At 37.3% G+C, this 138686-nt stretch overlaps 19 protein-coding genes across 28 annotated transcripts in view; 12 read left to right on the plus strand and 7 right to left on the minus strand.

The window, feature by feature from the left end:
* Positions 1–17510: 17510 nt before the first annotated feature.
* On the plus strand, positions 17511–23166 carry LOC148690341 (uncharacterized). 2 transcript variants are annotated; one of them, XM_088685558.1, is made up of 2 exons: positions 17511–18410; positions 22937–23166. In XM_088685558.1, exons 1-2 carry the CDS (start codon positions 17555–17557, stop codon positions 23005–23007), a joined length of 927 nt encoding a protein of 308 aa, XP_088541684.1. In that variant the 5' UTR covers positions 17511–17554; the 3' UTR covers positions 23008–23166. The 2 variants fall into 2 exon arrangements, 1 of the variants encoding a protein (XP_088541684.1); XR_015956610.1 differs by lacking the exon at positions 17511–18410 and adding an exon at positions 22280–22405.
* An 11441-nt stretch (positions 23167–34607) lies between these two features.
* On the minus strand, positions 34608–35875 carry LOC148690342 (uncharacterized). Its single transcript, XM_088686338.1, has 3 exons — positions 34908–35875; positions 34763–34819; positions 34608–34676 (listed from the first exon to the last, which is right to left on the minus strand). Exons 1-3 carry the CDS (start codon positions 35844–35846, stop codon positions 34608–34610), a joined length of 1065 nt encoding a protein of 354 aa, XP_088542464.1. The 5' UTR covers positions 35847–35875.
* A 150-nt stretch (positions 35876–36025) lies between these two features.
* Positions 36026–36701, minus strand: LOC148690343 (uncharacterized). Its single transcript, XM_088685534.1, has one exon. The coding sequence runs from the start codon at positions 36699–36701 to the stop codon at positions 36027–36029; it is 675 nt and encodes a 224-aa protein (XP_088541660.1). The 3' UTR covers position 36026.
* A 2412-nt stretch (positions 36702–39113) lies between these two features.
* LOC137738799 (transmembrane emp24 domain-containing protein p24delta3) lies at positions 39114–43465 on the plus strand. The gene is made up of 4 exons (XM_068478275.2): positions 39114–39489; positions 41131–41343; positions 42953–43029; positions 43126–43465. The coding sequence occupies exons 1-4, from the start codon at positions 39277–39279 to the stop codon at positions 43268–43270; spliced, it is 648 nt and encodes a 215-aa protein (XP_068334376.2). The 5' UTR covers positions 39114–39276; the 3' UTR covers positions 43271–43465.
* A 1821-nt stretch (positions 43466–45286) lies between these two features.
* LOC137726378 (transmembrane emp24 domain-containing protein p24delta4-like) lies at positions 45287–47513 on the plus strand. Its single transcript, XM_088686575.1, has 4 exons — positions 45287–45558; positions 46323–46535; positions 47045–47121; positions 47211–47513. The coding sequence occupies exons 1-4, from the start codon at positions 45349–45351 to the stop codon at positions 47380–47382; spliced, it is 672 nt and encodes a 223-aa protein (XP_088542701.1). The 5' UTR covers positions 45287–45348; the 3' UTR covers positions 47383–47513.
* Positions 47514–48662: 1149 nt separating this feature from the next.
* LOC137722631 (F-box protein At1g10780) lies at positions 48663–51268 on the minus strand. Its single transcript, XM_068463222.2, has 4 exons — positions 51060–51268; positions 49587–50329; positions 49171–49451; positions 48663–49081 (listed from the first exon to the last, which is right to left on the minus strand). The coding sequence occupies exons 2-4, from the start codon at positions 50326–50328 to the stop codon at positions 48845–48847; spliced, it is 1260 nt and encodes a 419-aa protein (XP_068319323.2). The 5' UTR covers position 50329; positions 51060–51268; the 3' UTR covers positions 48663–48844.
* A 2744-nt stretch (positions 51269–54012) lies between these two features.
* LOC137711933 (large ribosomal subunit protein uL18) lies at positions 54013–56822 on the plus strand. Its single transcript, XM_068451090.2, has 9 exons — positions 54013–54144; positions 54453–54522; positions 54617–54708; positions 54896–55022; positions 55116–55195; positions 55280–55396; positions 55788–55922; positions 56120–56289; positions 56412–56822. Exons 1-9 carry the CDS (start codon positions 54142–54144, stop codon positions 56524–56526), a joined length of 909 nt encoding a protein of 302 aa, XP_068307191.1. The 5' UTR covers positions 54013–54141; the 3' UTR covers positions 56527–56822.
* Positions 56823–59775: 2953 nt separating this feature from the next.
* On the plus strand, positions 59776–65179 carry LOC137711917 (uncharacterized). The gene is made up of 5 exons (XM_068451072.2): positions 59776–60250; positions 62092–62201; positions 62292–62663; positions 63096–63696; positions 64546–65179. Exons 1-5 carry the CDS (start codon positions 60010–60012, stop codon positions 64632–64634), a joined length of 1413 nt encoding a protein of 470 aa, XP_068307173.2. The 5' UTR covers positions 59776–60009; the 3' UTR covers positions 64635–65179.
* A 2683-nt stretch (positions 65180–67862) lies between these two features.
* LOC137711898 (uncharacterized) lies at positions 67863–75558 on the plus strand. The gene is made up of 5 exons (XM_068451059.2): positions 67863–68346; positions 72395–72504; positions 72596–72967; positions 73816–74605; positions 75164–75558. Exons 1-5 carry the CDS (start codon positions 68079–68081, stop codon positions 75250–75252), a joined length of 1629 nt encoding a protein of 542 aa, XP_068307160.2. The 5' UTR covers positions 67863–68078; the 3' UTR covers positions 75253–75558.
* A 1060-nt stretch (positions 75559–76618) lies between these two features.
* Positions 76619–79947, minus strand: RBL10 (RHOMBOID-like protein 10). Its single transcript, XM_068483813.2, has 9 exons — positions 79572–79947; positions 79159–79385; positions 78775–78829; positions 78598–78678; positions 78413–78509; positions 78260–78327; positions 77698–77796; positions 77507–77548; positions 76619–76989 (listed from the first exon to the last, which is right to left on the minus strand). The coding sequence occupies exons 1-9, from the start codon at positions 79743–79745 to the stop codon at positions 76846–76848; spliced, it is 987 nt and encodes a 328-aa protein (XP_068339914.2). The 5' UTR covers positions 79746–79947; the 3' UTR covers positions 76619–76845.
* A 913-nt stretch (positions 79948–80860) lies between these two features.
* Positions 80861–81753, minus strand: LOC137728101 (uncharacterized). Its single transcript, XM_088685409.1, has one exon. It carries the CDS (start codon positions 81732–81734, stop codon positions 80934–80936), a length of 801 nt encoding a protein of 266 aa, XP_088541535.1. The 5' UTR covers positions 81735–81753; the 3' UTR covers positions 80861–80933.
* A 1129-nt stretch (positions 81754–82882) lies between these two features.
* On the minus strand, positions 82883–87370 carry LOC137714369 (chaperonin 60 subunit alpha 2, chloroplastic-like). 2 transcript variants are annotated; one of them, XM_068453604.2, is made up of 9 exons: positions 87144–87370; positions 86882–87062; positions 86248–86369; positions 85940–86147; positions 85686–85831; positions 85145–85451; positions 84614–84864; positions 84102–84302; positions 82883–83571 (listed from the first exon to the last, which is right to left on the minus strand). In XM_068453604.2, the coding sequence occupies exons 1-9, from the start codon at positions 87204–87206 to the stop codon at positions 83281–83283; spliced, it is 1770 nt and encodes a 589-aa protein (XP_068309705.2). In that variant the 5' UTR covers positions 87207–87370; the 3' UTR covers positions 82883–83280. The 2 variants fall into 2 exon arrangements, with proteins under 2 accessions (XP_068309705.2, XP_088541534.1); XM_088685408.1 differs by having other exon boundaries at positions 83134–83595; positions 87144–87334.
* Positions 87371–87730: 360 nt separating this feature from the next.
* On the plus strand, positions 87731–95443 carry LOC137711859 (protein RETICULATA-RELATED 6, chloroplastic). The gene is made up of 8 exons (XM_068451018.2): positions 87731–88489; positions 90339–90503; positions 90620–90712; positions 90840–90955; positions 92291–92389; positions 92478–92783; positions 93426–93590; positions 94799–95443. The coding sequence occupies exons 1-8, from the start codon at positions 88163–88165 to the stop codon at positions 95085–95087; spliced, it is 1560 nt and encodes a 519-aa protein (XP_068307119.2). The 5' UTR covers positions 87731–88162; the 3' UTR covers positions 95088–95443.
* A 1872-nt stretch (positions 95444–97315) lies between these two features.
* Positions 97316–98653, plus strand: LOC137715076 (fatty acid elongase 3-like). The gene has a single exon (XM_068454301.2). It carries the CDS (start codon positions 97388–97390, stop codon positions 98207–98209), a length of 822 nt encoding a protein of 273 aa, XP_068310402.2. The 5' UTR covers positions 97316–97387; the 3' UTR covers positions 98210–98653.
* A 7850-nt stretch (positions 98654–106503) lies between these two features.
* On the plus strand, positions 106504–107806 carry LOC137725275 (uncharacterized). The gene has a single exon (XM_068463911.2). The coding sequence runs from the start codon at positions 106785–106787 to the stop codon at positions 107595–107597; it is 813 nt and encodes a 270-aa protein (XP_068320012.1). The 5' UTR covers positions 106504–106784; the 3' UTR covers positions 107598–107806.
* Positions 107807–117022: 9216 nt separating this feature from the next.
* LOC137719655 (uncharacterized) lies at positions 117023–125552 on the minus strand. Of its 2 annotated transcripts, none has more exons than XM_068458693.2 (11): positions 125051–125552; positions 124015–124243; positions 123411–123558; positions 122631–122729; positions 122102–122259; positions 120558–120723; positions 119725–119861; positions 118814–119504; positions 118507–118619; positions 117589–117844; positions 117023–117464 (listed from the first exon to the last, which is right to left on the minus strand). In XM_068458693.2, the coding sequence occupies exons 1-11, from the start codon at positions 125238–125240 to the stop codon at positions 117168–117170; spliced, it is 2484 nt and encodes an 827-aa protein (XP_068314794.2). In that variant the 5' UTR covers positions 125241–125552; the 3' UTR covers positions 117023–117167. The 2 variants fall into 2 exon arrangements, with proteins under 2 accessions (XP_068314794.2, XP_088541937.1); XM_088685811.1 differs by having other exon boundaries at positions 123411–123566; positions 125051–125450.
* A 637-nt stretch (positions 125553–126189) lies between these two features.
* On the plus strand, positions 126190–129612 carry LOC137711792 (putative plastid-lipid-associated protein 4, chloroplastic). The gene is made up of 6 exons (XM_068451007.2): positions 126190–126528; positions 127026–127139; positions 127678–127773; positions 128601–128675; positions 128829–128896; positions 129237–129612. The coding sequence occupies exons 1-6, from the start codon at positions 126217–126219 to the stop codon at positions 129307–129309; spliced, it is 738 nt and encodes a 245-aa protein (XP_068307108.2). The 5' UTR covers positions 126190–126216; the 3' UTR covers positions 129310–129612.
* A 397-nt stretch (positions 129613–130009) lies between these two features.
* On the plus strand, positions 130010–133185 carry LOC137711776 (putative plastid-lipid-associated protein 4, chloroplastic). 2 transcript variants are annotated; one of them, XM_088686485.1, is made up of 6 exons: positions 130010–130569; positions 130832–130945; positions 131053–131151; positions 131945–132019; positions 132105–132284; positions 132779–133185. In XM_088686485.1, the coding sequence occupies exons 1-5, from the start codon at positions 130243–130245 to the stop codon at positions 132273–132275; spliced, it is 786 nt and encodes a 261-aa protein (XP_088542611.1). In that variant the 5' UTR covers positions 130010–130242; the 3' UTR covers positions 132276–132284; positions 132779–133185. The 2 variants fall into 2 exon arrangements, with proteins under 2 accessions (XP_088542611.1, XP_068307107.2); XM_068451006.2 differs by having other exon boundaries at positions 132217–132284.
* A 918-nt stretch (positions 133186–134103) lies between these two features.
* The window catches only part of CPNIFS (chloroplastic NIFS-like cysteine desulfurase), a 6631-nt gene continuing 2048 nt past the window's right edge, over positions 134104–138686 (plus strand). Inside the window, exons 1-9 of one of the 6 annotated variants that reach the window (XM_088685863.1) lie at positions 134104–134331; positions 135116–135235; positions 135315–135606; positions 135681–135814; positions 135968–136127; positions 136477–136663; positions 137904–138049; positions 138125–138197; positions 138315–138378. In XM_088685863.1, the coding sequence (XP_088541989.1) occupies positions 135397–135606; positions 135681–135814; positions 135968–136127; positions 136477–136663; positions 137904–138049; positions 138125–138197; positions 138315–138378 (974 nt within the window). In that variant the 5' untranslated portion in view covers positions 134104–134331; positions 135116–135235; positions 135315–135396. Of the gene's footprint in view, positions 134332–134996; positions 135236–135314; positions 135607–135680; positions 135815–135967; positions 136128–136476; positions 136664–137903; positions 138050–138124; positions 138198–138314; positions 138379–138686 lie in introns of all 6 variants that reach the window. The other 5 variants (XM_088685864.1, XM_088685865.1, XM_088685866.1 and 2 more) reach the window with 5 other exon arrangements.

Below are 138686 nucleotides of genomic sequence, written 5' to 3' on the forward strand. Positions count from 1 at the left end.
CTAGGCGATGTGGGATGTCACAATCCACCCCCCTTAGGGGCCCGACGTCCTCGTCGGCACACACGCGACCAGGGTTAGGCTCTGATACCAAATTGTCACATCTCGGTCCGGGGCGGATCAGTTCCCAATGCTAATGTGACATAACATGGTATTGGAACATCCCACATCACCCAAGGGAGTGGATCTTGTAAGCCTGATATGTATATTCCCATCTCTACCTAGTACGAGGCATTTTGGGAGCTCACTGGCTTCGGGTTCCATAGGAACTCCGAAGTTAAGTGAGAAGGGGGCCAGAGCACTCCCATGATGGGTGACCCACCGAGAAGTTCTCGTGTGAGTTCCCAAAAACAAAACCGTGAGGGTGTGCTGGGGCCCAAAACGGACAATATCGTGCTACGGTGGAGTCGGGCTCGAAAAGTAGTCCCGCTCGGGTCGGGATGTGACAATTTGGTATCAGAGCCAATCCCTGGCTGAATGTGTGCCGACGAGGACGTCGGGCCCCTAAGGGGGGTGGATTGTAATATCCCACATCACCCAGGGGAGTGGATCTTGTAAGCCTAATATGTATATTCTCATCTCTACCTAGTACGAGGCCTTTTGGGAGCTCACTGGCTTCGGGTTCCGTAAGAACTCCGAATTTAAGCGAGAAGGGGGCTAGAGCACTCCCATGATGGGTGACCCACTGGGAAGTTCTCGTGTGAGTTCCCAAAAACAAAACCGTAAGGGTGTGCTGGGGGCCCAAAGCGGACAATATCGTGCTACGGTGGAGTCGGGCCCGAGAAGTAGTCCTGCTCGGGTTGGGATGTGACAATTGGACCGCTTCCCGGGCTCGCTTCACCACCGTAGCACGATATTGTCCGCTTTCGGCCCCGATCACGCACTCACACGAGAACTTCCCGATGGGTCACCCATCCTGGGAATGCTCTCGCGCGCTACTCTCTTAACTTCGGAGTTCCTACGGAACCCAAAGTCAGTGAGCTCCCAAAAGGCCTCGTGCTAAGTAGGGATGGAAATATACATTTAAGGATCACTCCCCTGGGCGATGTGGGATGTCACATCCCGACCCGGGGCGGATCACTTCCCGGGTCCGCTCCACCACCGTAGCACGATATTGTCCACTTTGGGCTTACCATTCCCTCACGGTTTTGTTTTTGGGAACTCACGAACAACTTCCCAGTGGGTCACCCATCATGGGATTGCTGTAGCCTTCTTCTCGCTTAACTTTGGAATTCCTACGGAACCCGAAGCTAGTGAGCTCCCAAAAGGCCTCGTACTAGGTAGGAATGGGAATATACATTTTAGGATCACACCCATGGGTGATGTAGGATGTCACAATCCACCCCCCTTAGGGGCTCGACGTCCTCGTCGGCACACCACGGCCAGGGTTAGGCTCTGATACCAAATGTCACCCATTATGGGATTGCTCTAGCCCTCTTCTCGCTTAACTTCAGAGTTCCTACCGAACCCGAAGCCAGTGAGCTCCCAAAAGGCCTCATACTAGGTAGGGATGGGAATATACATTTTAGGATCAAACCTATGGGTGATGTGGGATGTCACATGGGATGTCACACACAACATTGTTAAAATTGGGTTCCACCCTCAAGAATACAACAAAAAGAATTACTATAATTTTTAAACATCACGGTGAGGTGAATGTAAAAATAAATAGTTTGAATGACGATTCATGTACGAATTTGTAAAAACTGACAAAAAACAATGAATGTTAACACACCTTTTTGTCAAAATTCAAATTTTTTATTTTCTTAAAAAAAATTCCGGGAGCATTAAGGAAAATTTTATAAGGCATTTGAAAGCGTATTTACAATTTATTGAGAAACAAATGGATATTTAGTAGACTATTTAAGTCAAAAACTAAAAAAATAAGTGAAAATATAGTAGCAAGTCCTAAAACATTGTAAAAATGGGGTTCCACCCTCAAGAATATAACAAGAAGTACTACTATAACTTTCAAACTTCACAATTAGGTGAAGGTGAAAATAAATAGTTTGAACGATGATTTATGTACGAATTTGTAAAAAGCGACTAAAAACTGTGAGTGTTAACCCATGTTTTTTGTAAAAAAATGCAAATATTTTATTTTTGTGAAATATTTTCCGTGAGTATTAAGGAAAATTTTATAAGGTAGTTGGTAGTGGATTTACAATTTATTGAGCAACAAATAGATATTTAGTAGACTATTTAAGGCGAAAACTAAAAAAATAAGTGAAAAATATAGTAGTGAGGCTTAAAACATTGTTAAAATTAGATTCCTCCCTCTAGAATATTAACAGAAAGTATTACTTTATTTTTCAAACTTCATAGTGGGGCGAAGGTGAAAATAAATAGTTTGAACGACGATTTATGTACGAATTTGTAAAAATCGACTAAAAACTATGAGTGTTAATCCACGTTTCTTTGTCAAGAATGCAAATTTTTTATTTTCACAAAATATTTTCTTTGAGCATTAAGCAAAATTTGTAAGGCATTTGGAAGTGGTTTTACGACTTATTGAGTAATAACGGTATATTTAGTAGACTATTTAAATCGAAAACAAACAAAAAAAATGAGTGAAAAATATAGTAGTAAGGCCCAAAACATTGTTAAAATGGGGTTCCACCATCAAGAATATAACAAAAAGTATTACTATAATTTTCAAATTTCACGTACATTACTTTGAGTGTTTTCTGCTTTTTTGTTTATTCCTTTGAGTGTTTTCTTCGTACATCACTTTATCTAAGTAACCACTACTAAATTCAAATATCTTCAAATTTAGGTTTTAAATCGTTAAGTACAAGTGTTTAAATATGTACGATAATAGATTTTGCATGAAAAAATATATTTTGAAGAATATGAGTTTGATATTTTGTTGTTATGGTAAAAGAACTAAAACAAACATAAGCAAAAAACAAAAACTTAAAAACTAAAAGGCAAAAATGGAAAAGTGGGGTTCGGTAAGGATCTAGCGATTCAAACAAAGGACTGTTGCTAAAAAACTAGCGACAGTAGCTTTATACAATCGGTACGTAAGTTCCGATCGTATCCTTTTCTATTTCATTCAAGTTTACGATTTATTGAGCAAGAAATGTATATTTAGTAGACTATTTAAGTCGAAAACTAAAAAAATAAGTGAAAAATATAGTAGGGATGCCCAAAACAATGTTAAAATAGGGTTCCACCATCAAGAATATAACAAAAACTATTACTATAATTTTCAAATTTCACGTACATTACTTTGAGTGTTTTCTGCTTTTTTGTTTATTCCTTTGAGTGTTTTCTTCGTACATCACTTTATCTAAGTAACCACTATTAAATTCAAATATCTTCAAATTTAGGTTTTAAATCGTTAAGTACAAGTGTTTAAATATGTACGATAATAGATTTTGCATGAAAAAATATATTTTGAAGAATATGAGTTTGATAGTTTGTTGTTATGGTAAAAGAACTAAAACAAACATAAGCAAAAAACAAAAACTAAAAAACTAAAAAGAAAAAATGGAAAAGAGGGGTTCGGTATGGATCTAACGATTCAAACTTGGGACTGTTGCTAACAAGCTAGCGACAGTAGCTTTATACAATCGGTACGTAAGTACCGATCGTATCCTTTTCTATTTCATCCAAGTTTACGATTTATTGAGCAAGAAATGTATATTTAGTAGACTATTTAAGTCAAAAACTAAAAAAATAAGTGAAAAATATAGTAGGTATGCCCAAAACAATGTTAAAATGAGGTTCCACCATCAAGAATATAACAAAAAGTATTACTATAATTTTCAAATTTCACGTACATTACTTTGAGTGTTTTCTGCTTTTTTGTTTATTCCTTTGAGTGTTTTCTTCGTACATCACTTTATCTAAGTAACCACTATTAAATTCAAATATATTCAAATTTAGGTTTTAAATCGTTAAGTACAAGTGTTTAAATATGTACGATAATAGATTTTGCATGAAAAAATATATTTTGAAGAATATGAGTTTGATAGTTTGTTGTTATGGTAAAAGAACTAAAACAAACAAAACTTAAAAACTAAAAGGAAAAAATGGAAAAGTGGGGTTCGGTAAGGATCTAGCGATTCAAACAAAGGACTGTTGCTAAAAAACTAGCGACAGTAGCTTTATACAATCGGTACGTAAGTTCCGATCGTATCCTTTTCTATTTCATTCAAGTTTACGATTTATTGAGCAAGAAATGTATATTTAGTAGACTATTTAAGTCGAAAACTAAAAAAATAAGTGAAAAATATAGTAGGGATGCCCAAAACAATGTTAAAATAGGGTTCCACCATCAAGAATATAACAAAAACTATTACTATAATTTTCAAATTTCACGTACATTACTTTGAGTGTTTTCTGCTTTTTTGTTTATTCCTTTGAGTGTTTTCTTCGTACATCACTTTATCTAAGTAACCACTATTAAATTCAAATATCTTCAAATTTAGGTTTTAAATCGTTAAGTACAAGTGTTTAAATATGTACGATAATAGATTTTGCATGAAAAAATATATTTTGAAGAATATGAGTTTGATAGTTTGTTGTTATGGTAAAAGAACTAAAACAAACATAAGCAAAAAACAAAAACTAAAAAACTAAAAAGAAAAAATGGAAAAGAGGGGTTCGGTCTGGATCTAGCGATTCAAACCAGGGACAGTTGCTAACAGGCTAGCGACTGTAGCTTTATAAAATCGGTACGTAAGTACCGATCGTATCCTTTTCTATTTCATTCAAGTTTAGGATTTATTGAGCAAGAAATGTATATTTAGTAGACTATTTAATTCGAAAACTAAAAAAATAAGTGAAAAATATAGTAGGGATGCCCAAAACAATGTTAAAATAGGGTTCCACCATCAAGAATATAACAAAAAGTATTACTATAATTTTCAAATTTCACGTACATTACTTTGATTGTTTTCTGCTTTTTTGTTTATTCCTTTGAGTGTTTTCTTCGTACATCACTTTATCTAAGTAACCACTATTAAATTCAAATATCTTCAAATTTAGGTTTTAAATCGTTAAGTACAAGTGTTTAAATATGTACGATAATAGATTTTGCATAAAAAAATATATTTTGAAGAATATGAGTTTGATAGTTTATTGTTATGGTAAAAGAACTAAAACAAACATAAGCAAAAAACAAAAACTAAAAAACTAAAAAGAAAAAATGGAAAAGAGGGGTTCGGTATGGATCTAGCGATTCAAACTTGGAACAGTTGCTAACAAGATGGCGACTGTAACATCCCGTCCCGATACTAACGAAACGTACGTGTGAATTTACAATTTTACCCCCCTAGCTGTTATTTTACGTGTATTTTTGTGTTGTGTGGTGTGGTAGGACCACACACAATCATACATTTTCTTTTTCTTCCCGGGATTCCCTCCCTCATTCCCTCACTCTGTCTCTTCTCTCAGTCTCTCTCTCTCTCTCTCTTCCTCCCCGAGTTCACCTTCTTCCTCTTCTTCTTCCTCTACACACGGACACACATACAAACCTAAGCAAATCTTCACCAAACAAGAAACCAAGACCACCATCGTGTTCGTGGAGCTGAGAGGAGTTCAAAGGTGCCATTTTCAGGTAAGGAAAATACCATTTTCACGTCGATATCACGAGGTCCGATTTGAACACTGTTCATGCAAACCTAAACTAGCTTGTTTTTGGAATTTCTAAGCTTGTAGTTGTGCTTGTGAGGTCCCAAGGAGCCTCGGAGTAGTTCGTTGGGTGAATTTGGACGTCGGGATCGTCCTGTACGAAGTTGGCCGATTCTTGAAGTTGAAGACAGGTATGATCTGATAGGAGCATATTCATGCGACTTAAATGGCTTGTTCTCGTACATTTACGTTATGTTTCTTTAGTTAGTTTAGTCATTTATGCTTCTTTTGTGTGTTTTCAGGATAATAAGACGTGTTTGACGAAAGGATGCATTGTGGAGTGTTTTGGAGCACTATTGGGCTAAGGATGGATAGCTTATGCTTGGAGCCCAAGTGTTGGATGAAATTGAAGGCCTTGTAAGCACTTGAGGACATAAAACAATGGCCCTAACCCAATTACATTCACCTTGCCTTGGGCTTAACACAAACACCATTCCTTGCCATGCAAGGGGGAGCAATTTGGGTCCATTTCATGTACTTAAACCCTAGCCCAATCCACAATCACTTCAAAGCCATGCAAAACCTTTCAACACCCTTTAATCATTCCCCTTTAAGTTATGATTTTATTTCCTAACCCTACATGCATTATTTATTAGCATCTTCACATGCATTCACACCTCTTTAATCCACATGCATTCATCATCATTCACTCTAGTTTTAATTCACATGCAAACACATGCATTTCCAACACCAAACACACCTTGCCATGTATCCCATTCCATTTTCCAGCTTTTCTCCTTCTCTTTGCAACCTAATTCACATGCATTCCATCCTTTAATTCACCCACATGCCCCTTTAAATCATTCAATCACACCATCACACATTCATCCTCCAACATTGCACATGCACTTTGCCTTTCATCATTGCACAACAATCATAAGAGCCACATGCACTCTTAAACAATCAACAACATATTCTCCCATTCCCCCTATAAAAACCCATGCATTCATTGAGAAATTCATTCACTCCCCACTCCATCTCTCCATTTCTCACACCACAACTAACACAAACACTTCCCCTTAGAATCCAAAACCGTGAGTCCCCCTTCCACCATTCCTCATCCATTTCCATAATCCCCCAAACCTCACCTTAGACCTTGTGCTACAACAACGAGGAAGATAAGAGGGCCTAAACATTCATACAATTCAAGTTTGAGTTGTTGGAATGTTTAGGTGTTTCTTTGATTTCAAAGTTTAAATTCAATTCTCTTTGTTTTGTAAGTATGAGGAATGGAAGAGAAGAGTGCCTAAACGTTCATACAATTCAAGTTTGAGTTGTTGGAATGTTTAGGTGTTTCTTTGATTTCAAAGTTATGAGGAACTAAACCCCCTTTAGCTAGGGGGTAATTCGAAATAAATGTTTATGCTTGCATTTTGATTTGATTACTTCTAATTGCGTTTCATAAGTTGTGAATTCAATTTGTTTAACCGTTTGATTGATAACTTATTTATGTATGTTTATTGAGAGTGCACGCTTAATTTTCATGCATGAATATGACGCTAGAATATAAGTGAGTTTCACCTAATAGTTACGAACTTATATTCACAAGTAGTGGAGGTTGCTTATAAACAATCGCGTTAAACGAATTCTTGGCATAAGTTTCATGCGTATTCCATAGTAACGAGTGCCTCGTCAACACTTATAGTTTTCATAATGCTTAATGATCTTTGATTGTATCTTTATTGTGCTTTTCACGTAAAGGACTTTTGGAGAATGTGGTGAATTGCGTTGCGCTAACCCATCCAATTCATTAACTTAAGGAGAATTTGACGGTTAATTTAAGCGGACCTAATTAACTTGGAGCGTTGAGAATTAATGGTTTATTGAAATGCAATTGGAAATCTTTTTATTATACAAGTGTAACATATGTGGAGATGACCCCCTTAGCTAGCATTCATCCATTCTATTTCATCAATTTCATATTTACATTCTGTTTTAATTTGTTCATTTAATTTAATTTCGTATAAACTTAAATCCCCCTTTACTTTAATGTCAATTTAGTTAGAAATCATTTTAGTTTGTGTTTTTAAAAGCATTTTGAGTCTTTGGTTTGTCTTAGTGTTTTAAAGTTTAGTTTTACATTCTTTGAGTCTAGTTTAGTGTTTTATATTACGTTTTTATGTTTTTGAGTCAAATCCAAGTGATTAACAATCCCTCCTAATCCCCGGTCCAGAACGATCCCTACTTACATCATTACTACAATTGTCAAAAAGAGGGTTTAATTTATGTGTGTTTAACTATTTTCGCATCAATTTTGGCGCCGTTGCCGGGGATTAGCAAATTTGCTAATCTCTTGGATTGTTTGTTTCTGTTATGTATTTTAGTTTTAGTTTTTGATTTTTGTTTTGTTTGTTGAATTCAAATACTAGAGAAGAACAACATGGCACTTGATAATGCTTCTCTTTTGTCACAGCTCATGGAAAGGTCTCAAATGCAAAGAGTTGATATATTGAATCTTCAATCAAGGAATAACGTGTTTTCCAATACTTACAATTCGGATTGGAGTGATCATTCAAACTCTATGTGGTGGGAACCTCAAAATGCTCAACAAGGAGGATATTGGCAGCCACCACAACCTCATATTCAATATGCCCAACCAAACTTAAGTTCGTCAATAAATTATAATCAAAAGCTTGATGAATTAATTTGTTTGGTGCAGGGCTTACAAAATCAAGACAATGAGGCTCAACAAGAAGGATATTGGCAGCCGTATGAGGAGTTCTATTCAACGCCTATGCAGCCACCACAACCTGCCCAAAGTAATGTAGGTAACTCAAATGATAATGATACGATTTTTCAATTACTTACTACTCTGGAAAAGCAAATTGGGCAGATAGCGGAGTTCGAAGGACAATTTTGCGACCAAGGCAAACTCCCTAGTTCAACCATTGCAAATCAGAAGGGAGAATTTGAAACCACCAATGCTATCATGTTGAGAAGTGACAAGGAGGTTGGAACGGACCCTCAACCATCAAAATCAAATCACAAGGAAGAGGAATACACCCAACCCACGGAAAGGGTGGAAACACCTTTACCGGAGGCACCTATTGCTCCTATGCCATCTAATACAGGTATGGTTGTTCCAAATTTCATTATTTTTAACCCCGTTCCAACAAGTATCCCTATTCCTTGCAGATTCATGACTTCCAAGGAAGAAGAAGGTGAAAAAGACATCTTGGAAGCCCTTCCAAAGGTGACAAGTAGGGAATGTCATGAATTCATCATAGAGGACGTTCTTGAAACCACAAAATCCAAAGAAGTTAAATTTGATGACATTGGACAAGTCATAGCCATCACTTGCAATCTGGCCAAGTCCAATATCCCTGAAACTTTCAAAGGAGTGGTGTTTGTCATTGAGTTCTTATCGGACAAAACAAGTAAGTTTTTAATTCCAAATTCCATTAAATTTTATACTAACTTGCTATTTTTTTTGAATCAGGCACCTACACTAGAATTCAAACCAATGCCGGTTCACTTCAAGTATCACCTTCCATTCAAGGACCAATTCCATGCCGTTTGATTTTATTTATGTTAATAAAAAATAAAAAATAAAAAAAAATAAAAAAAAAATAAAAAAAAAAGAAAGATACTAAACATGGAGAAAGGTGGAGCTTCACAAAGGTTGTTTGCGTGAAGCCCCACTACGAGGCGCAGAAGCGGAAGGCGCAGAAGCGGGAGGCATAGAAGCGGGAGGCATCGGAGCGGAAGCCATCGGAGCGGGAGGCATCGGAGCTAGAGCATTCCAGGCCTCAATACTTGGCCAAGCGCTGGATGACCCAGGAAAAAGGTGCCTCTGGAGATAAGACGCAAGCCTTTGACGGTCATTGTGAATTCGACCCTCAGATTCTTGCAGCTCATCAAGCTTCCTCTTCATGCCCGCCGAATAGTTATTTGCAAGCACATGCAAACTTCTATTCTCGTACTTAAGCTGTTTGATTTCCTGCTTAAGACTTTCCACCTCTGCCATCAACGATTCCACTTGGCGGGACCGAGCAAGCAGGCGTAGGCCCATGTTGGACACAGAGCTCGCACACTGAACACTAAGTGCGAGGGACTCTTGAACGGCCAACTCATCGGACCGTCCTGACAGCAGCCTACTATCTTTTGGAGTGAGGAGGTTCCTAGCTACTATTGTAGCTGTTGTGGCGTCCTGCATCACAGAGTCTTCACCTGAAAGAGGACCGTTAGAAGATAAAAAAGAAGGGCGCCATACATTACCTTGACGGGGCGCAACCGGATCGCTGCTGAGACTCAAATCTAAGCTAAGGTTCGATGAGTTTGCCATTTTCTTTCAAAAGTGTTCAAAGAGAAGGGGTGGATGGAGTTAAATTTCGAAGGGCCGGAGACGATTATCAAGAATGGGAGATCTTCAGAGTGTGTATGTTGGCGGTGATCGATAGCTCTATAAAAAGCCAAGGTGACGCGTCCACCGATTCAAAGAGCCGGATTTTCCGGCGTAATTTAGGCGACGTTTTCTCGGCTTTTCAGAAGACGCACGTGGAGGCCATCATCGCAACTACACCTCTTTAGCCGACAAGCGCAAAGTTCGGCGACGCTTTCTCTGCTTTTCAGAAAACGCGTGCAGCTTTGTCAAAAGGAGCCGCATCTGCACTACCACGTGTCGTTCAGAAAGCGAAGGGGCGTCGTTCAGAAATCGAAGGGGCGCCTGCTCAGAAATCGAAGAGGCGTATTCAAAGATCGAAGAGGCGCCACTATTTCAAAAAGCCGGATTTGCAGGATCAAAACGTTTGTCGACAAGGGTAAAAAGTACCACCACTTGATATTATCTCTATATATGTCGACCTTCGTCTTTTATGGCAGGGCAAACCTGAAGAAAATGCCCAACTCTCTCTCACCTCTGAGGGCGCACTCCCAGCAAAGCCTTTCAAAATACTCAATTCTTTCTTCTTCCCCAAAGATGATACCAGATGCCTGGAGTATAGATGACCCAGGAGGAAACAGCACAACAAATACATGTGCTGATTCATTCACCGCTTCTTCAAAAGCAAAGGTATCTCATATCATCAAGGTCAAAAGCAAAAGTATCTCATATCATGCTCTTTCCCTGTCTTTTTCTTTGTCCTTGTTCTTACTCGCATGGCAAAGTAAAAGAAGCAATCAGCCGGCACTTGGAGTCAGTCTTCCGATCTGGAGCCAACTGCCTGGAATCTATTCCTGATTGCTTACCTAGCGTTGCTCTCGAGTAGTCATCTTCAACGGTTGATACACTTCCGGAGAAGGGACCACTTCTGCAAAGGGGAGCGAGTAAGGCAAGTGAAAATGATACATTGAAGCATGTGGAGACAAATATAGGCTGAGTTATCCTCCAACCCTTTTCAATACGAATTGGAAAGATTGAACAAAGAAACAGACCAAAGGGGTAAGCTCAGACCTTCGGGGGAGACCAAAGGAACCATCCTACTGCCCAGTTCAAGAAGTAGCACAAAGGAAAATCAACGGTGGGCAGAAACCAGTTCAAGAGTAAGCCTGTGGAATCACAAAGATCAAAGCCTCAATGCAATTACCAAGGAGAAGATGGAATTTACACTCTATAACCAGATTTGCGTCTCTAAACTCTTCTCTTTGTTAATTACATTCTGCCATGTTTAGTATGTTTAAGTGCTTTTTGTGTATTTACTTATGCTTTGTGTGAATCTATGCTTAAAACATTGAGGACAATGTTTGATTTAAGTGTGGGGGGGTAACTAAGTATGTTGATGCAAATTCGTTGAATTTTATCACCCATAACTTCAAGTGTTGTTCCTTGCTGTTTTAAATGTTTTTAAGGTGTTTTTAAACTGTTTTAGCGTGTTTTGTTTTATAACTCCGAAAATCACATAAAAATTTGAAAAACATTTTTTTGAAAAGCCTAAAAAGAGTGTTTTGAGTTGTTTTTGTGTCTTAGGGAACCTTCCAACGTTATGATGAGGATTTGGTTTGTAATTGCATGACTGTTAAAAAGAGTTATAAACATGGATGAAAGTTTGATTTACTCTTGGTATATGCTTAGTTATGGTTATAATGTATGACTTCACATGCAATCATAAAAGAAAAATTTGTTTTTGTAACATGCTTGAAGGAAGGAACTCATAATAACGCTACATCCCTGTGAGACTCGAGCCATTACCTTCTTTGGAGAGTTATATTCTGTGATTCTTTGTTTTCTAAAGTTGTTGCATGATCTCATTATTCCTTGCTTGGTTGCTACTTAGAATGCAATTGTATCATGATAGAACTAAATGCTAGAACTTATATCCGTTTCATTCAAAGCATGACATTGAATTGCATAACATATATCAAGATGAAGTTGTGTAGTTGCCACCATAGCCAAATAGCCTTACTTCCCATATTTCGTATATATTAGTTTTAACCCCGTTGAGCCTCGTTTAGCCTATTTTCTTTGCTAACCACATCACCCCTTACCTAGCCTAGAGTAGGACTTTCCTATACCCTTGTTCTTAAAGTATAGTGAGCATGACTTAAATGAATTCCTTTTGAGTTACATTATGCAAGGAAATAAGTGTGGGGGAGTAAAAGTTTGTTCTTACGTTTATATGTATGTTTTGAGATTCAAAAGAAAAAGAAGAAGAAAAGAAAAAGAAAAAAAAAAAAGAGGAGTGAAAATAAGTAAGAATGAACTCACGAGCGTTGATGGTTGAAGAAAGGGTCCAAAAAAGTTGAATATGGCCCTAAGTTTTGTGTAATTCCCCCTTGGGTGATCAAAGTTGACTTCTGCATTCTAAAGGGAATTCTAAGTGCCTAATTCAATACTTTGCTCACTATTGCTTAAAGAACGTTTGTTATCCTTACCTTTCATTTTTAGCCAATTACCCCAAGCCCCATTACAACCCGTGACTTCAATCTTGAGTGTTATGTGTTTCAATTTGTGGAGTTTGAACTTGGTATGAGCATATGGTGTCACTGGTTCTCGCATCTAAGTAGGAGCATTCCATTCATGAGATCATATCTAAACATGCTTATTAACTCCAGAAATTGCTCTCTTTATGATACATATATGTGAGTGTTCGTTTTCATATTTACATCAATCTTCTCACATGTAACTAGATTAGGGTGTGTAGTCAGAAAATCTGAGAGAAAATTGAGTACATATCTTGTAAGGAATTGAGCAAATTCTCTAAAGGCATGTTACTACATTCAAAATATAGTTTTAAATGCTTAATTGTGAATTAGTATGTGGTGACTATGATTAAGTATGTACTTAAGTGTAAAGATAACCAAAATCTGTGGGAATAATGATTTTTAACATGTCATGTGCATTGGAAATCCCTGAGGCAACGTTCGAAGGTTTAAGATTGTGTTTGGTTTGTTTCGTTTCGTTTTATTTTGTTTTTCTGTTTTGCTCGAGGACTAGCAAAAGCTAAGTGTGGGGGTATTTGATAGGAGCATATTCATGCGACTTAAATGGCTTGTTCTCGTACATTTACGTTATGTTTCTTTAGTTAGTTTAGTCATTTATGCTTCTTTTGTGTGTTTTCAGGATAATAAGACGTGTTTGACGAAAGGATGCATTGTGGAGTGTTTTGGAGCACTATTGGGCTAAGGATGGATAGCTTATGCTTGGAGCCCAAGTGTTGGATGAAATTGAAGGCCTTGTAAGCACTTGAGGACATAAAACAATGGCCCTAACCCAATTACATTCACCTTGCCTTGGGCTTAACACAAACACCATTCCTTGCCATGCAAGGGGGAGCAATTTGGGTCCATTTCATGTACTTAAACCCTAGCCCAATCCACAATCACTTCAAAGCCATGCAAAACCTTTCAACACCCTTTAATCATTCCCCTTTAAGTTATGATTTTATTTCCTAACCCTACATGCATTATTTATTAGCATCTTCACATGCATTCACACCTCTTTAATCCACATGCATTCATCATCATTCACTCTAGTTTTAATTCACATGCAAACACATGCATTTCCAACACCAAACACACCTTGCCATGTATCCCATTCCATTTTCCAGCTTTTCTCCTTCTCTTTGCAACCTAATTCACATGCATTCCATCCTTTAATTCACCCACATGCCCCTTTAAATCATTCAATCACACCATCACACATTCATCCTCCAACATTGCACATGCACTTTGCCTTTCATCATTGCACAACAATCATAAGAGCCACATGCACTCTTAAACAATCAACAACATATTCTCCCATTCCCCCTATAAAAACCCATGCATTCATTGAGAAATTCATTCACTCCCCACTCCATCTCTCCATTTCTCACACCACAACTAACACAAACACTTCCCCTTAGAATCCAAAACCGTGAGTCCCCCTTCCACCATTCCTCATCCATTTCCATAATCCCCCAAACCTCACCTTAGACCTTGTGCTACAACAACGAGGAAGATAAGAGGGCCTAAACATTCATACAATTCAAGTTTGAGTTGTTGGAATGTTTAGGTGTTTCTTTGATTTCAAAGTTTAAATTCAATTCTCTTTGTTTTGTAAGTATGAGGAATGGAAGAGAAGAGTGCCTAAACGTTCATACAATTCAAGTTTGAGTTGTTGGAATGTTTAGGTGTTTCTTTGATTTCAAAGTTATGAGGAACTAAACCCCCTTTAGCTAGGGGGTAATTCGAAATAAATGTTTATGCTTGCATTTTGATTTGATTACTTCTAATTGCGTTTCATAAGTTGTGAATTCAATTTGTTTAACCGTTTGATTGATAACTTATTTATGTATGTTTATTGAGAGTGCACGCTTAATTTTCATGCATGAATATGACGCTAGAATATAAGTGAGTTTCACCTAATAGTTACGAACTTATATTCACAAGTAGTGGAGGTTGCTTATAAACAATCGCGTTAAACGAATTCTTGGCATAAGTTTCATGCGTATTCCATAGTAACGAGTGCCTCGTCAACACTTATAGTTTTCATAATGCTTAATGATCTTTGATTGTATCTTTATTGTGCTTTTCACGTAAAGGACTTTTGGAGAATGTGGTGAATTGCGTTGCGCTAACCCATCCAATTCATTAACTTAAGGAGAATTTGACGGTTAATTTAAGCGGACCTAATTAACTTGGAGCGTTGAGAATTAATGGTTTATTGAAATGCAATTGGAAATCTTTTTATTATACAAGTGTAACATATGTGGAGATGACCCCCTTAGCTAGCATTCATCCATTCTATTTCATCAATTTCATATTTACATTCTGTTTTAATTTGTTCATTTAATTTAATTTCGTATAAACTTAAATCCCCCTTTACTTTAATGTCAATTTAGTTAGAAATCATTTTAGTTTGTGTTTTTAAAAGCATTTTGAGTCTTTGGTTTGTCTTAGTGTTTTAAAGTTTAGTTTTACATTCTTTGAGTCTAGTTTAGTGTTTTATATTACGTTTTTATGTTTTTGAGTCAAATCCAAGTGATTAACAATCCCTCCTAATCCCCGGTCCAGAACGATCCCTACTTACATCATTACTACAATTGTCAAAAAGAGGGTTTAATTTATGTGTGTTTAACTATTTTCGCATCATGATCTAGCAATTTTTAGGCCTTAAAACTAGTCTAACGTGATTCTACTAGTCCTAAGCTTCATTTTGGTATAAAGAACGTGAAAAATGGTTGAAAAACGAAGGAGAAAACTTAGTTTGAAAATTACCCAGTTTTCCGGCGCCGTCGCCGGCGCCGGCGTCTCGCCGGAGAAGAAAGGAGAATATTCCGTTAAGTCTAACGGAATATTCCTAACGGCAGTGACAGAATCCGGTTAGATTTGACGGAATATTCCGTCAGTTAACGGAATATTCCTGACGGCGTCAACTGACGCCGTCAGTGTGCAGTGCACGTGGGCCGCGCGTGGGGGCGCGTAGGTCCGTGCGTGTTCAGGCGCGTGGGGGCGCGTGCGTGGTCCAAAAATTTTTCTAAAAATATAGGCGTGATCCTGAGGTTGTGTAGGTCACGTTGGTATATTCATTTGTCCAATTTGAGCAATGTATGAGAAGTTATTACGAGAAGTTGCTTAGGTGCTTTTAAATTAATGTTTTCGTAACTTTGTCGCGTATAGGTGATTCGTTTTCCGAGGACGAGCGTACGCACTCGAGGCAGGGGGGCTACGACCCTTCTAATTATCAGTGAGTGGGCTTTTGTTTTCCGTATATACCTATATACATATTAATTCCCAGAAATTAAATAGAAAAGGTTATATGTTTTATGCCATGCATCATTTGAATATTGTTTACGCATCATCACGTGCGTTGGTAGTTGGCATACATATATAAATGTGTATTTGGTGCTGTGGACGCACAGGTAAGTGCCAGGTAAGCGGTATTCATGTGGTTATGCATTCCTGTTTATTATGCAATAGTAGTTTGAAATGCTTAGAGAGCTCATAATCTGCACCCCCGGTGTTAGTGCTCCCGCCCAGGGCCAGGGCACAGTCCTTCACGTGATGTTCACCAGCACCACACGCTCGCCTTGGATCCAAGTTAGGTGCAAGCCTTGTCGTACAGACCACATTAGGTGGTTCCGACTCGTAGGTGACCCGCGATTATTCGCACAGTCTTCACGTGATCGTAGCACTAGAGCGTATATATTACACCCAGTCTTGTCGTACAGACCACGTTAGGTGGTTCCGACTCGTGTGCAGATTCAGATATTGAGTTGAGATTGAAGCTCTATAAGCAGCCGTACAGGTCACGTTAGGTGACTCCCGGCTGCCAGATTATATATATTCGATGTGAATTACGCTTGAGCATTTATAATTGATTATGATATTCTGTAATGGCATATTCTCAAGCATGAATGGCATATTGCAAAGCATGAATGGCATATTGTGAGCATGAATGGCATATGTGGAGCATGATTGACATATCTATACATACGTATATATGTTCATTTTCTGGGAAGTATACAGGTTTTACGGCGAGGGGTTAGAATGTGTTTTGTTAAAGAGTTTTCAAAGAACTTTGTTTTTGCCCACTCACGCTTTTGTTTTTGCGCCCCTCCAGGTTCTAGTGGTCTAGCAAGTTCGGTGGTCTATCCCAGAGGGCGTCCCGGCATTTCTGACAGACACTCACCATTGTAGGGTCACCTTCGGGTGTACATATGTCGTATCTTTCCTTTTCGACTGCTGTAGACTTGCTCTGAATTGTGTCTCTCATACACTAGTACTTTGTATGCTATTAGGTTTTTAATGATTCGTACTTTTATATTACTATACCTTTAGCTTCCGCACGCGCACATGGCTACGTCACCTTCGCGTGACGGCCAGCATGCCCTGATCTCGGTCGGGGTGTGTCAGCTTGGTATCAGAGCCTAGGTTTGGCAGTCCTGTGTCTTTGTGAGTATTCTAATAGTTGGTGTCTTATGTCAGAATCATGCCGCCTCGTCGGGAACCACGTCGCTCAGATGAGTCTAGTTTTCCTGATCTTACTCAGTTGGGGGAAGTGATTGCTACAGCCCTTCAAACAGTGATGCGCCCTCCCCAGAGGACTCCTCTGGAGACTATGTATAACTTGAAGTTGGATAAGTTTAAAGGTAACGAGGGTCACGAAGGCGCAGAACGTTGGTTGGAACACATAGAGAAGACTTTCCGTGTGTTGCATAACCAGGGGAACCTTCCTATGGAAAGGTGGGTTGAGACAACCTCTTGGTTTCTGGAGATGGAGTCTGCAGCTTGGTGGGAGCAAGAACTTCGTAGGTTGACTCCAGCTCAGAGGACCGATTGGAATGTTTTCAAAGACGTGTTTCAAAGGAGATTTGTACCCCCTGAGTATATCGACCGTAAGAAACAGGAATTCACTGAATTGAAACAGCGAAAGATGACGGCTAACGAGTACTATCGTAAGTTCACTGATTTGTCTCGTTACTATCCCGATGTCGCTGGTAATCAGGCGGAGATGCTTCGTCGTTTTCGCTTGGGCACTAAGAAGAAATGGCGTTCTATGGTAACTACTACTCACTGTGAGTCATATCAGGAGTTCTATGAGATATTGTTGAGGGTAGAGGACTCTGAGAATATGTCAAGTGATAGTGACGAAGAGAAAAACGGCAATCAGAAGAAAGACGACAAAGGAAAAGGTCAAACATCGTTGGGGCCTCGCCAAACTCAGAACTTTAAAAGGGGTGGTGCAAGTTCAAGTTCGTCTAGTGGTGGTTTCAGTGCCTCTGGACAAGGACGTGGAGGTAGGTTTTATGGAGGTGCTCGAGGCCAGAGACAAGATGATGGTGGCCGAAACCGACTCCCATTTTGCCGTAGATGTAATAATCGACATTTCGGCGAGTGTAGGCGTGGCAACGGTGCTTGTTTCACGTGTGGGCAGATGGGACATAGAGCGGTGAATTGTCCCCAGGGTCAGCAACAGAAGCCGCAGCAGACCTTTATGCCGCCACCTGCACCGATTCGGCAAATCCAAGGTCCGAGTAATTATGGTCAAACAGGTAGAGGTGGTGCCTATCACTATCAGGGTGATGCTGTTCCCTATGCCCCGGGACCGTATCAGTACCCCCAGGACCCGTATTCACAAGGTGGTTATCCCCCGTATCCCAGCAACTACATGCCGTATCCTCCAGCTCCAACAAGTGGTTCTCAGTGGTACCAAGGAGGACAGTATCAGCAGGGTGAGAATGCCACTAGTAGTGCAGGGTCTTCGAGGCAGATGGGTCAGCCCAGTCAGGGACGTGGAGCTCAAGGTCGCGGTGTTCAAGCGAGCAGAGGTCGTGGAGGACGACAGCAGGGCCAGGGGCGTATTCACAATATTTCCCTGCAGGATGCTCAGAACAACCCGGACTTGATAATGGGTACGTTAAACATTCTTGGTTATTTTGCTAGAGTCTTAATTGATTGTGGAGCTACACATTCCGTTATTTCTCATACATTTGCTCAAGTAACGCAACCTCGCCCCACACCTCTAGGGTACGATTTAGAGTTCGCTATGCCTAGAGGAGAGAGATGTGTTGTAGATTGTGTGTACCCAGGATGTCCAGTGATAGTAGAGGGTGTAGTTATGCCCGCGGATCTTATTCCGTTAGATATTGTCGATTTTGATGTGATTATGGGCAATGATTGGTTGCACTTCTATCGTGCCAACATTGATTGTTACGGGAAAGTAGTTACTTTTCACCGTCCTGGATTACCTGAGGTTACTTTTGTGGGTGAACCGAGTGGAGTAAGACATGGTGTTATTTCGGCTTTACGAGCGAAGAAGTTGTTGACTAAAGGTTGTCAGGGGTATCTAGCTCATGTGGTACTAGAGGAGGCCGTTCCAAGCAGAATTGAGGATGTGAGAGTGGTTAGACACTTCCCTGATGTTTTTCCTGAAGATTTACCTGGTTTACCCCCAGATCGAGATGTGGATTTCACTGTTGAGTTGCTTCCAGGTACCAATCCTATTTCATTAACTCCTTATCGTATGGCTCCCGCTGAGTTAAGGGAATTGAAAGTGCAATTACAGGAATTAGTGGATAAGGGATTCATTCAGCCTAGTATTTCACCTTGGGGCGCTCCAGTGTTGTTTGTGAAAAAGAAAGATGGGACTTTGAGGCTGTGTATCGACTACAGACAATTGAATCGGGTGACGATTAAAAACCGTTATCCATTGCCTCGTATCGACGATTTGTTTGATCAGCTGAGAGGTGCTTGTGTATTTTCTAAGATAGACTTGAGGTCTGGGTACTATCAGCTGAAGATTAGTAGGGATGATGTTCCTAAGACGGCGTTCAGGACTCGTTACGGTCATTACGAGTTTCTGGTTATGCCATTTGGGTTGACGAATGCACCAGCAGCTTTTATGGATTTAATGAACCGGGTATTTCAGCCTTACCTGGATAGATTTGTCATTGTCTTCATTGACGATATTCTGGTGTATTCTAAGTCCAAAGCGGAACATGTCCGACATCTTACTTTGGTGTTGAAAAGGTTGAGAGAACACCAATTGTATGCTAAGTTTAGTAAGTGCCAGTTCTGGTTAGATCAAGTCGCGTTTTTGGGGCACATCATTTCTGCTCAAGGTATTCTGGTTGATACTCAGAAGGTTGCAGCTGTGGAGAGTTGGGAGCAACCACGAACCGTCACTGAGGTGAGAAGTTTCATTGGTTTGGCGGGATATTATCGGAGATTCGTTAAGGATTTTTCGGTAATTGCTTTGCCACTGACGAGGTTAACAAGGAAAGATGTTAAGTTTGAGTGGAATGATAAGTGTGAGCAAAGTTTCCAGCAGTTGAAGCATTGTCTTACTAATGCACCTGTTTTGGCACTTCCAGACGATAGTGGTGATTTCGAGGTTTATAGCGATGCTTCCTTGAATGGTCTGGGATGTGTATTGATGCAGCATGGTAGGGTGATTGCTTATGCTTCGCGGCAGTTGAAAACCCATGAAATGAATTACCCTACACATGATTTGGAGTTGGCTGCTATTATCTTTGCATTGAAGTTGTGGAGACACTATCTTTATGGAGAAAAGTGTAGGATCTTCACAGATCACAAGAGTCTTCAGTATCTCTTTACCCAGAAGGAACTTAATCTTCGTCAACGGAGGTGGTTGGAGTTGCTCAGCGATTACGATTGCACGATTGATTATCACCCTGGTCGTGCGAACGTAGTAGCCGATGCACTTAGCAGGAAGTCACATGGCCGTATCAATGCGTTGTACGCTAGTCGTATTCCTCTTTTGGTGGACTTGCGTGCTACGGGAGTAAGGTTAGAAGCAGAAGATCGAGAAGTGGCATTACTTGCTAATTTTCAAGTTAGGCCAATCTTAGTTGATCGGGTGCTTGAAGCTCCGGTAGCTGATGAACAGATTCAAGAACTAATTCAAGCTCGAGATCAAGGAAGGAGGCGAGATCTCAGAGTTCGTGATTCTGATGGCATGTTGATGTTAGAGGGTAGAATGTTCGTGCCTAGTAATGTGGACTTGAAGAAGGAAATTCTTGATGAAGCACATATCTCGGCTTATGCCATGCACCCAGGGGCAACCAAAATGTATCATACCATTCGACCATTTTACTATTGGCCGGGTATGAAAAGGGAGATAGCTGAGTATGTGAGCAGTTGTGCTGTTTGTCAGCAGGTTAAAGCAGAAAGAAAGAAGCCGTTTGGATTGTTACAGCCGCTTCCCGTTCCAGAGTGGAAGTGGGAAAATATCACTATGGATTTTGTGTACAAGTTGCCGCGTACACATAATGGCTTTGATGGCATTTGGGTGATCGTTGATCGGCTCACTAAGTCAGCACATTTCATTCCAGTAAGAGAGAAGTACTCTTTGAGCCGGTTAGCAGAGCTGTTTATTTCAAAGGTTGTGAAGTACCATGGTGTCCCTGTAAGTATTGTCTCGGATCGTGATCCACGATTCACATCAAAGTTTTGGGTAGCCTTTCAGGAAGCTTTGGGTACGAGACTACTTTACAGTACGGCATATCATCCACAAACGGACGGACAGTCTGAGAGAACTATTCAGACCTTGGAAGATATGCTGCGAGCATCAGTGTTACAGTTCAGTGACGCTTGGCACCAGCGGTTAGATTTGATGGAATTTGCTTACAACAACAGTTTCCATTCGAGCATTGGCATGGCGCCATTTGAGGCTTTGTATGGTAGATCTTGTCGCACTCCGTTATGTTGGTCGGAGGTTGGCGAAAGAGTTTTAGTAGGTCCGGAGATTGTCGAGGAGACTACTCAAAATGTTCAGGTAATTAGGTCTAACCTGAAAGCAGCTCAGGACAGGCAGAAAAGTTTAGCAGATCGACATGCTACGGACAGAACGTATGAGGTCGGAGATTGGGTATTTCTGAAGCTTTCACCGTGGAGAGGTGTTGTGCGGTTTGGAAAGAAAGGGAAGTTGAGTCCCAGGTATATCGGACCGTACATAGTCACAGAAAAAGTTGGTGAGGTAGCTTATAGGTTGGAGTTGCCTCCGGAGTTGGCTAAAGTGCATAACGTTTTTCACGTGTCTATGCTCCGACATTACGTTGCTGATCCATTGCATGTGATCCCTCCTCAACCGTTAGAGATAAATCCAGATTTGACGTACGACGAGGAACCGTTAACGATCTTAGATTGGAAAGAGAAGGTTCTGAGGAACAAAACGGTGAATTTGGTGAAAGTCTTGTGGAGGAATCACTCGGTTGAAGAAGCGACATGGGAGACAGAAAATAGGATGAGGGATTTGTATCCAAGATTATTCTTTGACCGTTAGGGGTGTAATTAGTTAGTTTGAATTTCGGGACGAAATTCTATTAAGGTGGGTAGGTTGTAACATCCCGTCCCGATACTAACGAAACGTACGTGTGAATTTACAATTTTACCCCCCTAGCTGTTATTTTACGTGTATTTTTGTGTTGTGTGGTGTGGTAGGACCACACACAATCATACATTTTCTTTTTCTTCCCGGGATTCCCTCCCTCATTCCCTCACTCTGTCTCTTCTCTCAGTCTCTCTCTCTCTCTCTCTTCCTCCCCGAGTTCACCTTCTTCCTCTTCTTCTTCCTCTACACACGGACACACATACAAACCTAAGCAAATCTTCACCAAACAAGAAACCAAGACCACCATCGTGTTCGTGGAGCTGAGAGGAGTTCAAAGGTGCCATTTTCAGGTAAGGAAAATACCATTTTCACGTCGATATCACGAGGTCCGATTTGAACACTGTTCATGCAAACCTAAACTAGCTTGTTTTTGGAATTTCTAAGCTTGTAGTTGTGCTTGTGAGGTCCCAAGGAGCCTCGGAGTAGTTCGTTGGGTGAATTTGGACGTCGGGATCGTCCTGTACGAAGTTGGCCGATTCTTGAAGTTGAAGACAGGTATGATCTAGCAATTTTTAGGCCTTAAAACTAGTCTAACGTGATTCTACTAGTCCTAAGCTTCATTTTGGTATAAAGAACGTGAAAAATGGTTGAAAAACGAAGGAGAAAACTTAGTTTGAAAATTACCCAGTTTTCCGGCGCCGTCGCCGGCGCCGGCGTCTCGCCGGAGAAGAAAGGAGAATATTCCGTTAAGTCTAACGGAATATTCCTAACGGCAGTGACAGAATCCGGTTAGATTTGACGGAATATTCCGTCAGTTAACGGAATATTCCTGACGGCGTCAACTGACGCCGTCAGTGTGCAGTGCACGTGGGCCGCGCGTGGGGGCGCGTAGGTCCGTGCGTGTTCAGGCGCGTGGGGGCGCGTGCGTGGTCCAAAAATTTTTCTAAAAATATAGGCGTGATCCTGAGGTTGTGTAGGTCACGTTGGTATATTCATTTGTCCAATTTGAGCAATGTATGAGAAGTTATTACGAGAAGTTGCTTAGGTGCTTTTAAATTAATGTTTTCGTAACTTTGTCGCGTATAGGTGATTCGTTTTCCGAGGACGAGCGTACGCACTCGAGGCAGGGGGGCTACGACCCTTCTAATTATCAGTGAGTGGGCTTTTGTTTTCCGTATATACCTATATACATATTAATTCCCAGAAATTAAATAGAAAAGGTTATATGTTTTATGCCATGCATCATTTGAATATTGTTTACGCATCATCACGTGCGTTGGTAGTTGGCATACATATATAAATGTGTATTTGGTGCTGTGGACGCACAAGTAAGTGCCAGGTAAGCGGTATTCATGTGGTTATGCATTCCTGTTTATTATGCAATAGTAGTTTGAAATGCTTAGAGAGCTCATAATCTGCACCCCCGGTGTTAGTGCTCCCGCCCAGGGCCAGGGCACAGTCCTTCACGTGATGTTCACCAGCACCACACGCTCGCCTTGGATCCAAGTTAGGTGCAAGCCTTGTCGTACAGACCACATTAGGTGGTTCCGACTCGTAGGTGACCCGCGATTATTCGCACAGTCTTCACGTGATCGTAGCACTAGAGCGTATATATTACACCCAGTCTTGTCGTACAGACCACGTTAGGTGGTTCCGACTCGTGTGCAGATTCAGATATTGAGTTGAGATTGAAGCTCTATAAGCAGCCGTACAGGTCACGTTAGGTGACTCCCGGCTGCCAGATTATATATATTCGATGTGAATTACGCTTGAGCATTTATAATTGATTATGATATTCTGTAATGGCATATTCTCAAGCATGAATGGCATATTGCAAAGCATGAATGGCATATTGTGAGCATGAATGGCATATGTGGAGCATGATTGACATATCTATACATACGTATATATGTTCATTTTCTGGGAAGTATACAGGTTTTACGGCGAGGGGTTAGAATGTGTTTTGTTAAAGAGTTTTCAAAGAACTTTGTTTTTGCCCACTCACGCTTTTGTTTTTGCGCCCCTCCAGGTTCTAGTGGTCTAGCAAGTTCGGTGGTCTATCCCAGAGGGCGTCCCGGCATTTCTGACAGACACTCACCATTGTAGGGTCACCTTCGGGTGTACATATGTCGTATCTTTCCTTTTCGACTGCTGTAGACTTGCTCTGAATTGTGTCTCTCATACACTAGTACTTTGTATGCTATTAGGTTTTTAATGATTCGTACTTTTATATTACTATACCTTTAGCTTCCGCACGCGCACATGGCTACGTCACCTTCGCGTGACGGCCAGCATGCCCTGATCTCGGTCGGGGTGTGTCAGCGACAGTAGCTTTATAAAATCGGTACGTAAGTACCGATCGTATCCTTTTCTATTTCATTCAAGTTTACGATTTATTGAGCAAGAAATGTATATTTAGTAGACTATTTAAGTCGAAAACTAAAAAAATAAGTGAAAAATATAGTAGGGATGCCCAAAACAATGTTAAAATGGGGTTCCACCATCAAGAATATAACAAAAAGTATTACTATAATTTTCAAATTTAACGTACATTACTTTGAGTGTTTTCTGCTTTTTTGTTTATTCCTTTGAGTGTTTTCTTCGTATATCACTTTATCTAATTAACCACTTTTAAATTCAAATATCTTCAAATTTAGGTTTTAAATCGTTAAGTACAAGTGTTTAAATATGTACGATAATAGATTTTGCATGAAAAAATATATTTTGAAGAATATGAGTTTGATAGTTTGTTGTTATGGTAAAAGAACTAAAACAAACATAAGCAAAAAACAAAAACTTCAAAACTAAAAGGAAAAAATGGAAAAGTGGGGTTCGGTAAGGATTTAGCGATTCATACAAGGGATAGTTGCTAACAGGATAGCGACAGTATCCGTATGCAATCGGTATGTAAGTACCGATCGTATCCTTTTCTATTTCATTCAAGTTTACGATTTATTGAGCAAGAAATGTATATTTAGTAGACTATTTAAGTCGAAAATTAAAAAAATAAGTGAAAAATATAGTAGGGATGCCCAAAACAATGTTAAAATGGTGTTCCACCCTCAAGAATATAACAAAAAGTATTACTATAATCTTCAAACTTCATGGTGAGGTGAAGGTGAACAATTAACAACGATATATGTACGAAGCTGTAGAAACTGACTAAAAACCCTTTTTTGTCAAAATTGCAATATTTTTATTTTCGCGAAATATTTTCAATGACCATTAAGGAAAAATTTTATAAGGCATATGGAAGCGGATTTACGATTTATTGAGCAACAAATGTATATTTAGTAGAGTATTTATGTCGAAAACTAAAAAAATATGTGAAAATTATAGTAGTGAGGCCGAAAACATTATTAAAATACGGTTCCACCCTCAAGAATATTAACGGAAAGTATTAATTTAATTTTCAAATTTCACGGTGAGATGAAGGTTAAAATAAATAGTTCGAACGGCGATTTATATACGAATTTGTAAAAACCGTCAGTGTTAACCCACGTTTTTTGTCAAAAATGCAAAATTTTTATTTTCCCGAAATATTTTTTTCAAGCATTAAGCAAAATTTATAAGGCATTTAGAAGCAGATTTACGATTTATTGTGCAACAAATGTATATTTAGTACACTATTTAAATCGAAAATAAAAAAAATAAAGGAAAAATATAGCAGTGAGGCCCAAAACATTGTTAAAATTGCGTTCCACCCACAAGAGTATATCGTAAAGTATTACTAGAATTTTCAAACTTCACAATGAGGTGAAGGTAAAAATAAATAGTTTGTACGATGATTTATGTACGAATTTGTAAAAACTGACTACAACGCATCAATGTTTACCCATGTTTTTTGTTAAAAATGCAAATTTTTTATTTTCACTAAATATTTTCTGTGAGTATTAAGGAAAATTTTATAAGGCATTTGGAAATGGATTTACGATTTATTGAGCAACAAAATGTATATTTAGTTGAGTATTTAAGTCAAAAACTTAAAAAATAAGTGAAAAATATAGTTGTGAGGCCCAAAACATTGTTAAAATAAGGTTACAGCCTCAAGAATGTTAACAGAAAGTATTAGTTTAATTTTCAAACTTAACGGTGAGGCGAAGGTGAAAATAAATAGTTTGAACGACGATTTATGTACGAATTTGTAAAAACTGACAAAAAACAGTGAGTGTAACACCCATGTTTTTTTGTCAAAAATGCAAATTAAACATTTTCCATGAGCATTAAGGAAAATTTATAAGGCATTTGGAAGGGGATTTACGATTTATTGAGCAACAAATGTATATTTAGTAGATTATTTGTGTCGAAAACAAAACAAATAAGTGAAAAATATAATTGTGAGGCCCACAACATTGTTAAAATTAGGTTCCACCCTCAAGAATACAACAAAAAGAATTACTATAATTTTTAAACATCACGGTGAGGTGAATGTAAAAATAAATAGTTTGAATAACGATTTATATACGAATTTGTAGAAACTGACAAAAAACAATGAATATTAACACACGTTTTTTGTCAAAAATGCAAATTTATTATTTTCTCGAAAAATTTTCCGGTAGCATTAAGTAAAATTTTATAAGGCATTTGAAAGCATATTTACAATTTATTGAGCAACAAATGGATATTTAATATACCATTTAAGTCGAAAACTAAAAATATAAGTGAAAAATATAGTAGCGAGTACTAAAACATTGTTAAAATGGGGTTCCACCCTCAAGAATATAACAAGAAGTACTACTATAATTTTCAAACTTTAAGATTAGACGAAGGTGAAAATTAATAGTTTGAATGACGATTTATGTACGAATTTGTAAAAATCGACTAAAAACTATGAGTGTTAATCAACGTTTTTTGTAAAAAATTGTAAATATTTTATTTTTGGGAAATATTTTGCATGAGCATTAAGGAAAATTTTATAAGGTAGTTGGCAGTGGATTTACAATTTATTGAGCAACAAATGGATATTTAGTAAACTATTTAAGGTGAAAACTAAAAAAATATGTGAAAAATATAGTAGTGAGCCCTAAAACATCGTTAAAATTAGGTTCCTCCCTCCAGAATATTAACGGAAAGTATTACTTTATTTTTCAAACTTCATAGTGGGGCGAAGGTGAAAATAAATAGTTTGAACGACGATTTATGTACGAATTTGTAAAAATCGACTAAAAACTATGGGGGTTAACCCACGTTTTTTTGTCAAAAATGCAAATTTTTTTATTTTCGCAAAATATTTTCTTTGAGCATTAAGCAAAATTTATAAGGCATTTGGAAGTGGTTTTATGTCACATCCCGGCCCAGGCCCCCACCACATCACGGGCTCGACTCCATCGTAGCACGATATTGTCCGCTTTGGCCCTGACCATGCCCTCACGGTTTTGTTTTTGGGAACTCACACGAGAACTTCCCAGTGGGTCACCCATCCTGGGAATGTTCTCGCCCGAACTCGCTTAACTTCGAAGTTCCAATGGAACCCGAAGCCAGTGAGTTCTCAAAAGGCCTCGTGCTAGGTAGAGATGGGAATATACATATAAGGCTTACAAGATCGTCACCCCTGGGCGATGTGGGATCTTACAATCCACCCCCATTAGGGGCTCGACGTCCTCGTCGGCACACTTAAGGCCAGGGATTGGCTATGATACCAAATTGTCACATCCTGGCCCAGGCCCCTACCACATCCCGGGCTCAATTCCACCGTAGCACGATATTGTCCGCTTTGGGCCCCGACCACGCCCTCACGGTTTTGTTTTTGGGAACTCACACAAGAACTTCCCAGTAGGTCACCTATCCTGGGAATGTTCTCGCCCGAACTCGCTTAACTTCGGAGTTCCGATGGAACTCGAAGCCAATGAGCTCCCAAAAGGCCTCGTGCTAGGTAGAGATAGGAATATACATATAAGGCTCGTCACCCCTAGGCGATGCGGGATCTTACATTTTACGACTTATTGAGCAACAACTGAATATTTAGTAGACTATTTAAATTGAAAACAAAAAAAAATGAGTGAAAAATATAGCAGTAAGGCCCAAAACATTGTTAAAATGGGGTTCCACCATCAAGAATATAACAAAAAAGTATTACTATAATTTTCAAATTTCACGATAAGGCAAAGGTGAAAATAAATAGTTTTAAGGACAATTTATGTACGAATTTGTAGAAACTAACTAAAAACCATGAGTATTTAGCCCACGTTTTTTTGTCAAAAGTGCAAATTTTTTCTTTTTGCGAAATATTTTCCGTGAACATTAAGGAAAATTTTATAAGGCATTTGGACGCGGATTTACGATTTTTTGAGCAACAAATGTATATTTAGTAGACTATTTACCTCGAAAACTAAAAAAATAAGTGAAAAATATAGTAGTGAGCCCAAAATATTGTTAAAATGGGGTTCCGCCCTCAACAATATTAACGGAAAGTATTACTTTAATTTTCAAACTTCACAATGAGGCGAAGGTGAAAATAAAGAGTTGGAACAATGATTTATGTACGAATTTGTAAAAACTAACAAAAAAGCGTGAGTGTTAACCCACTTTATTGTCAAAAATGTAAATTTTTTATTTTCGCTAAATATTTTCCATGAGCATTAAGAAAAACCGACAAAAAACCGTGAGTGTTAACCCTTTTTTTATGCAAATATTATATTTTCGTGAAACATTTTCCGTGAGCATTAAGGAAAATTTATAAGGCAGCTGGAAGTGGACTTAAGATTTTTTGAGTAACAAATGTATATTTAGTAGACTATTTAAGTCGAAAGCCCAAATGTATATTTAGTGACAACCAAAACATTGTCAAATGGGTTCCACTATCAAGAATCTCAATGGAAAGTCTTACTTAATTTTCAAAATTTCATGGTGAGGTGAAGGTGAAAACATATAGATTGAACGATGATTTATGTGCGAATTTATAAAACCAACTAAAAATCGTGAGTGTTAACCCACGTTTTTTGGGTAAAAAATGCAAATTTTTATTTTTGCGAAATATTTTATGCGAGCATTAAGGAAAACTTTATAACTTGTTTGGAAGCGGTTTTATGATTTATTGTGCAAAAAATGTATACTTAGTAGAATATTTAAGCCGAAAACTGAAAAAATAAGTGAAAAATACAATAGTGAGGACCAAAACATTGTCAAATGGGTTCCACCGTCAAGAATCTCAACAGAAAGTCCTACCTTAATTTTCAAATTTTCATGGCGACGCGAAGGTGAAAACGTATAGATTTTACGGTGATTTGTGTTCGAATTTATAAAACCGACTAAAACTCGTGAGTGTTAACCCACGTTTATTTGGTCAAAAATGCAAATTTTTATTTTTGCTTAATATTTTTTGCAAGCATTAAGGAAAACTTTGTAAGGTGTTTGGAAGCAGTTTGATGATTTATTGAGCAACAAATGTATACTTAGTAAAATATGTAAACCAAAAATTGAAAAATACAATAGTGAAGACCAAAACATTGTCACATGGGGTTCCACCATCAAGAATCTCAACGGAAAGTCTTACCTTAATTTTCAAAATTTCATGATGAGGCGAAGGTGAAAGCAAATAGCTTGAATGATGATTTATGTACGAATTTGTAAAACCGACTAAAAATCGTGAGTGTTAAGCCACGTTTTTTGGTCAAAAATGAAAATTTTTATTTTTGTAAATATTTTCTGCAAGCATTAAGGAGAACTTTTTAATGTGTTTGGAAGTGGTTTTATGATTTATTGAGCAACAAATGTATTGTTAGTAGAATATTTAAGCTGAAAACTGAAAAATAAAGTGAAAAATACAATAGTGAGGACCAAAACATTGTCCAATGGAGTTCTACCCTCAAGAATCTCAATGAAAGGTCTCACCTTCATTTTCAAAACTTCACATTGAGGCGAATGTGAAAATAAATAGATTGAACAGTGATTTATGTACGAATTTGCAAAACCGACTAAAAGTCGTGAGTGTTAACCCACGGTTTTTTGGTCAAAAATGAAAAAAATTACTTTTGCGAAATATTTTTTGAGAGCATTAAGGAAAACTTTATAAGGTGTTTGAAAGTGGTTTTATGATTTATTGAGCAACAAATGTATACTTAGTAGAATATTTAAGCCAAAAACTAAAAAAATAAGTGAAAAATAGAATTGTGAGGACCACAAAATTGTCAAACGGGGTTCCACCCTCAAGAATCTCAACGGAAAGTCTTACCTGAATTTTCAAAATTTCACGGTGAGACGAAGGTGAAAACAACATTTTTTTTATTTATTTTCTGCTTTTTTGTTTATTCATTTGTGTTTTTTCTTCGTACATTACTTTATCTGAGTAACCCCTATTAAATTCAAATATCTTTAAATTTAGGTTTTAAATTGTTGAATACAAGTGTGTAAATATGTATGATAATAGATTTTTCATGAAAAAATATATTTTGAAAGAATATGAGTTTGATAGTTTGTTGTTATGGTAAGAGAATTAAAACAAACATAAGCAAAAACAAACACTAAAAGGAAAAAATTGAAAAGAGGAGTTCGGTATGAATTTAGCGATTCTTTCTCAAAACTGTTGCTAACATGTTACCGACAGATCCTATAACAATCGGTAGCTAAGTACTGATCGTATCCTTTATATTCATTTATTTATTTGAAAGCAAGTTTACGATTGGCTAAATGGCCAAAAAGATCCCTGCGATTTGCATAACACATCACTTTGGTCCCTAAGATTTCAAATCAATACAAGTGGTCTCTGAGATTGTCCACCATCCATCATTTTGGTCATTCCGTTAAAAACTCCGTTTAGTGTCCCAGAACTCTTGGCCGGAAGTTTGGGTAATTTTCAAAGTTTCGTAACTCAATCGTTTCTTAACCAAATTCGACCTATAATATATCAAAATGAATATAGGAAAGTGTAGAATAAGATTATACCTATTTGGAAGCCCAATAGTTGCCGGATATAGCCGGAAAGTAGCCTCAAAGTTGACTGGTCCGAGGGAAAACTGGAAAACTCGCCGGAAACTAGGTAAACTTTAAACATTCATAATCTCTTCAATACTCAACAAAATTAAGTGATTCACAAACTAAAATCATACTTCCCAATGAGATGAAGAGAATGGTACCTTTTTTTACGGCGAACTCACCGTGGTTTCGTAGGAAAACTGCTCGAATGTGGCTAACTTGAGACCAAGACAACCACTTTCGAGTCGTTTTCGGCCAAACCATGGTGACTTAGCCGTCAAAAAAGGTACCATTCTCTTCATCTCGTCAAGAAGTATGATTTTCATTTTTGAATCACTTGATTTCGTTGAGTATTGAAGAAGTTATGAACATTTCATGTTTACCTAGTTTCCGGCGAGTTTTCCAATTTTCCCTCGGAACAGTCAACTTTTAGGCTATTTTCTGGCCATCTCCGACAACCATTGGGCTTCCAAATAGGTATAATCTTATTCTACAATTTCCTATCTTCATTTTGATATATTATGGGTCAAATTGGTTAAGAAATGATTGAGTTATGAAGCTTTGAAAATTACCCAAACTTCCGACCAAGAGCTCCGGGACACTTAACGAAGTTTTTAACGGAATGACCAAAATGATGGATGGTGGACAATCTCAAGGACCACTTCTATTGATTTGAAACCTCAGGGACCATTTTGGTGATTTAGCCTTTACGATATTGAGCAACAAATGTATATTTAGTAGACTATTTAAGTTGAAAACTAAAAAAATAAGTGAAAAATAAAATAGGGAGGCCCAAAACATTGTTAAAATGGCGTTCTACCCTCAAGAATATAACAAAAAGTATTACTATAATCTTCAAACTTCATGGTGAGGTGAAGGTGAAAAATTAACAACGATTTATGTACGAAGTTGTCGAAACTGACTAAAAACTGTTTTTTGTCAAAATTACAATATTTTTATTAAGTGAAAATTATAGTAGTGAGGTCGAAAACATTGTTAAAATATGGTTCCACCCTCAAGAATACTAACGGAAAGTATTAATTTAATTTTCAAATTTCACAATGAGGTGAAGGTGAAAATAAATAGTTCGAACGGCGATTTATATACGAATTTGTAAAAACCGTCAATGTTAACCCACGTTTTTTGTCATAAATGCAAATTTTTTATTTTTGCGAGCATTAAGAAAAATTTATAAGGCATTTGGAAGCGAATTTACGATTTATTGAGCAAAAAATGTATATTTAGTAGACTATTTAAATCAAAAACAAAAAAAAAATAAAGGAAAAATATAGTAGTGAGGTCCAAAATATTGTTAAAATTGCGTTCCATGTGACATCCCACATCGCCCAGGGGAGTGATCCTTATATGTATATTCCCATCCCTACCTAGCACGAGGCATTTTGGGAGCTCACTGGCTTTGGGTTCCGTAGGAACTCCGAAGTTAAGCGAGTAGCGCGCGAGAGCATTCCCATGATGGGTGACCCATCGGGAAGTTCTCATGTGAGTTCCCAGAAACAAAACCGTGAGGGCGTGGTCGGGGCCCAAAGCGGACAATATCGTGCTACGGTAGTGGAGCGGGCTCGGGAAGTGATTCGCCCCGGGCCGGGATGTGACAATTTGGTATCAGAGCCTAACCCTGGTCGTGGTGTGCCGACGAGGATGTCGGGCCCCTAAGGGGGGTGGATCGTGACATCCCACATCGCCCAGGGGAGTGATCCTTATATGTATATTCCCATCCCTACCTAGCACGAGACCTTTTGGGAGCTCACTGGCTTCGAGTTCCGTAGGAACTCCAAAGTTAAGCGAGTAGCGCGCGAGAGCATTCCCATGATGGGTGACCTATCGGGAAGTTCTCTTGTGAGTTCCCAGAAACAAAACTATGAGGGCGTGGTCGGGGCCCAAAGTGGACAATATCGTGCTACGGTAGTGGAGCGGGCCCGGGAAGTGATCCGTCCCGGGCCGGGATGTGACAATTTGTCACCCATCATGGGAATGCTCTCGCGCGCTACTCGCTTAACTTCGGAGTTCCTACGAAACCCGAAGCCAGTGAGCTCCCAAAAGGCCTCGTGCTAGGTAGGGATGAGAATATACATATAAGGATCACTCCCCTAGGCGATGTGGGATGTCACATTCCACCCACAAGAATATAACGTAAAGTATTACTATAATTTTCAAACTTCACGGTGAGGTGAAGGTAAAAATAAATAGTTTGTACGACGATTTATGCAAAAATTTGTAAAAACAGACTAAAACCAATCAGTGTTTACCCACATTTTTTGTTAAAAATGCAAATTTTTTATTTTCGCTAAATATTTTCTATGAGCATTAAGGAAAATTTTATAAGGCATTTGGAAGCGGATTTAATATTTATTGAGTAACAAATGTATATTTAGTAGAGTATTTAAGTCAAAAACTTAAAAAATAAGTGAAAAATATAGTTGTGAGACCCAAAACATTGTTAAAATAAGGTTCCACCCTCAAGAATGTTAACAGAAAGTATTACTTTAATTTTCAAACTTAACGGTGAGGCGAATGTGAAAATAAATAGTTTGAACAACGATTTATGTACGAATTTGTAAAAACTGACAAAAAACCGTGAGTGTAACACCCATGTTTTTTGTCAAAAAGGCAAATTTTTTATTTTCCCAAAACATTTTCCATGAGCATGAAGGAAAATTTATAAGGCATTTGGAAGCGGTTCCTCAACTTTGACCAAATTATAGCAGTGATTCTTCCAACATAACTCATCTTGACAAAATTCTGACGAATTTGATGAAAAAGACCATAGCTACACATTTTGATGAGTTGAGGGACCCCAATTGTAGCAATGGTTCTTCCAACATAACTCATGTTGACAAAATTCTAATAAAGTTGACGAAAATGATCATAGCTACACATTTTGATGAGTTAAGAGACGAATGGTAATGAATTTTTAGTTGAGAGACCATTGCTCCAATTTGATCAAAATTGAGAAATCACTGCTACAATTTCCTAAAAAAATATCACTAGAAGGTAATTGGCTGGCTCATATCAATCCATCTTTAAGTTTCCAGTTCCAAAAAGGCTCAGTCTACCTCGCTTAATAAAAAATTGGGTTAATTACAAAAAACTACCTCAACTATTTGCGTAATGACACTTTCATACTTCATCTTTTAAAATTGACAATGTCATACCTCATCTTTATAATTTGGTCCAATGTTATACCTCTGTTAGCTTGTCCGTGAATTTGTCTGTTAAATGTTGACATGGCATGATCTAGGGCCCAGTTCCTTGCCTAGATGGATTCCACGTGGCACCACACCCAATGTTTTCCCGCCAAATGTCATCCACGTCAGAAAATATATTTGGTTTTTTTTTTTTGGTATTTTGAATTTTGAATTTTCCCGCCAAAAAAAAAAACCTACGATATATACCATTTTAAGTACAGATTATCATCCTTAAGCACATATTATATCATCCTTGACCTCAAATTAAAAAAATCTCTCCCAAAAATAATGGATATAACCTCAAGAACAGCAAAACAAGTGTATTCAAGCACAAACTACTCATCATTTGCAAGAAAAATATGAAATAGACCAAATTAAGCATAAAACCTGCTTAATTATCCATAAATTGTTAAACCTGTTCAAAAAACTAACAGAATTCATCTAGCATCTCCAACCAACATTACAAAACCTACTGAATTCATAAAACCTGCTACATCATCCATTCAATTCACAAAAGACCTATTGGATGCATAAAACCTGTTCAAACTTTACAATTCCTTTACAAAAAACAACCATCTGTGCAAAAAACGTGGTTGTGGCTGGGTTGGTTGGTATTTCTGTGCTTGGTGCCTTTGGATGATTCAGTTAGTGGATTGTTTGGTCTTTCTCTGCTTGGTGCTTCTAGGTGATTCAGCTACCGATTGTAATGCCTAAATCCAAAGTTCATTTAGAGACCAAGCAAGCTTTTTAACTAAATCCAAATGTTTTACAACTAAGGAAATGGTTAAGTTTTTACCTTTGTTTTCCTTGTCCTCTTTTTAGGTGCAGTTTGTCCTTGAGCAGATGTGGATGCCTACAAAGTAGAAAATGATGTTAAAGGATTAAGAGTGTAATATGATGTTAAGTGATTTAAAAAAATCATATAAAGTAGAAAATGTTACCTGTTTGTCCCTTGGAGGAAGATGTCTATGATGGGTTCTTGCATTATGACCTTCCTTTTTGCATACGGTACATTTCAAAGTGCCTTGGCCTTTCCTTCCTAGCTTAAGTGGTTGAGGATGACCTTGAGGATTATCGGTTGGGTTTGTGGGAGTTTGTTCACCCTCATTGTCCCTCTCAGCAGCTTCCTTATTCCTCTTCTTCCTCGGCCTTTCAGGTTGCCTTGTATATGTATGAGGCAATATTGGTGGTTTATCAGTTTCCTCCCACATAGACATCCCATTCATCGGCATTACTAAATGAGAATACAGCTCCAAGTACCGCGCCCTCGAATAATAAGCATTGACATAGTCCTCCGGTTTTTCCCTCTTGAAATTTATGGCTAATATTGCATGGTTGCATGAGATTCCTGTCAAGGCATACTTTCTGCAAGAACAGGTCTTCTCAACCAAGTCAACCACATATTGCTCCCCCCATCTAGCATCAACTTGAAATTTAGAGCCCTCTGACCACTGTGCAATGCACCTGCCACTCTGAATTTTGGCTTGCTCCAACTTTTTCTTGATTTTAGGACAGAGATCTCCAACTTTGTTCGCCATTATATCCATTCTCATCTTAATTCTATTCATCAAGAGTGTATGAATAAGGAGCAACATGGTGACAATAGGTTTTTGCCTCGGTACAAGTATGACAACATTGAAACTTTCACAGAGATTGTTCAGCAACATGTCATACTTCGGATGTGTTTCAAAATCGGACTTGCTCCAATGATGTGCAGGCAACTTCACCAACCAATCGTAGGCCTTTTCATCGAGCTTCTTCAGATCCTCCATTGCTTTTTTGAAGTAGGGAACTGTTGTTGTTCTGGCTACTGACCACAAAGCATCCTTCAATGTTTTCCCTTTGAACAGATTTCTGAAGTTGGCATACAGATGTCTCATACAAAATATGTGGTGGGAATTAAGGAGGACTTTTTTAAGAGCCGGAATTAACCCTTTTTGCTGATCACTGATAAATGTCCATCCCCCTTGATTGACAATCCCAACATCAACGGCTAATAACTCTAAGAACCAAATCCAACTGGAGTTATTCTCCATTTCTACAATTGCATACGCTATAACTCATGTTTCATCATTTGGGTCAATGCCAACAGCACAAAGTAGCTGACCTCCATATAGACTCTTTAAATGACACCCATCTAATCCTATCAATGGTCTACACCCTGACTTAAACCCCTCTTTACAAGCCCCCAAGCACACATATATCCTTTGGAACCTCCCCCTATCCAACTTCACCTTCACTGTGCTTCCAGGGTTAGTCTTCTTCACTTCCTCAGCAAAGTCCCACAACTTTGTGTACTGCTCTGCATGTTTTCCCTCAATGATCTTTAAAGCCCTATCTAAAGCCCTGTAAGCCTTCCTCTTTGTACAACCGTGATTCCACTCTGATTCGACAGTTGCCAAAAAGGAATCCACAGGCCATGTGGGATTCAGTTTTATCATGTCCATGTACAAATCAGTCAGCAAAGGGGACTTCATGTTCTTGTTTGCCCAAGTTCTCCCACATGTGTGTTCATCAAGTATGGTCTTGATCTGTATGATGTTCGAACCATACATTTTTCCAGCACAACACTTCCAAGGGCACCCTTTTGCACACTTTGCTACGACTTTCAATTTCTCATTCCTAGGAAAATGGATTTCTCCATATCCATTCACTAGGGAGTACATGATGACAGCTCGCTTGAATTGGTCATGATCCATGAAAACAAGCCTGAGTGTAAGAGTGGGATTCCTCATATCAGTTTTCTCATTGAACTCTGGAAATCGCTCATGTTTTTTGCCTCCTTCATCATCCGAAGAGTGTACACTCTCAAGAGCATCAGAGTTATAATCTGGATCATCAACCACATTTTGTTCCATATTTGCAGTATCAATTTCTTCTTCCCTTTGTTCTTCTTCTCTTTCCCGGTTTTGCTCAAATTGCCTTGCACTTCTTTGCTCAGAATCCCTTTCTTCAAACTTGGAAAACACTGGGTTATCAGCATCACTCCCATATTCACTCTCTTCAAAGTGACAATCATCTTCTTCAGTAGTTTCTTCATTCTCTTCTTCAACATTCCCCTCCAAACTAATAGGTACATCAAAGAATACTTCAGTATCCCCCTCGCCTACATCCCCCTCTCCTACATCCCCCTCGCCTACCTCAGCCACAGATTTCCCCTTACTCTTCTCTGGCCCTTCACAATTTTTCTCTTTCTGACCATTCCCTTCTTCAGCATTTATCTCTCCTACCTCAGTCACACATGTTTGCACTACTTGAGATGTGCAACAATCATCCATTTCTGGCCCTTCAATAGCTAGCAGGCCCTTGTATCTTATTGGTTTAAGTGTTGTTGGCCCAACATCCTCTTCTGAACTGCTTATCTCTTCAATAACCACTTTACTTGGACCTGCCACTTCCATGGACTTCAGAAACTGTTGCTCTTGGGTTATAGCTTCTTCTGTCGTCAATTCTTCGATATACATCTCAATCACTTTATCTTTTGGAACAAAATTGCACATGGACTAAACATTAGAATCACTTTGAATTTGCTTCAAACCATTGGAAAGATCCATGTTGGGAATCTTGAAATAATAGTTCATGAACCGCTCAATGTATCCAACTGCCTCCACCATATCATCTATCACCGGCAGTGACATGAGGTCTTTATCACAGTTATCTATATATGTCACTTTTCCCCCAACGTACATGTCATAACTTATCTTCCCACCATGATGCAATTCAATAGTGAATAGTTCTGGCAAAACTGAAATTCACAACAACAAACCCTAATTAAAAGCCAACAACAAACATAAGCAATTGCATTTTAACCTAACAAATCATTCTATATGCAACTAATGCACAACATTCTACATGCAACTAATTGCATTTTAAAAGCCAACAACAGAAATCAATGCACAACATTTTATATGCAACTATATGCAATTGCAACAAACCACAACTATATGCAAACAGGCAACGCACATTAACCATTTCTCAACAACAACAAACCAAGCAACAAACCACCTTATCTTCACAAGAATAAACAAAGCAACAAACCCACTATCCAACCACCTTAACTTCACAACAATAAACAAAGCAACAAAGCAACAAAGCAACCAACCCATTATCCAACAACTCAGTAACCATTTCGAATTAAGAAAGCATAAATCACCTTTTCAAACAAGAATAAACAATGCTAAAAGAATAAACAAAACCCACATTTAACCCATTCCAACACACCGTAGGAACCATTTCGAATTAACAAAGCATAAATCCACATTTTCAAACAAGAATAAACAATGCTAGAAGAATAAACAATACCCACATTCAACCCATTCCAACACCTTAGGTACCATTTCGAATTCACAAAGCATGAACCCACATTTTCAAACAAGAATAAACAAAAAATAAGTCCACTATACATTTGGAATCATCAAAAGCACAAAAAACTTACAATAGGTAGGAGTCGTTTCGTCGGGATCTTCGCGCTCGTACCACCCCATGGCGAATCCTTCGATTTTCCTTCGAAGCTAATGGAACCCAGATGAAAGCCCCTTCGAACACCAACGAAGTCAGGGAAGCGAGTCGACAAGATGATTTGGGTTTTTCGTTGAATTTCTGATCGAGATTTGGAGCCGCGAGAACTAGGGTTAGGGTTCTTGATATTCTGGAAATGGGAATGGGGAATTAGATCGACAGATTTGGGTATCGGGGAAGGGAAACCAATTCAATAGGCACACTTTACAACGTTCCCTTACTTTTTTTAAATTTTTAAAATTTTAATTTTAATTTTAATGGAATATTCACGTGTCGTCCTGTGAGAAAACCACGTGTATTAGGAATCTAGCTGGATGACATTTGGGGGGAAAACATTGGGTGTGGTGCCACGTGGAATCCATCTAGGCAAGGAACTGGGCCCCAGATCATGTCATGTCAACATTTAACAGACCAATTCACGGACAAGCTAACGGAGGTATAACATTGGACCAAATTATAAAGATGAGGTATGATATTGTCATTTTTAAAAGATGATGTATGAAAGTGTCATTACGCCAATAGTTGAGGTAGTTTTTTGTACTTAACCTTAAAAAATTAAAAAAACCTTGGGCCCAAAACCAAGACAGGTTACATAACTCAGGCCCAATCGTCACCATCAGGTCCGAGAATCCACAAAATACTTCCTCCCTTCCTCTGAAAAAGTCGACACAGAGAAAACCATCTTCGTTTGCTGGGCATCGGTATCTCCGCTTCGAAAACCAAGCAAGCACAAAACGTCGTCGTTTGGAGGGGAAACAGAGAGGGAGGGAGAGAGAAAGCGGAGGAGTTACGATGACGACGACGAGGAGTTGGCGTGGCAGTGCGGTTGCTGCCGCCATCGTGTTGGTCCTGTGCTTGGTACGGACTGGTCAAGCCATCTGGATCACCTTACCTTCCTCCGGCACGAAGTGCGTCTCGGAGGAAATCCAGAACAACGTCGTCGTTTTGGCCGATTACGTCGTCATCCCCGATGATCACTCCCACTCCCCCACCATCTCCGCTAAGGTCTGCTCTAATTCCCCTCTTTAACGTCGTCGTTTTGTCGTTTTGGATTCCTCATTTTATTGCAATAGGCAGATACATAGATTAGCAGACAAACCCAGTATTTAGTTTATCGGATTTTCTGCCCTTTGGGTAAAATTTAAGTAGAAAAGAGGATCTAAAACGTAAAGTTTGGATCTTTGTATGTTTTTCTTGCTAAAATTAGTTGATTTGTAGATTTTCACGTATGCCCTCCTATTAATTAAGAGCATAATAAATGAAACTCCTGCTGTAGATTGCGAAACGGGAAAGAACCCGAAAATTGGAAATTAAGTTTTTATTGTTGAAAAAAATGTAATTATGTCGACGGGCCAGATTGAATGAGTTAATGAGATAATCCTTCTATGTCTCACACGGCAGATAACTCAGTTAGATAAAGGTAGTTTACTTGCTTAGTGCAAAACCCTGCCTGTCCCATGATAGAACAAATTGGGCAACCTTAGCAGCTTCTTCTTGTTTAGCAAGGAAAGCCTGTTACGAGTAAGTGGAGGGGCGCTGAAATTCTGTCATTTGACTTGCATATCATGGGATCGTTTGGTGATTAAGATTCGGATTGCTCGTAAAATTCAAGGTATGTTGAAGGTAGGGTTTTCGTTTTGCTGGGTATACAAGGGATTAGACATGTTGAAAACTTATCCCTTCGAGTCCTACCATTTTGTGGGGATTCAAAAGTATGTGTAATTCATCTTCTACCTTCAAGCTACACAATTTCTTCATTCCTTCCCTTAGCATACCTTGAGTATGGGTATAGTGATTAGCGAGTTACCCAATCCAATCATGGGCACCAAACAGACAATGTGTTTTCATCTTAGGTTTTTTATTCTTGTTTTTTCTTTGGGCGACATCACCTCATGGGAGCTTTCTTTGTCGCAGGGAGAATGCAGCTTTAAGCCTGCCAACCATTACCCAATGTTTAGTTCATCGGCTTTTGTCTTTGTGTAAAAGTTAATGAAAAGGGAAATTTAATATTTAGTAATGATAATTTGTGTTGGAATGTGTTCTACTCTTATGTTTTGTTGCTTGTCAAGCCTTTTTTAATGTGGTCAGCCCTTTACCAAGGAGTTTCTACGCTCTAGAAATGGGGTTTCTTTCACTGTCAAGGCCATTGCTTTGATCTGCATGTTGGGCTGCAGAGTCACGTTAACACCTTTAGCTGGGGTAGATCAGTAATTACATTTGTTAACAATAAGACCATTGGCCATCTAAGTCGCTTCTAGTAAATGCAAAGGTGGTCCATCCACTGTATTTGGATTTTTTCTATATTAACATTTATTTATTTTTCTTCTCTAAAGTTGTAATAGTAGCACTTGGTAAATGTATACTAGTTTACAACCTCAAATATTTGCTCATGATTCAAACTTGTAAGTTGATGTTGGAGTGGGTGGTTGAGTATTATAAGTGACTTTGAGAGCGAAGTGCCTTTTGTAGTCAAGTTAATTGAGCATTTTTTCTCAATATGATAACTCCGTTGGATCTTTGAAGGAAACAGTACTGGAAAATTACAAATTAAGTTCAAAAGCATTGACAGTGCTCTACTATCTTTTCATCTTAGATTTTGTTCTGTTTTCTTAGCACATTTCATAGTACTTCTTGTTTCTTCTTTAGGTGACATCACCGTATGGGAACAATCTTCATCAAAGGGATAATGCAACACACGGTCAGTTTGCATTCACGACTCATGAGGCTGGAAACTACTTGGCATGTTTTTGGGTTGATGGTAACAATCCTGGAGGTGGAGGGGTGAGTGTCAACCTTGACTGGAAAACTGGAATAGCAGCTAAGGATTGGGAATCAGTAGCAAGAAAAGAGAAAATTGAGGTAAGCACTGCCGTAATTTATAGAGTTTACTTAGATATGTATGTGTATAGAAAATTCATCGTTCATTGTTTTTTATTGTTTCTATTATTGGTAACACTTTATAATCCCTGGGACATAGACATGAACTGAGTATTATGTTGAAAGGTTTTTAAAACTTGGTGTCTGAAATAATATTAGAAATGAATTTGTGAGTTAAAAGTTGTTGATACATATGACTACCTATCTGTAATCTGAAGGTTCTGAACTGCTTTACATGAGTATTTAAGTTTCAAAAATGCCTGCTGAGCACAATCATGTCCGCAGAATTCAGAACATTTCATTAATATCAAAAGTTTTGTGTTGTGATAATATAGAATATATCAATTGTAATATAGGGAGGAACTTGAAGTGTTGAACTTTGGTAGAAAGGAGTAAAGCTTCATTTTATACTCACGAACTTTCACATGCAACCTGAAGCACATACATGTATTTTGGGATAATGGATGCAGTAACTACTAATTGGTTGAAAAAGCCATATCCTCTTTAGAAGCCCAAGACTAAGCTCACTGGCCCAAATTAGAAAATCAGGGGATTTCTGGTCTAAGGAGAATTGCGTGTGTAAGTAAGAATCAGAAAATGAAATATGATAATTAATAAATATTTCAAGTTTAGAGTATTTAGTGGATCGATTGTTATCTATAAGTCTATTTATTTGGGCCTAAGAAAACACAGCCCTTAAAGTTTCAAAGGTTTCCTATGATTTATGAATCCTTGGGATGAAACGGAATGGAATATGTGAAAGTTGTGTACTGTTCAACGGTTGGTGCCTTGTTACCTCCTTCACCTCTCCTCTCCCTTGTTAAAATCTTCTCCATCTTCTCTGCATTCTCTGAAAGAATTATATTTCTTCAAAATTTTCTTCCGAAGCCCGACATAACCATACTCAACAGCCACCCTTGCGCTATGCTGTATCTGTAATGGTGTATGTATACTGAGTACCTAGAAGGTCGGTCCCTTGGGTGCAAGGTATGCTACCTAGAGACCATTGGCTGGGCTTGTTGATGCAGTCATACGGTTATTGTTACTAAAGTTTTTATAGATCCTTGTTAAATTTTATTTTGCATCCTTACCCTTGCTTCGGCTTCTTTAAATTTATCCACCCACATTTGCTTGAAAATTCCGCATTTGTAGTATATTGCTATCAATAAGTCTATAAGCAACCTAGCTAGGGTGAATAGGTTTTTTTAGCAGAATTCTTACTCTGAAACACAATATTAACTAATCTAATTGCCATCAAATCAACCAAACAAATATATATAACTGGGCAATGGGCATCCAACTTAACATGCAATGGAGTTCATCCAAGACTATATGCACGTTAGAAACATGTAGACAAAAGCTTAATTTGCTCGACTCACACGGTCAATCCCTGAGAAGTAATGTGCACAAGCAAGTTCTACACAGACAACCTAAAGGGGTCTTGAGCTTCTCCACAGTTCTTCGAATTCAACTTCACTCTGGCCAAAACATAAATGCCACTATGAGAATAACAACCATACATAACTCAACATATGTACTTTCCCACATATAAATAACAACCATACGTAACTCCACACTTTCCCACATATAGGGTCTTGAGCTTGAGCTGCGGAAACTCGAAGGAGCAGTTGAGGCCATCCACGAGAATCTACTTTATCTCAAGGGCAGGTAAGGTTTGCATAATAATAAGGATGCATTCAACATTTTATGTGCTGCATTTGTGCAGTAATTTATTCCTTGTTTCTGTTTTGGATTCATACGCAGAGAATCGGAGATGAGGGACGTGAGTGAAAGAACAAATGCCCGGGTGGCGTGGTTTAGCATGATGTCGTTGGCTGTCTGCATTATTGTTTCGACCCTTCAGTTATGGCATTTGAAGAATTTTTTCCAAAAGAAGAAGCTTATTTAAGTGATGTTACTCCACTTTTTTTTTTTTTTGTAGATGAAAAATGATATTGAGAAAGCAAAATTTGAATGTCATCTAATGTAAACTACGACTTCACGAACTCTCAGTTTTCGTGTTTTCCTTTCCGAAAGAGATCTTTGAAACGCAAAACAGTAGCAGATTTTAGTTTAACTTGGAAATTGATATCCTTTAAGTAGTGTCTGATTATTTTGCTAATTACATGTATGTGTCTCAGCGTGAGTTGTAATGTTATAGGCACTCTCTAAAAAGGATCGCACCCAAAACAACCATCCAACACAGTCAAAGTGCATGAATACCGCATTAGCAATGAGTTTTGTGTTGTTAGTAACATAATATTTCTGTGCCTAATCTAAGAATGCCAGCTAAAGTGAAATTAGGGCTCGTTTGGAGTTGTATTTAAAATGGTTAAAAGTGTTTTTAGAGAAAAATGTGTTTGGGTTTCAAAGGAAGCACTTCAAGTGCGTTTTAGGATTCACTTGTGTTACCGAGGATTGGTTTCATAACCAATTTTACCAAAAACGTTTTCAGTCATTTTAAAAGCACTTTCAAACGAGACTTTTGAGTCTTTAGTTGACAATTTTTCTTCCGTGACATGTACTACTTAGTGGTTTTGAGAAATTGACAATTAGATGTTGCATATAGGTTATTAGTGGATCTTTATGATTGTTTGAGTGTACGTATAAAGATCTAATAAATTTTTGCAACGGTTAAATCTTTCATACAACTTATGTCACCGAATGAGGCATCACATTGCAACCGGATCTTTTGGTTGAGAGAGAAATTCTTAGATTGGATGTTAACCAGAGGAGTCATCTACCTAAAGTAGGATTCTCTCCCCCTTCAAATTTATTTCCCTCCCTTCCCCTCTTCTCACTTTCTTATTTTTTCTCTTTAAAAAAATCAATACTAGATGTTGACGTGACTTAATCTTAACCGTTCAAATAGTAAAAGATTGAAGGGGAGAGAACAGTTTGCTAGAGCGACTAAATTTGTAGACAAAATTTTGTAAACTAAGTAATATGGAAGTTGATGATTAGATTTTTTTTTTTTTTCCTCCCTTCCCCTCTTCTCACTTTCTTCTTTTTCTCTTTATAAAAAAATCAATAATAGATATTGACGTGACTTAATTTTGATTGTTCAAATAGTAAAAGATTGAAGGAGAGAGAAACTTGGAGAGGAGAGAAGCATTTGCTAGAGCGACTAAATTTGTAGACAAAATTTTGTAAACTAAGTAATATGGAAGTTGATGATTAGATTTTTTTTTTCCCCTCCCTTCCCCTCTTCTCACTTTCTTCTTTTTCTCTCTATAAAAAAATCAATAATAGATGTTGACGCGATTTAATCTTGATTGTTTAAATAGTAAAAGATTGAAGGAGAGAGAAACTTGGAGAGGAGAGAAGAATTTGCTAGAGCAACTAAATTTGTAGACAAATTTTGTAAACTAAGTGATATGGAAGTTGATGATTAGATTATTACTTAAGTGTTGATAAACATACTTAATTATATTAGTAACACATCATTTAATTTGTAAGTTTGCTTACAAATTTAGTCTCATAGCATTAACAGGAGAGAAATACACTTCGATCCTCTATACTCTGGTCATACCTACGCAATTTTCTCCTCTGGTCACTTTGATCTTAGGCCGACCAATAAATATTGAACAAGTGTTCAAAAATTTAGCACGTGTCAAATAGATGGGAAAGGGATCCCTTCCACCTAATCATCTTCATCAAATAATTGGGGCCCTTGAAATTTGATCCAACGACTAAAGTTATTATAACTTTTAAAATAGGCTTGTGTTTTTAGCCATTTAATCAAATTTCAAGAATCTAAATTGTTTGATAAGAACGATTATGTAGAAGAGATTCGAAAATAATACATTTCCCAGATGCATGCGACGTTGTCTTTTTTGTCATTCGGTGGGCCCAAACGTAGTCCTTTCCGAACAAGAGCGGGAGAGCTAGCAGTACAAGTAGTTCCTCCGTTTTGAAAAACAAGCAAACCCAAAATTTAATACACATTGATTTCTTGGGGATCAAATCGAAGGTGTTACGACGGCGATGCCGACGAGAACAAGTGCGACGGCATTGGCCGCGGCCCTCTTGTTGACCGCTTGCTCGGTGATGCCGACTAGTGAAGCCATTTGGATGAAATTACCCTCCTCCGACACCAAGTGCGTCTCTGAAGAAATCCAGAACAACGTCGTCATTTTGGGCGATTACGGCGTTATCTCCGATGATCACAACCACTACTCCACCATCTCCGTCAAGGTCTGCTCCAACTCCAATTCTCCCCTTTTACTTCTAAAATATTCTTACTGAAAAATTTATACGACTAAGATATTTTTTTTTTATGGTTTATGGTCAATGGTTTAGGGTTTAGGGCTTAGGGTTTAGGGTTTAGGGAGAAATTCAAATTTTTATGCAATGTGATGATGAGTTAGCTCGTGTCACATTTTTCGACTCGATGCGCTTTTTTGCGAAAAAAATTGGAAGAAACTGGTGCATCATAGTGTGGATGTATATATATTTTTTCTGCAGTAGTGTGATTTTTGGTTCGACGGTATCTTTCACTTTCAGCATTGTCTGCTGAAACGTAAACAGATTCCGGTACATCAAGCCGCCAACGTTTACTGCACCGGTATTTTAACGCAACAACTATGTGTTTTTGTGTCAAGATAATTGCTTTGTTCCGCACGTGTCCCTGCAGGGTTCGTTGGACATTGACCTTGCACATTAGATGATTTAGATTGTTATACTGAAGAAATCAAACATGTTACCACGTGATGTTTGGTGAGAGAGACTTAGCCGGAAAATTATTTTGTTGTTGACAAGTGAATCGAGCAATAGATTTTTCACTTGTTTATAAGTGCTCTAAAATGAAAAGGGGAAATTGGTGAACTAGAAGGGAAGCTTTTGTCGGGAAAGCGATTGCATTGACGAGTTCTCTGTTATTTGACTTGCATAATTATATTTTCATATTTGATCTAGTGTGATTTTCGTGTGACTTTCGGTTCTTGTTCTTCTTTCTTTAGGTAACATCGCCATATGGGAAGGATCTTCATCACAGGGAGAATGCAACAGATGGTCAGTTTGCCTTCACAACTCAAGAGTCTGGCACCTACCTGGCTTGTTTTTCAGTTGATGGTAACAAACATGAAGATAGTTCAGTAAGTCTCAACCTTGACTGGAAAATTGGAGTTGCAGCTCAGGATTGGGATTCAGTAGCAAGAAAAGAGAAGATTGAGGTGAGCGCTCGGAGAGCACTTTTTCTTATAATAATTTACATACATAGATATCACAGTACATGTTTTATGCACATATTATTGTCATTTATACTTAATTGTTTTCTGTGATTGGTAAGATTTTAGCAACCAGTGATGGACATTACGAGTGAACTCGAACTGTTTTGAAAAGTTTATCAAAACCTAAGATTTCTGATGGCCAATGAAATGGATTTCTAAATTGAACCTGTAAATAGGGATGAGAGTTTCCGTTTGAAACGTGAACGATGTTAGAAATTAGAAACGATCGAATTTTACATTGTATGCAGAATTTCATTTGGAACCTGATGCATACACTTTTTTGGGGTAATATTGTATATGAACTCAATACATACTTGGTGTTTAGGAGAGTTGTTACGCTTGTCCATGCCGTCGTTACTTAAATTTCCGCAAACCCTACCTCTTAATGTCTTCTATTTTCCTTGCATCGTTATCTTTAACTGTGCTTATTCCGAGTATCCGCCCACATACAGGGTGTCGAGCTTGAACTACGGAAACTTGAACGACTAGTGATGGCCGTCATCCTGTATCAACGCTTTCTCAAGGCGAGGTAAACATTATCTTCCTAATAAGAATACATTGAAATTCCAGTCGATTTCTGTGGTGATTTGTTCCTTGTTTTATTTTGGATATGCACAGAGAAGCGGAAGGGAGGAATTTGAGCGAACGAACTAACTCGAGGGTGACACGGTATAGCATGATGTCGTTGGGCCTCTGCGTTGGAGTTTCATGTCTGCAGTTATGGCACTTGAAGAGATTTTTCCGAAAGAAGAAGATTATTCGAATTACTCAACTCCGATCATCTTTTTAGACAGAGGAAAGGTAAATAGTAAATGCAAATTTTATTACAAACGTAATGTAAACTATGATCAGATAGACGGCCAGTTTTCGTCGAAAGAAAGTATTGAGAAAGGAAAATCAATATTATTGATAGTTTGAGTTTCTTGTAGTGTTTAAAATATTTACGAAATTGTCGATATTTTCATTGAAGTATCTGAAAAATCAAGGATAGATATGGAAAGGGGGTGAAATGCAAACTTCACCCTATATTTCAAATTTTGAGAATTTTTTTTGTAAATTTCTACTATATCTGAGTTGATATACACATTCCGTTGCACTTTTCAAAGTTTCCATTGGATACCGATATATCCATCGATATTTTCATAACTTTGCATATTGATATTTTCACCTATATCGATATTTTAAATACTAGTGTCTTGTGTTTACTTGGTAATTGAGAATTTGATAGGCATTATAGGCATTCGCTGCATGGTTTTGTTAAAGGTTCATAAGTGTGTCGTGTTGGCCAAGAAATCAAGCATGCTTTGTCAAAGAATAACTACTTAATGAACCTTAATTGCGATAGAACGGTACTCCGTCCTATATAACGGTATAAACCTAAGATTTGGCGGCTGTATGATTGTTTGTCACACATCTGTTTTCAGTTTCAAGTTTTGATGTCATTACGAGAGAATGAAATTTCAAATTTGGAACCTCTTTCATCGGAAAATAAAGTATGATTAAATTAAAAACTAGTTCGGACACCTTATGACCTGGGCCAAATGAAATTATTGAAAACTCTTAAACGGAAGTCTTTCATAGGGAAGATTTCTAATTTGCCTTCAGTTTTAGTCGCGACAAGATAAAATGAAACGACATGGTATAAAAACGCTCAAGATATTGTGCAAGCCAATCAACTTGCTCTTATTCTAGTGATACTACTCTTCTTTTCCAACGGGAGAAGAGACAGATAAACAAGACATCATCCAGTGGTGGCTACTAAAAGACTGCTAGGGAGGGGCTAATTCAAACCCCTCGGGTAAAATAAGAACAACCCCGACATTCAAAGCTCATTTTTTACCATTAGCAAGAACTTGTTTCTATTGTAGATCATAAGGAATTCGAACAACTGCTTCAAATACAGTATCAGGAAATACCGCTTGTGGAACCTCAATATCCACGGGTTTATTAGCTAAATGGCAATTGGCACATACAATACGGCCAGTCGCTTCTCGTGGATTCAACTTCCCAACAGAGAACTATTACGTCCATAACTTGCACGAAAAATATAGCAAACACATACATATAAAATTACAGCAAAATCATACGCAAAGTTGATTAATGAGTTTAATCTGAATTTTGAAATTTGAATCCATTTCAATCAATGACGATCACGGTTCAACCAAATTAGCAGTCATGCTGTAATCAATCGGAGAATTAAAGCAATGGTATGAATTAAGAAGGAAAATTGAGTAAGTTCCCAAAGGAAGCTGTTATTCTATTCTAACGATCTTTCGGTTCATGTGTCTAAACCTGCAAATCTCGTCGAAGAAATCATCTGCACTGCTATGACTGCTCTTCATCTGAAGAATCTTTATCACCATCGTCTTCAGATTCTTCCCGTACTTTAACAAGGACTCAAGAGTGCTCATTTTCTGTTCAGCATTCAGCGGTGATCTCACTGTGATCATCACTTCTTCCAGGCAAGGAATTGAAAATCCTGAATCAACCTGAAAAGAAAAAGTATATAAAAACTCAATTGTAATTTGAAGATCGACCTAAATTAAAATACTAAAATTACAAAATAATATCAACTTACATTTTTCAGGCTGTTTTTCTGACAAAGGGCTGCAAACATGGCTCCATGGATATCAAACTTTTGCAGCTTGGGATGGTTATTGAAGAAATCAACAAAGTCAACCTCTGGAAAGGGTTGAAGGATCTCAGAATCCCCTGTGAATTCCACCTTCATGAAAAGGTGTTTCACTTCACTTGCACATTGAAGCATATTTCTTATTGCATCCCAACACCACTGGACTCCCCTAATTGATAAGAACTCTAGAGCGACAAGTTTCTCGAAATCAACCATGTAGACTTTCCCTAAACAACACCAGAAAACACAAAGATAATTAGTGATTGTTATGATTCACACAAGTAGGGAACAAGAAACTAAATGCACCCGATATATACTGCATTTTTCAAGTCATCAAAGGTGAGCTTGTAACAAATCATTACCTGCATTATTGGCAATAGAAAGATTTTTCAAATGCTTTGTATCATGAACCCGAATCCAGCTACAGCCTTGCACCTCAAGGAATTTAATTTTTGGGCACCCCATGGAAAATGAGCAGTTGTCCAAGCCATAAAAGTCCAGCTTACACTGCTCCAAATATGGCAACTCAATTGAAACCGATCTCAATCCTTCACAACCAAGTAACACCAAATTGGTGAGATTCGGACAGGCCTGAAGCACAGTTGACAATGCAGGATCCTCCAGTTTCGCTCCAACAATTTCAAGGTTCTTGAGTTTCTGGAAGACACCCCACTTTGGGGAACGGGCCACTAAAACTCCCCAAAGTTTTAAAGACTCCAAATTTTCTGCAGCACTTAAGTAGTCCAGTTTTGAAGGGCTTTCAAGAGAGGTCTGATATTCAGCAATATTGTCCATTCGAAGCTCCAGATACTTAAGAGAGGGACCTATGATCAATAACCAAGAAGCAAGGCCAGCACCCGAGAAGGGACTATAAACAACAAGATTTTCTAATCGTTCAATCATTGAAACCATCTTCAATACAATGTCATCAGGACTGTCTCCACCCGTATGGCTATCAAAGGAGCTTCTGGGGAAATAAAGGCTCCTTATATAAGGCATTGAGTCCTTCCATCGCTTGGATACACAATTACAAATTGCAACGTCTTTGGCGTTTTCCATGTACGACAATATGTATTGAACAACAGCATCAGGCAGAGGGTCCATTCTGTGAGGACAGCAATCAAACAGTTAGCGGTCACTACGAAAACATAATAAAATCAAGGAAAATAATTCGACAAAAGCTTACAGTTTTACACAATTAGTAAAATTTGAGAAAGAAACTAGATTGGTTAAGTATAGCTAGTTATTATTACGGGCAAGGCGATTCACATGACATCGAAGCTATCTAAGGCTAGCCTTTGAGGTCAGTTATTTGTGCTCAACAATCAAACAATGTTCCCTGTCTTGGGAATTCATTTGAGATAAACATCAACAAAAAAAAAAGGGGTAATCCAACAAGGGTTTATCCAAAAATCGGAAAAAGAATATGACTTGGTAATTGAAACAAGAATCTGAAAAGCAAAAAGAAATTATTGAAACTACACATTGTGAGACTTGTAAGAAACCAAGGAAGCTAAGAACACAATTAGGAAATTAACCATATTTCAAATGATAAATTACATCAATTAGGCAGATTGGATTAAGCTCAGATTAGAACTTCTAAAACCCTGATAAAAGGCTATGATTTAGAAAACTTTGGCACGAACCCAAATTAGGGTTCCACCTTAAGTGATTAACAAAATCAAAACCCATTCAAAAATTAGCTCACAAAACAACTATCCAATCTGATTAGCAATGTTAGAAGCAGTAGCAGTAAATCTGTGAAACAAATAAACCATACAAGAATCTTGATCTTAATTAAACAGATAAGAGGGACGAGGAGGGAGGGAGCTTACAGATGGAAATTTGAATTGAAATTTGCAACGGATCTGAGAGCGTTTGCCAATTTCCGCTTGCTCTCTCAACGTCTCTGGTGCTTCACAACAAACCATTTATATACATATCACGGAGAGCGGTACAGGCTTTTTGTGGGGAGGCGCGCTTACACTGTCGATGTTTGGGGGTCATTTCAAAATTCAAAAAGTTTCTGTTTAAACGTTTTTGCGGCTTTGCCTTTTGTTTTGTAGTTTTATGTTTAAAATTGAAATTGAAAAATGTGTTTTTCAACCGAACTACTGAAGAGAATTGCCGAGTTGAATAGAGTTGATATGATCAGTTGGTTATAGCCGTGTGTTTGCGGCTTCATATTTTTAGGTTTAAATCTTCGAACTTAAAATAACGGTCATTTAAACTAAAATTTCGTATTATCAAAAACAAATTAAATTTCTCTACATTAAAAACCATAACAAGGTTATTATCAAATGATATTTTACCAAATAAGACCATATCTGTTTCCCTTAATGTTGTTGCTTTTGACATTGTTGTTGCTATATATAATATTTAATGTTGTTCCATTTGCAATTGTGGAGACATAAGTTAACCACTTTGAATAAGAGGACGCCACATAAACTTTTAGCTTAATATGATGAATTAATTCTTGACATCATGAGTAGACCCACCAAACCTTAAAGGGCTAGGCATTTCCCTGCCCTATAGGTCCTACCATCGTGCCTTTCCTGGCTCAATGAGGTATGGGTCGTCTTTTTGGAGTCTTCCTTGGGTGTTTCGCGCACTGGCACCTCTATTTACTAGAGGCCTCCCACCAACAATTTTGAGTAGTTGCATGCGAAGACTTGCTTGCACCACGCTAGCTACACATAGCAGTTTGCCTAACATGACTTGCAACCTCCCCACCTAGCTGCATGTGAGGAGTCACTTAAGTAAATCAATAAAATCGCCACTTACTACTCATAATTCTCTCTGTTATAGTTTTTCTCCTATTATTTTTGATTTAGGCATTGGAAGCCCTTCGGCGGGCACCCACCCTCTTTTCTTGAGTGTTTGTCAATTAGGCTAATAGTGTTTCTTATTTTGTAAGTGTGATTTTGTCAATCCAAACTTAGGAGATTTGCATCCACAACAATGCTTTGAAGTGAAATGGGTTGTTAATTTTTTTGTGGATGTCTTGTTTTATATATATACATATATATATATATATGTATATATGTATATGTATGTGTGTGTGTGTGTGTGTGTGTTTGTGTAATTGTAAATGTGAAGTAAGTCTTTCTATCCTATTGGTGAAACTAACTATTTGAAATTCTATCTCAGCAAAGAACTGTATAATCTTTCCTCTATTGTATTGAATCAATAAAGAAAGAGGTAAGTGCTATGACCCCTTATTGTTTGATTCAATATTGACGGGGGACAGGGACGAGCCCTGGCCCCAACTTCTATAGGTCCTTGGTTTGACCTCCTTACTTTTAATAAACTGAAGCGGAGAAATTTTCTCACACTTGCTTGACCCCCTAAACGAAATACCTCACCTCACTTACAAAGAAATAGTTGGAACTGAAATAGTTTGATGTTGCTTCACATTTTGAAGAGCGGTCTAAACAAATTCGTTAATAAATATTAGAGACAAAAGGTAAGCTTTTTACATATGTATTTTTATCAACAGTAGCAAAGAAATAAACTTCATAACAGTCAAAATATGAAAAAATGGACAGTCAGATTGATTCAAATCAATTGATATGAAAATTAAGCGCCCGAGCTCTTCTTAGAGATTGAATTGGGAAACTAAGCTAAAGGCCCTTTGAAGTACACAAAAAATTCACGGAATTGGCATCAAGGACCACTGCTCCATATTTGTCTAAATTCGAATAAAGTTACGATTCGTTTATAATTCAGAGATCAATGCTCAAACTTACTCTTAATTTCCTTTCAATACTTAATTTCTCTTAACTGCTTGACAACTCTCACTAAATAATACTTCTCTTTATATCTGGTTCTCGCAATTCATTTTTAAATAGAGCCTAACCCAGAAGTTTAAAGGATCATTTCATTGAGGTAGGGGTGGACATTGGGTGGGTTGGTTGGGTAAGACTTTAGTCCATTGGCCAACCCAATAGGCTTGGATTGGAATTGTTCAAATCCTTTGTCACCCAAGAGAATTGGTAACTCAACCCACCCAAACCATTCTTAGGCGGGTTGGATTAAATGGGTTCCATGAGTTAGACTTGATTGCTTTTTTTATATTTCTAATGTGAGTATGAGAGACAAATGATCAATACTTACATCTACATGGACTTAATCATGTGAATTTGATGTTGTTATATCACTACACGTTACTAATACATAAATTTTTACTATTCAAATCAAGCACTAATAAACAAGTGCATTTAAGAATTATTGTCACTCAAGTAAGCTGATTTCAATCAGACTAATAACAACCCAACCCATATATTAAACAAGTTTTGACCCAAAAATGAAAGTTTAAAGTTTAGAACCCAACCAAACTTATACCAGGTGAGTCGGTCTGGTTGGTCGGTAAACCCACTAAAATGCCCACCCCTACATTGATCCTTTCTCTACTGCACATCGAAAGCTCACATTTAAGTTACACATATGGAAAAAAAAATGTTAGATCATTTAAGTTACACATAAAAAAAAATCATTAAATCATTAAACATAACAAGATTTAACGATTTTTATTTAGATGTATGACTTAAATGTTCACTATAAAAAAGAGAGGTTATTTCATTTCCTTTTGAAAATTTAGTGATATTCCCAGCCCAAAGCCCACAAACTCAATGCGGAAAGAATAAAGAAGGGATATTGGGCCAAAAACTAAATATGGAAAGAATGAAAAGCCCCCACAACTTTCTGTAAAGACTAAATGACCACGAGCGAGACATCGAATCCCAGCCGTCCATCTCACCACAAAACCCTATTAAACCACACATCACTTACAGCCAGCCGTCGATCCTCAAATCCATTTGGCAGGTTCACTATATAAGAGCTACTTTCTGAAACCCAAAAACCCTAGCCGGTTCTCTCCCACTTGGTGTCGTTGCTCTGGGCTGCTAATCTTCCGCAATGGTGAGCTCCCTCACTTGGTCTCTGTTACTTCCATGGAGATTCTCTGTCTGCGTTTGCGAGAGAAAAGCATGATTATTTTCTGTTTGGTTGCTCGGAAAATTGATTGCTTACCTCTACTTTTCAATTTATGTTAAATTTCCCAATTAATTGATCTAACACTTGAACTTTTATGATTTCCATGATTATTTTCTGAAACACTTACATTTTTAGTGGGATGGATTTGTGTTTCTGCTGCACGAACTGTTGTTCTTTATATGTTATTTTTGTGAAGGATTTTGTTAGACAATTTGTTGAATTATTCGTTGTAGGCTTTCGCCAAAGCTCAGAAATCAAGGGCTTACTTCAAGAGATTTCAAGTGAAGTACAGGAGAAGGCGAGGTATTCATTTCGTCTTTCAAGTCGAGGGCTTTTGTTAATTGTTTGTTAATGTTCTGCATATGATGATAATTTTAATGTCGAATGTTTTTGGCAGAGGGAAAGACCGACTACCGTGCCAGGATTAGGCTCATCAACCAAGACAAGAACAAGTACAACACACCCAAGTACCGGTTTGTCGTGAGATTTGTATCCTTTTGTCGCCCACCATTTTGGCCGTTCCCATTCGAGTTTTCGCTTTATGTTCCATATTTTGTTAAGAATGGTTTTTCGGATGGTATAATGTTTCGGCATTGTATTCTGTGTACGTTGTTAGAATTTGAAATGACTTGTTCACTTGTGCTTTCCGTGATGTGCACCTTAACATAATTGTTAGACCAACAAGGATATTGTTGCTCAGATTATATCTGCCAGTATTGCTGGTGATTTGGTTCTTGCTGCAGCCTACTCCCATGAGCTCCCACACTATGGGCTTGAAGTTGGTCTCACAAACTATGCAGCAGGTATTATTTCCACACTTTGGTTATTTTGCTTCACTAGTCTGTCTTGGTGCATGAGTTTAACTTGGTGGGTAGTAACTGTATATTTATGATCAGCCTACTGCACTGGCCTACTCTTGGCTCGTCGTGTGCTGAAGAAGCTTGAAATGGATGATGAGTACGAGGGAAATGTTGAGGTAGTGTTTTATTTTTAGTTTTTTCAATTTGATTCCCTTCACATAACATCTAATTTTTTGTGAAAATTTTGTCTGATATTTTAGGCTACTGGTGAAGACTACTCTGTAGAGCCAGCTGAGAGCAGGAGGCCATTCCGTGCTCTTCTTGATGTTGGCCTGATCAGGACCACCACAGGAAACCGTGTATTCGGTGCCTTGAAGGTGGGTACCACATTATGGTGCTATTGATATTTGATGTGTGCAAGTTTTTGTTTTTAACTTTTGCTGATGCTTGTGTGTAAATTACTTTGTTGTGTACTTTCCTTTCACTTTAAGGTAAACGTTCCTATATGGACGACATTTTCGGACTAACAGTTTTGCTATATTTCAGTCATTATTATCAATAGCACTCTTTTTTGTTTTATCCTACGAACCTCGATTTAAACATTTCTTTGGATGCCTGTTGATGAATTGTATATTGATCCCTGGTGGTACCTTATTTTTCATATTGCTTCGATCCTATACATAACATGGTCTTTTCTTGAATGTAATTCAATTTTTAATCCACTTGGGAATGTGCCTACCGAGTAAAGAATTTTTCAATTGATTGCAGGGTGCTTTGGATGGGGGTTTGGATATCCCTCACAGTGAAAAGAGGTTTGCCGGTTTCTCCAAGGATAGCAAGCAACTTGACGCTGAGATTCATCGCAAGTACATTTATGGTGGCCATGTTGCTGCATACATGAGGGTAAGTTTGAGACTTGAGTATTCATGTCATGCATTGGCATTAACTCTGGTCTAGAACATTTATGTCTGCTGGTCAAAATCCTAATTATTTGTTTCTAAACTTTTATGGTTGTGAACCAAAGAAGAGAGTTCAGAATTCTTGTCAGGTAGAATAATTAAATACCGTTTTCTTAAACTTTTATTTTTTTATTATTTTAGACTTTGGCGGAGGACGAGCCAGAGAAATACCAGAGTCACTTCAGTGAATATATTAAGAAAGGCATTGAAGCGGATGACATCGAGGAGGTTTACAAGAAAGTTCACGCTGCCATCCGTGCTGATCCTACAATTAAGAAGACTGAAAAGCCGGCTCCTCAAGAGCACAAGAGGTACAGTCTGATTGATTCTGTACCAAGTTGTTGATGTTTTACATCAAGTCCTGGTTTCATTGTTTGCAAGTAATCAGTGGGAAGTTGCTATCAGATGATTCTAATTTTCACTTACGTAACAGGTACAACTTGAAGAAGCTTACCTTTGATGAGAGGAAGAAGAAGTTGGTTGAGAGGTTGAAGGCCTTCAATGATGCTGGTAACGATGACGACAGCGATGATGATGATGAGTACTAAGCATTTGATGGGATTTGTGCTCTAGTTTGTTTCCCCCAGGTAGGACGTCTGTTAAATTATCCTCTATAAGGTGTGTTATCTGAGTTAGAAGCGCTACTAAAGTTTTGACAATGCTGTTATGCAAGTTATATTTTGTTTTGGCCATCGCTACGTACCTCGACTCTCCGCCCTTTGTCCCGTTTTCTACTATCCAACTTTTCTAATTACCAAATCTTTTCTTGTAGTTGTCGTAGTCGGGATAAAGCTGTGTATTTTCTGTTAAAACCATGAATTTTATGCTTATGTGGTTTTTATCCTTTCTTGCTTTCATTTCTTAAATTAGTGAACATGTTCCGTAATATATTTTTTTTTACAAAAGATAGTACACTAAACGAAGTGGTGAGGGATTTGAACACGGGACTTCAGGTGCAAAGATATTCTCCTAGATTCCTTGATTCCTTTCCGATTGAATAAGGATTACTTTCCATGCTAGGTTTCTCAAGATCTCTATATAAACCCATGCCTTTTATTTTCGACAAGAATCTTGTACGATCATCAATCATTCTCTATCATAGGGTTCGTTTGGATGTGTTTTTAAAATGACGGAAAGCGTTTTTTGATGAAAATGTTTTTTATACCAATTCTTAGTAAACATCTAAGTGGATCTTGGAAAAGCACTTTAAGTGCTTTCTGCAAGTAAATATCTAGTGTTTTTGGAATTCAAAATCAATTTAACCAAAAGCGTTTTCAAATATTTTAAAAGCACATGCAAACGAGTTCATAATCAGTAACTATTCTATACATGCCGTCGTTTGCGTGTAGACATGATGATGATTCATCTCTTCTCAATGCCTTATGATAGTTACTCGTCAAGGATGTGCTCCGATGTAGTACACATCAGATCATTCTTTTTAGAACTATACCAGTGATTTGATTTTCTTCTCGGAGATAAGTAAGCAATCCGACACGGATTTAATCACACTCGCAATCAACCCCATTCACCCTATAGTTGGTGTTTATGGGTGATTCTAACAAACATTGCCACCATTTGCGGTTGTGCGCTAAATTGGTTCCAAAAATGAGGATGTTAGATGAAATGATCCCAACGAAAGAAATTCCTATTTCACAAGATATCTGAAAGTTTGGAGAAAGGGATGACTTATACTTCTTGTTGTACATCTAATGACCACAATAAGAAAACTACAAAGAGGATAGAGTGTCAACAAAAGATAGCAGCAGCTGTCTAACGTACCGATCAAGCAGTAATATAGTACTCTTCTTCTTTATTAAAAAATAATTTAATCTCCATGTTTAATACATAAATAGTATTTAGGTAAGGGTACTGTTCTCCATTCATTTTTTTATTTTATTTTTCACACGTTAATTTTTGTTCATTGATCTTCTATTGTATATTCGATATTGTCCGCTTTGGACTCTTACCACATCCTCACGGTTTTGTTTTTGGGAACTCACATGAGAACTTTCTAATGGGTCACCCATCCTAGGAATGCTCTTGCCCGAACTCACTTAACTTCGGAGTTCCGATGGAACCCGAATCCAGTGAGTTCCCAAAAGGTCTCGTGATAGGTAAGGATGAGAATATACATAAAAGGCTTATAAGATTCACTCCCCTGGATAAGATCCACTCCCCTGGATGATGTGGGATCTCACAGTGTGGATAACATCACTCTAAAGTTTTTGGAAGCGTTTATGGTGTCATTGTAGTTTCAGTAGTCTTTAGTGTTATAATAATTTTCAATTTGTTTGACAAAATTCTCAAAACACAAAGTTAAAAAAAAAATCCTAAGAAGCTTTTTGATTTTTTCCGACAGAACAATATTCTATACCAGACGGGATTTGGATTGAAGAACTGCACAATGAACTGTCAGTGATCATTAGATTTCAAAATTATCATATTAGTCGAATCTTCATTCATGTGAATCAAATCGTCACCGATGCGAGTCGATATACATTATACATTGTAATGCTAATGGCGATAAATCTAACAAGGTAATTGAAAACACAAGTAAAGAGAAAATGGATGTGGAGAAGGCTTGGGTGGTAAGATTGTAGAAAAGTAGGAAGCCGTTGTCCAATCACATTAGAGATCACCATCCAATAGCTGTATAGTTTTTTCACACTTTTTATATGCTTATGATGAGCTCCCTTCATCAAACGCATCGTGCATCAATCACTAGTCGACGTGAGTGGGTGAACTTCCTTTCGTCCTCATCACTTAATTGAGTGAAACTCAAACAAGCAAAATAAGTTAACTACTACAGAGTGATGCAGTGGTTAAGGCGAATTTTATGTTCATATTCTATATGGTTTGTTTCGGGTTCAATCTTTGAGACGGATGAATTACACGATGATGGTCAGAAAGATACTGAAATGCTTATGTGGGTTTTTCTTATCCTCATAAAAATGAACTAATGTAGCTTCGCAACCAATTGATTTCTTTTAAAAATTAACAAAAACAAAATTTAATTAAATGGTAATAATACGTGGCATATGAGAAGCCCAAAAGTTAAAATAATAATAATAGTAATAAATTGGTGTTACTGTTGAAGGCCACCATCAATATGGTCCATGGAACATTTCAAATTCAAGTCATGGTGGATGGAGCATTTTTCTCTTCCTTTAACTTTTATAAAATATTATCCATCAATAGCTTCTTCATCTCTTTAATCTTTATGCTCTCCCACTTTCTCTTTCACCTTTGCTTCTTCTCAACGTTCGGTAGCCTAATTACTAAAAATAGTATCATTTACGAAAAGCAGCGGTGAATTGCGTTGGTGATCATAACTTTATTCTTTAATAATTAGAGTTTTAAGTTTAAACTCTCTCCCGAATCTAGTGTAACGTCTATCTTTTTAAATACAACATTATTTTGACTTTAACGGGTTGATAAATTTGAGCTAAATCACATAATGAATCCGTCATAATATTTAGTTCGAATTTGTCATCGACGAAAATAAATCGAACCCAAAACTTTTTTTTTAACAAATAATATTATCTACATTAAAGGTGTGGGGGAGTGAGCTAAGCCTCACAATGAGCTGATAATAATGTGGTTCAAATTCGTCTTTAGCGAGAATTGAATCTAAAACCTCTCACTTACAAATAAAGAGAAATATTACTAAATCGTAATATCAAGTGACATGATTTGAATAATATTAGACCGCTGTATTGGTGGTTAGTGTAAACATTAATATATAATATAATACTGTTTGTAGTAATATAAGAAGCAATAAGAATACTCGTGCGTGTGAGTGAGTGTGACTTCTGAGTGACAGAGTGTGTGGTTTAATTTAAACTTGAGAGAGAGAGAGAGAGAGAGTAAAAAACGAAAAGAAACGAGAAGGAAAGAGGGTTGAAACGGGGCGATACCCACCATGAACACTTGTCCCTCACATCTTCCACCTTCTTCTTCTTCTGGGTCGATTGTGTTCTGCTCTTTAGACTGAAGAAAGAAAGAGAGGGAAAATCCCAGATGCTCTTCGAATGGGGAAGGGTGAAGCAAATCTGCACCAGCAGCAGCAGAGTGACGGGGGTCAGAATGCTTCGGGACTCGTCTGTCCTGGGTGTTCGACGGTTTTCGACCGAATCGCCAAAGGCTTGAGCTTTAGATGCGTCTTCGTTTTAATTCTCAGTTTATCAGTATTTCTCTCTGGGATCTTCTGGATCCTTCCTCGCCATGCTACCAACTCTGGGTTTGATGCTACACAGGCAATTAAGCTTAGTGGTATGTCCTCTATTCCTTCTATCTCTCTCTCTGTCTACTGTAAATATATTTTGTTCACTTTGGTTATTCTGCTTTTCTGAATTATTTGCTTCATAATTTGAATTTTCTGATGTTTTGAGCAATTGGTTATGTGATTTTTCTAATTTTTTTAGGAAATAGGTAGTATTTATCTTTGCTATACAATTGGGAGTCTCTTGATGTTTTGAGCAAATGGGTTTCTGGTAGTTTACCTTGTTGCGTAGATGTTTGGTAGTTTCAGGTCTTCATCGTGTTAATGTGTGATACGGGTGTGGTGGTGGTTCACCAAGTGATTAGGGATTTTTTTTGGGGCTTTTCACATAAATGGGGGTTCTTGATTATTTTAAGGATGAGGCAACTGGTGTTTGACTGTACTGTATAATTCAAGTCTTCGGTTTAAGAGTTTCTGATGTCCTGGGGAGACGGTAAATCACCTTAAAGTTAGGATGTGGATGGGAAAGGGATTGGTTCCTTCATGATTTCTGGTAATCATGGAAAGACGAATATCATGTTGAGATTTTCTACGGAGTTTTCATTTTGATTTACTTGAATTTAGGAGTGTTTATGATGCTTAGCTTTAACGCATCTAGTTAGACATTAAGACCTAAATACATCTCATATTTCCAGAAACGCTCTCTTTTTAGTGGCAGTTGATTGTACTACTACATGATTGGAATAAGAATTAGTCAGATTTGGAAGTGCCCATAACTCCTGCGTTTTAAGAATACAAAAAACCAAAGTTTTAGCTGTAATGTAACTTGTGTGAAAACATGTTGTGCAACACCGCAACCTAATCAACTTTGTGAACTTTGAGCAGTCTAAGAGTATTCTTGGAGAATATTAAAAAAGGAACCATGTATTTTGAGCATCTTCAATGCAAGGCAAAGGTTAAATTTTTAAACAAAGTTTGTATAATTTGGTGTCATATACTTTTGAAGGGGCAGGCGTCATCTTTATATAAAAATATCATGGTAATTCTTTGAGTGTTCAGACCCTATTTTTGGTTCCTTTTGCTTTGTCTTGTTGCTTTGTTGGCCTTTGGAGTTTTTCTATATGTTTGTTTTAAAGGTAATTTTGACTTGAGTATAAAGCGATACTATAAACTTTATAAGAATGGGGCACTGGTGGCTGGTGTTTTCTTGAGCTTTTCATGCTTTTCTATCATGTGTTTTGCTTATGTTTTGATCAAATAACTGGCTGATAGAGTTTACTGTTCTATGTTCGGTGCACTGCTTGTTCAGTGTTGCGGATGTTGTATTATTTATCACTTTATTTAATTTTATGTATTATATATTTGGGGACACGCTTTTGACACACATTTTGACACTCATTTTGTAGGGCCCACTAAATTTAATCCAATGGTCATATGATTTCAGATTTGGGTATTTTTGGTAGACATGATTTTTGAGGGAAGTCTTAAAAGATAGACGGTTCGGATCATTGAAATACGTTACCGAGTGGGTCCCACAAAAAACGTGTGTCAAATTGTGTCAAAAGCATGTGTCCCCGGATCGTAGCCCATACACACACACACACACTTATATATATATATATATATACATATATATATATTTATAATTCAAGTTCATAATATTAGCATGCCATGAACATTTTAGACATCTTGCAATCCCCAAAAATAAAACATGTCCAATCATATCTAAAACACAATACTCTAGGATCAAGACAAGGTTATGCCTCATAGATACGATTCAATTATCTGTGTTGAGACAGTAATCATCATATATATTAAGGGAGAAGGCAGAATTGGTGAACCATTCATAATAGCAAAATTTCCCTTATATGTCTCTTTATCTTTTTTTCAGCCACGGTTCAGGCATACTTCAGACTGGAAAAGCCAGTTACGGACCTTGTTCCACACATTGGAAGATTAGAATATGATATCAATGGGGAAATAGGTGTCCCAGGTACAAAGGTACAGTTTCAATCTTTTGCCATAATAGACTATTATCATATTGCTTTCATACAAAGTGAAGTCAAACTGAAGTCTGCTTCTTGTCAACAGGTGGCTATCTTGTCTATGCACCAATTTCATGCATATAATTGGACTGAAGTGGTGTTTGGTTTTCTTTCCGATCCAATAAATGTTCCAATAGCTCCTGTGTCCTTAAGTGTGCTGAGGTCATCCTTAGTTGAGCTTTTCCTTAAGCAATCCAATCTTACACTGACAACATCAATTTTCGGGCAGCCATCTACATTGGAGATTCTGAAGTATCCGGGGGGAATTACTGTGATTCCTGGTCAACCTGCTTCAATCTGGCAGTTACCCCTGATGTTATTTAATTTTACTCTCAATAACTGTATAGATGATATAGTGGAAAATTTTGGCGAGTTAAAGGAGCAGTTGAAGTTTGGATTGCACCTAAGGCCTTATGAGGTATAACACCTACTTGAGTAACTTTTTGCTCACTTCTATTTAGGCATAAAATTTTGGGGTTCTGATGTATTAAGGTTGTTGGTTCACCACTATTTCCTGAATTTAAGTAGTTACAACGAGTTTCGACATTTGTTTTATATTCTAACATGGCAGGACCATCATTAACAATTCAAACTTTATTAGAGATCCAAGTTTCCTACCATATATGAAATTTGTGCAAGAATTGTCTTTGTTATACAATGGAATGCATAATATTTAACAATAGCGGTAACAAAGACAACAAAAGTTAGCCGCATAGAGTGCTGAATTTTCTTCCAGAAGTTTTGAAAGGATAATGTATGTACATCTGAATATACTAGTACTGTTTGATGCTCTCAGACTTGTGTCTTATTTCAATGATAAGTAACTCTGCATTTTTTTCTGTTCATGCAGAATGTATTTTTGCAAATAACAAACACAATGGGTTCAACAACAACAGCCCCAGTTGTTGTTCAAGCTTCTCTAATGTCTGAGTTTGGAGGCTTTGTGCCCCAGAGATTAAGGCAGTTGGCTCAAACAATCACTGGCTCTCCTGCAAAAAATCTTGGCCTGGATAACTCAGTCTTTGGTAAAGTTAAAAGTATCAGTTTATCTTCTTGTCTGAAAGATACACTCTCCGCAAACCCTCCAACTGCTTCTCCAGCTCCATCTCCAGAGCCATCAATTTCTCCCTATCTTGCTTCTCCAGTTTACACTCCAGCACCCTCACCTGACATTGGTCATCTCTCACCAGCACCATCCAATGTACCCGCACATTCTCGTCCATGTCCGCTCCAAGGTTCTAGAATTCCTCCATCCTCCTCGCCAACGTCTCGTTCTTACCCTACTGTTCCTCCTACATATCCTCCTAGATTTCCTCCATCCTCCTCACCACCTTCATCTCAATTGTCCCCACATGTTCCACCTGCTCCCAAAGTGTCTTATGCTCCCAGTCCAGAAGACAAGGAAAGTGCACAAGACTTGACGTCTTCATCACCTGGCCCATCGCTGTCGTGTAAGTTACAAATAAGTTTTTTTTCTTCTCTCCTGCTTGTTATGTGGGATATATGGATTTTGATCTATTGCATTATGTGGTTTCTTGCGTATGGTCTTTGAAGTGTTATATTGGTATAGAATTCTGGCTCAGAGTTAAGGCTGATGAGAAGATATGATTCTGTGCTGCTTTAATTAGAAAATAAGTGCCTCTTTTCGATAATTTTGTCATTTAGCAACATAGGTTTTTCCTAATAGAAATAGGTCTTCGTGTAAATGAGGTGTTAGTCAGTTGTGCAACTTCTGATACCATGGTTTTGAGTGAGTAGAGTTTCACTGCTTTACTAATGCGTGTTATGAGAAGTTAAACTTGTAGACTAAAAGAGTACTGTGGCATAATTTTTGAAGTGGGGATTATTCAGGTTTAGCAAAATCGAATCTGAATCTGGTTCAAATATATGAATTACATAGGCGATTTGTACAAGTATATACATTTGTAATTATTTGGATTTTGTTTACAAAAGAGAACTTAGCAGATTTTGGATCTCTTATTGGATTGAATCCGGTACAAACTGAACTTTGGTGCAACCTCAATGGAGACTTGAGAATCAATTTTGAGATTGAATTGGTCGATCATTTGTATGGTTATGCATTTTGATCAATTTTGAGACTGATCTGATCCACCAAAAACCTATACGGAGGCAGATCTTGAAGGGCGCGGAAACTCTCTTTACTGCTGTTCATGTAGGAGAACTATTGGACATTTGTCCACCTAGACAAATTAGCTAATTGGCCTTGTTTTTCATGTCAATTGTTTGATATTTACTCCTGATATCCGAGTTAACGACATGATGAGTGTTTTTTGCTGCAGCTTTAGCAGTAGGACCTTGGAACAAGGAGATCCGGTTATTGGAACTTTCAGGAGTCTTCATCTTTCTTCTCGTTTGTTGGTCGCGGTGATCGTTCCTTTCTCTTCAAGAAAATGTGCAAGGCGTACACATCACAACGGTATAGTTTTGTTTTTGGCGTGAATGGTAGGGTGCCAAAGTGAAAAGGTGGCAGGTTCCTTATGCAACACATATACAAGTCAGTTAGGAGAAGATTGCAGGTCAAAGCCAAACGGTGGCAGGCCTCTCATCTCCCTTGTGCATTTGTGAGGTCGCGATGACGGGATGTTCTTTCCGAAGGGAAGCCTCCTAGAGAGAGTGTGGCCAGTTGAAGCATAACCTTGCAGAAGTTTCACGAAAAGAACCTTACCTTTCATCAAATCAACTGTAAAAATATGCAGGCTCTTTTTCGAGCATCCGCGATGCGGGCAAAGAAAAAATTGTTACAGAGAAAAAAAAAATTGTATACCATATACTTGTGTCTTTAAAAAGAGAGAAAGAAACACAGTGAATCACTGAGGAGGTGCCCCCTAATTTTTGGTGTCTTTTGTTTTTAATCCCAAGGGAAAATGGTAAAGAGCCAATTAATCTCTGCACTAATTACTATGGTTGGTTTTATCCCTTGTTTTCTTGCTTTGATGTTGTTAGTAGCAGCTCCTAATTTGGCACCAAGGCCACTACGGGACTTGGCAAGAGGCAAATTGCCAACAGTGAAGAGATAATATGATGGGGGTGAAGAAAGTGTTTTTTAAGACAACTGGTTTGGAAGTGTTTTTAAAATGATTGAAAGCGCTTTTGATCAGGGTACTTTTGGAATCAATCCTTAGTAAAAATGCAAGTGAGGCCTGAAAAAGCACTTGAAATGTTGGAGCTTCTTGTAGGAAGCATTTTAAGTGCTTTGGGAATTTAAAACTACTTTTATTAAAAATATTTTCAGTCATTTTAAAAGAACTTTCAAACAAACTCATGAGAAGAAGTGCTTATTACATGAATAGTCCAAACGAGCCATTCACCTTTCATTTTCTTGTTTGTTCTTTAGGTATATTACGACCTTTTATATAGGATCTATCAAACTTTTACTATAAGCAATATATTTTTTGGGTTTTTGAACTTTAATTCTTGAAAAAGATTAAAATTTAATAAAAACCTGATGTTAGAATTAGATATTGATTTTAGTCCTCTAATATGTCCTTAATTCAAATTTATATTACATTTTTGGTTTAATATTTAATAGATATCTTATTCAATGTCATTACATTAAAATTAAAAATGATTTATTATTATACACATTATAATTCATTATATTTATTTTACTTTCTCTAATTAGTGTACCTAAACGTTCGTATCATAATATATTTTACTAAATTAGTGTACCAAAATGTCTGTACCTAAATATATTGTAGTGAATTAGTGACACATAAGAAAATATGCAAAAACATAAGGGTAGCGAAAAATTCTGTACCTAAATATGTGATACTAAACTAGTGTACTGAAATGTCGGTACCTAAATATATTATAATAAACTAGTGTACCGAAATGTTCGTACTTAAACATATTATACTAACTTAGTGTACCGAAATGTTCGTATCTAAATATGTTGTAATGAATTAGTGGCACAAAATAAAATATGCAAAAACATGTGTATCGAAAAATCTTTACAAATTTTTTTTCTTATATAAGATACTTACCATAATGAGAATTAAAATTTATAATATTTTCATAAAATTTAATTGATGGACACCATAAAATTATAAAATAAAAAGAGAGACATTTAATATGATGACATTAAATAGAATCTAGGGACTAAAATCAACTTTTAATCTTGTATAAGACATTTTTCTAAATTTCATCTTATTTAAAGATTAAAATCTAGTTTTCTCTATATTTTTCTCTCAATGTGAAGGTGAACGCATTTAATTACTTAAGCTACTAGCCTTCATGCACGCACATGATAAGCTACTAGCCTTCATGCATGTGCTCACAAGCGTGCAAAAGACATTTTTTGAATCACGGCGTGCTACTCGCAACTTATATGTTTTAAATGTATTTATATGCGTAAATTGACAAAAGGAAAGTCAAATATTTGAAGTAAATGAATAATTTTAGATCATGCTAGAAGAAATCTCTCATAAACCAATTGAAGCAGCTGAATTTATATAATAAAATCAATCTCTATAGAATTTACATTAAGAATAGAGAAAATAATATTTAATAAACAATTGATTGAATCATATTATTGTTAGCCTATTGTGAGGCTAAGCCCATCATTCTCTTTTAGGGTAGATAATATCGTTTATTTAAAAAAAATCATTTGACAATTAATTTAATCACATTATTATTTGTGTGCGAAAGACTTTTTTTATAACCGACATTACACGCCTCTTAAGATGTTTTAAACGTGTTCAAAAATAGAGAAAATAATATTTAATAAATAACTGATTGAATCATATTATTGCTAGCCCATTGTGTGGCTAAGCCTGCCCCCTCCTCCTTAGTGTAGATAATATTGTTTGTTAAAAAAAAAAAAAACAATCATTTGATAACTTATTTAATCACATTGTCATCTGCGTGCGAAAAACTTTTTTTATAATCGGCATTACAAGCCTCTTAAGGTGTTTTGAACGTGTTTAAAAATAAAAAAATTGAATCACATTATTGCTAGGTTATTGTGAAGTACTAATTAAAAAAACACATCAAAAGGTAAATTATTAAAGAAATATTGTTAAAATGATGAAAATACCCCTACCTTATTTGATGTATTATTTTGGAATGTCTTTGAGATTTTTTGTTTTTGGGGCATTTTCGTCCAAATATTTTTGTTGAAGCATAGTGACACCAAATCACTATTCACCTTTCCATTCTCTTTATATATAGTAGATAATAGATAAATACTTTATGTATACTCTCTAGAAAAATAAACTGAAAAAGAATATTGTTTGACATCTTACATGTATAAGTCATTACTTCTTGCATAATGACATAATATCGTTTCACTATACAAACGTTAAAAGATGAACCAATGTTCTCTTTAGCATCATCTATAGTCTATAGATCCTATATAGAGAATTTTATTTAATTTGAATACTGTTTAGTCATCAGCTAACTGTTAATAATAAAGATATTACTGATTATTGTAAATATTGATTTGCACGATACATATGGATAACTAAACATTCTCAAAATTAATATACTATTTGGAAAGTGACATTCAATTAATAAAGAAGATTACCGATTTGGATTATGATGTTTGTAGATTCCGTGAGTACGAAGTCGTATATGTACGTGACTAGTGAGTGACTGTGTGTGGATTACAGAGAGAGAGAAGGGGGGAGAGAGAGAGAGAGAGTAGCTTGTCCTTGTAAATGGTTTAAACAGGGCAACTATACCCACTATGAACACTTGTCCCTCACATCTTCTTCATCTTCTTCATCTTCTTCTTAATCTCTCCTCCTGCCATTTCTGTACTCTTTAGAGAGAGAGAGAGAGAGAGTGAGGGGAGATCCCAGATGCTCTTCAAATGGGGAAGAGTGAAGCAAATCTGCAGGAGCAGCAGCAACAACAGCAACAGGAACAGCAGCGGCAGACTCAGGAGGCTCAGAATTCTTCGGGACTTATCTGTCTGCGATGTTCGGTGGTTTTCAGCAGAATCGGCAGGGAGCTGAGCTTCAGATGCGTCGTCGTTTTGATCCTCAGCTTCTCAATTTTACTCTCTGGGATCATCTGGATCCCACATTTCCATGCAATCATCTCCCAGTTTGATGCCAGACAGGAAATTAAGCTCAGTGGTATGTCCACATTCCATCTCTCTTTCTCTCTCTACTGTGTTTTATGCCTCACTTCACTTTGATTATATATATATGTTTAATTAATTGGATTTTTCTGATGTTTCAAGCAATGGGTAAGTGGTGTTTTTTGGGTTTAATGTAAACTTTTGGGGCTTTCTGGAGGTTCTAAGCAAATGGGTTTTGGGTAGATGTTTTGTAGTTTCAGCAATTCAAATGGGTTTAGCTAGTAATTAGGGATTTTGGTGCTTTTCAGATAAAAATTGGAGTTTTGTGATTATTTTCGGAAAGGGGCAAGTGGGATTTCTCTGTGTTGTATAATTCAGGTCTTGCAGTGTTTCACTTGGCTCACCTGGCTATATATAGGATATGGGCAATGCACCTTTTTTATGGACCATATCCAACCCTTGCATCGAAAATGCCTCTCGTGTGTTAAAAAACGCAACAATTTCGTTTAATTCCAACCAAAGGTTTAGTACTTATATATTCCTTTTATAACTTTTGCTTCAACGTATATTGTTTGGAGTATACAAGTTTCATGAAACAATTGTCAGTGTGAAATTATCGTTACCATATAGTATACAGCCTGTTGACTGACTATCAAGAGAATTCAATATTCTTGGTGAGGCCAAGCATTCCGACAAGAGGATTGAATATTATTGGTGAGGCCAAGCATTCCGGAAGTAAAGAAAATGTGCAAAAAGATGTATAAGATCTTTAGCTAAAAGAAGAACAAAAATAGATATTATATCAGAATATATAGTGAACTGAATTACAATCTACAGGAGTAGCATATAGAAGCATAATTGAGTTAGTTAAACTCATTAGGAATTATACCTCATGTTTCTCATGTGGCTAGCTAGTACATTAAGAAAAGTCCCATATGTAACACAACTACTAAGTGCTAATCATAACATTCCAAAAGTAAATAGGGGAGGAACTTGCAGTAACGCTGTTTGTCTGGAACATTTTGTTGCCCAAATTAATCTCACATGAGCATACGAGGTATAGGTTGAATTGAGTAACTAGAGTGAGTTGTCAGAGTCTTGATCATTTTGATTTCACTTTCTGATCAATTAGTTAAGTTTTCATGGTGTTTTGCGGATATGGAATGAAGTTCACTTTCAATTTAGGATGGGTGGGAAAGAGATTGGTCCTATCACGATTTATGGTAATCTTGTGTGTGCGCTTGCACTCTTGTGCACTGTGTTCTAATTTTCTAGACAATTTTATTTTTTTATAAATGTTAGACATGTCTGCCTGTGGCTAAATCATGAAAAAAGGAATATCATGTTCACATTTGCTAAATACAGAGTGTTCCCTTTGAATTAGTTGAATTTAGGAGTACTTATGACGCTGACCGTCGGTGGATCTATTTAGACTTCAACACCTATATAAATTTCATACTCCTCGGAGTGCTCTCTTTTCTGATGCAGCGGATTGTACTACTCTATGGGTGGAAGTGACTGTAATATCCTGCCAGTCCATGCTGCTATTCTACCTGATATCAGTAGCTGTATGTTCTTTACTGTGCATTGACGAGGATAAGGATTCTGTAGTTGACTGCAGAAATGCAAATCGTCTGATCTGATAATTGGATGTCTCGCTATGTAGTCTGCTGTCATGTAGCCGAACCACCTATTTACTTTTAGTGGAAATAGCAGTTTATGAACATTGTAGATTTACAATGATAGTGATATATGTTATTCTCATACGTTTTCTCTGGTGTTCGATCTTAGAAAGAACTGAGAATATTAAAATGTTAGATAGTCAAGGACTCAAGAAAATTAACATTTTACTTCCTCACAAGTAAGAAAGGAAATAGATCTATACCTACAAAAAAGGAAATGATAGATGCTTCAAATAGAACATTCAACGACTCCTAGAAATAGAAAAGACACATTAAAGTCCTACTGGACTCGTAGAACTTGTAGAAATATTAGCAGGCTCATTAATAAAGGGAGATTTCTAGAACAGTTAGGGTACGTTTGGATGAGGACTTTAAAGTTCTAAGGAACCTAGGCCAAATTTGTTAGGATGCACTATAAAAATTAGATGGGGGGACTTGAAAATAATTCCTTGAAAGGTGTCATTTTGAAAGTCCCTCATCCAAAGATATGGTTAAGGACATTGTGTTTTCGTAAGATCCAAATAAAAGACTCTTGATATCATTTGACATCAACTCTTTGACTTTGGATTACCTTCTTTTATTACCTCCTTTTATTTTCTGATTAGTGCACTGCCATAAGGGCCTAAGGCACATCTCTTTTTCAAAGAGGCTTTAGTTTGAGAGTTGTCCCACTGAGCTTAGTCTTGGATTTATAGTTTACAAAAGGGGTACATATTTTCTAATCAAGATGTACAGATGCAGTTGATTATGGAGTGGGTTTTAGATATAGGATAGGCTGGATTAATTTTTTGTCAATATTGGGCTAAATGTTAGTGCTAATTTTAAGTTTTCTCAAGCTGCATAGGCTACTGCCCATGGGAGCCATGTACGGTTCTGTCCTTGTTTGTGAACGCTCGGAATACATCTTTAAACAAAAATATCATGGTGAATAGTTGAGTGGCCTGACCCTTTTTTTGGCGCCTTTAGTATTTAGTCTGAAAAAGGACTAGAAAACAAAAATATAAGGTGAGATGAAGTGTAAATTAATATATGAGCTAGATCTGTGATTTTGACTGAAGTCTGTTTTATTGCATTGTTGGTACCGTGGTTGGCCCTTTAGTATCTTTTTTATATTGTTGTTTTAAGGTAAATTTGACTGAAGTGTACAATAATATAAAATTGAATCAGAGATGTACCTCTTCTCTTTATTTATGCAATCCATGGCTTCGGAGTCTTTAGCATTTTGTGCTTTTATACAGTGTTCATGCTGCATAAGCTTTAAATAACTAGCTGATAGACTTTATTATTGTATCTTTTTGGACTGCTTGCTTATCGTTGTTTGTATACTTTTATAACTACATCTTAAATAAGTATTTCATTTCACATCGAAATAATAATAGTGGTAACTGCTAATAATAATCATAATCATTAGTAACAATAATAATCTTAAGAATAATCTTCATCATTTGTCAAAACTCAGTTTAGAGAAACAAATTTGGTAGGAAATCCAAGTAATTGACCTCAAATGCAAGACCACTGGAACTTGCCACATCCTAGCAGTTACATCAAGCTCATTATATTAGCACTGCCATAAGTAGGAAATAATATATAAAAATAATTCGCACTGCCACAAACGTGTTAGGTGTCATCCAATCCCAAAAATAAGACATTTCCTGCTATGCCTAAAACACCTACGATCAACACAAGGTTATGCTTCAAGTATACGATTCATTATCTCTTTTTAAAAAAATTTGAATATGATTTTCACTTGAATAAATGTTCAATGGAAGGACAAAAACTTCACCAAGTAAAATGAACTATCTCCACTTCCAACTTGGGTACCTAAGAGGTCTAAGAAAACCCCTATGTTTCAGTCTTGTGGGTACAAAACCTGAAACTCACTGAATTTTCCTTATAAATCCAAAAATCAATTAGGCTTCTAATGATCGCTCGGTGCAGACTAGGAGAGGCTGGATAGTAGACACGCATATTGAGGGCAAGATGGATAATATGGTATATGATTATAGTAAAGGAATATACATTTTGCAAAAAAAAGAAAGTATAATGTACTGATTTAGGATATAAAATATATATTAACCAACCTGCTAATATTGTGGAGATAATTGCTGCTGAACTAAGACAAACTGATTTAAGTAATGTATTTGTACGGTCCATACTAGAAGTCTAGAACAGCCTTTTGCATTGGCCTACAACAAAACTCAATTAATGCATTTATGAAGTTGAAAGATTAATTGGAAATTTAATAATAGATTTTATTTGCGTTTTTATTTTGTATTTTGTTGATTAGGTAACATGTTTGTTCTTTGTTGCGTCAACCATTTTATTTTTATTGAACTTTATGGTTTCTGATTTCTGTTGCGTAAAGTCGTGATGACTGAAATAAATAGGCGAAAGCTTATATATCTATTTATCTTTTTCCAGCTACAGTTCAGGCATACTTCAGACTGGAAAAGCCAGTTACGGACCTTGTTCCACACATCCAAAGATTAGAATATGATATCAATGCGGAAATAGGTGTCCCAGGTACAAAGGTACGATTTCAATCTTTTGCCATTATAGACCATATCATATTGCTTTCATACAAAGTGAAGCATCAAACTGAAGTCTGCTTGTTGTCAACAGGTGGCTATCTTGTCCATGCACCAATTTGATGCATCTGATCAAACTGATGTGGTGTTTGGTGCTCTTTCCGATCCAATAAATGTTCCAATAGATCCAGTGTTCTTAAGTGTGTTGAGGTCCTCTTTAGTTGAGCTATTCCTTAAGCAATCCAATCTTACATTGACTGCATCAATTTTCGGGGAGCCATCTATGTTTGAGATTCTAAAGTGTCCTGGGGGAATTACTGTGACTCCTGTGCAATCAGCTTCAATCTGGCAGAAACCCCAGATTTTATTTAATTTTACTCTCAATAATTCTATATCCGACATAGTGGAAAATTTTGTTGAGTTAAAGGAGCAGTTGAAGTTTGGATTGCATCTGAGGCCTTATGAGGTATAACACTATTCTGGCAACTTTTTGCACATTTCCCTTGAGGTGTGAATTTTTGGGCTTTTTATGTATTAGGTCCATTGGTTTAGCACTATTTCGTAAAACACAATGTTTTAAAAAACGCGCCTTAAGACGCGCCTGGGCGGCTTAGGAGGCGCATGATGAAAACACCTCTGCCCAACAAGAGTAGGCTTTAAATTGCCTAGACATGGTCGAGACGCGCCTGAGGCGTTTGACTGGGCGTTTTTTTTTAAATGGAGAATTGACAAGGAAGAAGATGATATTACCTTTGATTTAGATGAATTATTTCTTTTTTTGTTTGTTTGTGAAGAAGATGATATTACCTTTGAGTTAAACTTGTTTGTGACTTGTGCACTTTTGAATGACAATGGATATTTGTTTCAGAAAGTAATTATATATATCTATATCTATATATATATTAATAATTTTAGGTAGCGTGAGGCGAAAGGCTTTCGCCTAGGCAGGCTATCCATGAAGTGCCTATGTTTCACCTTTGCCTTTTAAAACATCGGTAGAACGTGGGATTAGCAGTTATTTTAGTTTCGCACATGCTGGGATCCAAGTTTCATAACATATTTGAATCTATGCTAGACTTGTTCCAGTTATGCAATAGAAAGCATAATTTATTAGCAATCAAGGAGACAACGATGCAAAATAGGTCTAAGGTATATACCATCAAGTTTAGTCGAAATTTAAATGTTCATCTGGATTTTCATAGTTGCTAAGTACCCAAAATATCAGATTGAGCTAGTATTAGTTGATGGTCTCAGATTTTACATATGTATTTTTGTTATTAACAACTGCAATTTTTTTTTCTTCTCTTTTTGCAGGATGTATTTTTGCGAATAATAAACAAAATAGGTTCAACTGAAGCACCCCCAGTCGTGGTTCAGGCATCTCTCGTGTCTGATGTGGGTATCATTGCGCCACAGAGATTGAAGCAGTTGGTTCAAACAATCAGAGGTTCTCGTGCAAAAAATCTTGGCCTTAATAACACGGTCTTTGGTAAAGTTAAAAGTATCAGTTTATCTTCTTGTCCGAAGGGTGCACCCTCTGCAACCCCTCCAACTCCTTCGCCAGCTCCATCTTCAGAGCCATCAATTTCTCCATATCCTGCTTCTCCAGTGCCGTCCCCTGGCATTCACCATCTCCCACCAGCACCAGCACTGTCACCTGACATTCATCATCTCCCACCTGCACCCTTACCAGACATTAATCCTCTCCCCCCTGGACCCTCACCTGATATTCATCACCTCCCCTTAGCACCCTCACCAGGTACTCATCTTCTCGCCCCCGCACCGTCACCTGATGTTCATCATCTCCCACCAGCACCCTCACCTGAGATTTATCATCTCTCACCAACACCTTCCAAGGTACCTGCACTTCCTCGTCCATGTCCATATCATGGTTCTAGAATTCCTCCGGTCTCCTCACCAACTTCTCGTTCAAACCCTACTGCTCCTCCTACTTATGATACTAATGGTTCCCCTTACTCACCTTCTCCGAGTCCCTCATCTCATTTGTCCTCACACGTGCCAGCTGCACCTGTAGCGCCCTATGCTTCCAGTCCCGGAAACAAGGGAAGTGCACAAGATTCAATATCTCCATCACCTTCCTCATGTAAGTTACTTAAACTCTGAATCTGGTTATTTCTGCTAAATCTCGATTGGCTTTTTAGTCGAATAATTCATACGACATATATTTTATATTCAAAAACTTTGCAAAGCACATAAGTAACTCATATAAGCATAAGCATTCATGACTGTTTGAACTTTCGTATAAAACACAAATTTTAAGCAGGTTTTGGATCTTATTGGATTGAATCTATAAAAGCTTAAACTCGGAGCAACCTTAACGCAGACACGAAATCAGTTTTGAGTTTGAGTTGGTGGATCTATTTGTGTGATTATGAATCTCAGTCAGTAATGGATCTATTTGCTTACGGACACGGAGTTTGAAAGAGAAACGAAACTCTCTTCTGTGCTATTATAACTTAAGAATGGTATAACCATTTGACAACCGAGACAAATAAGCAAATGTTTGGTCAGATGAATCATGCATCCATGGACATGTCTATCCAATTTGTGTACATGATTTCGTTCGCGTTTTCCTTGCTTTGTTTGTCAAGCTAAAGTTATCTGATATGTAAGTTCATCACCTGACGAATGCTTTTTGCAGCTTCATCAGCAGGAGCTTTCTACAAGGAGATCTGGTTATTGAAATTTTCGGTACTCGTCATCTTTCATCTGCTTTGTTGGTTTGGTTGATTAAGGTCGTCTTAAATATGCTGAAATTGTCGGAGATCCAAAAACATGGAAGCTTCGACAGAGATATCGATAAAATATCGATATTGATAAAAAGTTTGAAAAAAAAAATGATGTAAATTATAAGAAAAATATGGAAATTTTGAATGAACTGTAGGACAAGGTAGATGGATAGTAGTTAAGTTTGTACGATTTGGGCTATATACAGTTCGCGCTAACGAACATTGTCTCTCATAAATTGCTTAATATTTAATGCAATTCAATTGTATATACTCGAAAATTTTATCTATAATTATTATGTTAATGATATGTATGTGTGTGTGATCATAAGCTTACATTCTCAGTCCTCTGAACGGTTAATGATACAAGCTGCTTGCTCATAACAGTTGACTTAGTTCTGAGCAAGCGGCTTGTATGGTCAACTGTTCAGAGACGGTTGTAATACACGACCGTCTCTGAACAAGTCTCTTATTTAGTCAGTCTTTCATGGAATTGGGTATTAACCACCAAGTATGGTGCGAACAAATGAATTGAGCGTAAGTGAAGCTTTTTTCGTTATCTAAACTACATTAATAAAATTCTGTCAACCAAAAGAAAGTAAAATGATAATTTTGTTTTTTACCACAAAACAAAATCATGGACGGTAAAGTAAATTCACACAAACTAAATTTTACAGTTTTTTTTCAAAACCTCACCCGAGGATAATTCTAACGTCCTCTAATTTTGAAAAATAAAATATACAAAAGAAAACTTCTCTTTCTAATCTGCTTTTTTCTTCTCCCTTTTTCCTTTCCGTTTTAAAATAAAAAATAAAAAATATTTTTCACAAACAAAGTGCGGGGCATATGCTAGTGGTGAGAAAAGTAATATTACACTTTGCAAAGTTTGCACCAGAGAGGCACCCTTTGGGTTTGAGGTGTATGAGACGGCCCAATATTAACAACAGCCTAACAAAAGCCCAAACAGAGAGCCCAATCATATGCAAAGGCTACCTATCGAGAGGGCAAACAATGACCGTTACAACCTCATTGAACAGAACAAAGAGATTCTCTCGTCCAACCAAAACATAGCCTCAGTGGCATAGTCCGTGCAATAAATGCTTAGGACGTATCCAGAAGGCACAATTACGTGTCCAATACACGCTTGCAAGATGGTTACAAGAGAATGCATGACAATACATGAAGGAGCAGTACCCGCTGCCGGAGGAATTACAGTATTAGGGGTGGTTTTGGGCTCATTCAGTAGAACTGGGCATCAGAGTTTTGCTCACTCACACATTTCCTTCCACCTAGCAACGGTTGAAATTTAACTAAATCTCAATTAGTTAAATCGCAGTCGTTCTAAGAAAAATGTGTTACGAACTGAGGGATCAGTGAACCTTTATTCTTTATGATAAGAAAAAATAACATTACACTTGGATGATACAGTCGCCCAAAGTAAATCCAGCACAGGGGGCAAGAACAGTAGTAAATTTATGAACCTTAAGGGTAAAAAATAGTAAAACGTAAACACCTAATCGGCCTTCTACATTCGTACACAAGTGTGCTTGATCACAAGAAGTTTAGGGATGACAATGCTTCCGCTAGACGAAAATGTCTATGATTTCTTTTTCGTGTTGATGAGGTAGAAAATAGGAGCCTTGTCAGAAAAAATTCTCCGCCCGTCAGCAGATGGAGATTCGTACTTCCATGCAGGTCCTAGAAGCCAGGATGTGGCAACTCCACCAAGTAAGCCTCCAAGCTGAGATTCAGATGTCACACCCAATACAAACATGAGGATAACAGAAACAAGAAGGAATTACGTACAGAGGATCTCTCTGCTTTCTTAACATATAAGATACGTATCAGGAACCCTATGCAAGCTCGGATGACTATCTAAAATAGCGGAGGGGAAGTAATCAAGAAACTCAATCCTAGTGGCAAAAAATTAACGATTGGGCTCCGCCTAGGGACTCAAAATTGAAAGCAACTGGACTTACAGTGTCTGTATGTGTATGAGTGCATGCGCGCATGTGTGTGTGTTACTGTGTAGAGAGAGAGAGAGAGAGAGAGAGAGAGAGAGAGAGAGAGAGAGAGAGAGAGAGAGAGAGAGAGAGAGAGAGCGAGAGAGAAGCACACGTGCGTGCACACCCTAATTAGCTTCCTTATTAAACATTAACCGAAGGACACATACTGAAGCAGGTTGATTAGAATTCAAACAGAGATAAGGAGGAGTGAAAAAGAGATAAGAACATTGCTGTTCAGCCTGTTGTACTTACATGTCCCCAGTTATCAATGCCTTTGAAGAAGAACCCAATAGCCTGGAAGAAAAACATACGTTTATTTCTCCATTATTAATCCAGCCAACAGAAAGGAAAGGGGATTAAGGGAAGCTGATTAAGTTATGAAGATAGACAAAAGGCTCGAGTTGTGGAAAACTTCAAGATTTTGTACCAGAGAAGGAGCATACCATATTCAGGACAATCACGTGTGCTATCTGCTGCAGATCTTCTTTGCCACGTCCAACCAAACCTCTATGTCTCATGACAAACACAGCAAGAGATCCAACCTAAATAAAATATCAGACCCACAGGTTTGACTAATGATAGGAGATGAGAGAACAATATCACGCCATAATAGCTTGAAAGAAGTTACAGTTGATATTCCACAACACTGAGTAGGTTAACTAACATCGGTAGAATTTTAACACTCAATATTTAAACACAAACTAATCTACTTTTCCCAGGGAAGAATATTCACTCTTGGAAGAGGAATGTTTCGTTTAAAAGAGCATCAAATTGTGAAATGTACTGAAGACGGAAGAGGGGGATAAAATGAAAACCACGTTATTAATTTGCATTTTGCAGTAATATCAACTGTGTTTGTGTGAATGCAAGACAACGAGACTGATTCTACTGAATTCCTATATTGGCACAATTTAATTAACCCCAACTTCTCTGGTAACCTGTATGGTGCATCTAATCTAAGAAATCGAAAGAAGAGTGGCAAAAGAAACAGAATAAGTGTCTTACTAATCCGAAGACTGCTCCCGATGCACCAACTGCAGGTGCCTCGCTGAACCCATAACTCATTGCTGAACCTGATTTTCTCGAAACCACTGAATCAGAATACTAGTGGCTAAACAAATTTTTATTGGCTATTGTAGAGAGATCATGAGCTGTTACTTGCAATTGCAGAGGCAAAGTAGAGTGCAAGATATCTCTTAGGACCACTAATCTTCTCCATGGTAGGACCAACTGAATTCAAAGAATAACAATTAACCTGTAAACAGAGACGCACATATACATACATCAGATTGAAATGCAGACATTAAAATGCCAAGACATAACCAGTAAAATTAAAAGCATACCAAGAGGTGCCCGACATTTGCATGCAAAAAGGACGATGTAACGAGCCTCCACAATTGCCCTTGGTCGATGAGGCTATTTATCTATGTGTATATAACAAAATGTGAGAAAGAGACCACTTAATGCCTGTTTCTATATTGCAAAAGAACAAGTTCTCACATTTTGTTTTGCACTCTTACCTTGGCTCCCCATAGAAGTAACTCATCTTGTGATGCAAATTGTGCAATATAAACTCTGTCAGCACAATTTGACAAACAATAAGCTGTCTAGAGGATGGCCGGGTTCAATTCTAAAAACTTAAAACGTACAGAGAAATTGGCTAAAATGATCAGAAATCAAATCCCAATTGTTGAACTGATCGAAATAAAATAACGATGACATAGCAATCAAATATCGACAACATAGCGATCAGATATCGACCACATACTGAAAAACTAAAGATTTTAACCATTGGGATTTGAAAAATGATCATTTTGGCAAATTTCCGAAAAATAAATCAAGTACAAAACTAAATATGCATTTATTTCATGATTGTTTTGGGAAGGTGATAAAATGATACTCACAAGATGTTAAGAGCAAGGAGGACATTAGTCCATTGTCTTCCATTGAAGAAGCTTTTAGTGGAAAACCTAGAAATTTGCCCTTCATTTGTGGAATCAGTGCTAGTTTCTCCTTCTCCTCCTCCACCAAAGAAACTAAAGCAAGCAGAAGCTGAAGCATTGCTACTTGGCAATGGCAGAAAGTTAAATCCTTCCTTCAATCTGTGCAGGGGACTATGATGGGCAAGTTTCTGCTAGTGTTTAACAATACACAAGAGATTGAAGAACCCATAAACTAATTAAAATTAACAAAAACCCTTGTTTTGTATTACCCATTTAAATCAAATTAAGACATTTAATCTTTGATCGATGACAACTATCTGAAAAAAAAATTGAAAATTGAAAATTGAGGGAGGAGTGAATAGCAATAACAGTACCTGAAAGTAGGAACGGAAAATGGAGTGGAGGCGGAAGTGGTGGTGGTGGAGGAAGATGTGGTGACTGAGGCGGAGAGAAGCGGCGGCGGTGAGGTGATGATGGATAGGGGTTGGAGTGGGACCCGCTCTGGGGAAGGAGAACCACTGCGCCTGAAGCTCACCTGATCTGATCATTCCCAACTCCTAAATTTACCTCCAAGTTCAACAATATATATAAACAACATGAGTCATCAAACTAGTTAAGTACCGAAAAGATGAATAACCGTGTCTTATCATCAGTTTATCTTTATGTTTTTTAAAAGAAAAAAATCAAACTAGTTGGTGAAGTGCTCCAAAATGTATAATTAATATTTCCTTGTAAAAAACTCCAAGAAATGAAAATAATTAGCATGTATATAACTAGAGCATCTTTGAGAACGTACAAAAGGTGTCACTATATAAAGCTCTCGATTCAGAAGGGCTCCAAATTTTATTTACATTTACACAAATATATGTGTACGTATTTTAAAATGTGCGAGATAATACCAAAGTACTCTTCCAGCGCTAATGGTTTAGGCTTTCCACCATTCTAACATGTAATAATTCAATTTTACAGAACAAAATTAAAAACAAAATAATAATAAAGAAAATACATCTTAAAAAAAATGAAGAACCTCTGTCTAAGTTTTGCACAAGGCCCCAAATACTCAGGGCCGGCTTGCATAAAACAATATTAGGAAGCAGAAAAGGATCATCGCTGGATTCCGTGATCATGATGTATATCGTGTGGTTAGTTTTTGTAACAACCCACATTGGCCAGGGGAGTGGATTCTGTAAACCTTATATGTATATTCCCATCTCTACCTAGCACGAGGCCTTTTGGGGGCTCACTGGCTTCGAATTTCATCGGAACTCCGAAGTTAAGCGAGTAGCGCACCTGCCCAATTGAGGAACAAATGTGCACATATATGTACGAGTAGCGTTACTCTTACTACATTTTTCATACTGTATTTTACCAACTTTTTAAGGTAGGGCCCACCAAATGCATACAGGTCCCTTCTTGTTAAAAAAAGTCGTACATATGTGAGGTAGGGCCCACCAAATGCATACAGGTCCCTTCTTGTTAAAAAAAGTCGTACATATGTGGTATGAAAAAATGGTAAGAGTAATATTTTTGTACATACACACGACTAATCACACCATCTCTACTCTATTAAATAATCTGGCTATAGAATGATCAAGAGGACCGCCAGGTTCTGTCTGCAAATATGATCATCACGATCAACAAACAGTAAATAAGTTTTTTTTTTTTTTTTTTTTAAAATAAAATAAAAGATTTAAGCGTCGAAATCAGAATTTCCGTTCCAACTTGCAACCCGTAATCTAATACGTTCGAAGTAGAAAATTACCTCCGGTACGTTGTTGGTAATTATCCAAGTAATTAGCGTTGCATCCAAATAACCAATGCAGAAAATGGCCAGAAAGGTAAGAGTCCAGAAAGTTAAGAAGATTCCACCACCACCTCCAAATACGTGGGCGTTCTGTCCCCTCATCCTCCTCCTCTCCATAGTAATCGTCATTAGGGCTGCAGCTGCCGGCTGCTTGAAGCTCGTAGCGGCAAACCGGGCATGTATTGTGTATGTGAAGCCAAGGGAGTATGCAGTCGGAATGGTAGACATGCTTGCATGGCATCTCCCTCGCTTCTCCGCCAACCTCAAACCCTTCCTTGCACACGGGGCAATTTGGCTCGTTCGCTAACTGCCCTTCCGATATTTTCACCAATGGCAAAGCTCGAATGGCAGAAGTCGCTGCTGCAGAGGGACCTGGACGGTCATTCTCAACTGTCCAGGTCCCTCCAGTAACATCATTTACCGCTTCCTCAAGAGTGATCCAAGACACTAGTTCATCTTCGTTTTCCGTCTGCCAACGAGCTCTTGGATGCCTTGAATCGAGGACGAGAGAGTTTTCCACTAACCGGGCAGCGGGGGACGGTTGTTCTAGGCCTGTGAGGTGATCAACAAGCCTGGGCCTCGAAACATCGAGCTCATGATTAAACTCGGTGTAGCAGTAGGGACATAGAATTGCATATGGGTTGGAAGAGGCAATTCTTATGGTACGTAGGCAGTGTTGGCACCAACTTATTCCGTTGACAATAGCACGAGGACGATGAGCCTGCAGTGACATTGTTGGAAATTCGAACGAGATTTTGTTTGCCTTGGGAAAAAGAACAAGGGGAGGATATATATATAGTTAGTGTATAAATATGGTGTATATATAGCTAGGCAAGATTTGTGAAGGGTTGAAGGGAGAGAAAAGGATGGCTTTGGCTTACCGTACAGTTGGAGATTCCTTTTACTAAAACTCCAGTTTGGATTTCTGTATGCTTTACTTTCGTTATGGCGTCTTATCAACTCAACAAAGCAAAGAATGATTTAAACTTGATGTAAAGTCGTATGTACGTAAAAAAAAAAAAAAATGCTACACTTACCACATAAGTAATATTACATTTTTCACATTTGTACGAGAGATTTCTCTAACACAGATAGAGCCTACCGACTAATAAAAAGTAGGTTCCACCTCTATTATTACTAATGTGGTATATAAAAAAATATGATATAAGTAGGGTACAGTTTGGTGCGGTTTGGCTTTGGGGTTAAATCGAACACCGAAACTTAAATTTATTTCTGTTTGGTTCGGTTCAATTTGACAGGAGGAATCTAAGTGAAACCAATAACTTATAGGCTTGTTAAAAATTAGGCTTACCTTATAAGCCTATTTCGGTTTGAGGTTCACAACTTTTTATTTTATTTTATTTTTATAGTTTTTTTTCAATTTGTTATGGCTCCCAAACGGGAAAGAGGAATAGTTTACGGTAAGTAAAACCAAAATTGATAACCACCATACTAAAATTCTAGAAAATCCCTTCTGAGTTTGTTTCCCAAAAAAAAAAAAAAAAGAAATATAAATCCCAGCACCCAACGACCACTACACAAAAATTCAAGTATCCAAATTCAAATCCATGTACGAACTCCACCAAATAACCAACTACACCCCCAAAACTTAATATGCTAATTACATTAATTTTTATTTATTTATATTATGCGATTCAGTTCGATTTCAATTTGGTTCCAAATATTAGGAACCAAAACCAAACCGTTATGTTAGCCTTCGGTTCGGTTTCAAAACCAAAATAACCAATCCGTTCGTTGCAGTCCTGTTTGATCTGTGTTTCGTTTCGATTTTTGGTCCCACGTTCCCACCCCTAGATAAAAGTAACATTTTTGTTAAATAATGGGTAAATTGCTTGCTCAACTACCATCCAATGTTACGGGTTTCATTTCAAAAACTAGGGTTTTCATTATCTATTTTAACAGCAACAGTCAGCAGGTACAAGAGCAAATGTTTGTTGCATATGTACAAGCAACAATTGTTTATAGAAGAACAAATCCTTGATTGGTAGGAACACGGTTTACAACTTGGGCAAAAACATATCAACTGACGACGCTGGCCATGCGAACGTATACAAAATCTTGATCGTATATGTTCATCCTCTCCGTATAAAATTCTGATTCCTAACAGATTCTTTTTCACACCGCACCTAGCTTGTTTTCATCTTCATATCAAATCCACAAGAAATTGTACTTAAGTTCCGAGGCTTGGTTGCAAAGCATGGAACACGAAATTCCAGTTTGCCTCTTTCTCACCTTTGCTGTAACTCTCTTGACTGCATTCACTGAGGAGTTATTCCTGGAACAAAAGGAACAGCTGGCCTTTTCGTCTTTGTTTTCTCCACCAATACGGCTTGAGTTGTAAGAACCACTCCGGCAATAGAGACCGCAATTTGAAGGGCACATCTTGAAACCCTACAAGGATCTATAACTCCCGCATCTGGGAGATCTTCATAGTTCCCTGTCATTGCATTGTACCCAACTCTCCAATCAGAACTTTTAGTCTTCTCCACAACAACTTCTCCGTCATCCCCTGCATTAGTTGCAATTGCTTTTGCAGGAGCAAGTAGAGCCTGCATTCGACATTGACAGATTTTCTTGCATGAAAACGGAGTAGGCCTTCAACAAGGCATAACTGAAATATTAAAGTTTTTATAAAAAGAAAACGCATTTAGGCATAAAAAATTTAGTTTAATTGTAGAAGCTAAAGACTTTCAAATCCAATGAAAGAGGCCAATCATATGATGATTTTTCTCAGATGTAGCTTTGGGTTTTTTTGTGCATGCTAGCTAGATAAGTCCAATTCTGTGTTGGTAAGAACATCGTGAGCTTATTGACTCAACGGATGTAGCCTGTTGTTTAACATAAGGTATAACCATAGAACCATGTGTTAGGATTCCTTGCGAGGAAAACTGAACATTGGATGATTGGTGCAACAACAAAGAGTGAAAAGACTCAGCAAAACTATTGACATTTTCTCCTCTTTCTTGTCCTATATACAGATAGATGCCTGTACGGGCCATGTGGGCGTGCATATGTGCATGTGGATTGATAATGTGCCTGTTTGTACGTGTGAGTAAAGGAAAGAAAAGGAGACCCTCACCTTTGCTACAAGGTCAGCACCAATCTGCTCATCTAAATCTTCCATAGAATTCTTTATGGAAGGAATAAATTCTGAGAGATGTACATATGTGGCACCACCACCAGGCACCACTCCTTCCTCCATAGCAGCAAATGTAGCATTCTTTGCATCCTCAATTCTGAGTTTGCGATCTTCAAGTTCGACCTCTGTATGTGCTCCTACCTAAGGCATATAAAAATCAGTTAATAATAAAATCATGAAAAAAATAAAATTTAGAAAATAGGCGAGGGTAGCTCGCTGGAAAAGGGTGTGTATGGTAGTCTGTTTTTTTTATGAGAACAAGAAGAGCAATTGACTGCAACAGAACAGTAGATTCATTTATAATTACTACTTTGCAGCACTAACGCACAAACATAAGCTTTTTCTAATTTGTAGCACAAATGTACAATCAGCATAAAGGAACATATAAAATCGAAAAAGAAGACATTTTCAACACATCATATCGGATATTGTTGCTCTTTCATATCGCAGACCTTAATTACAGCAACTCCACCGCAAAGTTTGGCAATTCTTTCGGAGAGCTTTCTTGACAGGTTTGCATTTTCTGTTTCTGACAGATCCTTCTTAATCTGCAATATTCTTGCCTGAATCTCAGCTTTAGTAGAAGGGTCTGCAACTATCGTTGTTGAATTACTTGTTATTTTCACTTTTCTTGCAATTCCAAGTTGATCTGATGTTGCACTCTCAAGGGTCAAACCAAAATCTCCAGAGAGAAAATCAGCACCTGAAAGTTGCAATTTGATTATTATTTTTACTGACACAGAACAAATAACCTAATAACGTCATGCCGAAATATTAGTAGTCTGTTGTAGAGAACCTATAGTTCTCACCAAGTTTGAAAAACGATGTTGTTTTGTAGACCAATACATTTGATAAATGAGATTTACATAATCATAGTGAGCCATGTTATTATAAATTGTGATTCAATCAAAATAATTAATAGCTGAATATATCTCGGAAGCATGTGAAAAAGATAAAGGTCGGCATGCAATGAATATGTTCACCTGTCATAAGTGCAATATCTTGCAAAATAGCTTTTTTCCCCTCTGCAAATCCAGGACATTTAACAACAGCGACTTTAAGTAAACCCTGCTTTTTGTTCACCACTAGTGTTTCCAGTACTTGCTTTGAGATATCCTCTGCAATGATTAGCAGCGGGACACTCAGTTGGGTTGTCTTTTCCAATAAAGGAACAATTTCTGTAACAGTTGAAATCTTGTGATCAGTTACTAGGACCTTAGCTTTGTCAAACTCCACAAGAGATTTTTCCTGGTTCGTAATGAAGTGGGAGGACATGTATCCCTTGTCAAACTGTACGGAACAAAAAATATTAAGAAACTAAAAGAATAAAACAATCAACCAGAGCCCAACTCTAGTTTTGAGATTTGCTTTTGTGATTAGGATTTCAAAATACGTAAGCAGAAATATGTGGCAAACGATCATGCATTTCTATGATAATTTCTGTAATCTGAATAACTCAACTTTTAAATCCAGAAGTTTATATACTTTGTCATAATTTTTACTGGGCAAAAATCATTTCATTACCTTCAGCCCTTCCTCAACTAAAACAGATGTTTCAAATGATGAGGATGACTCAATTGAGATCACTCCATCAGGGCCAATCTTTTCTATAGCTTCAGCAATCAAATTACCAATGAACTCATCATTTCCAGCAGAAATTGAAGCTACAGCTGCAAAAGGGGGAAAAGACTTTATATTATATCTATAAGAGATAAGAGAACGAAAAAAAAATACTCGAAAAGTGATTTTATGTAATTTGAATGACAAGAAATGATCACCTTTAATGTCATTCCTTCCTTTTACGGGAAGACTCTTCTCCTTCAAGATCTTGACCAATTCGTTTACAGTCCTATCCATTCCTTTCTTCAGAGAAATTGGGTTAGCTCCGAAAGCTACTGCTAAACGTCCACCTTTGATCATTTCTCTTGTCAAAATGACTGCAGTGGTGGTACCATCACCTGCCAAATTATTCATTTTCTTTGCAACCTGCATGTAGGAAAGTAAAGATCTAATCTTTCTAATTTTATGCTTGGAAATGCATCAAGATAAGATTCGGCAAGAGAATTATCTAGCAACCAAGAACAACCTCTTGGATTAGCATCGCTCCCACGTTCTCAATTGTATCTGATAGCTCTATGGACTGAACAATTGTTACACCATCATTAATCACTTTCAGTTTTTCAGACTCCGAAAGAACAACATTACGTCCTGCAGTTTCACTTAAGATCAATCAACAAAGCTCACGTAAACACATCACCACCTAATTATTTGTAAATGTGTAAAAAGAACAAATTAGTTGCATTAGTTTCAAATTGGGGGCATCTTTTAGTTTCATATCACACATAACCGGCAACAAGATTCATGTACGCCTCATTGTTCCAAATGTAAACCACTTCAAGTCCTTGGAACAGTATGTGTCATAATAACTGATATCCCAGATAGCCTCAAGGGGTTGACCAACTAAGATGCAACTATCGTTCATGAACCCTCCTATTGATTATTCTTATAATTCGACAAAATGGAAACAGTATCTCCCTAGAACTCCGCGATCACCGGTCAATTACGAATCTTTTTGGTAGTACACTACACCAATATTCATCACAACCGAGCAATCAGAAGTTCAAACAGAAAAGTATACGCTTTGGAAAGGATTAAGTAAACAAAAGGAAATGCGGAACACCCGGAATAATAAAAATTGAAAAGGAGGAAAACCCAGATACCTTTAGGTCCTAAGGTAAGGGAAACAGCATCAGCAAGTTTATCTATCCCAGTTTGTAAGGCATCCCTGCATTCTGTACCAAAAGATATCTTCTTTGCGCCGGCTTTGATCACAAGCCTCCTCAAAGCCTGTGGCCTTCTCCAAAACCCAGAAAATCGTTGCTTCTGAAAATTGCTCTGCAGCTGAAATGGAAACCATCAGCCCAAAATCACAGTTGAGAGAGAGAGAGAGAGAGAGAGAGAGAGAGAGAGAGAGAGTCTTACAGAGAAGAAAGGTTTTTGGAAGAAGAGTTGAGAGGAGGAGGAGGAGGAGAAGGAGATGGACATTTCTGGGTGCTGGCGGAACAAAGAGGTTGAGGTTTAGGACAACTTTCCCGGAATTTGAAGGATTTTCCTGGAAAATTTTGACGGGTTTTAGCGTTGGTGCGCAGGGGTTTTGGGAGGTGTGTGGAGGATTGTTTTGTCATGTTATTATTTTATTTTATTTATTCATTCATTCGTTCAAAAGCCTTCTCAACCTTTGAAGAGTAAGTGTCCAAAAGAAAAGGAAAAGAGAAAGAGTTGACGATACAAAGTAATGACTTGAAAGTTAAAGAATCAAAATATTTTCGTTACATTGCATGAATAATGTATTTTTTTTGAGTTATATTACTAAGGCTGTAAGACATTTTATTGTTGAAGTTTGTTTGAACTTTAATTTTAGTATGCCATTATACATTTTGATGATGAATTTTATTTCAAGTTGAATTTTAGTGTGATGATCATGAATTTTTTTTCAATTAGATTGTATTAATTGCATAAAGTATTTAGTTTGCTAATGGTTTAAAATCAAAATCAAAATGGCTGAAACCGAATCGAACCGCAACTAAATGGTTTGGTATCATTTCCATTTAAAGTTCAAAACCGCGCTGCAAAAGAATTCAGTTTCGATTTTGGTTACACTACTGCGCCCACCCATCGATGGATGAGCGAATTGGCCAATGAGTGCCGGCCGAGGCGACTCACCCAAAAACCCCGAGTCAACTCACCTGGTCCGGAAAATAAAACACTCGAAAAAAAAAAATAAAGAACTTGGCTTTCGGATTGGGTTGTGGCCGCGTAGTCGGCTCTCTTCCCCTCAAAACCCCCATTCCCTCAGCCCCTTCTCTCCCTCTTTTGTCTCTTCACTTCTCTCCCTCTCTCTCTCCAGAGAAGTGAAAATTCCCGAGAAATTAACCGCTTGATTTTCTCGGTATCCAAACAGAAGATAAAAATTCAGAAAGAGTAAGAAAAAAGCAATAAAAATGTCGCACGCCGTGTTCCGGACGGCTCAAATCATGCCCATAAACACGCAGCTACCGACGAAGCCGAAGCTGGCGGTTCTGCCGACCCAGCTTCGGATGATGCAGCGGAGGGGTCTGGTGCTGAAGGCGAATTGCTTGCCGTCACCGTCTACTTCCGATGCTGTGGACGGAGACTCCATGGCTATGATGGAGCGCTGCTTCGCGGGGCCGTCGGCCCCCGGCGGTTTTGGTCCGGTTATGAAGGGACAGTATGGTGCGTTTGGTGCGGTTACTCTTGAGAAGGGCAAGCTCGATATGTCTCAGAAGCAATCCAAGTCTAGCCCCGAGGTCAGTCTTACACTGAAATTTTGATTGTTTTTCTTGCTTTATTTGAGTTGATTGAGTTGTTTGGTTGGTGAGAAAATGGGGAAAATGGAAAAGAAACTGAGGGGAGTGACAATCCTTAGAAATGTTTAATCTAGGTGCTGGATACTGGAGTAATTTAGAGATTGTAAACAGGATAGAAATTTTTATGAGAATGAACGAAATTGCTTTTATCAAAATCGGAATTAGTGCAATCCCACCTCGCTAATTTATAGTTTTTACCTGTATACAAAAATTGGTGGACTTTTTGTTTTTGATACAACGATAGTCGGGGGAGTGGAGGATTGAGCTAACTCACACAATGGGGTAACCATAATTTGGTATCAAACTTGCCATTTATGGAAGTCAAACTTAAAACCTCTCACTCACAATTGGAGAGGAATACCACTACACGTAGTGCTAGTAGCAAAATTGAGCGACTTTTGGTGTTTAATGTGTCGGAACCATTGGATGAGCTAAGATATGAATGTTATTATCTAACAGTTATACTAAGTTGACAAGCCCTTTTTGAATTCCTTATGAGAATGAAATTCATGACTCCAACAACAACAAAGTCTTATCCTACCAAGTGGAATCGTCTGTATGAATCCTAGAATGCCATTTCGATTGGTTTTGCAACAAGTCTTTAGTTAGCTTCTCTTGTCTTTTCTTAAAGTCTCTTTCCAGGTCTTCCTAGGTCCTCCTCTACCCTTTTTTCCTGGGCCTTTGTCTCGTAATCGCATTTTCTAACCGAAGCATCTGTAGGTCTTCATTTCACATGTCCAAACCACTTTAACCGATTTTCTCTTATCTTATCTTCAATTGTGGCCACTCCTACTTTACCTCGTATATTCTCCTTTTTAATCCTGCCATTTCTCGTGTGCCCACACATCCAATGAAGCATTCTGATCTCTGCTACACTCATTTTTTTTCACGTGTTGATGCTTGACCGCCCAACATTCCGTGCCCAATGAAATTCATGACTAATAATGTTTTTATATTTGTCATATTTGATGCAACAACAAGATTGAATGTATGATGAAACTGGCATTTCATATATATTTAGACTTTGTACGAAGATTAGTGTGTATGTGTGATTTAGAATCTACTTTAACTTCAAATTTGTCTCTCTTTTATGATGGCAGACTTTAATCTTATATATTTCCAATATTATTAGGGTTTACTAGAATTCAATTATCAAGAGTGACCTATTTGGAATCCAAAATAGATAATAAACAAAGCATGATTATTAATTCCTTCACAAAAGATGTAAAATGTCGTCTTAGCTGCCCATTATGGTTGTGTTGAAATTATAAACTAACATAATTATTATTTCCAACACAAAGAAAATGGAAGTAACACTCCTGTTAGTACCTTGATTTGTTGGGGGCAGGAGGCTGTTGCATTGACTTGAGCGTTTCCATTTGATTTTGTTGCTTGTTTTCTTTTTGTTCCTTTTTAGGTTGGACAATATTGAGTATCCTATCTAGACTAAACACAAGTAAAATAAGATGCATGCCTCATAAAGCATAAAGTTTGAACTTAGATAAGCACAAACAATATAAGATGTATCAACCATAGGACAATATATGAACCATAAAATAACTCACTGTACCCTAACAAAATATTAAGGAAACTCATTCTTTGACCAAAAGTTGCTCTAAGGTTTCTTAAACATTCAAGTGCTACCAAATTAGACAATTGTTTGATACTTCACTCTGTTTCAGACCTCTGCTTTCATGAAGCAATTATGACGTATAGTTGGTATGTTTTAGTGTACTTCCATTATTATTTTGTTCAGTACTCTGAAAATGCTAATAATTTGAAATTGCAGACTGCAATTGGGGGAGGTGGTGGAGATATTGGAAAGAGAATAAATAATGGTGGTGGTGATGGAGGTGATGATGGTGGTGATGATGATGATTATTTTGATGACTTCGACGATGGCGACGAGGGAGATGAAGGTGGTTTGTTTAGAAGGCGGATGTTTCTTGAAGAGGTTGGGAATATCCTTTATTGACGAACAATATTGCATGTTTGTTTAAAGATTTTTCTCTTTGGGTTATATTAATTTGAAATATATGTTGCACTGATGATTTATGAATTTTTCTGCAGCTCTTTGATCGAAAATTTGTAGATGCAGTATTGAATGAATGGCAAAAGACAATGATGGATTTACCTGCTGGGTTTCGGCAAGCTTATGAAATGGTGCGTACTTTTAATATGATATTTTGTTTGAAGTCTTTCAATTAGATACTACGAACCCAAAAAAAAAAAAAAATAAAGAGGAAAAGAAATACGTTTGGCTTGATACCAACCTAAATTTTGTCTACAGGGATTGATCAGCTCTGCTCAAATGGTTAAATTCTTAGCGACCAATGCAAGGCCGACCACTACTCGGTTAATTTCTCGTGCGCTTCCTGATGGAATATCAAGGGCATTCATTGGCAGGTGAATTTATTAATTTTTGGAGCAGCTTCTTATGTTTCAAGTCTATCCTTTTGCCAATTACTACCTGCTGGACTGTCCTGAGCCATAATATTTCTAGCATCTTTCAGTAGCTTTCTATTCTAATTAATTTTGGCATGTCTGTTTCCCATTCTCATACTGATTGATGTTGCCATACACGAAAGTGGGCAGGAGCCAGTTGTAGAAAAATGTCTCTACACATCAAGAAACTTTCATGACACCGATATTGTGATAGAATCATAGAATAGAAGTTAGCGGCCTTTTAAGAACTCGAGTCTCTAAGATCCATACAAGTAAGGGATTATATTGTCATATTGTGGAAGTAAATCATATCAGTGTAAATAAGTAAATCATTTTAGAGAACATTGGAGCGTCGGTCTCTGCACTATACACCAATTGTAGCTTTGGTCCCTGGATTGAAAATATATTAAAATTGGCCTCTGAATTTGAGGAAATGTGGAGTATTGTCCTTCACACTAACTTCTGTAATTAATGAAAGACATTAACCGTAATACTCGGCAGGTTTTACTTACATTAATCATAGTTCTGAACGGATTTGATAGGGCACAATCTTGATCACAATAGGGAGCTACCTGTTAATAAAGCTAACCGATATGCTTACAATCCTAAATAAAATAATTTTTTTTTTTTTTATTCTTCAACACATATGCAAGCCGGGGCTTAGGTGATACATATCCAGTTTGTTACGTAACTCATAAATAAAAATAAAACTTGAAAAATATAAAAGAAGCTAAAACAACTAAACAAGAAAGTAAAAAGGATTTCTGCTTATGCTGCTTTGACTGGCTCTGCCATGCGACCTTGAAAATATGATCTTTAACATGTTCAATACCCTTATTTTTTTTAAAACCAACAAAATTCAACCTAGTCCTAAAGGGAGTTATGGTTGTAACACACCAGTACGAGTAACGAACTCTCACATATTAATTAAGGAGCACCGTAACAACATTTGAGCACCGTAGGAGCAAAATATAACCAACTTAGAAGTTTCAGTAAGGATCTCCTTAAGCACTTGGAAGAATAATGGAACATGTATCAAATCAAGAAGACTTTTCCCTGCGAAGGCCACGATTGGAAACACAACAAAAATGAAGAGACAGAAATGAACTTTAGTAAATAACTGTTTGGAGAAATCAGATATCTAATGGTAAAAGATGGGGAGCCATGGATATGATATAATTCAGTGGCAATGCATTTATGCTTCCTCCCTAAGAGATAAGTTTTGGTGTTTGTTTAATTCTTTAATAAACGTATTGTATCCCTTAGCATTGATGTTTGATATGATATGTTGTGCAGAATGCTTGCAGATCCGGCCTTTTTATTTAGGTTTCTTTTAGAGCAGGCTGTGACAATTGGTTCCTCGGTGTGGTGGGAGTTAAAGAATCGTAAGGGCAGGTGTGTTTCCATGTGATGACAAAAGCATGAAATTTTTGGGAAGCCTTTCGAATATTGAATTCATTGATATTTATTTACTCGAGAACAGGATAAAACAAGAATGGGATTTGGCGCTTATAAATGTACTCACAGTAACAACATGCAATGCTATTGTTGTTTGGTCGCTTGCTCCTTCTCGTTCATATGGGAATACATTCAAGTTTGATTTGCAAAATACGTTACAAAAGCTCCCCAACAATATATTTGAGAAGAGCTACCCACTGAGGGAATTTGACCTGCAAAAGAGATTTCACTCTTTCTTCTACAAGGCTGCTGAGTTATGTATGGTTGGACTATCTGCTGGAGCTGTGCAAGGTTCTTTATCAAATTTTTTGGCCAATAAAAAGGAAGGAAGGTGAGTACTGTATTGCTAATTCTGTTTTTTGTTATCTATATTCTGATAATTTTGAATGCAATGGAGAAAGAAATTTGAGATGGAATTTGTCTTACTTTTTCTTTAAAAGAACCAGGAGTTGCGTTGTTCTTTGTCTAATACTCTGCCCATTTCATAAATCTTTGACAATTTTGGATCAAGTAATTTATACCACTTTTATCCTTTCATTTTTTGTTACTTTTTTTTCTTAAGAATTGTAAATAGGTGTGAGCTGTTCATTGGATTGATAATATGCTTGTTAAAGTTATTTACTTTTATGGAGAAGGTTCTTTTCACATAATAACGTGTTACACAACATAGAAAAGAAATGGAAATTACCATTACGTCAACTCTTTAATTTTTTTTTTCTTGTTTATTGTATTGTCAACAGTTCGAGTGTCCCACTTAAAGAAAGTTACTAGAAGAGAAGTGCTTCAACTTTTTTGAAATAAATTTTCCTTCTCTCCTCCCGCATTTCGATAGGACAACTATTTATTGTTAATGCCAACTAGTATAATTCCTACGCTTGCTCATACAATTTACTTCCCATGCATGTTCAAATAATTAACTTCCCATGCACGTTCAAATAATTAAGTTCCTATCCAATGTTAACTTGTTTGACAGGTTATCTGTGACGATCCCAACCATCAAAGCAAATGCACTCGGTTATGGTGCCTTCCTCGGACTATATGCGAACCTGAGGTATCAGCTATTATGTGGATTTGACAGAGCAATGGTGAACCATTTTGATGTTATTGGGGTCGCCCTGTTTTTTAGCACGACACTGAGGTATGTTTTTTATTCTGTTTGGGCACTTGTATTTAAAGCATAGACTGCTAAATTGCTTATACAAATGTAACCCTGCCTTAGAGGGTTTTTCTTTCATGGTCAATGGTGAACCATATGATTACTTGTTTCCCCTCCATCCCTTTCTACCTTCCTCATTCTTCTCTGGCCACATTTATTCATAATGCACTCAAAACTAAGCATTTACCATTTCTAAACATAATTTAGTTTATATTGTTGCCCTTGATACATCTAAAAGGTAAATCAAGAATGAAAAAATGTTTTGGTTTTGTCAAACGTTTAGGTTCACTGGTGCATGGTGGGGCCAGCTTAGTGCGCGTTGTTTTCAAATTTGATTACATACTTCTGAGATAAATAAGAAGCCCGTGCGATACCCTTTTATCTGGGTTTGTGGAGCAATCCCCAGTTTTTCAATGGCTCGTAGTTATGATTGCCTGAACCCCACCACCGTTTTTCATTGACTTGGTGCTGTAGTTGGCATAAGCACCCGGATCCTACTGATCACTTGGGCCTTCTTTTGTCCAGAAATGTCTTTCTCACCAGGCAACTCCTATGGCACTGAACAAAATGCTGCATAACATGAAACGCCAAAAACCATCCCCATAGTTGTTTTGTAGAAATTTACAGATATCTTGGAAGCAGTAAATAATATGCCAATAGTAGACGTCGTTCAGTTCTTTCTAAGCTCTAGTGCTGTTATGCTTCAGAATTGGTTGAATTCTCATATATGGATTCCTAGTCAATAATTTCCTCAGTGCAGCAATGTAGTGATCATTTCTATCCTCTTTCCACTACAACTCCTGAAGGAATTGTCTGTTCCTATTTACTTGCATATCATGTGAGAATCGGATTGAGTATTTTGGCAAAAGAGCAACTGTAATTTCTGTGATTTCTCAAGAACGAATGCTGCCTGCAAGTAGGGAGTCTAAAAAAAATCTGAATCGTCTCTTTTAAGTTTCATATGTAATTCTGCATCTCTCTGATTGTAGCGTGTATTCATCCAGTGACATTTGAATTTTCCTTCTTCCGTTTCCAGGACAGATAAAAAAATCTGTCATAAAATCAAGTTCATCTTGGTATAATTCTACTAGGTCTTCTTTTTCTTTGGTATATCTAAAGTTTTGCTTTAAATGGTAAAATTGCATGATGTATCGAGCGATTCTTTGACTCTCAATTGGGAATGTGGACAGGATTTTGAATGTACAATTAGGAGAGCGATCAAGGTTGGCTTGGCTTGGGGTGGAGGCTGATCCACTTGTTCACTCTGATGATCTTTTGAAGGTATACAGTAGGCCTTCTGAAAATCTTGATCAGCCGTCTTCAAAATGGTTTATATCAAAGAATGCCATCGTTTCTGGGCTTGGGCTCCTTGGCATCAAACAGGGAAATGCCGACTCTGTTGCTGACGGGGAATCATCAACACCTAAGACACGCAGAAAGAGGATTGTCCGGAAGAAGGTGACTGCAAGTTCAGCGTAGTTTAATCGAATGTAATCACCGACGGAGTCCAATTTTGTTGCCCGAGGGAGATGCAACTTGCTCGCGAAACTGTTACGCTAGAGGAGCTTAAGAGGTGTTTGTGCTGAAATTTCTGGCATCTCTGGTAAGGAGAAGATTTCGAATCTTTAGTTGCTTTATTTAGTGTCCCTTCTCTTGATTGCAAGTGCATCGCACTGCTATGTTTACCTTGAAATTTTAGTAAATTAGAAGCTTTAATTTATTTTTTTAGCTAAAAGCGCATTTTTTTTAGAGATTTTTAGCTGTTTGTAATTTCAGCCGTGCAAGTTTGTCACATTACTGAAAAATTCAATAATTCAGAGTTTACTTATTTCGAAGTACTTTTAAAATTACTAAAAGCTTTTTGGTGAAATTGTTTTAGATTTTGAATAACATTTAAGGTGCATTATTGATGAAGTACTATTCCACGAACATCAGTTATGTGCAATAAGCACTTCAAGTGCTTTTTTAATATTCACTTGTGTTTTTACTAAGTATTAGAGCCCAAAATTATTATTACCAAAAGTGCTATGAGCAATTTTAAAAGCACTTTCAGTGTTCTTCCACTCTAAGATCACATTTGGTGCCCAAAGTCATATTGATGGGATATCGCACTAGTATTTGGATGATTGCCCCTTGAACTTGTAAGGAGCTGCTAATTTCTTCTCTAAACTTTAATTTTAGCTGATTATCCTTCTAAACTTTTATAATTGATCAATTTTTTTCTTAAATTTTAAATTTAGCCGATTATCTCATGAACTTTTCTAATTGACTAATTCTCCCCCCTGGGAACTTTAATTTCTCCTAAACACTAACCTTAATTTCAACAAAAAATGTACGGAGTAAACTAGTGGAAGAGAAGAAGACAAAAATATGTTGTCCACATTAGGGATGAAATTATGTTTTTGTGTATATAATTAAAATTCAGAAGGGAAATTTGACAATTATAAAAGTTTAGGAGCTAATTCGTCTAATTCAGAGAAAAATCGGCAAATTGAAAAAGTTCATAAGGTTAATTTTGTTAAAATTAAAATTAATAGGAAAAGTTGAGAGCTCTTTACAAATTTGATAAAGAAATCGACAAATTCCTCATTGATCCAGTACAATCTCTCCTTCTGTGGGAGTTATTCCCCCTTTTTGGTGAGGGTTTTGATCTTGACCACCATCTTAGGCGTTGACTCTAGCTTCGGCTGGAGTCGGTTGCCACATTTCCCTTTCTTTTGTTTTCTCCTCTTTTCCCCTTCTCTGCTGCTTTTTCCCCCTCCTCATATTGATTTGCCCTCCTATTCTTCCCTTGCTATCATCCCTCTTTCTCCATCTGAGTTTCGATCTTCAACCATACTTGTGTTCGAGTTAGTGCTGCGAGTTTTAGTGTTTCGACCGACTCGGGTGTTCCCAACACCACCACCGTCTCTTTATTGTCTGCTGGATCTGGCAATGTTGCTCATGGTGTTCCATGGGCTTCCTCTTATTGATAACCAACTGATTTATTCAGGTTTTTGTTATCTTTACTTTATGGCCATGCTCGGGGAGCATATCGGTGTTGGATGATACGATCGGAAGGGCGATGTTTGGTGGTGGGCATGGATTTCTGCAGGTTGAGATTCACCATCTTGGCAGAGGCGGTAGCAGTGAACTTCTCGGTTTTTTGTTTGTTTCTTCTGTTTTTGGGCCTCAGCTATTTGGTTGGGCTCTTTGTTAGTTTGTTGTTTTGCCGCCTTTTGGTTTTTTTGTTTTCCTATTATGGTCCTTTTTGGTTTGTTTATTTTGTATGTGGGTCAGTAGTTTGTAAATTTGTGTTGTGTGTTTAATAAAAGGGAAAATGATCATCGTCGGATCCTTTTTCTAAGGATCCCATGATCGTGACCGTTCATCGTACATCATGTGATTAGAAATCATTTCAAAATTTAAAATTAAATATAAATAATACCTAACAAAAATTAACCGTACGATCTACGATTATGAAATTCTTAGGATCCCCATAAAAAGGACCTGACCTTTAATAAAGGTTCTTGATGGCGATCTTTTGATCCACAAAAAAAAAAAAAAAAAAAAAAAATCGGATAGAGAAATCGACAAATTGATGCAATTCTATATTATCTTCAAGTAGATCGCCGGCGAACGGAGCACCGTCCGATTTGAAAGTGGGCCCCACATGCAAAAGATAACATTACACGTGTCCATGCTAACCTCACCTTCTTCCCTCATAAAACCTCACATGCAAAGGATATCATTAACTCCATAAATCGCCCAGCCGCTCACGGAGGCCGTGGCATACGACGATGAGCCCCGTCGTGTCAAACCTCCGGTACTGGCTGGTCAACCACCCTACGATTCTCCACTTCTCGTGGATTCCAGGTCAAACTCCAGCCTCCACTCCACTCTTCCTCACTCTCTCTCTTCTCTCCTACCTCTCTCTCACCTTCCTCCTCCGCCGCCTCCCGTTCTCCCCCATCAACCCCGCACTACTCAAACCAATCACAGCCGTCCACAATCTCATCCTCTTCCTCCTCTCCCTCATCATGGCCGTCGGATGTACCCTCACCATTCTCTCCCCCCACACTCCAAACCTCGATTGGATCCTCTGCTTCCCACCCAACACCTACCCGACCGGGCCCCACTTTTTCTGGGCCTACGTCTTCTACCTCTCAAAAATCCTCGAATTCTTCGACACCCTCTTCATCATCCTCAGCGGGTCCATCCAACGGCTCTCCTTTCTCCACGTGTACCACCACGCGACAGTGCTGGTCATGTGCTACTTATGGCTCCACACGTGCCAGTCTCTGTCCCCAGTGGCGCTCTTGACCAACGCATCAGTGCACGTGCTCATGTACGGGTACTACTTCTTGTGCGCGGTCGGGATCCGACCCAAATGGAAGCGGGTCGTCACGGATTGCCAGATCGTGCAGTTTTTGTTCAGCTTCGCGGTGTCGGGTCGGATGCTGTACTTGCACTTCACCGGGTCGGGTTGCTCCGGGATTTGGGGCTGGTGCTTCAACGCTGCGTTTAACGGCTCTCTCTTGGCCCTGTTTGTTGACTTTCACGCCAAGAGTTATGCCAAGAGACAGGATATGGTGTCGTTTCAAAAGAATAAAAGCTCATGAATGTTTTGATCAGTCTTCAGGAGGTAGATTGTTCGTCCTTCTGTTTGAATGCTCTTCCTATCTCTTTTTATTTTGTGTGATCACTGTTAAGTCGTGTCAATATTTTATATTGATTTCTTATTTAGAAAAATAATAAGATAAAAAACAATAGAAATATAAAATGTTGACGTGATTTAAATATGACCGCACAAATAGAAGGGATGGGAAAAACACCCAAACAGAAGGGCAGACAATCTGCCTCCCTTCATCGAGTGGTGGTTGTGCTTCTTGTCTTTATGGATGTCATTTATTGAACGGCCACAATTGGTTGAGTATTTGAGTACATTTTAGATTCATTATTTCTTCATTGGAGCAATTTTTCAATGTATTTGAAACACAATTACGTGCAGTTATTGATTGACTGTATTCTTATTATATGGAATGGTACAACTTGTGTTCCAATTACATATGTAAGTTTCCCGTGCTAGTGGCTTCTTACTTTTATTAGTTGTGTGTATTTCTTACTCGATTATTTCTCCACTCGACCAATTTTTTTGATTTACCTAAAACACGATGTTATTAGTTCAATCAAATCATAATAAGTGAATTTATTTCCTTAAAATACTATACTTGTGGATTTGTAAACTTTATCGTCTAGTATTATTAACACATGAAATGATATACATATTATTAACACGTGAAATGATACACAATGTAACTTGTCAAGGTTTTAAAAAAATTTAGGTGCTAGTAGGGCGGTGGGTAAAGCACTGGCGGAGCCACATTAAGGGCTACCCTGGGCTGTAGCCCAGGTAACTTTTGGTAGAAAATAAAATTTTACATGTAATTTTTATTGATTTTTGAATGTAGCCCATCATATATTTAGTTACTGATTTGAATTCTCTTGGTTTAAGTATATAATACAGTTTACAAACTATTGCTTCTTGTACATGTAAAAGTTTGAATTTGTTTGAATAACGAAAGTTCTTGGCTCACTTTGTGAAAATTTTCTTAAGCTAGCTGATACTTTAAAAAATATAGTATTAGGTTTATTTGTTGATAATGATTTAAATCTTTAAGCTAGCCCACCCGGTGAAAAATTTCTAGCTCCGCCATTGGGGTAAAGCTTATGCAAAAAATTTTAATTTTAATTAAATTCATTTTATAACACATAAATGAATATCTGTTTATAAAAAAAAAAAATACATAATTGTATCGGATACCTAAATTGCAAAATAGAATGATATATAAAGGGTAAAGTACTAAAACACAATGAAACATGAGGAACAAGAATATAATAAATGTTTATCTAAGTATCCAACAAGTTTGTTACAAGTTATTGATTTTTTTGTTTAAGTGAAAGTTGCGACCTAAGCAGTTTAGGCGAATGCCTAGGCAGGTCTAAGCGTCATTTCTTATTGTTTAAACGCTTAGAAAATAATCGTGACGGTGACCAACCGTGCGCCTAACGCCTAAGTGAGACTTAAGCAATCCTAAACAGAGCCTTTTAAAACACTGATTATAAGTACCTATAAAAATTACTCGTGCCGTAGCTTCTTGCTTTTATTGTTTCATTTATTTGCTTACCAAAAAAACTATGTATTACTTAGTTTCTCTGCTCCTTCAATCATGACTATATTAAAAGAATCAAGAAGTATGTGCAAATCATAAAACAAAAATCAATGGCTGTTTACTCTTTGGTGGGTGAGTCTTTATTTGAAAATCTTTCATTGTGTTTTAAGTCGTCCTCCTAGTGAGTGGTTAGGGTTAGTTATCTAGGTTAGATGATTTTTTAAATCTCCAGTTATTTTATTTTATTTTTTATTTTTTAACTTTTGATTTTTACAAACCTATATTTCTAAAGAAACCATATAACTTATTTCATTTTCATTTTTTCAAAACCAAAAACCTGTATTGTAATTAATTTCAGCTTTTAGTTTTTCGTTTCAAATTTAGAAACTAAAAACTTGAAATGGTAATCAAACGAGTCTAAAACTTTTGTAATCTACTAGAAGGGTACTTTGAACTCGAATATACGGAGGCATGTACAATGTCCTAAACAGTTGACCTAATCCAAATGAATTCACGTTTAAGTCTATAGCCAAAGAGCTTGGAAAGAGAGAATATAATTTTTGCACATTAATTTGAAGACATTCATCAAACACCTAATCCATTTCCTTAGATAAGGGTTAAGAGCATCTCAAGTGGTGCAGGAAATTTAGGTGTATGGTAAGACGGAAACTTTAAGGGAAGTGATTCTCATTTTTTCATAAAAATAGGGATTAGTTGTGGGGTCCACATGACATCGAATTTTAACAATCCAACCTGTCTATTTTTTAAGTTGCGCCTCATAGATCATCCTTAAAAAATATTAGCCAAATCGGAAATATTTAAGACATTTAATTGGGTTTAAAAAAATTAACGAATACTTTGTTATATAAGAAACAATGAAATTTGATCTTGATAATTATATAGGCAAATAGTTTCGGATTGAATTGAATTTTTGCAAAGATAATCTATGAATCGAGACTTACAAACTAGATAGTTCGGATCGTTGAAGTTCAATGTGAAATGGACACCACACCTAGTCCCCATTTTTTCCAAAAAAATAAAAATCCCTTTGCATAAAGAGCCTGATAGTAAGACAAGAACTCAATTAATTGCGAACAACATAATTAACAGTTTAGCACAGCAAAATAAGACATTGAACAATTTAATTATGAAGTTGTTACGGTGAAAATATGTTATTTATAAATGGGGAATGAGCTCATTCTTTAAGGGGGAATGTAAGTATTATTCCTTTTTTTTAAACTACACTGAGAAGAAGGGAAAAGATTTGAACCGGTATGCTTAGAGAGATGGAAAAAGAACAAAATAAGAGGCTAACCCAATAGAATACATTGCAGTCAGTCACCTATGTTGGAAAATATATATTATAATATGGAATTTAACTTTTGCATGAAAAATTATAACCATGAGTTAGTTTGAATTCACTGGGTGCCTGTTAGCAAAATGGCGTCTACTTATGATGAAAAGTTACATCTTTTTAATAAGCATTACTTGGGTTCTATATTATCATATGAAATTATTTTCATTAAATGGTAGAAAATTAGAGTTAATTTTTACTCTTGAGAAACAGGTTCCCTATTCTCTTATTATTCGTTTGTCAAAATTCCGAGCCGTGTCTTGAAAGTATAGAAAATATAAAGTTCGTCTGAGTCTGAAGATTGAAATGTTTCGACTTTGGATTATAGATTATTAAATTTTATGAGACGGATGCTTACCGAACTACAAGCACAAAAGTATGGATAAACTTCTGTCTTTAGATTGTTGGAGCAATATTAAAAAAATATGAAATTAATTAACATAAAAATTCCAATTATAATATTCATAAAGAAAATCACAACATTAATTATGTATGAGATTAATGTAAACAACTGAAGAGAAAGTTAAAAATACTGCCAAACATGAAAATTGAGACTTACATAAATGCAATGTCAGTTAAATTTGAACTAGAGTTAATGGCAGCCATACAAAGAGTTTTGCCAGACCCACGTCAATTACAGTAAAGAATAGAACAATTACCATCATCTTGAAAATATGGGGGTCTTTCGAAAAGAAAAGGACTAGACACTAAAATGTGGGGATATTTGGAAAAAATTGTATGTACATGAGTCACTTGATGATCCTTCTTATGTAAGCACATATATGGGCATGACTATGGGGTTGTGCTATTTATTATTTTGGGTGGCCACAATTATAGAATGACTTCAATGATGCTGGCTAAAATTTTTGACAATTTTAGGTCAAAGTATTCAGGTCATTTTCAACTAAAGGGCTAAACATAGTTTCGCTAAGAAATATAGCCTTACAAAAAATTATTTTTGAATGACCAGTTAGGTAATGATCATATGCCATCTCCAACCGAAGGGAAAGTCTACTTCCATTCGGTTGGAGATGGCATATGATAATGACCTAATATTGTTCATTCAAAATGAGTGACTTTTAAGTTGTGAAGAGGTTGGAGACCTTCCTTTAGACACCTTAAATGCGGGGAAAGTCTACTTTCTAGTTCCTAGTGATAGAAATTATTGAATAAGTCTTAACCTACGTTTCAAGGACTTAACATTGGAAACAACTACTCTTATATGAAATATAATTTCACAAGATGGATTGTGCACACCATTAAAGAAAGTTAAACTAGTAATGGATCCAATTATTAGAAGTTTGACAAGAGAGTAAGTTGATCATTGGTGGGAATGAGGCTAAAGCCAAGACGACTAATGAATCCACTGGCGAAAACCTAACTTAGTTGATTGGAGATCTCATGGTCTAAGTTCAATAGGCAAACTGATTGGACATAATTCAAAGAAGTTAAACACACTATCCTATAGTGGGGCAAATGTGCTGTCTGCAAAAGTTTCAGGATGTTTATTTATATTTAATGACACTGATATCTTATAAATAAAAGAAATATTGCAGAGTATTCTTGATCAGTGGTCACATATGTGAGAGTAGAAGTGGGTTGCTTTTATGAGAATGAGATGGCTAAATTCTCTAAGGCTCTCATGAATCCTGGATTTGTTCAGGATAAAAAAGAACACACCATGTGAACCGTAATATATTAGGGTTAGTGATGTGTATTGCTTATTGTCTTGGTTTACTGCTGCAGTTAATAGTTCAAGATCTTCCATATCCACTGTGTCACCAAATAAATTTGATTAGTATTCACTGGGGTAGGTTTAAGTCCAAAAGACACCTCTTTCGATGCATCTCTTGTCCACCTATACTCTCAAATTCTTCATAATTTTTCATTCATGTGGGAGATGGTTGGAAATGATATATTATAATATTAATTATTATTATAGGTAATTTAATATTTGAATGAAAAATTGTAATCATGAGTTAGTTAGCATTCAATAGGTGCCTATTAGTAAAATAGTGTCTACATATAAATGAAAAGTTACTGTTACATCCCAGTCTCGACCACGCCCTCATAGTTTTGTTTTTGGGAACTCACACGAGAACTTCCTAGGTCACCCATCATGGGAATGCTCTTGCCCGAACTCGCTTAACTTCGGAGTTCCGATGGAACTCGAAACAAGTGAGTTCCCAAAAGGCCTCGTGCTATATGGAGGTGGGCATGTACATATAAGGCACATCATCCCCTCTCCGTTGGTTGATGTGGGATGTTACAATCTACCCTCTTAAAGCCCGACGTCCTCGTTGGCACCCTCGCACTACATGGCAGAGTATCTTTGATACCATTCTATCACATCTCAGTCTCGACTCGGCCATAGCACGATATTGTTTGCTTTTGGCCCCGACCACGCCCTCACAATTTTGTTTCTGGGAACTCATACGAGAACGTCCCAATGGGTCACCCATCCTGAGAATGCTCTTACTCGAAATCGCTTAACTTTGGAGTTTCGATGGAACCCGAAGCAAGTGAGTTTCCAAAAGGTCTTGTGCTATATGGAGGTGGGCATGTATAAGGCACATCACCCCCTCTCCGTTGGTCGATGTGGGATGTTACAGTTACATCTTTTTAATAAGCATTACTTGGGTCCTATATAATCCTATAAAATCATTTTCATTAAATGTTAGAATTAGAGTTAGTTTTTACTCTTGAAAAATAGGGTTCCCTGTTCTCTTATTCTTCATTTGTCAAAATTTTGAATCGCGTCTTGAGAGTACAGAATATATAAAGTTTGCCAGAGCCCGAAGATTGAAGTGCTTCAACTTCGGATTGTAGATTGTTGAATCCTAGGAGGCAGACGCTTACCGAATTACAAGTATAAGAGTAGGGGCGAAATTTTATCTTTAGGACATTGTATTTATGCAAGTCTCAATCTCCATGTTTGTCAGTATTTCTTACTTTCTCTCTAATTGTTTATATTAATCTCATGCATAATTAATGTTGTGATTTAAAAAAATATTTTTTTTTTATGATTATTATTGGAATTTTTATGTTATTTTTATTTTTATTTTTTAATATTGCTCCAACAACTTATATGTGTGCCCACACATGATATATATTTCAGTGTTGATTAGTGTGGGAAGAAAATTCAATCAATGGTCAGAAATTGCTTAGCAAAACTTAGTTTTATTTTGTTATCTTCTCCTCCATCCATTAATTAGTATAGGTAAGAATTTTATTGCATTTTTATACACATTCATATAGGCAAATTTTCAAGTGCGAGGGTCGCAAAAATTGCCAAATGAAGTCTCGTCTCCCCGACACTACTTGGTTTTTCCTGCATCGTCATCTATATGATATGAGAATTGTATCTCTTTCAATAATATTTTTTTCATTAAAATATGTGGTATAAAGTTTGGGAGAGAATGTATATGTACATAGGTATCTTTGAACACTTCTTTCAACTTCTTATACACAATTCTTTACTTATAAACATTGAATTGAATAAACTCAATAAGAAAAGAAAAGAAAGAAAAAAAAGGAGAGTAGAGGATACATTTGGTGGATAGGGTAATTAGGCATGGTTCGGAAGGTGGGTAATAACTCTTGTCCTATTATTTGTGGGATGTTTTGTACTCATTAAAACTCTTCATTAACATCACTTTATATATATAGATAATAAATAAACCAAAAACTCATACCTAGCTAGATCTAAGGGGAAGTGCTATCTTGATGGAGAAATTTAAAGGCAACTTACCCAACATATCAACCTTCATTACAAATCTAGTGTCTGGTCAAGGTATGAGTCAAAGAAAGCAACAGTACCATGAAGATTCACTAGCTAGCAAGCTATGTGTCATTTCCTACTAGTTAGTATTCAGTTAAGGATAATGCTTGTGTTCTCTCACTTGATTAACGTATCTTCACCGTATGTGCTCTCTTATTTAGTTAATATATTTTTACTGTATGAACTTCATAACTAAACTGCTCATATGAGCATCATCTAGATATCATATTTACATTTACTTGCTGTTAAGCATTGAAACCTCCCCCGAGACAAACCATAATCTTCTAGGAAATTCGAGTCCCCTTATTTGCATTTACGTGTTATCCACTAACCAACGCTTCATCTGTCCGAAATGAATCATGCATTCTCCTCTTCCTCAGCTCTCCTGCACAATTCATTCATGCAAAAGAAAATGTCAGGCTCTTCTTATTACGCAATTTACTAAACATCATGTATTCGTGCAACTACACCCACATTTCACTACAAGTTTTCCATCGTTCCCAAATTAATAACGCAACCACACTACGCTATCCTCCAAATTTTCCGTCGTTCATAACAAAACTACAAATGACAGATTCAGATCTCCCTCTTTCTCGATTTTTCAAAAACTAAACTCGAATATGTGGACCTGTTTTATTATTTTATTTTCTCATAGTACCTGCAGTTGCCGAGTTTCTTCTTTGGGTAATGCTAAGGAGACTAAATTTGTAGATAAAGTTTTGAAAACTAAAAGATATGAAAGTTGATGATTGGTTTATCACTTAAACGTTGATAAACATGTTCATTCATATTGGTGACACATAATTTAGTTTGCAAATTTAGTCTCCTTAGCATTACCCTTCTTCTTTTCCCAACTTCCTTCTTTTCAACCGTTGTTGAATCTCCAAGTTCAAATGTAACGTTGAGTAGTCCGTTGTATCGTAGAAAATTTTCCCATAGAAGAAGAACGAACAAAAGTAATCATGGCTCATGACCCAAAACGTTCCAAAATTACTAGAAGGGATCAAGAAACCTTGTATTATGGGTTGAGCTAAATTAGTTTGTTAACAACAAACCACATGACGATGGCACTTACTTTACTTCAGATATTAATTTTGTTAGTTTTAAATTGGTGAGAGGGATCTGATGGATGCATAGGGTTTGATTCATAAAATGGGCACAACACAGAGAAATCTCCAGAAATCCAATTACGCAAAAATAGAAGTAGAAAAGGTAGGATTATGGACATTACTCTCACTCAACTAAAAGTGTCAAGTGTGTCAACCACTACATGCATGCTTCTGAGGAAAATGCAGATAATTAACAAGTGAGAGTGTGAGAAAGTGAGTGTGAGAGAGTGAGAGAGTGGGAGAGTAAGAGACCACCCCTCCTCCCCCCAAACGCATTAAAAGTTTGAAACTAGCTACTAGTTACTTCCACATGCCCCGTTCCATTCTCTCTTTATTTTACTTGGTGGAAAAACTGGTTTGTTAGCTAGGGTTTTGCAATTATCACATACAGAAATAAATGGTGCTTCAGAGTTCACAGAGAGAGAGAGAGAGAGAGAGAGAGAGAGAGAGAGAGAGAGAGAGAGAGAGAGTTGGTTCAGGGTTTCTAACTGTGGGGTTTTACTGCAGCCAGCTTGCAGAGCTGCCAACTGCACTGGTGGGCCTTGTAAAATTTTGGTTAAATTTTGCCTCTTCAGAAGCTCCAGCCATCACCTATTCTATTGCTTCCCGCACTTCAACACACACCACTCCTTCCAAAACCTACTTTTAGGGTCTCAACTCTCTCTCTCTCTCCCCTCTCCTTCCTTGTTTTTGTCTTGTTCACTACTGTATTCGACCACCGTGACCGCCACTGTCACCACCGTCACCGCTACTACTCGACAGACAGCCGAGGGTGGAAACATGGACCTCAACATGAACCTCAACATCTCAAGTACCTTCCAGTATTGGCTGGTGAAGCACCCGGTCATCCTCCACTTCTCATGGATCCCTGGAGAAACACCGGCCTCCACCCCGCTTTTCCTCACTCTCACCATCATTTCCTACCTTGCCCTCACTTTCCTCCTCTCCAACCTCCCTCTCCCGCTCATCAAACCCCGCCGCCTCAAACCCATCACCGCCTTCCACAACCTCAACCTCCTCCTCCTCTCCCTCGTCATGGCCGTCGGTTCCTTAGTCTCCATCTTCTCCTACGCGCCCTACCCCTTCTGGATTATCTGTTTGCCGCCCAAAACCCCGCCAACTGGTCCCCTCTTCTTCTGGGCGTACATCTTCTACCTCTCCAAAATCTACGAGTTCGTGGATACGTTCCTGATCATCCTCAGCGGGAGTTTTCAGCGTCTGACATTCCTCCATGTCTACCACCACACGATGGTGCTGGTCATGTGCTACATTTGGCTCCACACGTCGCAGTCTCTGTTCCCGGCGGTGATAGTAGCAAATGGGACGGTTCACGTGGTGATGTATACCTACTACTTGTTGGCTGCTCTCGGGGCCAGGCCAAAGTGGAAGAGGAGGGTGACGGAGTTTCAAATATTTCAGTTCATGTCAAGCTTTGTTGGGTTGGTTTGGATGCTCATCTACCATTTCAATCGCTCTGCTGGTTGCTCTGGGATATGGGGTTGGTGCTTCAATATTTTTTTCTATGTTTCCCTTTTGGCTTTGTTCATGGACTTCCATCACAAGAGTTATGGCAGCTCCAAGAAAGATTTGTGATCATGATGATGATGGTGTGGATCTCCAAATCTACGGTGGATTATGATCGTTATTTGATCCATCAAGACCCAAGAGAGATTAGTGCCCTCGATTTTATCCCTTCTAAGACTTTAAGCTATTGATTTCTATTAATGCAGTTAAGTTGCATCAATTGCTTTCTGTTTCTCATATTTGAATAATTTTTAATTAATAGAAGTCGTTGGATCCCACATGTTTTTCTCCTCCGTTTTTTTAAAGATGTTTAGTGCATGATTATTGTTTCAATATTAACAATAATTCTACCGGCTATTTTTGGTTTACTGTATTTTCAAAACTACTTATTACTGTATTGTGAGAATAAACAATCATGAATAAGCAAGTAAGTGTTTAGTAAACTTTAGTGCTAAAAGTGCTTTTAGCAAAAAGAAAAGAAAAGTGTTATTGACACTTCAAAAATCTCATTCTACACTTCTCATCAATGCATTTCTCTTTCCAAATATAGAAAGTTTGGAGTATAAAATGAGATTTTTTGAGTACTAATAACAATTCCCAAAGACAATTGGTATAGGATTGTTGATATGAAATATTTCATTTATTGGTATTGTTCATTTATCTCCAATAAAAAAAAAACATTTTTTTTAAAAGCATGCGTAGAGCTGCTCACACTTAGTAATACCATGTATTGGTACCTCTTAACTTATAAGTCAAAAGGTTTTATGTTTAATACTAACGAGCCCATGAAATTATTACAAGTGTAGGCAGCTCCCCACCCTTAGATGAAGAAATTGTGCTTTTACGTTTTAACTACCAATTTATAGTAACAAAATACCCGAAACTGTTGTTTGTTAACATATCCAGCCCCCACAAGTACTTCTTTGTGGCTCATTATATGACGAAGAAACTTATCATTTAACCCAAACCTTACTATTGATTTGATACCCATTAAGTAGGGAAAATTATATTTCAAAACACTAGATAGAGGTTATAACATTATTGTAATCTCTCAATAACATTCAAACTTTGAAATTTTATACCTAATTAACTATGCTTAACTTCAAATTTTTAACGCCCCGTTGTCCTTGTAGAAACCTCTAACTAATCTTCTATTTCTCCCTCTAAACCAGTCGCCACATTCTTGAAGCTAAACGCACTCCAATTTTCTCGTATGGACTAGCCAGATACGTCCCTTGTCTTTTAGTTATAGGGAATGACTTGTGGAAATTTGTTGATGGGTATTACCTTATCCACAATCTCTCATTCTCTGAACCTATTCTTTCTATGGCTGTTGGTCAATCCTCTTCCATGGCTAGCTATTTGGATGTTGAATCCACCCTCCTTACCTACACTTGGAATAAATTAATAGATAGCAAACCCACCAAATTAATTTTGCATGTTAACTTATAGTGGAAGTGGTAATTTCCCTGGTTATTAGGACATTCTTTGTCAATTCACTTCCTTTTCTCTTTTGGTGTAGATTAATGTGGAATATCGCTTGTACTAAAAAACTCATAACAAAAGTGATTCATTAATAATTAAGTGATAAATGAGCGTGGGTGAGTTTTCAAGCATCAAAGTTTCAAATGTCTAGTGTACAAAAGAAAACCCTAAATATGGTTTGCAGTGCTAGAATATACTACATAACATAATCAATTCACTTGCATTACACATAAATTACTTATTAACATTATCTTTTAAAATATAAATTTTGTAGTCCATCAGTATTACAATACGTGCATTGAGTATATCATTATGGTATGTGTACACTATTATACATGCACGTCGGTGAGTTTTCCATTACAACTTACATTTTACAAGAATTCCACGTTGGAAAATCAAGAGAAAATAACTTACATTTTACATTGATTGGTTAGTATTGAAAAATGCAATCTTACGTCATAAACTCAACTTTATAAATTTTGACGCTAACGACATTAACAAGAATTCCTACTTCACGCCTTTTTTTATGATATTTTGGCAGCAACTGTACTCTTTATTACCACAAATCTAATTACTTTGTATTAATCTAAATTACGAAAATGAGATGCGAGCTAAATAAAAGAAGATGTTACTCTCCCACGCCTTTCACGCTTTTCTTTTCAAGAAAAATTTGAAGCACCAATATTACTCTTTCATACCACGAGTTAAATCAAATTACCATAAAGGGAAATAAGTTACTTCAAATCGGGACACCATTAATAGTTATTGACTAAGTCATAACTGTCACTAGCTCTACCACCATAATATCTTCTCCAACCTTCTCTCTAACTCATTTACTTTCTCAAGACATTTGCTTGAGAACCAGTACATACGAATGTATTTAGACATTTTTACTCATCAAATATTATTCGAATAGTGATATGTATTTGCATTATTTGGTAGGGTTCGGTGAAGAGGTTATGATCAGATCGATGAATAGTAAAGCAAAACGAAGGACAAAAAAAATTCAAAATTACAAACGAACAAAGAGTTCGCACTTTGCATATCATACATAGGGTTAGGATCGAGGGATAAACATTTTGATAAATATTTTTACACTCATTTTTAGCAATTAGATTTTATAGCATTCAAGAGTCTTGATTAAGAGTGATGTGAAGGCTTTTGAACAGTAAATGACGTAAATTTATAATTAATATATATAAAGCAAAACTAGAAAGAATAAAAACTGGGAGAAAAAAGGAGAGAAATGTAAGCGTTCGAACTTCAAAGTAAGAGGGAGGGTAAGAGACCTCCGTGTGTTATTACTATTAATTGAGAGATATGATTTCCATCTAGTTCAAATTGTTCTCTTGCTGATCTTGCCTTTTATCCAATGAGGGAAAAAATAGTTTTTCACAACCTAATTTCTCACTCAAAGATTCCAAGAATGAAGAATTAGGGTTTCAAGTTAGTTTTATTTACCAAACAAAATGATTCAAAAGATCGAGTGATAGTTTGATATACTTTGTGTGCTTCTAATTTTGTTTTAATCGAATCAAATCAGGATGTGGTGAAGACGTTGGGTTTTCTCTCATTCTTTTCGCGTTCTTGGCCAGTACCTATTTCCTGGATTTCAGTGTTGTTTTGATTTTTTTTTTTTCCTTCTGAGTTTTATTCTATTAGTTGATTCTTATTCAGTTAACATAATTGTTAATTTCCTGGATTTCACGTGATGGGTGGGTCCCGTTGGCCCCGCACGATGGTGGTGGATCCCTTTGGCCTCGCATGTTGGGTGAGTCCCCTTGACGCCACGGGGCTGCTGATGTGTGGATCATTCACATATGACCCACTAATTGGGTCCCACGTGAGGGGGCATGTTGAATATCTCACATCGGCCAGAGAAAGAAAGAAAGAAGAGTTTAAATTATCATAACCCCCAATCCAACAAATACCAAGGTTTTTTTGTGATAAAACCTCACACGTGTCGGACTGTGCAAGTAATAATTTAACAAGTCGGGGACAAATCGATGTTGTTGAAAGTGGGTCTTTGGCCTGTCTCTTTCTGATAGTTTGACTCATTATGCATTCACATACAAAAGATGAACAAAGAACAAAGCCTAACACACTGCAAACCAATTCAATCTGCAATCAGTTCTTCATCTCTGCAAGACTGCAACAATCCTTCATCCTCAACACTTTCTTCTAAGGTTGTCGCAGATTTTACTCTAAGCATGTTCTTTTATTGCGGGTGGTAGGGGAAGTGCAGGTTGTGTGGCTGGGTGGTTGGGGAAGGGGTGAAAGATATTAGGTGTCTTTGGGTTTGGAGAGGCAGTAGTGGATGTCGGAGGTGACTTTGGTTATGTTTCTTTTTCGTTTTCTTATTATTTTTTTTTTCTAAACCCATTTTATACGTGGGATAAAACAGATTTTAAAGTCAAATTTATAAGTTGGGTTAGAAAGAGAAAAGTTGTGTCCAAATAAAATCTTCCTTGTTTGAATCATCGCTTTCTTACCTACACTTAGAATAAATTCATAGATAGCAAACCCACCAAATTAATTTTGCATGTTAACTCATAGTCATAGCAGAAGTGGCAAGTGGTAGATTGTTTTGGTTATTAAGACATTCTTCTTCACTCCACTTTTCTCTGTCCTTTATTAGGACATTCATGGGTTAATTGTCAAGCATCAAAGGTTCAAATGTCTGATTAATTGTCAACCGTTAATTGTTATTAAGTCATAACTGTCACTAGCTCTACCACCATAATATCTTCTCCAACTTTCTCTCTGACTCATTTACTTTCTCAAGACATTTGCTTGAGAACCAATACGTACGTATTAAATAATTTAGACATATTTTAGTGATTAAATATTATTCGAATTATGTGATATGTTCGTGCATTATTTGGTAGGGTTCGGTAATGAGGTTATGACCGGTGCATATTAAAGCAAGGGAAGGACAGAAAAGAACCAAAATTACAAAAGAACACCGTGTCCGTACTTTTCATAGTTTTTTTATATTTTTTATCTGGATATGGTTAGAATGCAATGCAGAAAGCACATGCATATGCATCATATCAAAACGAGAAGAACTTAGAATAAGTTGAAAATCAGAGTATGCATAGGATATTCGTGCTACTCCAAACACTTCCCAAGCAGAGTGAAGAGTTATGCATAAGATGATTTCGAAATTTGCACTGATGACACGCGCGTGGGAACAAAGTCATAACAAACTAACAAATTAATGAAATAAACTAAAAAGGATTAAAGATAGTTATGAAGCTTACAAACCAAAGAATTATATCGTGATGGCTTATTTTTCTTACTAAATTTTAAGGTTAGTTTGTTTATAAAGACCTAAATCTAAGATAATCTAATACTTAAACTACCAAAATTACTAATAAGCCTAAAATGTTAACATTTTTCAACATAACATGTTTCTCGCGACTGTGGCGTTCCAGTCAACATATGTATAAATTTTTCTTCATGACATTATATTATTACACTAGAACTCCACGTAAGAGGTAACTCGTATTATGCAACCTGCTCTAGATCAAAAGGGTTGGCTTTCTTCTTCACAGTTTGAGATCAGATGGGTTTAGGTACATGGCTGATGACGACTTAAATGTTGGATGGTGAGGAGTAGCGGTTGGCAGATGTAGCTAATTAGATTGATATATGGTTCGACTCCTATCTATACTGTTTCTTAGTTTCCTTATAGTCATTTTTTTTGGTAAAAATTTCCTTACAGTCATTGATAATTCCTGCAAACTCTTTTAATATATAGGAGGTCATGGTATTTTTTTTTTTTTTTTTGAAGTCCCAGATAGTCGGGTAAAAGGGGAAAAGCAATACAAACGATATTTTACAATAAGAAAAGAGGAGGATCTGAATTCAGAAGTGGGTTGAAGAGGAAAGTCCTAATCACTAGAGTTGAAAATATAGAATCTATTCCACATATATAATGATAATTTGTAGAATATATCATACAATCATTTTTTAAATAATAAAAAAAAAATGTCTCAAACCCTATTTCCTTGCAATAATTATGTAGTTATAATATTATTTTGCTGGAAGTTGAAAGAGGATGTGATGAAAATAAACTCATGAGAACTGGGAAAAATTGATATATGGGAAGGAGGGATGCTTATATAATTCTCCTGTAATGTTAAGCAGACATACACACGCGCGCACACACACATATATTTATATATAGCAGTTTCAAATGTATTGTAGCAGCTGTAGGCCACCACCACCCTCTAATAAATTTGACAATGACAATCCACGTTGCCTAGGGCTAGGGTTTGGTTAGTGTTGTCATTTCGATATAGCAAAGAATTAATATTACTATCGAGACAAAAGTATGCACCCCCACCCCCCTTCCCCAAAAAAAACTCAAAAAAAATTCATCAAAGAAAAAGGTATCGCCCTTTGAAAACTTGAGATGCCCTTAAAAGTTGTCTTTCAACTGTTCGACGAATTACCTTTATGAGCACTTTTGGTAAGGTAGCTGCTATTCTCATGCCTTTGTATGCTTTGATATGGGCATCTTTCAATAGGCTTACTCGGCATATGTTGGCATATGTAGCTGCTATCCTCATGCCTTTGTATGCTTTGATATGGGCATCTTTCGATAGGCTTACTCAGCATATGTTGACATCTATTGGCATACTCACTTAAAGCCTATTGACATCAGTCGACATGCTTGTTTGGAAGTTGTTGGCATCTGACAATAGAAGTGCATTATGACCTGGCAAATGACATCATGCCTACTAAGATTCGATGAAATGCCAATTTTCATGATATACTGACCAAAAAATTTTGTGTGTTGCGCGCACTACTCTTATTGACCCTTCCAATAATTAACAAGCTTCTTAGTCGAAATGGCCCTGAAACTAGTTTTGTCTCACTTTGCCCTCTGAAATTGATATTTTCAACTCTTTTGTCTCACTTTACCCATTTATGTTTATTTTAAGGGTATTTTAGACATTTCACTTTAACCATTTATGTTAATTTTAAGGGTATTTTAGACATTTATGGAGTTGAAACGTAAACATTGTGATAATTGATTAACTATGTTGCATTGTGTGGCCTGAGGTTAGAATTCTTGCAGTCCCCTTATCCTATGGGAGTGCATGATCTGATGACAAGCAAGCATGAAACAAGGATAGTCTTTGGGGTGAAATGCCTCACAATAGTTAGGTCATCTCCAACGGAGAGGGCTAAAGGTCTAAAAGCTAAAAAATAACCTGATTTGGCCAAAAACTCATCTTCAACCGATGACTAGGCTATAATTTTATGGAGCCCATCAGACTATAATTTGGCCAAAAAGGCATTATGCTAGCCAAATGTAGCCTCCCTTAACCCTTTCTTAGGGCCCAGCTTCTTAGTTGCAATAATCACAATGTTTGAAAACATTAACGGTAGTTTAACTAAATTAACCAATAAATTTAAAATATAAACTTAAAACTAATAGATTATTGAGGAGGCTATATTTAGCCCCTTCGGCTGGAGATGATATATCAATATGGATTGACACTGTTCATTAAAAATATTTTTTTGCAAGGCTATAATTCTAGACGGGACTATGTTTAGCTCTTCTAGTTGGAGATGGCCTTATGCACTAGTTATAGGGCTTTCTGCTTTGCTAGGGTCACCGGATAGGGAGGGGGGGGGGGGTTTGGGGGGGTGGGGGGGGGGGAGGGGAGAACGTATATCGTACGTGACCTTACTTTTGCTTTGTAAAGAGATGGTTTCCACAAATCGAAACCATGACTTTTCAGTCAGAAAGGAACAACATTTCCGTTGTTTCAAAACTCACCTTCAAATGTGATTATTGAATATGTTGGTTAAATCTATTACATACTAGACTAATGGTTCTTGATATGTTAATTTTCCATGTTTGGTCTTGTGTTGTGGTCGATGCACTTATGATTTATGGTCTCGTGCTTTACTCACATGAGCTTCATAGCTTACCGAGTTTTTCATGTGACCTAATACATCATTCCGCGGTGTAAGGGTTACTCTTGCAGAATATAACTGTTGAGAGGCAAGGAGCTTCCGAACGTGTTGCTGATTTTTTTCGTTGCATTATTTATTTCTTAGTGAGCGAACTGTACTAATTGGCTTTGCAGCTAAGAGTTCAATATTAACTTGTGCATTGAAGTTTTGATTAATTTTCACTTCGGTTAGAGACTTCCAAAACTTGTTCCCCATTTTTTTGGTTAGGAGATGCAAGTGCAAAGAGCTTGAAGATGACCTGGGATCACACATAACACAGTGAATTCAAACAAGGCCAGTCTGCAATGGTCGAATATGGGCCTGAACTGGCTGAAATTTTCCCAAGAACAGTAACGGCGCATGCCAACAGGGCACTGTGGAACCACCATCAACTGCACCGGCCTCCGGCAGCCCACCTGCCTCAGTTGCGGAGTTTACAGTTGGGGAGGAGGGGTTTCAGTACTATGATGTTAACGTGGTGGATGGCCTTTTAATTTACCTATCATAGTTTAAACCTACTAATGGGAAAGGCAATTGCAGCACTGCTGGAGGTTTAAAATCAATACAGATGGGAGTTGGATCCGCCTGCCAATTGGTAGACAAATCATCTCAATCCATTGGATCCGCCCGCCAATTGGTAGATATAAAATCAATACAGATGGGAGTTGTAAAGACCCGTTTAGTCACATAAGTGCTAGAGGTTTGATTCGTAATTCTGAAGGGGATTGGATTAAGGGATTTGCTGCTAATTTGGGCAGAGGAACCATCATGGAAGCTGAGATTTGGGGTGTTTTCATGAGCCTTTCTATAGCTTGGGATGAGGGTTGCAGGGATGTGATTCTTGGGATGCTGTTATTTTGATCCAAAAACTTATTTTGGTTTCGCACCCGCTCTACAATCTCGTTATTGACTGCAAAGAAGCCATTGAAAAAAATTGGAGATGCGAAGTCACTCATATCTATAGAGAAAAGAATGCCTCAGCTGATCACACGGCTGACTTGGGTCATGGGTTATCCCCTTGGCCTTCATGTTTTTGCTTCTCCTCCTACCACTGCTACTAATTTTCTAGTTTCTGATTCTATTGGCAGGGCCCTTCCCAGGGCTGTTCTTGCCTAGCTTTGTTTTGCTTGCCGGGCTTTGCCCTCCTCTGTACCAAAAAAAATTTGCAGCACTGCTGGTTGTAATGGAAGCCAGAGGCAAAACTGCCCTTCGGAGGGAAAACGGAGCAGTCATGCCTGTCGAAGCTCATGCAACATGTTCAACACCAATTGGTGTCTGTATGCAAATTGGACACTGCACAGGCAACAGATAAATCGCACGAAATTGATACAAAACTCTATCTACACAACAAGCACATAACAAAAAGATGCACCTACCTGAACCGCAGTTACCGCACTTGGAAAGCAAAATAATAGAAAAATCAATGCAAAATCAGATTTCAAAGCAAAATTCAGATTGTTTAATTCCAGTTCCAGCATATGCCCAGAACAAGTGTTCCGCGTAACATGTGAGAAACTCAAACCCGACATATTTGTTTCCAAATCAAAGATGCCAAACTCTTCATAAACAAATAAACTGAAATCCAACGGATTTGTTTCCAATGACAAACTACATAACAATCAAATTGACCTAGCAACCACAGTACGACGTGTAGCCTGTTAAGCAATCATGGCATAAGAAAAATGCATGGTGCACATCTCTACGCATAAGGCAAAACATAACTTGCCAAATTGGAAACGTAAGCACTGAAAAAGAAAATACCTTGTGCAGGTTTCACCTGGATGAGATCTAAACCGGCTGGCCTCGTTACCAAGAGGGACATACCCAGGAAGTCGGTAGAATCTGATAGTTCTCTTATACCTGTCTGTACCGGAGCAAACAATCTAAATCCCCTCCTGTGTACTTCGTTCATGCGTCATTGTAAGATGATGAATGCTTAATAAGTTTATGATTCTGTGCCTCTCTCTCTCTCGCACACAGGCTTTGCATTCATTTAGTCAGATCCATTAAGTACTCAAATCAAACAATCCAACTGAGTGAATAAGAATTACATTGACACTAAATGGTTTCTGTTTTCTGTACAAATATAACGACAAAACTCTGGTCTTGTTTTTTCTCCAGAAGTGAGTGAGTATAAGATTTAATTTGTGAAACTACCGCATATATGCCTAAGAGAATCTATACAGAACTGCTGTTGCCAAGGCTTCTTTCTGACTCGTCTGGGTCCTTGCTTTCCTTTCTATTAGGTTTTGGTACGGGCTCATCACTTCCAAAAGGTAATACAACTACAGGGGCTGCAGGCACTGTGTCCCAACGCTCCTTCAAGAATTTCATAAACCTTTTAACCATTTCCCTCCTGAACTCAAGCTCTCGTGTGAACAGATCGAAGATAAAAAAGGCAAGAACAAGTTTGAAGGGGAAAATGAGGAGAACAGTTGCAGAAGATAACAACACCAGTGCAACCTCGGTCGTTATCTGATAAAAATTTAAATCAATATGATTACTTATTGATCAGCCTGAAGTAACTGCAAACTAATCCATGATAAAACCACCTTTTTTTTTCTTTCAAAATTACACGAATTTAACAATTAATACATACCTGAGGCTGACCCGAAAGGAAAATTGTATGTATTTTCAGAAGCATGACGTTCAGATTCTGTAAATAACTTTCCACATCATGCATAGCGTCTTTTACAGCTATAATTTTTTCAATGGTATTTGAAGGAGGCTGATCACGGATAGTAATTTTTCCAAATGATCGTCCAAGGCGGCCTTGCTCCTTTAGCCCCTTCAACGTCAGCATGACAGTTGCCAAAATAATCAATGCTGTTGGGAATACATATGACAGCAAATTCCTGGCAAAGTACCTCAGCAGATTAGCTCATGGTAAGATCACGGTGTGGAAATTTAAGGGGTACCACATGCATATGAAATAACCAGTTGAATTGAGTACTCTGATAGTAGGTTAGAGTGAAGAAAGAAAGATAAAATGGGTACTTAAATTAGATTTACGGATTTAGCGACATCTTCACCTAAAAGGTGAATTTTGATGATAATAAATAAATACTACATGATACCATAGTCATTAGTCATCTCCCCGTCAATGTTCACGTAAATAATATTAGACCAGTATCTCTTTAACGAGCAATGCAACCAGAGTCATTAGTCATCTCAACTTTTTAGGGGTATCTTGTACAATAACTGAACAAATTAGAGCATCCAACAGAAAACTAACTGGCAATAGGTGGTGAGGCCAAAGACGTTACACATTGCAATTCAAGCCTTACAATCCCAATGTGAGACATATCCTCAACACACACCCCTGCTTATGTCTGTTGGTTTTAACGTGGAATGTCTGATCCGTTACCATGGAAAAGAAACTAGAGTATCCAACCCAAAACCAATGGGCAATGAGTTGAAAGGCCTAAGACATCATATATTGCAATTTGCAATACAAGGATTTACAATCCCTATGTGGGATATACTCTCAACAAAACTCTACCAGAAATGAACCTACCTGAAAATGACTGTATACGCAAAGGCAAGAAAAGAAATGGTCAAGTGGGGCTCCTCCCAGCGCCTAAGTTTTTCAAAGTTTGTTGCAGTTATGGCCAGAGGAAGCAGAAGTTCCTGCAAAGGCAAAATGAAGGCACCGGCACTGTTTATTTTGTTGTTACAGTATGCTTAAAAAATAAGACATAACTATGGTTACAGCTTCTCAATGTCAATTATCTTATGACGTGAACATAATGATGTTCATTGTGCAGTGAAGAAAGTTATGGAAAGTAGAGGTTGCCATCATGGATAAGCAATTTATAACCAACCTTAAATAGATCAATGTTACTGGGTATTCCCTTAAGGGTTGCAGCATCAATTGTGGCTTGAGTTGTTTCAGCTTCCTGCCATTTTTGTTTGCAAGTTCTTGTTGCCCTTTCAACAAGAGCCACATCCGCAACGACAAGATTCTTACTTAATACCAGCCCCTGTCTTGTTGAAGTATTCTTCCAAAAGCTAACTGAAGAACTTGAAGCCCAACATGGAGATCTCTTCCATTTGTTCAAGTAAACACTGCCATCTATGTCAAACACATGATTGCTGCTGCTTTCAATCATTTCATTGGAAGCACTCGTTCCTTGAGCTAGTGGGTTGTCCGCCTCTAAATACTTTGTTATCAGTGGTCCACCCCAATAATTAACTGCTAGAGTCTGAGAAACTACATCACCAAAGGGTACATACTGTAAATATGTAAACTGAACAAGTTTGGTGGGATCATCAAGTAACTTTCTCATAAATTGAAGAGCCTGTAGTCTAGCTATACTATTAATGGCACTGGCCATAGCTCTGTCCTTCCCTTTGTGAGCGCCATAAACATGAAACTTGGCTTCATCATCTTCCTCCGGTCCATAATTACAGATAAACTTGTGTACAGCATTAATTTCACTAATAAATGCATGCCACACGTCTCGCCTCATTTCTCCACCTAAGTCAACAAATTCAAGCACCCATGTTTCTGATCTGTATAGTTTTATCAAAGAAATGAGCTTTTTAAGAAACACTGAATGAACAAAAAACATCTGTATTCTCTATTCTGTACAGAAATTAGAGATGGCCTGTACACTTATCACTAACATGATTAATAGATCCCGAACTGGTCGATCATAAATTCAAACTTAGGAGATTTAAACTGAATGACACAAAAGATTTTAAGTAGATGACTGTCAAGAAGCTTACTCACTTGGGACCATATGATACAGAGACTGCAGAGTCGAAGAGAACAGAACCAAAAGGTCCAACTTTTGCTTTCTTAACTTGCAATCCTTGTTTCGTAAGATCCAATCTTATAGAATCCTTTTGCCCAACAAGGCCAACTGCCTGCAATATAAAGTGAAAAATAAGAATGATTTGAGACTAGCAATGCCACAACTCAATAAAAAGTTTAGAAAGAAGAAAACAGGAACAGAAATATTTAGTTCAGTTGCAAATACTATATCATAAAGTCTAAAAGCATGAAGTATCTAAAAGCAAAACTACATCATAAAGTATCTAAAAGCAATACCCTACAGTAGTAGCTATATTGGTTTTCGCTCAATGAAAAATCACAACATGAATTTTCTACCTGTTCCAAGTATCAGACCACTGCTAATTTACTAACTCTAGACTGGCTAAAAAAAAAATTCTCTACAGCTCATACCATCAAAATTTAGGCATCAAAGTGTAAAAAGCACGAAGAAAAGAAAAGGAATACCAGCACAAAAAGCTGAAGCATTTCCAGTCAGGGATTGAGATCTCTGAATTTTGATATTTGCATTCTTTGTAAATCAAAATTAAGAATGAGAATTCAATACATAGTTTGAAAAATAAACCATGGAAATTTGGTTCCAAGTGTGTGCCATAGTGCTTTCTTCTTCTTTTTTGTCGAAGTGCCATAGTGCTTATACAGTATAGATTTACCAATAACCTAATGGACTTAAATGGAAAAGGACATGAAGTTATCCCTCAATTTTCAATTCAACAATTCGATGTTAAAAGTCAACGTAAAAGTATAAAACTCATAAACAGATTAATTACCTCAAAATAAATTGCTTTATCAGTTAACGTAACTTTTCCTGGCCATGCCATATTATTCTCCCATTTTAGGACAGGCCGCTTCCTGCTGGTACCAATGCATAAAATTCTCTCCTCAGAAAGGTTGGAACTTGGTCGAGTCTGGTATGATTTTCTTCCTTCGTGAATCCTACATAAATAAGATTTTTTCAACTTGAGCTTCCTAGAACAAGGAGAATTAATTTGCAAATTTAGCAGGCATGCACATTAACCTATTATGAAAATGTAATACCTGAGACATCCGTGCACAATGTATGGAAATTAAAAGCCAAAAACTGAAAAAATTGGAAAAACATGACGAAGGATATCTTGATTGAGCCATAGTTGTGACCGTGGAAAAGGGATCCAGTTGTATCCCTGATTTCCGTGACCAAACCATTAGGCAGCTCCCTAGGACTTATGGTTCCAAGGAGACTACTGGGGAGTCTTCTCCACTGACAGGGCTAGAGTGACTGGAAGACACAATTCTCATGCCAATCGAGGTGCATTCTATACATTGTTAGGGATGGGGAGGCCTCTACCATGAGTTGGAAACTATTCTAAAGCCTATTGTTGTACTTTTATGAACAAACAGAAGCGAATTTTAACAAAGTACCAATATCAACGTCGTAGGTGAAAACTAAAACAAACAATCTCAAACTAACACAAGAGATTTACGTGGTTCGGCGTAAAGCCTACATCCACGAGCGAAGCACGGCGAGGAATTTCACTAAACAAACGGAGATTACAAAAAAGTGTTTAAAAAAGTGTTTAAACTCTCACAACCCAAATCCCACAAATTACAAACCCTAAACCAAACGAGTAGAGAACTCAAACAAACGGAGAAGATTCTCCCAAATTGCTCTCTAACTCACAAATTGACTCTCACCAAATTGCCACACGAATGAGTCATGCGTTTCACACGCACTCATGATTCCAAATGGTGACCTCCACCCCAAAACCCAATTAGAGAAAACTCTCTAAGCCACGGTGAGGCACACAAAATACACTAACCCTAAGGTCCTATTTATAGTGCATAGGACTTAGGTTACAATAAGAATCCTAATAGGAAGTAAATACAAATCCTAATCAAATAGGTAATTAACAAAATCCCTCCACCAAGGAAACCAACTAAGAAGTCAAAATCCAAACCCAAATAGGACACCAAAACCAAATAGGTAACACAAACCTAATTCTTTGCATCATCCTAATTTTGAGCCGTAAAACCCAACACCTATGGTACAAAACAGTAAAGCAACAAACAACTTTCAACTCTTCCTATCCATGTCATCAAAGGAAAAGAAAAAAATTGTCATCAAAGGAATAGAAAAAAATTGAAGTTAGGTAGTTTTGTTTAAGACATTTTGTAATAAGAAAAGAAAATAAACTCACGTCCATAAAAGCACTGAAAGGATTTTTCAATGATTATAATTACAGAATCTTAATCCAATTTCTCTACTTATCACGCTTATCAGAAGACTTAATTCAATCATATAGAGTTAGTAAAATAACACAAATATGAAACTCACTTGAGAAGTTCATCAACATAAGTCAACCACGTGCCCAGAGAGATGCCCTGTTCATCACCGGCAAGAGCCTTAAATAGATTATGCACTGTTGACCTATCAGCCACACCAGAAATAGCAGGAGCCATGCGAACAAAAGCCTCTTCTCTGACAAGCTTTCTCTGTTCACCAGATAAATAAATCTACTTTAACTGACCACTATCAACAATACAATGTAAGAATGTACACAGGCTAGAACTACGTAGGTTTAACCATTTAGCCTTATAAAAGTAATTCTCTAGCATGTTCTTGGAGGTGACAATTTTTACCCTAAATCTAATTATCTCATAGAGCATGGTATCAGTCATATCGTCCATGCCAAAAGTGGCCCACACCCGCTATTTCCTTCTAATTCATGATAGTCATAATCAAAATTGCAGTTTTAAGCCAAAGTATAATTTAAGTATTTATTTGTTTAACATATCAAGAAAAAAAAATTCACCATGTTCCAAACTCTGGTTTAAATAAATAAATAGATATTTGAAGAATGAACCTGAAAAGAAGCTTTCTCTGAACCATTAGCAAGATCTTTCCGATAAGGGTTCTCCCATGCAAGCATAGTTATAAATATGAGTCTTTGGAATGGAGGTTCCTGTGGATGCACCAACATTGTCCAGAAACAAGAACCATATACATATTAATTAATCTCAAAATTCAAATTTTCCCGGACAGTAAAGAAAATAAAATTAGCTTCAACCACAAATCACCAAATTGAAAAATTCGGAAATGCTAATGACATCATCAGGTTTCTTGGTTCAAGACACACAAAATAAATAAATAATTCAATACACAACAGATGGCTACTATTAGCACGTTTCCCATACAACATCAATGGTACCATTGGGGTCCTTCCCTTAGACAGGAAGAATAATACTTGCAAAATTGCTAAACAGTTGAAACAAGAGGACAAGAATAAAACAAAAGATTACAAGTAATATCCGCGCAGATTATAATATTAGTCACAAGAACACACTATTTCAAAACAAAAATTGTAAAACTTTTAACATGTCAGTGAATTATATGTACTTCTAGACAGAACCGCTCTAACAAAGGACACCAATCTTTCCCTTCACCATGCGAGAAAGAATTTGGAAACTAGACTAGAGACAATGAAAAGGTTTGCATATGGAAGTTTCTCAAAGTTGCTTCAAAATAGGAAAATCCAGATCTCATTTGGATATTCAAGAAAGTAACATATGGATAAACCAATTCTTATTCTCGAGCACAAATATGACATGAGAAATGAGTTCCACTTGCAGTAAGTACTACTAACCTTGAGGGAAGGATGAATATCAGAATTATCCCTTGACAGAAACCTGAAGCAGCAATATTCCACCAAATTGCGGGCATCATTATATGTAGACTCAGAGACAAGTGCTTTAAATATATACTGCATTTTCTTCCCCGTCAATCCATTCATCCTGCATATCTTAACTTCAAAGAGTTAAATGATAATTCTTCTGTCAGTGTGAGAAGCCTATAAAACCAAGGAAGCTTTCGCATAGTGTAGCCATGTATAACTTTCCCCAATCAGGGCAATATGTGAATAAACCATATTAGAGTTAACGGACAGGAAAATTGAAAGCAAAACTGTCTCTGGCATATATACAAATTGCAGGTCAGTTTAATGCAGTAAGATGGATCACTGATGCATTGCATTATGATATTTCTTCTTCCTTTTAAAAAATCCCTACCTTTCTTGGAATAAAAAGTTTTTCATACCGTAAAAAGAAAATATTACAGGTACTATTAAAGCAGTTCATCTTACAGGCAAAATTTCATATTTCAAATGAAGAACCACGTCACAATGGAGACAGATGTAAAAACTTCAAGCCAAATATTTTAACTGAGAAAGAAATTAGGACCAACAAATTCACCTGCTAAATTGCTCTATAGATACAACAGCAGCTAAAGAGAGAATTCCATTTGGTGTTCTGCTATTAATAGTCTGTTCTGCCATAAATATGTCCTCCATATCTTGTGTCTCTAAAGCATCTCTAGTGACAGGCTTTTTAGTCTGGCCAGTTCTTGCCAATGGAGACGCCATTTCATTTATAAAGCTTTGCGTCTTTACTAGCCATGAATTCAACTTTTCTTGCACTGCATCTGCCAAGATACAATAGTTTTAGACAGCCAAAACTCGAAACAAGATTAAAGAGACCTTTTTTAAAAAAAAAAAAAGTGTTTAACCTAGAGCTTATGATGAGCACAGACAAGCAGCAGTTCATTCAGCCTAGCCGACAATGATAAATAGTAACTGTGCATCGTTTTCCTTATGCTTTCACTTTCCGCATTCTATACGTAGTAATTGTTTGTACTTTTCTCTTTTATACACCCTTAAAATAATCAAAACTGGAAGATTTTTGATCATTCAAGAGGCTTATTATATTTTCTTTCTCTATTATATTTCCCAAAAAAGAAAAATGATAAAAGCTATGTACTTTACGAAACCAAAAGGTTCATGAGGCCTTTCCTTCGATGATCAGCAAGGGACAACGGCGGAGAATTATTATTTGGCAGTGCCTGGAAACTCTTATGATCCGTATCTTCCAGTTCAATCATTCTTTTCAGCATTCTAATTGAATAAATGAGACAGTTATGAATTATGAACACGCCAATGGTATTTCTTTCCTTCTTTCTTATTCCATAAATTGGAAAGCTTTTCAATTCGAGTTCAATCACAATTGAAACAAACATTTAGGACCGTTCGATAACCATTTAGGCCAAAACTTTGGGACATAAAATTGCACTGAATGATATTATTAGTAAACCAAGAGACACATGGATTTGGTTTAATCTCTGGTTTATACATAAGTTTCACAAAACCAAGTGAATCCCACAATTTAACTCAATCAATGAAACATGAAAAATCAAGAAAATTAATGGAAACAAATAATAAACAAGCAGACTCACTTGCATCAACGTCGTTGAGCTTCCACCTATCCCCCAGAGACTGCGCCACAACCTTGAACCGCAACTTGTTACGCTCTGAAGAACTCCTGCCGCAATATCCAAGCACAGGACGATTCCCACGCCATGAAAATCCAGGGTTGGGTGCAGCAGGTGATGTTTTGAACTGGGTAACTGAGATTTTCGACAGCATCTTCTTCCTTTTCGCTCAAAATCTTCGGGACTCAAGGTCTGAAACTAAGCAGGAACTTGCTTGCTGAGGAAGCGTGTGAGAAAAACTTACTGGACGAGTGGGGCAGAGTCGGCAGACGGAGAGAAAGGCGGAATATGAGAGGCTAATCCCTCCGTGTGGTCGGTTCAGCAGACTAATCACTCCATGTGATACATGTGATGTATGGCCGCTGGATGAGCAGATTGCTCCAACCTTCTTTTGTCTAAGCTTTCCGTACCGACTATTAATTTGCACCTTATTATTCGGAGATTCGTTGAAATCTCACTTTACTACACTTATTTTTCTTTGTCTTACTTTTATACTTAAACTTTATTTTTATTTTATTTTATAAAAGGATGAAAGGGATTAGGCGAGTCGTATTTCTCTTTGACGCCAGCAAAATGAAATGATATTTTTGTCACTTTTATACTTCCTTTAGTCTTTTTGTTAAGTACTTTATTAACTGATAACGTGACATAATTTTGATTCGTCTAATTTACTTTGTAGAGCGACAACTCAAAAATCAAGTGGTTGAGCATCAAATATAATTTGTCTATTTATTGAATAGTAATTAGATGACTAAATGATTTTAAATTTAATTGATTCTTTTTGTATAAATAATTTTTATAAAGTAATTTAGAAAATAAGTGATTCAAATCATTAAATGGGATTAAGTTAAGATGTGCTAGAAGGCCCAATAATGTTTAAACGTGGCCCAAAAGGTGCTTCAACTTACGTCTTTAATATATGGGAGATTTGCCAATTTCCGAAACATTTTTACGAGTAATTATTTTTATATTACACTTAACGGAGTTAAATTCGGGGTTAAATGAGTGTCAAATAAATTTCCACGTGTCACAAAATTAGAGGTGACATATAGATTGTTTTTCCGGATTTACCCTCTTGCAAACCTTTAAAACCTTCTGAACAGGGATACAATGGCAGAGCAGAGAGCAGCATGGCCTTATCTTGTTCTTGGTCACCTATGCTTCTCACAACCACCCAATCCTCCTCCTCCTCCGCCGCGTCGCCGTCGACTCCTAAACTAGTCCCCTGTCATTTTCCGGGGAAACCCACCACCACCAACATTCACACACTCTCCAGCTGCAGTTCAAGTTCTCAGAAATGGAGAGCCAAAGTTTCATTCTTTCCTGCATTTTTGAACAAACGCAAAGATACTCGGCCTCTCAAGGACGAGCTTCTTGACGCCATTGCTCCGCTCGATCGAGGCGCCGATGCCACTCCGGAGGACCAGCAAACTGTTGATCAGGTTGCCCTTTGCATTCCCTTTTGTGCTTTTAGCTTTCATTTGTTATCTGGATTCTGGCTTTTCCTTGTATTAATTGCACTTTGAAGCTAAAATATGTGACAGGAATTCTCCTTAAATCATTGACTGGGCAATTGGGCTCTGAAAATTATATAAAAAAGAAGAAACTTTTGGAATAATTTCATTGCAGATGAAGAAACACTTAAAATACCAGCCAGGAAACAGTTCATATTGCCATATTTTATTCTTTTGTGTACATTCTAAATGAAATTAAGTGGAATCATCGGGGCCTCGGAGGCAACTAATAAGTATTGCATAATTTCTTTCTAGTAGCTTAATCGTTTTAAAAAGAATGTCGAAAATCCTGTATTAGCATGTCTATTTAGGCTGTGGTTATTTCTTTCATCTCATGATTTATCTCAGTAGAGGATGTGTGACATTAGTTTCTGATATCTGTGTGCACTTTTTATTTTTGTTCCGCGGAATGCATTTCTAAATAGATTGCACGCAAACTTGAAGCAGTTAACCCAACAAAGGAACCACTCAAATCTGATTTACTCAATGGAAAATGGGAGCTTATATACACTACTTCAATGTCTATTCTGCAAACTCAGGTAAATCGATTGAAATTTCCACTTCCATTGATATTTATGTCGTTCCAAGATTAGAAGTCTGTCTAAAGACTCTAAGCAAATGAAATTGTATAAAATTGATGTTGTAGCTTCAGTGGATTCTTGATGTTTTGGATATTTGTTTTGTGTACTTCTTGCTCCCTGAGTAATGACAGGCTATGTCGAAAATGGAACCTTGGTATGAAAAATATTTGTGTCACTTAGGACTATACCTACATACTTTAAGGAAGCACCTTCATTTTGATTACCATTCATGTATTTCTAAATGTGACTCAGAGTTTCCCTTCCCCTAAATCGATCTTCATATAAACCTTTGTTTAGCATTCATGTGCTTCTAATCTGTGATGTTCCTTGCCTTTTGTTTGTGTGTGTGTGTGTATGTGTGTACTTTGCTCCATCTTTTCTCTTGATAGATCTCTATTTTTTCCTTTGATTTTGCAAGGTGTGAAAAAATTTGAACGTAAATTTCCATAACTTCTAGATGTTTCACTCGCCTGATATATATATATTATCATGACAGAGACCCAAAATTTTGAGATCAAAGGTAAACTACCAAGCCATCAATGCTGACACACTTAGGGCTCAAAATATGGAATCCTGGCCAACTTTTAATCAGGTACTGTGGAATTCGTTTCCTCATTGATTCGCTTAACTTCCATTTGTAAACTTTTTCTTTACTAAAATTCTGGAAGAACATTATAACCCGTTAATCATTTAGTGGGGTGGAACTCTGCTTGTTGCTTTAGGTTCTTTTGAACGCATTAATCTTCCAGTAGCTATAACTTACCTTGTCAAATAGGCTCTAATTAGAAAAAAAAAAGAAGGTAAATTACACTTTGCACCCCTGTATTTTGAGTGAAATTCACTTTTGTTCTTAATGTTTTAATTTGAGCAACTTCAACCCTGCCATTTACACATTGTTGCAACGATGACCCTGCCATTTACTTTCTACATTAAGCCGACGGACTAGTGATAACATGGCCACCATTTATGCTAGTTTAAGGCAGAAAATAATGAAAAATACATCTTGGCCTACAACGCACGTAATTTTAGCTAAAAACAGGGAATGCAGCAAAATTTGGGTATATTTCTCCACGAGTGATCGTGCAGTACTGCATGTTTTAGGTAGGACTTCTTTTTTGTTCCTTTTTCTACCCATGAGTTGGGTTATGGTTGCAATATGGCTTTTAACTACAAGGGTGCAAAGTGATCGTTCAAACTATGTTCTATAAATAAAGAAATTCAAATAATAAGAGGAAACTCGGCAGTATACATGTAAAAGAAATGGTGATATGTAATAAAAGGTTTGAAGGTTTTTTGTTATATGACAATAAAATCTGTATAGATTTCTGATGAATAATTTAGGAAACAGCCAGTACTTTGTTAAAAGTGGACCTTACTGCACTGACTATTCCACATCAAATTCACATCAATCCTCTGTAGGTAACAGCAGATTTGACACCTTTGAATGCAAGAAAAGTTGCTGTCAAATTCGATTACTTCAAAATTGCAGGTTTGGTAAGTGTTCTTGACGTTATTGGCCTCTTGGAAAGGCCAGGCAAAACAATGATGCAGTATTGATTTAGTTTCCCTTAGCAAGTTTTATGTTTTTGAATTTCTAATTGTGTACTTCACCTAACATTAGATTGTTCATATAATAATGATATACAGATACCTATTAAGGCGCCTGATAGAGCTCGTGGTGAACTGGAAATTACATATTTGGATGAAGAGCTTCGGTGAGTGTATTTACTGTAATTTATTGGATGAAGAATTGAAATCGACTACATGGGATCATTACTTTTAGGTCTGAATATTAGAGTCGAACTGTGCTTTGAAAATTATAATGAAAAAACTAATCTTGTTTATACTGTTCTCTCGGCTGAAGGAAATAAAGCATTTGTGTGGAGTATGCAAGAATGCATGCAATAGTTGAGATATACGTCCTCCATTTCTCACTTGTACTATGTCCATGGGCTAATATGAATATCCGATGCTTAGCTAATCTTCGATTATTACTGAGGTTGTATCACAATTGAATGGAAAGTCATGACAATTATGTTTCTTATATATTGGCAGTGTCTCAAGGGGCGACAAAGGAAACTTGTTCATCTTGAAAATGGTTGATCCATCTTACCGAGTTCCTGTCTGATGTGCGAAATCACATTGCAGAATTAGTAACTCATCTGGCCATCACCCTTTCTTGTTCATGACAATGGACTAAAGCGTACAAGTTTTGCCAAGACTCGGTTCTGCTCCAAGCCTCCAAGTGCTCGTCATATACGTGTTTGTATAAAATGTTGTACATGTGACTGATGCATCGATCACTTCCTGCAATCTAGGCATTTCCCGACCTTTCCATGTTACTTTTTTTGTCGAAATATCATGTAAAATGCTTAGTTAAGAGTTATGACCATACATTTGAGTACTTTCAAAGGATCACCTTTTATCGGAAGTGAAGCATCGCCTGCATCCGTCAAGGTAGTAATGAAAAACATAAACGACTTCAAACGATTTGTACAAATTCAAATTGTAACGAAAAGCATATATAGACGTTGCAAAGTTTGATTTATTTGTTCTCCTCTTCCCATGTCCTGAGGTGAGAGAAGGGGGCCATATTTACACGGTGAAATAATGTTACATCGTTGCCAAAAGGAGCCAAATCTTGTCCTGCACCGAAGGCTGGTTCAAAGATGCAACATACAGTACGGCCTCACATTTCTGAACCACTTGATAATATTCCTGGCCACCAGATTTCTCCTTATCCAAAAACTGAAAAATAAAAATACCTACTTTAACAAAACAAAACAAAAACAAAAAAGAGTTGGAGCCCTCACATTAAGTTCGAAGTTCCACATATGCAATTCTAGGGTCACCGACTCTGTTTTGACATACCACTTGACCCATAGGCCAAAAGTATGCTACCACCTCATGCAGTAGCGGGGTTGCATATTGCATGCAAAGGAGGATTAGTATGTCAACAATGTGCGGTGGGATACTTCTTATATATTAAAAAAAAATATATATATATATATATATATATATATATATATCAGCAAAAAGAAGCATTACCATCAATGATTCAATGGCTCTCTCTTCACTCAGTCATGCCACTCCACTGAAAACTCATGGATTCTTGTTCAAATACCCCTTTGATTCTTCACCTTCACTCATTGCTTCTTTCTCACCGAAACCAAACCCTACCAGTTCCTGCATAATATCAAGCCACAACAACTTGTTGGGCAAAATTATTCTTGATTCTTTGAAATGGAGGACCGGAGTTTCCTTCCTTTCAGGATTTCCTACGAAAGGTGAAGACATCAACAGCCTCAAGGAAGAGCTTTACAACACAATAGCTCCTCTTGATAGGGGTGCCGAAGCTACCCTGCAGGACCAAGAACGCATAGAAGAGGTGAGGTACTATTTGAAATTTTCAATAGTGTTGCAGTCTTGCAGACGAGTGCGTAGCTAAGTTGGCTACGACAGTGTGCTCCCACTCGGCACCTGAAGTTTGAATCCCCAACCCCGTAGTTTAACTTTGATTAGAATATCGCATCAATAGAACAGATTCATCCGTGTCCATTAACATTATGTGACCAAAACCCGAGAATTAAGTAGTTTCATTGTATCATATATGATGCTTTGGATTGGTAACGATTGATGTATTTATTCAGATTGCACGTAAGCTTGAGGCACTCAACGAAATAAAAGAACCTCTCAAGTCTAGTCTGTTAAATGGAAAATGGGAACTTATATATACAACATCTCAGTCAGTTCTGCAAACACAGGTAAGTATCTAAAGCATGTTACGGGTGATTTTTTTGTACTCTGCGGTTCGTTATTTTCGTTCCTACATCTCCTCTTCAGTCTCTTCATCATATGTTCTTAATTTCAGAGGCCGAAGTTCTTACGACCAAATGGAAAGATCTATCAGGCAATCAATGCGGATACACTAAGGGCTCAGAATATCGAAACTTGGCCCTTCTTTAACCAGGTGTTACTTCCCATTGTTTGCCTTTTCAATCTCTTTCTTAATTAACTTATTTGCCTAGCCATTTGATGCTTGGTAATGTGGATTCTAAGGGTGTAGAACGCGGCGAGTCAGTTGATCAATGCTCAAGTGTATTAGTATTCACTGAATTCTGCTAATAAGTTTTTTTATTAATGTTAAACAAGTATACCTAGTGTTTATGTGGTGTCGAAAATCGTCTACTGAGGACATATTAAACATACTTATGTAATAGGATGTTAGTTGTTCAAATATCCATTGGTGTCAGAATTTGGGAGTTGAGTTGTAACTCTTTCGTTTTTAGTTTTTCATCTTCGTCGCAAATAAGAATCAAGAGAGTTTATACATAATCTTCGAAAACTCATTCCTTTCAATTGTTTAAGGGAGTTCGTACATGTCAGATAGCATCTATAGTTTGGTCTGATGTATAAGGGAGTCTATTCATTCGTTCCAGATGTGACCGGAGATTCTAGATTACAACTCAGCCAATTTACAGTAGAGTTTTGTCTGATGCAGCATAAGCTTCGGTTCAAATAACAGAAAAAAAATTGATCAAAGGTTTGTTGATATGATATGACTCTTGCACCATCAGGTCCACTTACGAAATCAGTAAGAGTCGATGGAAACTGTTTGGTGTATCAGATTCAATCACTTTCTGCACATATATTGGTGGACATAATTGCAGTGTGTGAAATTACATCTCATGTACTTTTGTATTGTCAAAAATGTCGAAACTCGAAAGGCTCATTGACCAAGCTGTTTTCTTGTAAGCGTGCAGGTTACAGCCAATTTAGTCCCTTTAAACTCCAGAAGGGTGGCAGTTAAATTTGATTTCTTCCGGATTGCTAGTCTGGTAAGTAGAGGATACATGATATGATATTCACTATATCCTCACGCCCTTAATCGTATTGATTCCGGTGTGCATTCTATGCGATTAGACACCATCGCACCTTGCTGCAGGAATCATACATTGTTGTCAGGTAGAAGAAACAGACTTTATGCGCGCATGTACGTATTTATTCCTGCCATTGTTTTCCAATGTTCTCACAGATACCTATAAAAAATCCTGGAAGCGGCCGCGGTCAGTTAGAAATTACATACTTGGATGAGGAGTTACGGTGAGTATCCTACGAACTTAATCTTTTGCAAGGGTTTGTAGTATGCAAAACCTGCAAAATGCAGAGGGACTTGGTTTTTGTGGGATCAAATGTGGAAAACTCTTGTGTCATAGTATTTCCTGATGTCGATTTTCGAGTACCAGTAACAGTTTTCTTCTAAAATTGCTCTCATAGCTTCATTAAGCTTAACTTTTGAATGACTAAATCTTTCTCAAGTTTTATGCTCCTCTCTCTCTCTCTAAAGGAGAGACTCTCATTCAACCGAGAGGTCAAAATGGCGGTACTCTAAGCCTATCTATTGCCCCGGTCATGTGTTTTAGCTTTCTCACGCATGACATCACGTGATTGGTTTGGAATAACCATTAGTTTAGTGTCCCGAGTTGTGTTTAAGTTTTTTTCCTCAAAATTCTTTATATTACTAGCATATTTTTTTTCTAACGTTTCATGGTGTGCTTCTAGTGAGTTATTTGTTTTCCTTTCTTTTTGCACGACAGAATATCAAGAGGCGATAGAGGGAACTTGTTCATATTGAAGATGGTTGATCCAACCTATAGGGTCCCTCTCTGATGTAGCATCTATAACAAGAACAATTGAATCACCATTGAGCCTAAAGCCTAAAGGAGTTTAGTGCGTGGACAAAGTGATGTTTCAAATGACTCTAGCCTACAAAGAGCGGGATTCAAACTTGAGTGTATGGCATGCACAAATACTATAACGAATAGAGGGATTCGAACTTAAGTGTATGATGGGCACACTATGTCAGACTTGGATGTTCCAATCGTTAATATACAAGAGTTGTAAAATCTTCCTTGATTATTATTCTTGTTTATCAAGTTTGGCCTTGGCCTGAATTTATACCTTAATTAGGGTAAATTCAATATAAATTCAATTTTGTGAGCTATTATTAGATACATTTCACTTTTCTAGAATAGGTCCAATTCGAATTCAAGCATATCACTTCTCTTAGTCTTAATCTACAAGCACAACAAGAAGCTCCAAAGTAATCTCAAGCTTTTAGAGTTCACAAGGTTCAATAGCTTTTCATCCATCGGTTTCACTTTGCAACGTCCAGGGTCATGCCAAGAATCACATTCTCAAGCTCAAAGACCTCCTAAATTTTCAAAGAGTAAGTGTTCAAAAGAAAAGGGATCGGAAAAAGGGTTAAACGATTCAATAAGTCATTTTGATGGTGAACTATGTTTGACTTTAATTTTAGTATGACACACTTAACTTATTCAATTGAATTGTATTAATGACATAAAGCATTTAGTTTGCAAAGATTGGAGAGAAAATGTGGGTGCATTAGATGCTCCATTTGTTTATGTTTGCCTCTTGGTCATATTCATCCACCATTTAAACAGGTTTTCATTCTTTTGGCTAGAATCTTCTTCGTTCTTTGCTTCTGATTGGATGTAACTGTTAAGATTTTAAATTGTTGAGTTTGTATGAATGTTGAATACTTTTATTAATCTCAACTTTTCTACGGGCCTACAAGTGAGGCACAAACCAAAATCCAAACCGTTTAAAACCAAATGATTTAGTTTCATTTAGGGGTGGGTTAGAAAAACTGAAAACCAGGACCGAAAACCGAACTGAGGTTGAAAAAACCGAATTGAATCTGTTAAACTGAACCGAACCGAACCAAATTTGGTTGGGTCGGTTTTGGTTTCTTAGGTTCGGAAACCGAACTTCTTCAAAACAACGTCGTTTTGTAATAATTTTATTAATTAATAATCCTATTCTAGAAACGGCATCGTTCTACCCTTAAGCTTTAGTAACTCTGCGAGGAAGATGAAATTCATTTAAACCCCTAATTATCGTTCGGCATACATATCCAGAAACAATAATAGCCCTACGCGTATTCCTCTCTCCCATTTTCCCAGTTCGCGCAGCCTGAGCCTCCTCTCTCTCTCTCTCTCGGTCTTCAATCACTCTCTCAAACTCTCCGTCTCTCATTCCCAGCAGCGACCCGCGACCCTTCTCACTCTCAATCTCTCGCACCTCGCCGTCGACTTCTTCTTGCCGTTTCGAGTCCCTACAGCAAAGGGTTAGTCTCACAATCTCACTTCTCTGTGTTAATTTTCTGTTCAAATCGGACAAATAGTGGCCTTTACTGATTTTCAATTATTAATTTGCATTTTCTGTCGATAAACTTATACAAAAGACGCCATAGCTGTAGAAAGGAAAAAAAAATTGAAATTTGAACCTTTGTCGTTAGACGCTGGCTCTTGATACCATGAAAGACAGTAGAATATAGTTTGTAATCTCAACTCAATTAATATTTTCAAATTCTGTGGGCAAAAAAGGGGGTTATTTATATTTCGCATTTGGCCATCTGGGTCAGTTCAAGATTTGAAATGTATGGTTGTTTTTGTGTGCAATGTGCATATTTTTTAGAGTTTAAGAATAGTAAAAACACACTAACTTACTATTCTTTTAGTTTGTTAAAACAAAATTTCAGACTTTGACTTATTTGAATTTTGAAGGGGTTTACTGCAAACTGCAAAGCAAATGGTGAGGTATTATATGAGTTGTCTGTCTGTTAGATATGTTAAAACAGAGTGCCCTCGTTTCTTCGAGTCACATTTTGTGAGGGGGTTTTAGTGTTCAGTGGATTTTACATATCATTTGATATATGTTTGATTTCATTTGGTTCAAGCGTAGTCTTGTCGATATTCTTAAAAAGTTATAACAATGATCATTTGAATACAGAAAACATATATACAATCAGAACTAGACTAGAACTAGGAGTAGAACTTGGACTTGGATTAATCTTCAGTATTAGGCGTGTCTATATTGGAGTGTGATTGTTCTGCACCAATTGGAATCAGAGTTGGTTTACCACGGCATACACCTGAAGTGGACCATTGGAGTCTTGCTGTAAAAGATGGGAAAGTATTAGAAAAGGAATGGGGGTCTGAAATTCCTATTCCCCGGGGAGGACCTCATAGGTCTGTTATGTCTTATTCTTACTGCATTTTTGTATCATTGGTTTGGTATGGTCTTATAACAATTCAAGATTCATACCAGTTTATCTTCAGAGCGAGAGAGTTAGAGGCAGAGGGAGAGAGTGAAAACTGAACGAAGTGTAAGGACCAAAAGCAAACAAGAAATGATGTTGACTGTGGAAGGAGTGACTGTAAAACTGCCATACTATTCATTCCCAATCCTACGAAGCCCTGTTCGCCGTGCCACTGTGAACTCGCGACCCTTTTCCGTATCTGCTTCGACTCTCAAAGACCACTCGGAGACCCCTTCTGCTCCGCCCACATCCATTTCGCTCGGTCACTTGACCCGACCTGATTTTCCCATCCTCCATCAGGTTTGTCTCCACAAATATAGAGATGTTGATATATAATGTGTTACTTATTTGTACTTACCAAATGGGCATGACAGGAAGTAAATGGATCTAGGCTTGTTTACTTGGACAATGGTGCAACTTCCCAGAAGCCTACTGCAGTGTTAAAAGCTTTGCAGACTTACTATGAATGCCACAATTCAAACGTGCATCGTGGGATCCATTACTTAAGGTACAGAATAGTCACTAACATAAATAACTAATTAGTTTGAATAGGTTTTAGATTTAGATTTGTATATTAACGAACTCACTGTTAAATATTTAAGTTGGCGTTAGGTTCATCTTGCCTTCTATTGCTTACGGTTTCTTCATGTTGTCAACTTAGTGCAAAGGCAACAGAAGAATATGAACTGGCGAGAAAGAAAGTTTCCAACTTTATCAATGCATCAGACTCCCGAGAAATTGTTTTTACTAGGAATGCTACCGAAGCTATCAATCTGGTTGCTTACTCATGGGGGCTCCAAAACATAAAACCAAATGATGAGGTAGATAGAATTTCAGTGTATTATTTCCATTGTGTCCTTTATTTTATTTTTGTAAATTACTTTACAACACCTTCATAAAGGAATACACAATTGTGGCACTATTGTTCTTTTCTATTATTATTATTTATTTTATTTCTATAGTTACATGTTCTTTGGTGATGGTTTTCTTATTTTATATTCGAGTTTGGGAATTAACATCTCTGCTTACCTCCATGATCTCATCTTGTACCAGTACTTGTTTCAAATAGCTTTACATGATCTATTCACCACATTATTCTGTAGATTGTTTGTGAATGGACTCTTAAGTGCAAGTACCATTGATCTCGTGCTTAATAAAATCTCTTTTCAGATCATACTTACAGTTGCTGAACATCATAGTGCAATCGTTCCTTGGCAACTCGTAGCTCAAAAGACTGGCGCAGTCTTGAAATATGTGGAATTAAATGAGCATGAAGTCCCTGATGTGGACAAGTTAAAAGATATGCTTTCAAGGAAGACAAAGCTCGTAGTTGTTCATCATGTCTCAAACGTGCTTGGTATGTTTCTCATCAGTTGTTTTCTTTCCTTCTTTATATATTATGCTCATAGTTATTTTGTATAGTGAAGCTAAACTGGAAAACAAAGGTTGCATGCAATGTCTTTCTTAATGACATTAGCGTTAGAATACTTTGATTAATTAGTAAAGCTGTTGTGGTCCAATTGATTACTGAAGCTATTCTGATTCAACTGATAAAGAAAGAGTTTATGTGTTCCATGTTCAGTAATTACGTATTCCAGAAAAACCCATCCTGTTATTCTAGTGTTATCCATTTGTACTGGCACTTTCACTAGTAAGGAGGATATGGTTAAACGTATAGATGTCTGATTGGGTTACTCAATTCTGAACACATATCAGTAGGTGTTTTACTGGTGATGTCAACTACCTCTCGTCATATTTATGTGCTCGAAATCTGGTGTCTAACGGTTATAGATGTATTGTTGCTTTGGTTTTGACCCGAACATCTAAACTGGATAAGCACTGTTTTGTGCAACGGACCATCATGGGTCTACTACTAACTCCTATCCACGTCACTTGACCACCTAGGTCCAGTACCTCTGGTGAGGTTTGGTCAATGGATATATCCAGGTTTGCGTTGTATCTTAAAATGCCTCAGTGCTATTTGTATGGACCACCTCGTTTTAACGTTTAGATTATTATAACACTTCTCCAATATGGGATACACATACATGGCTTGTATGGAGCCACACAGCCCCAACACATTGCAAAGTAAAGTTTCTCTTGGGTGGTTCTTAGATAGGTGTGATGTGCTTCTCTACTAATTAATACTGTAGGTGTCCGTAGTGGAGAAGAAGTTTCTGATTCTATGGTTTGCTTTTCAACCTGTTTGTTCTAGTGTCCATATCTTATGTTCCACAATCTCTAGAAGTAGTAGAGATTTGTAGTCCATACTAGATGACTCATGAGACGTTCATGTACTTTTGATTCCTGCCTGCTCATGCTTTGGTTATACCAACTTTATTCATGACACTTGTGCTTTAGTTATATCAACTTGACACAGGCCACTGTTGTACGTTGTATCTTATCTGCTGGAGACTAATAAGTTTCATATAATCAAATAAACAATTTTTTTCTTTCTTTCTAATTATGTTTCAAATGCATCAAATTATTATTTGAGTAAACACTTTGTATTATAATAGATTATGGATTTTGTCTCAGAGAAAGCAAATAACAAATTGCGGGACCATATTGATGCGTTCATAATTTTTCTCATGCAGGTTCTGTTCTTCCTATCAAAGATATTGTGCTTTGTGCTCATGATGTTGGGGCAAAAGTGCTTGTAGATGCTTGTCAGAGTGTTCCACATATGGTGGTTGATGTCCAGAATCTGAACGCCGACTTTCTTGTTGCTTCTTCTCACAAGGTTAGGAGAGTTGCTTATGTACTGAAATCTACCCTTATTTGCAAGTGTATAAAGTAAATATTAAACATGCCTCAGATGTGTGGGCCTACAGGCGTCGGATTCCTATATGGAAAGAGTGATATCCTGTCTGCCATGCCTCCATTTTTAGGTAATTTTCTTATTTAAAGGTTAGTCTTCTGAATGTTATGTTTGGTTTGTATAACTATATCTACAAGGGCAATGGCTTATGTGTATTCTCACTATATTATTTTACTTCTTTTTCTAGGTGGTGGGGAAATGATCTCTGATGTATTTTATGATCATTCCACTTACCAAGAACCTCCATCTAGGTTGGTGAATTCGCCTACCTATTGAAAAGCTTTTTGTTTAAATTAAATGCAGTGATGAGAGCAGCTTTGTATACCATGTTGATGTTATTGTCCAAACTGTCTCCTGTTTAAGGTGTTATCTTGATAGTAATATTTGAATACGCCAAATCATGGTCGCAAGAATATCTGGACTGTAAATAACAAGTAGAATGCTACAATTTGGTTATTATTAGCACTGATATATCTCATGAATTCATTTTCAAACTATATCAAGACTGTAAATAACTGTCTCCTATTTAAGTTGTTATCTTGATAGTTGAATTTGAATA

This window comes from Pyrus communis, chromosome 15, assembly GCF_041283825.1.
Source record: "Pyrus communis isolate YQ-2024b chromosome 15, ASM4128382v1, whole genome shotgun sequence".
Classification (NCBI taxonomy): Eukaryota; Viridiplantae; Streptophyta; class Magnoliopsida; order Rosales; family Rosaceae; genus Pyrus; species Pyrus communis.

Coding starts and splice junctions, on each gene's coding strand:
- LOC137726378 (XM_088686575.1), top strand. CDS start 45,349: ATGCCGACGAGAACAAGTGCGACGGCATTGGCCGCGGCCCTCTTGTTG. Junction 46,536..47,044: donor CAAGAAAAGAGAAGATTGAG/GTGAGCGCTCGG, acceptor GCCCACATACAG/GGTGTCGAGCTTGAACTACG. Junction 47,122..47,210: donor CAACGCTTTCTCAAGGCGAG/GTAAACATTATC, acceptor GGATATGCACAG/AGAAGCGGAAGGGAGGAATT.
- RBL10 (XM_068483813.2), bottom strand. CDS start 79,745: ATGATCAGATCAGGTGAGCTTCAGGCGCAGTGGTTCTCCTTCCCCAGA. Junction 78,679..78,774: donor TACTTCTATGGGGAGCCAAG/GTAAGAGTGCAA, acceptor ATATACACATAG/ATAAATAGCCTCATCGACCA. Junction 78,328..78,412: donor CTTTGCCTCTGCAATTGCAA/GTAACAGCTCAT, acceptor CGAGAAAATCAG/GTTCAGCAATGAGTTATGGG.
- LOC137711792 (XM_068451007.2), top strand. CDS start 126,217: ATGGCCTTATCTTGTTCTTGGTCACCTATGCTTCTCACAACCACCCAA. Junction 126,529..127,025: donor ACCAGCAAACTGTTGATCAG/GTTGCCCTTTGC, acceptor ATTTCTAAATAG/ATTGCACGCAAACTTGAAGC. Junction 127,140..127,677: donor TGTCTATTCTGCAAACTCAG/GTAAATCGATTG, acceptor TTATCATGACAG/AGACCCAAAATTTTGAGATC.
- LOC137711776 (XM_088686485.1), top strand. CDS start 130,243: ATGGCTCTCTCTTCACTCAGTCATGCCACTCCACTGAAAACTCATGGA. Junction 130,570..130,831: donor ACCAAGAACGCATAGAAGAG/GTGAGGTACTAT, acceptor GTATTTATTCAG/ATTGCACGTAAGCTTGAGGC. Junction 131,152..131,944: donor CTTGGCCCTTCTTTAACCAG/GTGTTACTTCCC, acceptor GTAAGCGTGCAG/GTTACAGCCAATTTAGTCCC.
- LOC137719655 (XM_068458693.2), bottom strand. CDS start 125,240: ATGCTGTCGAAAATCTCAGTTACCCAGTTCAAAACATCACCTGCTGCA. Junction 119,505..119,724: donor TCTGTATCATATGGTCCCAA/GTGAGTAAGCTT, acceptor AAAACTATACAG/ATCAGAAACATGGGTGCTTG. Junction 117,465..117,588: donor TCCTTTCGGGTCAGCCTCAG/GTATGTATTAAT, acceptor AATTTTTATCAG/ATAACGACCGAGGTTGCACT.
- LOC137714369 (XM_088685408.1), bottom strand. CDS start 87,206: ATGTCCATCTCCTTCTCCTCCTCCTCCTCCTCTCAACTCTTCTTCCAA. Junction 86,370..86,881: donor CCTTACCTTAGGACCTAAAG/GTATCTGGGTTT, acceptor GTGAAACTGCAG/GACGTAATGTTGTTCTTTCG. Junction 84,303..84,613: donor GTGGAGTTGCTGTAATTAAG/GTCTGCGATATG, acceptor TATATGCCTTAG/GTAGGAGCACATACAGAGGT.
- LOC137711933 (XM_068451090.2), top strand. Junction 54,523..54,616: donor GAAGTACAGGAGAAGGCGAG/GTATTCATTTCG, acceptor TGTTTTTGGCAG/AGGGAAAGACCGACTACCGT. Junction 55,196..55,279: donor AGTACGAGGGAAATGTTGAG/GTAGTGTTTTAT, acceptor CTGATATTTTAG/GCTACTGGTGAAGACTACTC.
- LOC137738799 (XM_068478275.2), top strand. CDS start 39,277: ATGACGACGACGAGGAGTTGGCGTGGCAGTGCGGTTGCTGCCGCCATC. Junction 39,490..41,130: donor CCCCCACCATCTCCGCTAAG/GTCTGCTCTAAT, acceptor TTTCTTCTTTAG/GTGACATCACCGTATGGGAA. Junction 43,030..43,125: donor CTACTTTATCTCAAGGGCAG/GTAAGGTTTGCA, acceptor ATTCATACGCAG/AGAATCGGAGATGAGGGACG.
- LOC137711898 (XM_068451059.2), top strand. CDS start 68,079: ATGGGGAAGAGTGAAGCAAATCTGCAGGAGCAGCAGCAACAACAGCAA. Junction 72,968..73,815: donor TGCATCTGAGGCCTTATGAG/GTATAACACTAT, acceptor CTCTTTTTGCAG/GATGTATTTTTGCGAATAAT. Junction 74,606..75,163: donor ATCTCCATCACCTTCCTCAT/GTAAGTTACTTA, acceptor TGCTTTTTGCAG/CTTCATCAGCAGGAGCTTTC.
- LOC148690341 (XM_088685558.1), top strand. CDS start 17,555: ATGGTAACTACTACTCACTGTGAGTCATATCAGGAGTTCTATGAGATA. Junction 18,411..22,936: donor CAACCCGGACTTGATAATGG/GTACGTTAAACA, acceptor TGTCGCGTATAG/GTGATTCGTTTTCCGAGGAC.
- LOC148690343 (XM_088685534.1), bottom strand. CDS start 36,701: ATGAGGAATCCCACTCTTACACTCAGGCTTGTTTTCATGGATCATGAC.
- LOC148690342 (XM_088686338.1), bottom strand. CDS start 35,846: ATGAGACATCTGTATGCCAACTTCAGAAATCTGTTCAAAGGGAAAACA. Junction 34,820..34,907: donor TTCCTCCAAGGGACAAACAG/GTAACATTTTCT, acceptor TCTACTTTGTAG/GCATCCACATCTGCTCAAGG. Junction 34,677..34,762: donor AGAGGACAAGGAAAACAAAG/GTAAAAACTTAA, acceptor CTTTGGATTTAG/GCATTACAATCGGTAGCTGA.
- LOC137711917 (XM_068451072.2), top strand. CDS start 60,010: ATGGGGAAGGGTGAAGCAAATCTGCACCAGCAGCAGCAGAGTGACGGG. Junction 62,202..62,291: donor TAGGTGTCCCAGGTACAAAG/GTACAGTTTCAA, acceptor TCTTGTCAACAG/GTGGCTATCTTGTCTATGCA. Junction 63,697..64,545: donor ACCTGGCCCATCGCTGTCGT/GTAAGTTACAAA, acceptor TTTTTGCTGCAG/CTTTAGCAGTAGGACCTTGG.
- LOC137722631 (XM_068463222.2), bottom strand. CDS start 50,328: ATGGACCCTCTGCCTGATGCTGTTGTTCAATACATATTGTCGTACATG. Junction 49,452..49,586: donor TTCTATTGCCAATAATGCAG/GTAATGATTTGT, acceptor GGTGTTGTTTAG/GGAAAGTCTACATGGTTGAT. Junction 49,082..49,170: donor AGAAAAACAGCCTGAAAAAT/GTAAGTTGATAT, acceptor TTTTCTTTTCAG/GTTGATTCAGGATTTTCAAT.
- LOC137711859 (XM_068451018.2), top strand. CDS start 88,163: ATGTCGCACGCCGTGTTCCGGACGGCTCAAATCATGCCCATAAACACG. Junction 90,713..90,839: donor TTCGGCAAGCTTATGAAATG/GTGCGTACTTTT, acceptor TTTTGTCTACAG/GGATTGATCAGCTCTGCTCA. Junction 92,390..92,477: donor TTAAAGAATCGTAAGGGCAG/GTGTGTTTCCAT, acceptor ACTCGAGAACAG/GATAAAACAAGAATGGGATT.
- LOC137715076 (XM_068454301.2), top strand. CDS start 97,388: ATGAGCCCCGTCGTGTCAAACCTCCGGTACTGGCTGGTCAACCACCCT.
- LOC137728101 (XM_088685409.1), bottom strand. CDS start 81,734: ATGTCACTGCAGGCTCATCGTCCTCGTGCTATTGTCAACGGAATAAGT.
- LOC137725275 (XM_068463911.2), top strand. CDS start 106,785: ATGGACCTCAACATGAACCTCAACATCTCAAGTACCTTCCAGTATTGG.